The 128,998-nt window shown below is 43.8% G+C and overlaps 1 protein-coding gene across 1 annotated transcript; it reads left to right on the forward strand.

Annotated features, from left to right (window-relative positions):
- The first annotated feature begins 261 nt into the window (after positions 1-261).
- NID1 (nidogen 1) lies at positions 262-91,430 on the forward strand. The gene is made up of 20 exons (XM_049868676.1): positions 262-835; positions 25,794-26,093; positions 28,188-28,414; positions 30,550-30,929; positions 33,181-33,330; positions 37,136-37,387; positions 40,111-40,311; positions 42,613-42,858; positions 43,916-44,059; positions 50,215-50,340; positions 53,850-53,999; positions 55,548-55,670; positions 72,193-72,417; positions 73,570-73,742; positions 77,145-77,271; positions 82,255-82,426; positions 83,859-84,016; positions 85,695-85,818; positions 86,604-86,716; positions 87,675-91,430. Exons 1-20 carry the CDS (start codon positions 611-613, stop codon positions 87,794-87,796), a joined length of 3,738 nt encoding a protein of 1,245 aa, XP_049724633.1. The 5' UTR covers positions 262-610; the 3' UTR covers positions 87,797-91,430.
- The last annotated feature ends 37,568 nt before the right edge of the window (positions 91,431-128,998 follow it).

Raw genomic sequence — 128,998 nt, forward strand, 5'->3', positions numbered from 1 at the left:
TGTGAAAACGCAACTTTACATAGCTCAGGACCAGGCATTCAGTAAATGGTGAATGAATGGGTGCATAAGTAAAATGACCATGCCACTGGCCCAGGCCGCTCTTGCTAACTCCTAACACCCACCCTTTTTCCTACGAGAGGCACGCGAGTCGGGCCTCCGGATGCCGCCGAGCGACATTGGCTTGGGCTCTGTTTCTGAATCCAGGGCATTTCCACGTCGCCTGCATTCCACGGTTTAGCTCTGACCCGAGGACAACGTTGCTCCCACCTCCCGGAGGGGCCGCTGGGGGGAATCGGGCTGGTTTCGGGAATCGCGGTCGTCCGCGCTCATTTCCTTGCAGGGGGTCTGGGCACTGCCGCCAAGGCTGGGGGATTGGGCCCCTCGCCCTCCCCCTCGCGGCCATTGGGCCGCCTCCGCGGCGCGCCCTGTCGACGGGGCGGGGCCCTCCCTCTCCCATCTCCCCTCGGTCCCCTCCCCTATTTCCCGGGGTGGAAAAGTTCTGGGGCGGGAGGCGTGCAGGGGCTGCCGAGGGGCGTCTGGTTACATCTCCGCCCTTCTTCAGCTTCCAGGCCGCGGAGCCGCTGGGCTTGCGGGACAGCAGTTCGGAAACATGTTGGCCAGAAGCAGCCGGAGTTGGGCTGCGTGGACGCGGGCGCTGCTGCTGCAGCTGCTGCTGGCGGGGCCCGGGGGCTGCCTGAGCCGCCAGGAGCTCTTCCCCTTCGGCCCCGGACAGGGGGACCGGGAGCTGGAGGCCGGCGACGATCGCGTCTCCCCCGCCCTGTTGCTGAGCGGGGGGCTTCGCTTCTACGACAAATCCAACATCGACTCGGTCTACGTGAGTGCGCCCTGGGTTGGGAGATGGACGCCGCCCGGAGGAAGGGCGCGGGGGCTGGAGCCGGCGTCCGAAGGAAGGGTCCGGGCTGGCTGGGGACGCTGGCGGAGCCGGACGGACGTTGGCGTCGCGGGCGGGGGCAGGGACCTAGTGACCCGCTGGGCTCGGGGCGCGGCACTGGGTCCCCAAGCCGAGGGAGGTTTCCTGCCTGTGCCGCGCGCCGAGGTCCCCCGCCGCGTCACTGTCGCCCGAGGGACACTTGGGTGTGGGGAGCCGGCTCGCCCCGTCTGCGCGGCCCCGCGCGAGCCCTGGCCCTACTCCAGGACAAGGGGACCTGGAGAAGCGTTTCCTCCCCGGCGGCTGTGGGCGGAATCGCCGCCGGGAAGTCGGTTCGTTGCTCTCCACTGTCCGGTGCCTTTGGGGCAGGACCCGGCTGGCCTGGGTGTGACCAGGTGCGGGCGCGGAGCCTTCCCGGGGAATGGCCAGAGCTAGGGCGCAGCCGCGCGCGGGCATTGGAACTCCTGTGGGTACCAAGGCCAAACAGGCAGCAGCTCCCGCAGCCGAGAAGCGGACTGAGCCAAGCCGGGCTCTCAGCCCCGGGAACTTAGCCGACAGTCCCAAGTGAACTCGAGAAATGCCTTGGCAGTGATTCTGCTCTCCAGTTGAGCGCCTTTCAGAGTCCAGAGTTCAGGGCTCGGACGCAGGGCATCCTGGTGATCCAGTTTCCTGTTGCCGAGCATTGTCACCATGGGGCCCCAATAAGAAACAGGGCCAGGTGACCTTTAGTTCTCCCGCGCCTCCCCAGAACTGCCAGGGCCTGTGGGGCTCTGTCAACTTGGTAACGTCCCTTCCTGCCGCCGCCTTGCCCAGCCGCGCACCATGTGGATTTCATATAAAGCTGTGCGCATTCCAGAAGCAGGGGGAACAAACACGCGACTGGAGCCCGTGCTGCCGGTGAAATGGTTGTGCGCACGGTCTCGCCAGGGCAGACTACGCGCTGGACGACATCCACGCGGAGCTTATCGGCTTTGCGTAACAGGATGAGTCCTAACGTCACGGTCCACAGAGCACATGGCCCCTGTTGGCTGACTGCCCTAACCCCTTAAGACCCCTTCTCAGAATATTTTTAAATTCATAAAATAGAATCCATAGGGTTACCAAGGAAACCAACTGCATTGAAATGCACATCGAAATATTTTTAAAAACTCAAAATTTTGTGGAGTAATAGACGTGCTTGTTTTTAACCACATTAAATAACAAGATGTAGCAGCTGATTCTAATAATTACTGAATTTTCTAGGTAATGAAGATTGTAAACAACGAGGCATCTGCAGCAAACGTAGTGTGACATAGCTGTGACTTCTATTAGGGACAAAGTCACCAAGTGCTACTGCTGCTGTGCCTACATTCACAACGGAAGGAAATGCTAAGTATCAGTTACAAAAACCTAAAAAGACAAAGACTCGCTGGCAATTCAGTTTGATTCATGGTGACCCTATGTGTTGCAAGGGTAGAACTGCGCCCCAGGATTTTTGAGGCTGTGAGCTTTTAAAAGCAGATTGCCAGGTCTTTCTTCCCAGGTGCCTCTAAGTGGGTTGTCACTAGTTGAGTGCTCAACCGTTTCACCACCTAAGCCAGAAAACCAAACTGGTTGCCGTTGTGTTGATTTTTAGTCATAGTGACCCAACAGGACAGACTAAAACTGCCCCATACGGTTTCCAAGACTGTAAATCTTTGTGGAAGCTGACTGCCACATCTTTCTCCCACCAGGGGCTGGTGGGTTGGAACCACTGACCTTTTGGTTAGCAGCTGAGTGCTTAACCATTGCGCTACCAAGGCTCCTCCAAATATCAGCTAGGGTTTAGTGAAAATAAAAATGCAATGTCTTTTTTCCCATGTAAGTTTACAGATCTACTGAATTCTATCCAGGAACTCTTATGTGGGTCACTGGGCCCCAGGTTAAGAACCAAAACCAAACCCACTGCTGTTGAGTTGATTCCGACTCAAAGCGACCCTATAGGACAGAGTAGAATTGCCCCATAAAGTTTCCAAGGAGTGCCTGGCAGATCCGAACTGCTGACCTCTTGGTTAGCAGCCGTAGCACTTAGCCACTACGCCACCAGAGCTTCCAGGTTAAGAACCCCTGTGTTAAATTGTAGTATCAGACTAACCACATTACCTTCTAAAGACCTGGAACATCCATTCCTAATTAAACAAACAAACAAACAAACAAAGATTCTTGTCAAACCATTGCTTCCGCATCTGTTTGGGTTTAATCTGCATTTTAATGAGAAAGAATTCCAGAGCTCTCTTTGGATCTTACATGTGTGCTGCAGGTTCGGCTCCCCAGAAAGCAGACTCTGAGATGGGGATTAGAGAACCAATCATTTAATTAGGGTGAACCCTTCAGATACACACCTGTGGAAGGGAGGGGAATGAAGCAAGATTGAGCAGGAGGAGAAAGTGAGCTGCAATGCAGTCTCAAGGAAGGTCTCAGCCAACCCCATGGGCAGGTCTGAAACTGGAAAGACCTTTCAGAGTTGTCTCAAGTTGGAGTGAGAGGGCTGGCCTCTGTACCCTTGCATTGGTTAGTCATTGGGTAAGGGCTGCCCTGGAAGGAGGTGTGACCCTGGATGCGGCAGACTTTTTCAAGGAGGGGGGGGTGGTGACAACTGAAGGCTGCATTCCTAGGAACTGAAGAGGGATCTGGGTGACAAAGTCAGCATCCACTGTTATCTGTAACTGGGTAGGTGCTCTTTTGAGCTGATGGAAACCCTCACACGGCTCTGACTGAGAAGGTAAGTTGACAGGGAACGTGAGCATTAACTTGATGCTGTGCACTTTTCTGGGCACTAGCCCAGGAGAATAAAAGGAACACCCACCAAGAAAAAAAGTGATTATTGACTGGTTATACCTATGTGTGCCAGGGACTTACTAATTTTTTTTTTAATTTTTATTTTGGTGAAAATATACGCATTTGATGAGTGTAGCTGATTACTAAATTGTACGCCAGAATAAGGGCAAAATGGCAAATATTGTGTTTTAACACAATAATCTTATAACAAGAGCAGCAAAAAAAAAAAAAAGGGAAGAGGCTCACATTGCTGACACTGCTTAAGTACATCCAAACACTTAATGGGATTAGTTCTGATCCTTGAAAGGTACAGGGTCATGGCTTTGTGGGACAGTCCAGTCAGTTGGCCTAACAGTGTTTTTAGAGTTACTCTTCCGTGATGAATATACCCATTCATCAATTTCTACATATACAGCTCAGTAACATTGGTTATATTCCACAGGTTGTGTCACCGTTCTTGTTATCTCTACCCATATTGTTTCATCATTGATTTAGACTCACTACCCGCTAAACCTCTCATCTATGCTTTAAAGTCACTGTTGACAATTTGATCTCATATAAATAACCCTTTAATAGAGCAAAATGCTCATGGCAAACATTCTTTACTAATTTGTCTAAATAGTTGTTTAGTTTAAAGGTAACTTCAGGGGATAATTTTGGTTCGTGGTTTGAAGATTTTCTCAGAGGAGTAGATTCAGGGATTCCTGTCGTCTCAATAGGTCCAATAAGTCTGGATTCTGAAAGAATTTGAAATTCTGTTTCACATTCCGCCCCCCCTTTTTTGTTTATATTTTTATTGTGCTTTAAGTGAAAGTTTACAAATTAAGTCAGTCTCTGATACAAAACCTTATATACACCTTGCTATGATACTCCTAGTTGCTCTCCCCCTAATGAGACAGCACACTCCTTCTCTTCACTCTCTATTTCTGTGTCCATTCAGCCAGCTCCTGTTCCCCTCGCGCTTCACATCTCCCCCCCAGACAGGAGCTGCACACATAGTATCATGTGTCTACTTGATCCAAGAAGCTCAGTCTTCACCAGTATCATTTTCTGTCTTATAGCCCAGTCTAATCCCTGTCTGAAGAGTTGGCTTCAGGAATGTTTCCTGTCTTGGGCTAACAGAAGGTCTGGGGACCGTGACCTCGGGGTCCCTCCAGTCTCAGTCAGACCATTAAGTCTGATCTTTCTACAAGAATTTGAGGTCTGCATTCCATTGCTCTCCTGCTCCTTCAGGGATTCTCTGTTGTGCTCCCTGTCATGGTAGTCATCACCTGTAGCCGGGCACCATCTAGCTCTTCTGGTCTCAGGCTGATGTAGTCTCTGCATTTTCCCCCTTTTGATCAGGATCCATCTATTGATCCCTTGATCAAAATGTTCAGAAATAGTAGCCAGGCACCACCCAGTTCTTCTGGTCTTACGGATAAGGAGGCAGTAGTTTGTAGAGGCAGTTAGACCTGAAGTCCAGTTCCTTCTCCGATTCCTGGGTCTCCTTCTTCCTGTGCTGCACCAGGCAAAACATAGAGACCAATTGTTGTATCTTGGATGGCCACTCACAAGCATTTAAGACCTCGACACTACACAACAAACTAGGAAATGGAAGAGTAACTCTAAAAACACTGTTAGGCCAATTGACTGGACTGTCCCACAAAGCCATGACCCGGTACCTTTCAAAGAACAGAACTAATCCCATTAAGTGTTTGGATGTACTTAAACAGTGTCAGCAATGTGAGCCTCTTTTTTTTGTTGTTGTTATAAGATTATATATAACACAATATTTGCCATTTTGCCCTTATTCTGGTGTACAACTTAGTAATCAGCTACACTCATCAAATTGTGCAACCATCACCCTTAATTGATGTGAATTTTCCCATAAAAAAACCACTACTTCCCAGAGAATAATTCCCTCTCTTCCTCCCCACTCCTGCCCCAGGCAACCACTAAATAGCCATTTGGTCTCTGTATATTTACTTATTCTTGTCTTTTCATATAAGTGAGGTCATCTAGTATTTGTCCTTTTGTGACTGACTTATTTTACTCGGCATAATGTCTTCGAGGTTCATCCATGTTGTAACATGTATCAAGACTTTCTCTTTATGACTGAGTAATACTCCGTTGTTATGTATGTACCACATTTTCTTTGTCCCTCTGCTGATGGGCACTTAGGTTATTTCCACCTTTTGGCTATTGTGAATAGTGCTACGAGGAACATAGGTGTGCATGTGTTACTTTTAAGGGTATACACTGGGGTCCCTAAGGTATATACTGGGGCCCTGGTGATGCAGTGATTAAGAGCTCAGGCTGCTAACCAAAAAGTTGGCAGTTCAAACCACCAGGCAAGCCTGTGGGGTAGTTCTACTCTGTCCTATAGGGTTGCTATGAGACAGGATCGACTTGATGGCAATGAGTTTGGTTTTTTGGTTTTTAGGGTATATACGTAGGCTTTTTAGGGTATATACGTAGGCATGAAATTGCTGGGTCCTATGATAGTTTTTTTAGGTTTTTGAGGAATCACTATAATGTTTTCCACAATGGTTGTGCCCATTTTACATCCCCACCAGCAATGGATAGGGTTTTGATCTCCTCACATCCTTGTAAATATTTGTTATTTTCTGGGTTTTTTTGATCATTGCCATTCTAGTAGGGGGTGAGATGGTATCTCATTGTACTTTTGATTTGCATCTCTCTAGTGGAGCCCTGGTGGTGCAGTGGTTAAGAGCTATGGCTGCTAACCAAAAGATGGCAGTTTTAATTCACCAGCTGCTCCTTGGAAACCCTATGGGGCAGTTCTACTCTGTCCTACAGGGTCTCTATGAGTCAGAATTGACTCGATGGCAATGGGTGTGGTTTGGTTTGGGGTTTCAATGGCTAATGATGATGAACATCTTTTATATTTATTGGCCACTTGAATATTCTCTTTGGTGAAGTGTCTGTTCATGTCATTTGCCCCTTTTTTGATTGGGTTATTTGCCTTTTTAATGTGAAGCTATAGAAATTTTATGTATTTTTTTTAGATATTATACCCCTATCGGCTACATTGTTCCCGAAGCTTTTTTCCCAGTCTGTAGGTTCTTTTTATTCTTTTGATAAAGTCTTTTGATGAACATAAATACTTAATTTTTATGAGGTTCTAGTTATCTATTTTGTTTTCTGCTGCTTGTGCATTTGTTGTAGAGTTTGATAATCTAGCATTAAAAAAAAATTAGGCCCCATAGCTTTGCCCTTATATTTTCTTTCAAAAACTTTATGGTTTTAGGTTTAGTATTTAAGTCCTTGAGCCATTTTGAATTAGTTTTTGTGTATGGTGTGAGGTATGGACCTTGCTTCATTTTTCTGCACGTGGACATCCAATTTTACCAGCATCATTTGTTGAAGAGACTGTTCCTTCCCCGTTGAATGGACTTAACCATATTTTTATGCAAATAATGCATACCTTCTGTATTAGTTTGCCAGTCATGCCCTCCCTCTGCCAGGTATTTTTGTAAGCATGCTGTGCTATTTGTTTTTTCTTACAGCAACATGTAAAAAATTTGCGCATCAGCACTTATAAAAATAAGTCAAGGATTCTTACTCCTGGGGCATGAAAGAGTGATGGGGTGGCTGGGGACTGACTTGAGAGCAAAAGTGTTAGCTCAGGTTTGACTTTGTGGCATTGGCAGCAACAAGGGGACCAGAGAGTGGAATTGCTCTGTAGCCAGTAGACCCACAAGTAAGTGGTCAAGCTGAGGAGGAAAGTGGAAATCTTGAGACATTGGTTCACAAGGGGAAGTAGGATAGTAAGAAAAAAGTGGAGAGCCGTATTTGGAGCCCTTGAAAAGGATACCATTGGTGATATCTAAGCAGAAGTTCTCAAAGTGTGGTTCGGGGACCCCTGGGTGTCCTGGAGACTTCTTAAGAGAATTCACAAAGCCAAAACTATTTTCAAATAATACTAAGATGTTATTTGCTTTTCGTACTTCCATACTCTCATGAGTGTACAGTGGGGTTTACAAAAGGGTACATGACATGTGGTATTTGTCACAACTGATTGAATGTAGAAGCTGGTATGAGAATCTAGCTGTCTTCTGTTAAGCCAGACATTAAAGTGATTCTCAAAAATGTAAAACAATGACATTTCTCCCCTCATTATTTTTGGTTTGGAAAATAGAATTATTTTCCTAAAAAGTAATACTTACGTTAACATGTAATGGATTTATTATTATTTAAATATTTAATTTTTTTCAGTTTTAATTTCTAATATGACTATATTGATGGATATAACCTATATAAACACAAGCTTTTGGGGGAACATCAATAATTTTTAAGAGTGTAAAGAAGTCCTGGGACCAAAATGCTGTTGTAATGGTATATAGACATCACATGCCTTAGCCTTAATTTGAGAAATGCTTGATGGCAGATGGGTATTGTGGGAAAGTGTTCCATGAAGGGGGAGGGACCTTTCTGGTTGCTAGACTTCTCTTGTAGACCACAGCAGACTCCCTTCATGATAAGGTCTGATACTCTGCTTGAAATAACCTCTTATTCTTGAAGTTAAATGGTAAGTCAGCACAGTCTCACAGATGAAACCAGCTGTTCTTTGGACCCCGGCCTGGGTCATGGGGGATAGGTCCCATGTGCACTTCTAATGAGCCAAATCACTGAACCATTGAACATTTCACATGAGCCCTGCTGCCTGGAGCAGTGAACTGAGCTCCCTGTGCAAGAGTTCTTCACAATGCAATGAGGTTATACAGAACAATAAAAATGTTTTCTTCCATTGGCACTTTGGCAACTGAGTTTATTGATGCTGGTTATCTCATGCTGAACAGAATTGGCTGTGCAGACCAAAGAAGAACTTCTGGAACATGATTTTATTGCATATTAAATTATTTATGCCTTTGATTCATAAAAATGGAGAAATGGACTAGTTATTATTTAATAAGTTCAGTTTGTTTTGGAGATAAAATCCTTTGTGCCATGCAAAAATAAGGACATCCTTGGTAGCAAAAAGACTGTTTACTCTTTTTGCTAAAGACTTTGCTAACAATTGTTTAGTCTCCCTAGTGTCTGTCTGTTTTTCTGTCTCTCACACTCTCTCTCTTTCTGTCACACACACGCACACACACACACCCTCCACTTTCCATCCAGAAAATTTCTTGATTTCAATAACCTTAACCCATCTTCCAAGATCTCCTACCAACTCTCTTCCCTCTTCCTGTTTTTCCCTTTCCTCCTTCATTCTGCCATAGGATTCTTATGTGTGTAGGGCTGTGGTGGGTGCTGGGGCTATAAAGTGTGTGAAACACAGCACTGAATATGACCAGGCCCCTGTCCTTAAGGAACTCTTGATATCGGGAGGGTGCTACAGGTAAATAGGTGATGGCAATGCCCTGTGCAATGCACTCTGATAGAGGAGCCAATCCCAGAATAAGTGCAGTTCAGAATCTGAGTAACCAGATCTACCCAACCTGGCTCATTCCTTGACCCCTCCATAGAAGTGAGCTAAATCTATGTTGTGCAGTGTTTGTTGTAAATGTTTCCTTTGCTTCTTTCATTCTATACTCTGCTGTCCCCAAGTAGGCTATAAAACCCCTGGAATCATAGAGTATTTCCTTCATTTGATTTTTCCCTTTCTTTGGAGATCTCGGCAACCTTTATGGCTTTACCTGCCTGCTCCGTGGCAGTGTATCAACTGAATTCTCACTTACTCACTACTAGATGTCAAAGCCATATCAGATGTTCCCATCTGAATGCCCGTTGGTTACTTCAGGTTCCATGTGGCAAACTGAGAATTACGTCCCTTCCCCCTTCCGTTGCCTTTCACTACCACTTAGTTTTCCTTGTGAATGGTGCCTTATGAGGATTCTCACACTGGCTTGAAGCTGCTTTGCCCCTTTCCTTTCATTCATTTATTCTACAAAGACTTATCAAGAGCCTACTATGTGCAGGCACCATGTTAAGCACTTGGGATACAAGCATGCAAAACAGAGAATCCTGCCCTCAAGGAGCTTACATTCTAGTGGGCATGGGGTGGGAGCAAGAAAATAAACAGTGTACTTGGTAAATAAATTATATAGTATATTGTTGTTAGTTGCCGTTGAGTTGATTCTGAAATGTTGATTAAGGGCTTTGTAAAAAAACTAGAACAGGAAAGTGGGAGTTGAGCAAAGGCTTGAAGGAGGTAGAGAGTTTAGTGAAGCAGGTATCTAGGGAACGAGGATTCCAGATGGAAGGAACACATTCTCCAAGGTAGAGATGGTGCCTGATTGCTGCAGGCTGTGTGAGCAATGGAATAAAGGAGGTCAGGGAGGTAGCTGGGGGCCTAGGTCACCAGGGGCCTGTGGCCCCTGAGAGGGCTTTGCTTTTTACTCTGAGTGAAATGAGGAGTCTTTGCAGGGCTTTGGGCAGGGGAGTGACATGATCCGACTTAGGTTTTAAAAGGATCATTCTGGCTGTTACTTTGTGAATAGATGGTTAGGGGGCAAAGAAACAAGGGAGAACCATTAAGAGGATATTAATGCTTTCTGTGGACACAGTTCTACTTTGACATACATGGAGTTGCCATAAGTCAGAGTCAACTTGATGCCAACGGGGGGGCGGGGGGAGCAATCTAAGCAGTAGGTCATGGTATCTGAAGTCAGAGTGGTAGAAAAGATGGAGAGAAGTGATCAGAATCTGGATCTCCTTTAAAGCTACAGCCAGCAAGATTTCTTGTAGATTTGAATGTGGGGTGTAAGAGAGAGAGACATTTCTTTCAGTGTTTTTGACCTGAACATCTAGAATAGAGTTGCCATCAGTTGAGATGGAGAAGGTTGTGGGTGGAGCAGGTTTGTGTGGGGATGAAGGTCAGAGGTGTGAGATGGAGTAGGTACCTGGACATATGAGTCTGGAGTTTGGAAGAGATGTGCTTCACAGGTAAATTTGGGAACCATTGGCATATAGACAATATTTAAAGAACTAAAGGAGCTCCACTAAGGGAGTAAGTATACACATAGAAAATGACCGTGGGGACCCACCAACAGATCAGGGAAAAGCAGAGGAGCCAGCAAAGGAGATGGAGAGGGAGTGGCCAACAGGGTAAGAAAAAAGCTAAGGGAAGATGGAGTTCTGGAAGCCAAGTAAAGAAAGTGTATCAAGGAGGAGAGAGTGAACTGCCATGTTAAATCCTGCTCATGGGCCAAGAAAGATGAGGACTGAGAGCTGACCTTTGAACTGAGCAACATGGTAGAGGTTTTAGCAAATCACCAGTTCCTGTCCGCTGCACCTTCACGATGGACCTTGGATCTCTATCTTGCTATTTCCAGCATCTTTTGCTATGTTTAGAAATCTCTAGAGCCCTCGCCTGACCCTAACATCAGAGGAAGACAGACTCCTTGGCCTGGCATTCAGGGCCTCAACCTTATTTTTAGCTTTACTACAACACCTCCCAGAAAAGTAAAATAGATGTTACTTTTGGCTTTGGATGATTTTTTTACTCTACCAAGTTACTCTCTTACCTCTCAAAATCTATCCATTCTGCCAGGGCCAATGCAAGTCCTTCTTCTGCGTGAAGTCCTAACCAACCGGGGCCACCAGACTACACTGATCTCTCAGTCTTCAGAGCTCTCTCTAATGCCGATGTTGTTTTATTTGGAACGTAATGTATTAACAAAATTTCAAGTATCTTAAATTTATCATTAAGTAGTGTAGAAAGAGTGTGGTCTCTGGAGCTCAGCAGATGTGGGTTTGAATTCCTGTGTTGTCACTTACTGGTGTGCGATCTTGAATAAGTTATCCTAAGCCTTGGCATGTTCATCTTTAAGATAGAGATGTCATGGCCTTTCTCATGGAGTTGTGCGCATTCATTGAATTAATGTAGTTGAATAGTTAATCGTGTGGTATGTGCTCAATAATTGATGGCTTTCTTCTTCATTGAGAGCAGAAATTGTGTCTTATTCCTCGCTTAACGTCAGTCATAGAGCTATCACACCTACTTGTGCACAGATTTACAGAATTGTGGATCAAGTCCAGAGCTACCACTTGTGGTTGTGCAGGTTGTTCACAGCACAGGGACTTTGACCAAGGGGACAAGTAGGGGCTGAAATAAGCCCACATGCCACTCAGCAAGCCCTTGAGACTTGGCATGGGACTGGGGCCACTCAGGGGAAGGGACATCAGTTTCTAATTTGCACCCCATGGTCTAGAAGTGGCCCCAATCAAATCCCAAAATATTGAATGACAGATTATTAACTTCCAAATGAGGGCTAAAATTTCATTGACTAATCATGCTGACCAACTTATAAGTGAAGTCAAATCCTTTCATTTCTAGCCCCGTTACTCTGGATCTCCTTTATTTATAAAATGAAGAGGTTTGATGAGATTATGTCTAAAGTTCACTTCATTTTCTATTTTTAATATTCTCTGATTTAGTGACTAGATGCTAAGTACATTTATTTTTCAGAACACTGGGTATTATCTTTTGTTAAATGCAATACAATGTTTAAAAAAATCATTTACTTATTCAACAAATATTTTCTTTGCTTTCTAAAATGCTGGATGCTCTGCTAGGTTTTGGAGATGCAAACTGAAAACAAGACCGTTGTTGTTTCTGCCCTCATGGAATTTACAGTCCAGTAAGGGAGACAGGCATTAAACCAATAATTACACAGATAGTTGACCAGTTGTCATAGGGATGGGTGCTATGAAGGAGAAATTTAGGGTGGGGATTTATTGTGGTGGAGGAGCCAGGAGAGGCCTCTCTGAGGAAGTTAGCCAGAAGCTGGAACTGAAGGATGAGCAGAGGTTAGCCATGTGAAACGGGGAGGAAGGTGTGGAACCCTGTAGGGTGTAGCAAGAAGGAGCTTAGCATGTCATAGGAAGAGAAAGGATGCCAGTGTGTGCAAGGGGTAGTGGCCCACGATGAGCTTAGAGAGCTAAGCACGGTCAGGTCTGCAGTGCCTTGTGAATCAGACCTTGTCACTCTCCAGCTTAAAGCCCTCCAGGGGTTTTCCATTGTGCCTCACCACATGTCCTCAGAGCCTCAGCTTGTTTCTCAACTCTCTTCTCTTACCCTATCCCCTGCAGGCCCTGGGCTCCAGCCACACCAGCCTTCTTTCTGTTCCTTGGCTACAACCAGCTTGTCCCATCCCAGGTCTTTGTGCTTCTCTTCTCTCTGCCTGGAATGCAGATCATTCCATGGCTGCTACCTTCCCTGTTGACCCAGTCTCATTGTTCCATTTGTGACGCACATAAAACCACCTAAGACTAGCTTCTTCATTTTTTTATTTCTTTATTGTTTGTCTCCCCCCATTAGTGTCCGAGCTCCGGGAGGGCAGGGCATTTCTGCCACGTGCACCATCTCCCCCAGTTCTAAGAGTCCTGCCTGTGGCACATGGTGGGTGCTCTGTAATGAACTGTGGAATGAAGGAAAGACTGCTAGGAATTTTCACTTTATTCTGTGCATCAGGGAGAAGCCATGAGAGATTTCTAAGTAGGTGAGTGACAAGATTTGATTTTCAAAAATTACCATGTTCTCCAATGGAAGAAAAAGGAGGAAAGAGAACTGTTACAGATGAAAAGAGACTTAAGGACTATGTTAACCAAAGGCCAGGTGAGGACTTTTTGGGATCCTGATTAAAACAAACTCACCATACAAAGCCTTTTTTTTTTTTTTGGACAAAGTGCTTGTCTAGAAAAGAAGTGTAAGGAAATACTGACAGGTAAAATAATGTGATGTCTGGAGTTTTATTTTTTTAAATATTCTGTAAAAGAAAAAGAAAGATACACATGTGGGAGAAATAGATGAAGCAAGAACTGTAGCACGTTGGTAATTGTTGAAGCTGATTGATGGGTATTGGGGGATTCACTGTACTGTTCTTTTGTGTGCATTTGAAATTTTCTCTAATAAATAGTTTCATTATAAAAAATAATTTTTAAAAAAATTACATTGTCTTGGGGTGGCGTAGTGGTTAAGTGCTACGACTGCTAACCAAGAGGTTGGCAGTTCAAACCACCAGGAGCTCCTTGGAAACTCTATGGGGCAGTTATACTCTGTCCTATAGAGTCGCTATGAGTCAGAATTGAGTCGAAGGCAGTGGGTTTGGTTTTCTGGTTTTTGCCTCGGGGTGGGAGGGGTGGGGGAGAAGTCCTTGCTTAAGGGGCATTGAGTTTCTGCTGAGGGTGATGGAAAAACCTGGAAACAGATAGTGGTGACAGTCGCAAACAACATGATGCACATAATTAATAGCAATGAATTGTACATGTAGAAATGGTTGAAATGGCAATTTTGTTGTTGTGGTGGTATTTTACCACAAAAAAAAAAGAAAAAAATCAAAACCAGTTGCCATCCAGTCAATTCCAACTCACGACAACCCCATGTGTTACAGAGCAGAACTGCTCCGTGGAGTTTTCTTGGCTGTGATCTTTACAGAAGTGGGCCACCAGGCCTTTCTTCTGTGGCACCATTGGGTGGGTTCGAACCTTCAACATTTAGGTTAGTAGTCGGGCACAAACTGCGCTACCCAGGGACAGACATTTAAAAAAAGAAAAATTACACTGTCTTCTGGGTATAGGGCTTTGGGAGGATGAAGAGGAGAGGAAACAGCAAATTCCAGAGCTAAAGACCTGTTGCCTTGGTCCAGGTGAGGTGGTGATGGTGTGGTCAAGGGTTGTAGGTTCCAGAAGTATCTGGGAGGTGGAAACAGGGAGGCTTGCTTTTATACATTATTTCACTGGAGACACGCAACAGCCCTGTGTGGGGTGTCAGGTAGGTGACACCAATAGCCCAGTGCTGTAGGTCAGGCAGGAGACAATAAGCTGTATACTACAGAGAAGGACGCTGACCCACAGAGCTAAGGGATATGTGGAAGTTTACATGGCTTAAAGTATCAGAGTCGCAGCTTGAACTCAGGTCTTCTGAGTGCATGTTCCATGCTCTTAACAGTAGTTGATTATCACTTTCTTCCGTTCATTCATTTACTCACTCAGCAATTATCTCAGCCCCTGCTCTGTGCAGACTTCTGTGCTAGGTGTGTTGGGGCAAGTGACATCAAACATGGCTCCTCCGAAGACCCCAAAGAGCACGTTTCTTTACTGCTTTGCCATTACATAAAGTTTTTTCTTTTCCTTAGTTTTTTTTTTTTTATTTTTATCATAAGTGTTTTCAGACACACGCCAAAGGGGAATTTTCTCTATGTTATTTTCAAGTATAACGAGCACCCTTAGACCTACTACCTACATGTAACAGTTGCTAGCATTTTCCATATTGTTTTATCAATTTCTCTTTGTCGAATATCCAAAGTAAAGGACAGTTCTCATGACATTTTATAGCTAAATATTTTACTATGCAGGCCTAGAAAATAAGAGCATTTTCCTGTATAACCACTATGCTATTATTACACATAACAAGATTAATCATTCCCTATTATCAGCTTATGCTCAATTCATATCAAATTTCTCCAATATTCCCAAAGCTCTCTTTTGTAAGATTTATTCAGATTGGTATCCAAAAAACCCAAGCATTACAGTTGGCTATGTCTCTTAAGCCTCTTTTAATCTTGAACAGTGTTCTCCCCTTTTTCATTCATGGCATCAGTTACTTGGGCATCACTGCCAGTTGTGTTCTAGAATGCCCCACTTTCTGCATTTGATTGTCTCTTTGTTGTGCCATTTAACTTGTTATCCCATCCCTGTATTTACTGAACACTAGTAATTGAATCGAAAGCCTTGAAAAGATCCAGGTTAAACTTTATTTTTCTTCAGAAAACATTTACAATTTTATTTTTAAATCAGTTTTGGGTTTTGGAATACAATTGTTAAAAAGAAAAAAAAAAAAACTCTAAAACTTGCAAAAACAGTGAAAAGTAAAGTTTCTTTCCCGCCCTAACCTCCGGTGCTATAGTTTTCTCCTTAGAGACAATCACTTTTTTTTTTTTTAATTGTGGTAAAAATATATATAACAAAATATTTGCCAATTCAACAATTTTTGCATGTACAATTCAGTGACATTGAGTACATTCGTCATGTTGTGTAACCATCACGACTATCCTTTTCCAAATTATTCTACCGCTATTAACAGAAACTCAGTGCCTCTAAGCAATAGTTCCCTCTTTTCCTCTCCTTGCCAACCCTGGTAACTACTAATAAACTTTACCAAAAAACCAAATCCATTGCCGTTGAGTCTATTCCAACTCATAAAGACCCTATGGGTCAGAGTAGAACTGCCCCACAGGGTTTCCAAGGAATAGCTGGTGAATTCGAATTGCCGACCTTTTGGTTAGCAGCCGAACACTTAACCACTGTGCCACCAGGGCTCCAAACTTTAGTCTCTATATGTTTGCCTATTTCGTAGCCTTCAGTATGGATTACTCCTCAACATAAAGAAAACAAAAATCCTCACGACTGGACCAATAAGCAACATCATGATAAATGGAGAAAAGATTGAGGTTGTCAAGGATTTCACTGTACTTGGATCTACAATCAACAACCATGGAAACAGCAGTCGAGAAATCAAAAGACACATTGCATTTGGCAAATCTGCTGCAAAAGACCTCTTTAAAATGTTGAAAAGCAAAGATGTCACCTTGCGGACTAAGGTGTGCCTGACCCAAGTGATGGTGTTTTCAGTCACATCATATGCATGTGAATACTGGACAATGAATAAGGAGGACCAAGGAAGAATTGACACTGCCTTTGAATTGTGGTGTGGGTGAAGAAACATACCGTGGACCGCCAAAAGAATGAACAAATCTGTCTTGGAAGAAGTACAACCAGAATGCTCCTTAGAAGCAAGGATGGCGAGACTATGTCTCACATACTTTGGACATGTCATCAGGAGGAATCAGTCCCTGGAGAAGGACACCAAGCTTGGCAAACTACAGGGTTTTATGCAGCTATCCTTTTGTCCATCAACCTTTTTCACCTAATGGTTTTAGCATCCATTGATGATCTTCACCTGAATCAATTATTAAATTAAGGGTTGCAAAATGGTAGTTTTACTGTTTACTTGTTTCTGTCAATGTTTCTACGTTCATCAGTTGGCATGCTTCTCTAAAGAAGAGCTTTTCCTCATTAACTGGGGCTTTGGGTTACACTGGAAAGGCAGGTGAATGCTTAGTTTTCACCTTTAATTTAAAATATTCAAATTAAGGAGTTGCTGTAATACCTGGATGCATCCAAGTTGTTAAGAAGGGGCACGCTTCTCCCAGAGACTGAGGGCTAGCACAGGCCCTTCTCTTCTCTTCCCTGCTTTTCTTTTCCTGGTGTGGTGTGCTCAAGGACACCACTGCCTCTTCTTTGATAATCACACCAGTGGCGTCAATAGGGTTGGTGTCACCCAGTGTGGTAACTCATGGTGTAACCCCCACCACACCTGGGATGGGCAGGGTGGCCAGTGAGCAGCCTGGCCTTGCCCCCTCCCGGCCCCCATGGCTCCCACAGCTCCTCCCTTCTTCCATTGTCCCAGACAAGGCCACTCCACGCTCTGATGGCCCTGACCGGTGGTGATGGGGTTGACAAGTTACCCCACAGGGTGATAGGTGATACCAACTCTGGTGACGCCACTGCCTTGGTGGCTCTTCCCCTGGCAGCACCAGCCTGCCCACCACCACTGTGAACCCTGGGGTCATTTTGGTGTCACCCCCTTTGACAGTGTCGAGGGGTGTGGTCTGGACCTCCGCACCCCCACAGTGACGCCACTAGTTAAACACACTAGTAGTTAAAATTTAAAGACCCCAACCATTTTTAAATGTTGGAAAGCAGGTAGAAATTTCCTGCAGAAGATATGGGTAACTGATTCAAAGTCTCTCATTAGACATTAACTGGATTAAGTTGAAGGCTTTGACTCACATCTAATCATTACCCCCTGGGCCACCCCTCCTCTTTTATTTGCTAATTCTTTTGTTGCTATGTCTGTTTCAAGCCAGAGTCATTTCCCTGGCTCCTCTGGATTAATGGAAAAAAATTTCATCCTGTACTTGGAGTTTTGTTCTAGCACTTCTAGTGTATGATCTCTTAAGCAAGTTATATAAACTGAAACTCATTTTTCTCCAGGAAGAATGAAGATGCTACCAATGCCTACTTTATTAGGTTTAATGAGGTAACTGAGTAAAAATGCTTTGTAAAGATCCCATGTAAAAAAAAAAAAAAAATTTTTTAAGTGGGATCAAGCCCCAAGTCCACCTCTGGGCTCTAGGCTGAAATCAATCAACCTCTCCCTTGATTGCATTATGGACTTGACTATTTACCAGACTTCTTTATAAAGTTTTTCTTTTCTTAGATCCTTTTAGTCTTTAAAGAAAGCTTGTTTTCCAGCTTTTTCTAGCTGCCCCGTCTCTAATCAAGAAGTCATCTCACAAAGCTTTGCAACGTCCGTGACTTTTGCCCCCAATTTCTCTAAATTAGGCAGCTGGATATAAGAGAAAGAACATGGATTATGGTCTCTAGCAGACATGGGTTGCAATCTTGGTTCCATGAAGCGCTGGCTGTTTGACATTAAGTTAAATGAACTGTTTTATCATTTCCTCGTCAGTTTCGTAGATGTGAAAACAGATGGTTGTATTAAATGCCGGAATTACATTTGAAAAAATGTAGACAGTCTTAGTAAAGGATCTCAAATTTAGCAGTTACTCAGTAAATGTTTCTTTCTCTCCATTCTTTACTCTAAATTATTTTACCTTAAATTCCCACTGCCTCCCACCCATGGAGTTCACTTTTGCAAGTTTTAATGTCATCTCAGCCTATTTGTTTATCTGTGCCTATCTCAAGCATTCTCTAGCCACCTGTGCTTTGGAGAAGGCTGCTTTCTGCCCTGGAGGTTGCTACTAGGCTAATGTAAGTCTAAAAAGATGGCTATTGTTTCGTTGTCTTCAGTGTGTATTTGAATATAAGAAATCTAACATGGAATTTTAATTTATTGAGTATCTATATTTAGACTTTCCCAGTGATCCAAGCTGTCTGTAAATTTACTTTAATGATGAAAACGAGGCAGGAAGTACTTTTCAAACGGGAAACACTCTTCCATTATGAGTTAGCTGTCTGTCTATCCTCTCTTAATGTTGGTTGGGTTAAAACAATTGTATATAAATGGCTCCAGCTGTGGACCATGTGGTACTTGCCATTTTTACCCTGGGAGTTTTTGTGATATAATTGACGTGGTCTGCCTTACAGCAGCTGGATGAAAAGCCCTATTGTTTGGGGTGTTCCTTGGGGTGAGTGCACAGCATGTACTGAAAAATTGTGCTAGTAACACTGAGCCGAAGTTTGACTTTGCTAAAAAAAGGAACCTTTTTTTCTCAGCGTGAACTGTTGTTGTAAGCATGATTTCAGGCAACTATTTAAGTTGGTCAGTATGCTGGAAGTAGCTGTTTTTCAATTAAAAAAATGGCTTAACATTTACTCATTAATGCAATCTGCCAAGAACTTCACCTAAGCATTGTTGGGCTAGTTTGAGTTACCTTAAGACAGTAGTATAACGGTTTTTGTTTGTTCGTTGGTTTGTTTAGCTCTCTCAGTAATTCAAAGGGGCTTTTTCAGGAATGTGTTCCATCCATGCAAGGTTGGCAGTGTGATCCATAGCAAGGAATCTGCTGGTGCTTAGGAGACAGGGCGCCTGAGTCCTGACTCTTGGGTGCTAAGTGCAGAGATAGGAGCGCAGGTGTAAAGGACCAGGTGGTAAACCCTGCCTGAGGAGGCCAGGGAAGGCTTCCTGAGGAGAAGTGGGACTTTGCCAAGGCTCTGAACTCAGAAAGGGTCTTCAAGGCAGAGGGGACCGTAGGTGCAAAAGCATGACAGTGCTAAATAGGGGAAACACCATGGCAAGTTTAGAGAATTGTAAGCAATTTAGATTTTTTCTAATGTATGTATTTCTACTTCAGTCTTCTACTCACCAACATTCATATTAAAACTAAAATCCAGCCCCATATCCATATTAGTTTTTAACCAGCACAAACAACAGAAAGTGATACTGGTGACGGGTAGCGAATGCTTCTGTTTAATCATCGTTTCTTTCTAGACCCAGGGCACTGCACAGGTTGGCTCCAGGCTCTGTAATATTTGATTAGCTTAAACTACTAAATCTGCTTTTCCCAGCACCGTCTGCTCATCAATGCAGCCAAACCCACCCAGTGTAACAACACTTCCTGAATCCCTGGTGGTGGGGGGTGCTGGTGGCAGGGCCTGGGAGGGAAGGCTGGGAGAGTCTGAGGAAGGAATTCAGAGACAATAAGCCACAGGTGCTCCTCCTGTCCAAGAACTTTAGCGCCAATGTATATGTTAAATAGGAATCAACTTGATGGCAACTGGAAAAAATATGCTAAAGCTGTCTGCCCTTCCTTGCTAATTTTAGGTCAGTCTCATGCATTGTCTATTTTTTTTTAACTTTTTATTACAGAAAATTTCAAACATATATAAAAATACAGAAAATAATATAATGAACTCCCATGCCCCCATCATCTGGCTTCAACAAGTATCAATTTATGGTTAATCTTGTTTCATTTATATCCCCAGCTATTCCTAACTGCCCCCACCCACCTACCTAAATGGAATTATTTCTAGTAAACCCCAAACATTTCATTGTAAATACTTCAGAATGTATCTCTGAAAAATGACTTTTTTCCAACAAAACTACAAAATCATGATCACATCTAAAAAATTAGTAATAATTCCTTACTATCACCAAATATCCAAAGAGTTTCAGAAATTGTGTTACTTTCCTTTTCAGTTGATTTGTTCAAATCAGGAGTCACAGAAGGCCCACACGTTGCATTTGGTGGATTTGTCTCTACATCTTTTTTCTTGCAATTTATTTTTTGAAAAAACTGGGTTATTTGTCCTGTAGAATGTCCTGAATTCTGTATTTTGCTGATTGCATACCTATGGTGTCATTTAACATGCTCATCTGTCCCCTGTATTCCCTGTAACCTACTAGGTGATCTAGAGACTTGATCTGACTGACTGAAGTTATTTGGTTCATGTTTAGTGCAGGCCCTGTTTTAGTAATTGGTGTTGGAGTCTCTTGGGAGGAACTCCAGTAATGCATAATGCCATGGTCCTTCATGTTGCCAACCCACTGACCTCACCCTTGGACATTATTCCTAAACCACCCTAGGTTTGCAGGCTGTATCCTGTATTGAACCTCCCTGCTGTGTTTCTCGAATGAAGCCAGAGAGGGGTGGGATAACATGTGCCAGGCAGTGTATAAACTCTGGAGCTACCACTGTCAAGTTGTGATGGGGCAGTGAAGGAAGCAAACAGGAGCTGACATGTAAATCTCTGGGGTAGGAGTAGGGGAAAGGAGAAGGAACCAGCACTTGTATGGTAGGAGAAGGTCTCTCTGAGAAGATGAGAAAGGGCCAGTCACATGAACGAGGAGGCAGGGACAGGGCAATGATTGTAGTTGGACAGGATGACCGTCTGTAGGACTGAGATGCCACTTAGGAGCCCATTGTAGTAGGACCTGTTGGATGATGATGACTTGGACTAGGTGGTGGTAGTAGGGATGGAGAAAGTACCATTTACTCTGGAGGAAGGACATACAGGACATGGGAGGTGAGAAAGAGGAAGGTTTCCTGGTTTAAGCAAGTGGGTGAAAGCAGTTGTGGCATTAGCCCTGAGCACCTTGACAGGAAGGTGAGGGGGCTTGTGGGAACCTCCCTGGAGCACCCAGTCTAGTCCCCTTAGGGATTGCACGCTGGGTTTATACCTCATAAGTGCATTTTAGGCCTTTTCCTTTGTACTGCCTGCCCTTTGACCATTGAATTGCTCAATGGCACTTCCAAAAGATAGAAAAAAGGAACAAGGCTGGTAGAAACATCATGGTTTTTGACCAAAAAAATCCAAACCCACTGCCGTTGAGTCAATTCTGACTCATAGCGACCCTATAGAACAGAGTAGAACTGCCCCATAGAGTTTCCAAGGAGCGCCTGGCGGATTCGAACTGCTGACCTCTTGGTTAGCAGCCATAGCACTTAACCACTATGCCACCATGGTCTTTGAAGACTTTGCAAAACGAGACTTGCACCCAAGTGTAAGGCAATAATATCATTAATCAAGTTTACCATTAATTTTTATAACTAAAAAAAAAAGTTTACTAGGGAGAAGTTTAAAGCTAAGAATCAAATAAAACTTCCGAGTTTTCTGCTTATTTCACTTAGCTTTGGTGTCATCTTTCTTCATTATCACAGATGATTGAGTTGAAGTAAAATTGGCTGAATGATAATTTCCCAATAATAACATTATGAAGGTTATATGACTTTTGGGTAGAGCATTTGCAGTGCTTCACAATACATGTCTAAAACTTCAATTCCTAAAGCATTCCCTGCGAAAAGAGATACACATTCCTATGCCCAGATTCTAAATAATAAAAGACATCAGGAGTGTTTTGAAAATTGTTGGACCAATTTAAATTGCATTTGAAAACCTCTTTTGAGAACTCCTTTGTCTGTATGTGGTCTCTATGTGATGACTTTCCCACTAGCAGCTGGTCACTGCCAACTTCTGGTGGCTTGAGAAAGTAAGCCGTTTCCCACGCTCCCACATGTAAACCCAACTGGGATGTTTGTGCAATACTGTATTGCTGGAAGAGAAGAGGGTGAAAGACCAGCTGCATGGAATTCCTTCACTAACTCCCTCTTCTGCAGCCTGTCATTGTGTCCTGAAAATTAGTGCTGGATCCAGGTGATGATGGAAAATATAGCACCTAAAGATTTGACAGCCCTTGGAATTTGATTAATAAAAGAGGGTTTTGTTAAATCCACACTTAACTCCCAAAGTTCTCATTCTTTCCCAGTTATTAGCTGCTGGTGAGTTGACTGTGACTCATGGCAATCCCATGTACAACAGAATGGAATGTTACCCAGTCCTGCACCATCTTCCCAATTGTTGGTATGTTTGAGTCCATCGTTGGAGCCACTGTGTATAATGAGTACCTTCCAACTTAGGGGGTTTATCTTCCAGCATTGTATCAGACAATGTTTTGTTGTGATCCATAGAGTTTTCGTTTTTGGAAGTAGGTCTCCAGGTCTTTCATTCTAGTCTGTCTTAGTCTGGAAGCTCCACTGAAACCTGTCCACCATGGGTGGCCCTTCTGATGTTTGAAATACTGGTGCCATAGCTTCTGGCATCATAGCAACATGCTTGCCACCACAGTACAACAAATTGACCGATGTGGAGTAGAAAAGATATGGAACATTTTGGCTCCATCACATTGAACCTTTTTTTTTTTTTTTAACTAGGTTCTTGGCATATTGCAAGCACTTGATTTTACGTTTCTCTCTGCCCACCCCACCCCTTCCTCTAGTAATGAGTCTGAAATGACTGAAGGTTAAAGATGTGGGAAGAGGATGAGGGGAAATAAGTGGCTTGGGAAACTCACAGGCCTTCTAGCCAAGTCCTGGACAATTGAGAGTTGCTTTTTAGATTTCTATTTTTCCAACCTGTTTATGATACAGCCTCTTAAAGTGTAAAATTAGGGAATTAAAACCAGGTTCTCTAAGTAAAAACATGATTAGAGCCATATTCTATTTCCTCAGTGGGTTGTGCACTGACAAGAATATGAGAGGATGGTCAGCACCTTATCCGTTAGCATAACCCTGGAGGGTCCAAGTGTCCCCACCACCATAGGGCAGAGTTGCTACTGTATCTCGGTGGCTTCTTTCCCATCTTCCCAAGGACTGTGGGTTTTAGTTGAATAAGAGCAGTAATGCTTATTTTATAGACAGTAATAACACCCAGTAGCTGATTTCAAGAAGGCTTGAAGGCCAGCTTTGGAAAGATCAGGAAGACCAGTTTTAGAATCAGGTTCCCTGGGTTCAAATCTCAAGACTGCCACTTATTATTTGGTGACTTTGGAGAAATTAATTAACATACCTCAGTTTCCCCAGCAGAAAAATATGGATAATAGTAGTACCTAGTGTTATGGGGTTATTCTGAGGATTAGATACTAATAAGATGCATGGAACATGGTAAACATTCAATAAGTGTTAGCTATAAGCTATTCAAAATAATAATGTCCCAAAACATATTTACCTCTTGACACTTTACTAATTTTTTATTTATTGTATAATCATGATTTTTGTCAGTCCCTCACCTTATCCTGTGAACTGTGGGTCTCTTCAAAGGGAAGATTGCAAAGGGACGTATTAGTGGTAAAATATCTATAACAAAAAGTTTGCCATTTTAACCATATATTTCAGTGGCATTATATACACTCACCATGTTGTACAACCATCCTCACTGTCTATTCCCAAAAGTTTTGCATCAGTCCAAGCAGAAATTCAGAACCCCTTAAGGAGCCCTGGTGGTGCAGTGGTTAAAGAGTCTATCTGCTAACCAAAAGGTCAGCAGATTGAATCCACTAGCCGCTTCTTGGAAACCCTACGGGGCAGTTCTACTTTGTCCCATAGAGTCGCTATGAGTCGGAATTGACTCAATGGCAAAGGGTTTGGTTTTTTATATTATTTTAAGGAGCCTGGTGGTGCAGTGGCTAAGTGTTCAGCTGCTAACTGAAAGGTCAGAGGTTCGAACCCGCTAGCCATTCTATGGGAGAAAGATGTGGCAGTCTGCCTCTGTAAAGATTTACAGCCTTGGAAAATATCAGCCCAAGAGACTAAAGGGCCACATAAACCAGAGACACCAGTAGCCTGAGACCAGAAGAACTAGATGGTGCCTTGCTACCACCAGTGATCTCCCTGACAGGAAACATAACAGAGAGTCCTGACGGAGCGGGAGAAAAGTGTGGAGCAGAACTCAAATTCACAGAAAATGACCAGGCCTAATGGTCTGACAAAAAATAACACACACGAGGAATGTGCTTCTTAGTTCAGATATACAAGACCAAATGGGCAGCTTCTGTCCGGAGGCAGGATGAGAAGGCAGGAAGGGACAGGAACTGGTTGGATGGACACACGGAACCTAGGCTTGAAAGGGGAGTGTGCTGTCACATTGTGGGGATTGCAACTAATGTCACAAAACAATATGTATATAAATTTTTGCATGAGAAATTAACTTGAGCTGTAAATTTTCACCTAAAGCACAATTAAAAAATACAAAAGAGAGAGAGAGATTTTCAGCTTTGGAAACCCTATAGGGCAGTTCTACTCTGTCCTATAGGGTCACTCTGAGTTGGAATCACTCCAGGACAAGGAGCTCAGCAATAGCTCCCATTCCCTTTTCCCCCCAGCCCCTGGTAACCGCAAATAAACTTTTGTCTCTATGCTATTTGCCTATTCTATGTATTCAATATAAGTGTGCTCATACAGTATTTATCCTTTTCTGTCTGACTTATTTCACTCAGCATAATGTTTTCAGAGTTCATCCGTGTCAGAGAATATATCAGGACTTTGTTTCTTTTTGTGGCTGAATAATACTCCTTGTATATATATGCCACCTTTTGTTTATGTCTTCATCTGTTTATGGACATTTAGTTTGTTTCCACCTTTTGGCTTTGTGAATACTGCTGTAATGAACATTGGTGCAAACATACCTGTTCGTGTCCTTGCTTTCAAGTCTCTTGAGTGTATAACTAGGAGTGAAATTGCTGGGTCATATGGTAATTCTATGCTTAATTTTTTGAGGAACTGCTAAACTATTTTCCACAGCACTTGTACCGTTTTACAGTCCCACCAGCAGTGCATGAAGGTTCCAGTTTCCCAACAACCTGCCCAACACTTGTTATTTTCCATTTTTCTGATAGTAGCCATCCCAGAGGGGTGGTGGTGGTGGTATGCCCTACCCATGTCTGTACCCACAGTATTTAGCACCATCCTGGTACGTAAGGATAACTCAGTTTGTTGAATAAATTAATGAAGGTTGTAATAATGACTTATGTTTGAATAGTGCTTTGCTTTTCCCTTTCACGTCTATTCCCATCATCTTATTTGAAATAAAGAAGGCATGGATGAGGAAGCCTGAGACTTGAAGTTTGAGACACTTGCCCAAGGTCCTGTGACTGGTATATGGCAGAGTCAGGTCTTAGGATTCTTACCAGTATTCTTTCCCCAAGCTCTACTGCCTGGAAAAACAAAGCTGAGTTGTTAAATTTGGGATCATGTCCTTCTCAAACTCTGTTGTATTTAACCTACTCGGTACCTACTGACAACGATCTGAGTGAGTTCCAGTCTTCCTTGCATTCCCTTTAACCGTACTTGGTTTTGCACAGGTCACCACAAATGGCATCATCGCAATGAGTGAGCCCCCAGCTGAGGAATCCCATCCTGGACTCTTCCCACCGACCTTCGGGGCCATCGCACCTTTCCTGGCTGACTTGGACACCTCAGATGGCCTTGGGAAGATTTATTATCGAGAGGACTTCTCCCCTTCTGTCACTCGGCTGGCAGCAGCGTGTGTCCAGAGAGGATTCCCGGATGTCTCTTTCCAGCCCCGTAGTGTGGTGGTTGTCACTTGGGAATCCGTGGCCCCCTACGAAGGGCCCAGCAGGAACCCTGCCCAGGAAGGCAAGGTAAGTATTCATGGAGGTACATGTGTAAATAGTCTAACAGATGGGTTTTACACTCTTTGGTCTTCTGGTTCGTGCTATTCTGATATACATCCTGTCTGAGTTATTAGTAAAGACAGGAAATCCAAAGCATGTCCAAAAGTTCTAAAATTTATCTACAAGGCTATATAAATCTATGTTTCAATGATGATTAGATACAAAGAAAGGCAATTTCTGAGAAGACTACTATCCAGCCAGAATATGGCTGATAAATAGCATCCCCAACCTGTGTTTAAAAATATATAACCTTAGTTTTGGTGGCAAATATTGGGGAAGGGGTAGTTTCTAATTAAATAGAGACGTTATTAATATGAAGTGATAGGTTTAAAATAACATGGTCCTGAGGGATGTGAAGAAATAAAGACAAGGCCCTATACCCTAGTTGGGGAGATAAGAATCATTTGCACCGTGAGTGGTTGAGAAAACAAGTGCTATCAGAATTCTGAGGTAGGGTCCATGTGGGCTCAGTGGTCAGGAAAGACTGTAGAGGCTGAACTTACCCTTGAAGAATGGGGAATATTTGGGTGGGTCAAGAAGCCATGACAGGCCTTGAACTGACCTTAGGACATGCCTCAATTTTTCTTGGAAAAATAATTTCTCCTCACCATTATTTAATTTTTATAAGATTACAGGGTAGAGAGAAACTGGAAAAGTGCAAAATCTCTGCATTTAAATGGTGGTTGTTCCCAAAGTGCTTACCACAGAACACTTTTCCTGTATGAGAGTTCTTCAGAGAAAGGCCTCCTTGGAGACTCATACTGGGAAGTCTGGCAGTAAAGAAAACTGCTTAATGTTTAACCTCGTATTTCTCAAACCTTTTTGGCCATACTTTTTTTCCCCCTCAAAACACATTACCTCCCATATGTGTTTTGTGTGGGACTTTGGGAAAGTTCATTATGGGCCTCTATGACATTTTGCTCTGCCAACTGTTATCTTGTCTGAGTGCTGTACTTGAAAAACTGCTTAAGATCTCAAAATTCTTGAGTGCCTCCCTTTCACTTGCACGATAAATGCACAATTCCTTGGTACTAAGCCCTCACTGCCTCTCGGGCCTAATCTTTCTGTTACTCTTCCACACGCCCTCTACAGCAATGATACCAAATTATTTGTAGTTCCCTGATCATGCTCCTCCTTTCTTTTTTTAACTGTAGTCTCTTGCACATGCTGTCCTCTCTACTTGTGATGTCCTTTCCCTGACCCTCTTGAACTCTCGTTTGTTCATTCAGACTCTAGCCCTCTGTGAGGACTTGATCAACCACCGTCTCCTCCACTCCCACTCTCCTCAGTGCTGGGCGTTTCCTCCTAAGGCTCCTGTAGCTCTTTGCACACATCCTCATTATAGTATCCAGCCCCAGGTTTTGTGATGTTTGATTCACAGGTCAGCCTTCCCATGGAAACAGTAAACTTTCAAGTGCAGGGACCATGTATTTTTATTTACTGTCTCCACAGAAGTTGGGCCAATGCCTGGCTCATAGGGAAGGTACTAACATTTATGGAGTACTTCCTCTGTGCCTGGCCCTTCATAGGCTATCTCATGTAATCTTCATAACATTTCTGTGAGGCAGGTGGTTTTATTTCTGTTTTACTTGATGTGAAACTCAAGGCTTAGAGAACTTAAGTAACATGCCCAAGGTCACACAACCAATAGAGAGTAGAGCAAGCATTCGGATCCAGGTCTGTTTTCTCCCAAAGCTCACATTTTTTCTACTGTATGATGCTTTGGCCCAATAAATATTTGCTGGATGATGACTGAGGTTGAATATGTCTAATGGCCATGGAAACAAATTCTAAGGATAGGAATTTCCTACGTTGGATGAGATTTAGGCCACCATCTGAAGTTACCATGGTCTTAGAGTTACATGGCCTTAGAGTTATTTCATTGGTGCTATCCTGGAATTTAGTACTTGGTCCTTGCTACAAGAGTACTGCTTTTAGAATGAGATGAGTGTACTGCCATCTCTTTACAGTACTTTTTATAAATGAGCTTCTGGTGAATAACGCATTATAAGATCTCCAGATTCTTTTCCTAAGTAACTGATTTTTAACTCACCTTCACAGAGAAACACATTTCAGGCTGTTCTGGCCTCCTCCGATTCCAGCTCCTATGCCATTTTCCTGTATCCAGAAGATGGTCTGCAGTTCTATACGGCATACTCAAAGAAGGACGAGAACCAAGTTCCTGCTGTGGTTGCGTTCAGCCAGGGTTTAATGGGAATCATATGGAAGACTGATGGTGCTTATAATATATTTGCGAATGACAGAGAATCAATTGAAAACTTAGCCAAGTATGCTTTCTTTGTTCTTTAATAGATTCTCCTATAACAAGATTATCATTTCTTAAGGATAGTGTTATGGGCATTATAGAATGTTACATAAAAATCTTCCCACAGATTTAAATTTTGTGTCTAGTTTTTATATTATGCAGTACTTTTTTCTGATGAGATCAAGGGAATATACCCTTAGGACGAACAGGTGTCCTGTTTTTAGCTATCATCCTTAGTTTAAGTAGTTTCTACCATTTCCCCTGTAAGTATAAAGTTAGAAATGAGTTATTCAAACCTGTGTCCTTCTGTGAACCTGAGACAGAAAACCTTTTCCTCCTCTCCCATAGATTAGTGTTGTTCTTACAACAAAATGAGTCCTTTCTTGGGTTATTGTGAAGAATTTGGTAAAAGGAGGAGAAGCCAAGACTGGTTTTTCTAAAATTGAAATATTTCCTCTCCTATTATTCTGGAAAAATAAAAAGAACTTCCCTCTCTCCCCTAATTTCATATTGTCAAATCTACCCTGAAACTCGCCTGCCTTTTGCATAATGGTATGTTCATAAATGTTCAACAACCTATTTTCTGGGTGTGGCAGGGGAAGTCCTGATTTATAGTGTTTGCCTATTTCTGGGGTCTAAATACTCCTACCATGGCAAATTTCAAGCCACTAGTGTGATGTCACTCAACACAGACTTGAGAAACAGCATATTATTACATAATATGATGTAGTATTTTCACCATGCATATATACTTAACTCAGGGCTTCAAGCTAGTTCTTCCTGGTTCAGTCATAGCCAAGGAACAGACCTGAATTTTTATAATTTGGGTGAACTAGAACGGTAACTGGAACGGGAAAAATTAGAAGCCCTGTTAGAAACTTAATCTCCTTCTTGAAAAACAAGGGCAGAATACGTGTTGCATAGCAACCGAATCCCTGGTGGATTTTGTGCAAAGTGGGCAACAGTGGTGCCTCGCTCAAAGATGGCAGCTGACTGACTGAGTTGCTCTCCACAGTCCTGCCAGTAATCAATCTCATGCTTCAGGCTCCTGAAAGGGCTCACTATGCCTCTTCTGAATCTCCCATTCCAGGGCTTCCACCTGTAGTTTTTCCTACTAGAGTTACCGTTCTGGACCACCAAAATTATAAAAATTTAGATCTGTCCTGGTTTCGCCTCGTCGGCCATGACTGAACCAGTTCAAACCTATTCAGAGCCCTGATTTAAATAAGTTCAACAGCATAGGTAAAGAGAATAGTAAAATAATTAGGATTTGATGAGTTTTGAGCATCTTTGTCTTTAATGGAATGTATTTAGTTGTAATATTGCATAAGTAATTTTTTACAATGGCTGTAATTTTTAAAAAAACTGTCTTGCAAATGCTCTCATGAGTTTAGTACAAGCAAGCTCACATACCACTACCTTTACTTGAGATAGGCAGGTTGGTTAAATGTTCTGCTTCTGCAAGATTTTGATCCTTCATTCTCCATCCCACCCCAATTTTTTGCTCAGTTTTCTCCAAAGACCCATTCTGAGTAATGGTATGTCCTCTCTTTCCATCTTATTATGTAAGATGGTCATTTTGTCTCATTTCTAATAGGAACATTTTCTAGTCATAGATACCTAAGAGTAAAAATAGTGGCGCAAGAGGTAAAAATTCAGGTTAACATGCTGTATTTGATAATTATAAAATGCCTTTGTGTTCTAGATGTATTTGCTTTTCACTACACATGTTGAACACAGAAAGGTAAACAGACCTGCCCAATAGCCTTCACCTACTTAACGGAGTTGGGATTTCTAATAGACCATGCTGTGGAAAGAGAATAGTCAACAGGTTCCTTACGTGATAGGGCATTTAACCAAGGACTAATATGAATCAAACTTTAAGGCCTGAACCACAGCTCTCCAGTGTCTGAGGGTAAGCCAGTGCAAGGGCTGTACCCATTTGGATAAGTCCTCATAGAGTAGCCCAGGAAGGTCTCAGCTCCGTGATGACCAGACATGACTGCATCTGCTCAGCTCACTCTCCAGCCCTGGCTGTAGGGGAAGCAGGCAATGGGTTTCACGTGGACCCAGATCCCACATATGGCTTCTGCTTGGATGGTGGGGGCTTTTTGTGGGTTGTTGACTTGTTTCCAAGAGGCCTGTCCTTCCCTCTAGGAGCAGCAATTCAGGGCAGCAGGGTGTCTGGGTGTTTGAGATTGGAAGTCCAGCCACAGCCAGTGGTGTGATACCTGCTGACGTGGACCATGGACTCGATGATGGACCAGAATATGAAGAGGAAGATGAAGATTATGACCCGGTGATGAGGCTGGGCCCGGAGGACGTGGCCACTACGCCCTTCCCCTATGAGGCTCTGGGAAGGAGAGACACAGACACGTACCGTGTGCCCAGTGTACTCTCACCCCACCACATAGCAACTGAGAGCCCCCCTGAACTTCCCACGGTGAAGACCAGGTCTTTCCAGTTGCCGGTGAAGAGGTTTCCCCAGCAGCACCCACAGGTGATAGATGTGGACGAAGTAGAGGAAACAGGAGTTGGTAAGGCCTTTTAAGCTGTGTTTGGTACAAATGCAGACACTCGAGTTTCAGACAGGAGTACTGCTGGAGGGAATGTCAGTTGTGTGCGTTTTATGGTGATTTGTAAGGATGAGAGCCCTGGGGAGGTAAGGGCTGAATTTTCAGTCAGAGCATTGGTGGATAGGCCTGACAGCTTCAAAGAATCCAAATAGCCTTTTGGGATTCGGGCTGTGGCTATGGAGACTGTTGAGTAAGTTTTCTTTCCTAGTATCCCATTCTGTCTGTTTTCAGGAGGAAAGTGCTTTAGAATTATTTTGAAAGTCAGATTTTCTTATTTGTGATTTCTAAGACCAGAAATATATTCATCCACCTGAAAAAACATTTTAGAAGTTCCTTGGCTATTTAAGCAGCTTATCTTTGACAGTTATTTCCTCTTGGCTTTGGAATTAGAATGGTTGATTATTTTTTCCTCCCAGGTCATATCAGTTTCCGAGTTGGTTTGTGAAGATTAAGAATACAAAATATGTAGATCCCCCTTTTGAAGCTAGTTTTACAGTTCTCTGTTTTCTAATCGAGCATATCAGATTTTTGCTACATTTTTGAAGGAAGATAGTTTGAACCCCAAGCACACTTTCATTTGTCTTACAAGAGATATCCAAACTAAACTGTATTCATTATTTTTTTTCTCTTCAGTTTACTTTATAATCCATTAAAATTCATATAAATTGGATGGTCCAAGCATTTAAATGGTGTGGACTAAGACTCTTTACTGCCTCTACTATGAAGTTTTCATAAAGCCCTCGGAAAAGAGTATAGTCCATCTGCATTATTCACTCAGTTTTATTTCTGGTTACTTGTTCTGATTTATCTCTTAGCAATAATCATAAATTCTTGTTCTTACTGAATGTCCCAAAGCATGGACAAGATCTGGTAGCAATGGGTAGTGTGCTTGCTTACTTCGAAGAGGAAGAAACTGAGGCACGGAAATGGCGGCATTGCCATCAGGTGACAGAATGAGGAAATAAGTTTGTCTCAGAACCCTTCCAATAGAGACTGCACCCTGGATTTCCTTGCTAACGCATCTCTTAGTATGTGTCCATCTGCCTCTTACTTTCAACGTCATCTCCCCAGATGTGCTGGGTGTGTTTACTTGCAGAGATGGAGTTTTGAGTCTTACCCTATTTCCACTGTATCTAGGCGTCTCTGAAGTTCTCATTTTGGAAGCAATCACATTTAAACAAGGCCATCTCTATCCCCAACCACTTATGATTGTATAGTGTTGGATACCGGTAAAAGCCTAGATTTGAACCCAAAATGTGTCTAAAACAGTTGCTTTTCCATCTCTCTATTCCAGTTATTTCACTGTTTTTATTAAAAAAGCCAGTCTTCTGTAGGCCACAGTGTATTCCTGGTGTTCTGTGTGTAGTCACCCGTGGATACGCAGGCCGTAATGGACCTGCTGAAAAGCTGGGTACAGGGCTGGAGCTAAGCAATCAGAAGCACCACGTATATGTTTATTTCCAGGTCCACATGTTCTCAGCTCCAAACACCATCTTTATACACACTGAAAATTCCCATCTAAATATGTAGGATTAATAGACTCTACCTGGGGTTAAATTTTTATTTTTATCTTCACTCAACTGTCAATTATAAATTGGATTTTTAGCCCTCTTAAAAGTCCATCCCATTCTGTGCTTTTGAACTACATCCCATATTAATTTGCTCTGGATTATTAAATTTAATGAGCTAGTTTCATAATTCTAATAACATGAACCTGGGAGGTAAAACTTTTAGGGGGAAATTAGTTTTGTTCCTTGAATCAAAGGCTTTTAGACCAGGTATGACTGTGGGATTATTTCCGATTAGCTTTTGCATACAAGAACTTCTGAGTTATTCCTTGGGGAGAAACAGGAACAAAAAAAAATTTTTTTTTATAGTATTTTAAGATCCCCCTTGATCCTTTGGACCATATGGGATAAATAACATCCTGAGGTTGACATAGAATGGCACTAACCTAACATTGATCCAATGATACATTAAATTATAGCAGTTTTTAGTATTTCACCCTGTGATTTCTCAAACTCCTGTTAGACCCATTTGCCTGGGTTGTTTGAGCCACATTACTATTTAAGTAGCAGCGTGCAGTGGATGTGAGTCTCTTGTCTCTTGACTTGCCTAAAACATGTGTGAATTCCTGTGGGTCTGCCTCGCACTATGTGGTTCACCTGTCGTCAAGTGAGACCCTTACAGGTGTGCTGTTTTCTCTGCTCAGTTTTCAGCTACAACACTGATTCTCGGCAGACGTGTGCCAACAGCAGACACCAGTGCTCCGTACACGCAGAGTGCAGGGACTACACAACTGGGTTTTGTTGCAGCTGTGTTGCCGGTTATACGGGGAATGGCAGGCAGTGTGTTGCCGAAGGTAAGCTGCTTTTTAATGTTAAATTTGTGGGGGGAGGAGGATGGGGAAGGAGTTTTTGTTTAGTGCTTGTTTCTGAATGTTGCCTCGACCCAAATCTCTGGAGGTGTCTAAGGTTTTTAGTATGGCAGTGATGTTTCATCTCTCGGTCCCCATTCTTCCTCATACTTTGCCAGTGGGCATCCTTCATGGAATGCCCATTATCCTAAGATGACAAGGTCTCTTTCTGTGCTATTTGTCCATCTCTGAGGTGACAGCCACTTGGATCCTTTCTTCAAAACTGCCTGTAGCAGTGGGCAACGGCTGAAGTGTTGAAATTACGCAACCTGGACCAGGAATTGTTAATGCTTCTCATTTTCATTAGTTTCTTTCAAACCTCTTCTATGCCTTTGTTCTTTGAGTGTTCCAATTTTATTTAGTATTGTTCACAGATCTGTCTTAATGCCTGTTAAACCCTGGCAGCGCCACAGACAGCTAGTTTAGACCAGAGTTTATAGTAGGGAAAGTTTATTCCAGTCATCCTTTTAGGGCTAACTCTAAAATGGACTCAGTGGTGAGACTACATAAGTTCTGAACTCTGACCACAAAAGGATCAACTAGTCTTGCTGCTCTCATATTGCCAGAAGAAACCTCTCTGTACAAGTCTAGGGAATACCAGTTTACTCAGAGGTAGATCGATGAGGAAAAAAAGTTACCGTGAGTTTATTTCAACTCAAGACGACCACATGTGTTGCAGAGTAGAACTGTGCTCCACAGGGTTTTCAGTGTCTGAGTTTTCCGTGGATTGCCAGGTCTTTCTTCTAGCACACATTTGGGTGGGTTTGAACCACCAATCTTTTGGTTAATATGAGTGCTTAACTCTTTGCACCACCCAGGGTCTCTGACCTATGAGAACCTGGAGCTGTATACCAAAATTAAAGCCAAATCAGAGCAAAACAAAAAATAACCCTACCATACTGATCGTTTGTCTCCTTAGATGCCAGTAAGTTGCCTCGCTGTGTCACAGGTCATTTTTCTTGTGTGTTTAGTGGGAAACTTCAATTGCTTTGCAAATTTTGACAAAATAAAACCCAAATGGAGGAACATCTTCTATTTTTCAGATGACCTGCCCTATAAATCAGTTATAATTTTAACTTACAAAAAAAAAGAATAGGTTTTTTTCTGGGTCACATTTAGACAAGGTAAGTTTTTTTAATACTATCATTATTAAAGAAAAATTTCAATGTACTTTCCATATTAATTTTTTGGGATGTTTTTAACTTCTCTAAATGTGTTTTCTGTTTTCTTTCCAATCCCACGACCCCAGGGATGGTATGCCTTTGCTGCTTTGTTTCAGGTTTGGCTTTTATGCCTCTCCCACCCTGGGAGAAGCTTCCAAAATCCACAAGGAAAGCTGTTTCTTAAAGAGCAAACTCATTAGCTCCTTGCAGGCCAAATACCAGCACTCTCAATGCTGAGCAGTTTGTGTTTGTCAGCAAGCTTAGATATTACAAAATATGCTGCTCAGATTTTGACAGGACATACACACCCCATAATAGTTTTGCAGTTGAAATATCTGTTGGATTCTTACTACATTTTTAAAAATGTTTCTAGCTTAAAGTTGGGTGGGAAGAAATTGGTTTGGTTTCCTGAACTTGGCTTTCCTGCGTGTTTCTGTAATTATTCCTAGGGTGCATTTTTTTACTGTTAGTCTGCTAACTTCGCAGTATTCCCCAGTGTAATGACACAAACTGTGAGCAGGATTGCTCTCTGGCTTGTCCGTGGCCCTCTTTGGCAGCTTGGACATTTTAAACAGAGCAAAAAGCCATCAGAACGTCCATGATGACGCCCAGGTGTGAGGCTGTCTCTCTGGTTTACTCAACAAACATTGCTGAGAACTTACTATATGTAGAATACCGCCATGACCAGGGAGTGAGTTGGAAATGAAAGCCTTGCCCCTAGTAAATTATAATCTAGGAAGAGAAAGAAGATATGTACGATCAGTAACTGACAAAATTTAACTCTGCCTCAGACCTGAATAGTCCATGGTGATCTTTGTTTTATCTCTTATTCTGTCCTTCAGTTTCTTTTTAGATACTTTTCATATTCTTTCAGAATGTAAAATTCAGTGGTTTTTGGCATGTTCACAAAGTTGTGCAGCTTTGGCCGTTATCTAATTTTAGAACATTTTCATCACCCCAAAAAGGAACCCATTGAGAGTCACTCTGGATTCCCCCAAACCCCCCAGCCCTGGAAACCACTAATCCACTTTCCGTCTCTGTGGATTTGCCTATTCTGGACATTTCATGGAAACCCTGGTAGTATAGTGGTTAAGTGCTACAGCTGCTAACCAAAGGGTCAGCAGTTCGAATCCGCCAGGTGCTCCTTGGAAACTCTATGGGGGCAGTTCTACTCTGTCCTGTAGGGTCGCTATGAGTCGGAATCGACTCAATGGCACTGGGTTTGGTTTTTTGGGCATTTCATATAAAGGGAGTCATACAATATTTGTCTTTTTATGTCTGGCTTATTTTGCTCAGAATAATGTTTTCAAGGAAACCGTGGTGTTGGGTTGATGTTTTCAAGGTTCATCCGTGTTGTAGCACGTATCAGCACTTCATTCTTCTTTCTAGCCAAACAATATTCCGTTGTATGGATATGCCACATTTTGTTTATGCATTCCTCAGTTGATGGACATTTGGATTATTTCTCTTCCTGGCTGTTAGGAATAATGCTGCCGAGACTATTCATGTAAAAGTTCTTACATGGATGTATGTTTTCAATTCTCTTGGACATACGCTTTCAATTTTCAGTTATATACTAGGAGCTGGAATTGCTGTGTTGTATGGTAACCTTCAGTTTTCTTTTTTCAATACAACAACTTAATTTCTTTAGATATTACTTTTTTACCTGATTAAACAATATATACAACTTATAAATGTTCGAACATTATAAAAATATATAGTAAAGAAAATGAAAATTTACTGTGTTGCCCTGAGTTAACCACTGTTAACAGTTTTGTGTCCATCTCTTCGGATTTTCTCCAGGTATGTGCTAACATTTATTATTAATATGTATTTTGTTGCCACCCTACTTATATTATTTGGCAGCTTGTTAAGAAAACCATTAAATTGGCCATGGGAGGGCCCACTGACATTGCCCCAATTGTCTAAGTGGAACCATCAACAACAAACACAACCCCATTGCGCCGAGCTGGTTCAGGTTCAGAGGGCATGCTTGCATGGCCTGTGATGTCCACCCATATCCTTCCCTGTTCTGGGTTGGGCTGGACGAGGCTCCAGGACTCAGGCTGCCGATCCTAACCATGAATTGTTTTTGATTCAGAAATGATTAGTAAGGTGCGTTATAGATTGAGCCACCAAATGTCACGGATTCCCCAGGACCACCTCGGTTTAGCCCTGTTGTCCCAGTGAAATTGCTAATTCTGCACCTTTTACTCTCAAAAGTGATAAATGATACAGTCACCCTGGTTCAAGATCACCTACAATATTGGTCTTCTCCTGAAGTTACTTTATTTGCCCCCAAAGTTACATGTTCACACAGCGGCTCACAACTGGAGATACCTTTCATTTGTCAATTATCAGGCATCGCAGTAGAGAGGCAAGGATCTTGGGATCTTGAAGGCCCATGGTGCAGCTGTAGGTACTCTCTTCTTGGGAAGAAAAATGACTTTCACTTATTCCAGAACCATTTACCACAGTGCTGTCTTGCCTCTTTGCTTTCTTCATGAATAGGTCCAGTTATAACAGACATATTATTCTTTTTTGAAAGGCTTAGCAGTATCTTCCTCCTTGCTCTGTTTCTCTCTCAGGGTCTCCTCAGCGAGTTAACGGCAAAGTGAAGGGAAGGATCTTTGTGGGGAACAGCCAGACCCCGATTGTCTTTGAGAACACTGACCTCCATTCTTACGTGGTCATGAACCATGGACGCTCCTACACGGCCATCAGCACCATTCCTGAGACCCTCGGGTATTCCCTGCTTCCTCTGGCCCCCGTGGGAGGCATCATTGGATGGATGTTTGCTGTGGAGCAGGATGGATTCAAGAATGGATTCAGCATCACTGGTAATTTATGCCCTAAGATCAATAGGCCACACAGTGGTGCCTGGGGAGCCTGGGGGTGAATGGAAGAGGAAGCCCATGTAGGCAAACGACTTACTGATACGCATGTTCTGGTTCCTTGGTGTCTATAGAAAGAGAAACCTGTGGTTTTGCCCTTGGAATAAGAGGTTGAAATAAAATTATCACTTAATTTTTTCATTAATACGTATTAACTGAGATGGCCTGGTGTTGTATTTTTTTTTTTTTTCACAAATGGTAAAATATACATAACATAAAATTTGTCATTTTAACCATTTTTAAGTGTATAATTCAGTGGCATTAATTACATTCACAATGTTGTACAACCATCACCACCATCTATTTCTAAAAATTTTTTATTGCCCCATAAAGAAGCTTTGTACCCAGTAAGCATTAACTCCTCCACCTCCCATCCCCCCGGCATCGTATTTTTATCAAGGGGAGATTTCATAGAGGAGATATAGAAGTTTCTGGCAGAACAAATGTCATCAGGTCATGTATCTTCACAGCCAAACATGTGCGGCTGACTGGTTTCCTCAATGTAGTGAATTTAAACCTGCCTCTGAATTCAGAACTAATCTGAAGCTGGTATTTGACATTTTCGCAGTACCTTCTAGGAGAAAAGGAGTCTGTCATTTCTAGCTAGTAAATTAAACCCAACAAACACAATCCTTGTGAGTCTTAACCTGTTGCCTTAAGTTTCTGTTCTCTGTCCCTGCTGGTCCCCATACTCAGGTGCCCCTTGCCCTCCACATGTCTGCGCCCATCCTTTTCTCTGGTTGATTAAAGCAGACGAGTTGCAGCGTGTTCCCTTGAAGAGCATTTGAACCGTGTGCTTTTTATCAGTAGTTGAGCCAGGTCCCGTCAAGCCGATTCTGATACACAGCGACCCCCTGTGTGTCAGAGTAGAACTGTGTTCCATAGGGTTTCCAATTGCTGATTTTTGGAAGTAGAGTGCCAGGCCTTTCTTCCAAGGTGCCTCTGGGTAGACTTGAATCGCCAACCTTTCAGATAATAGCCTAGTAGATTAACTGTTTGTACCACTCAGCAACTCTTCTATAGTTGAAGAATTACAGACTGTGCCTAGACAAGGGAAGTTCAGTCTTTAGCAGGGATGTGGGCAGATCGTTTGGTGGACATCTCCTTAGCGTAGTCTTGCCCTCTTCCTCCAGATAGTCCCTTGCTCTGCTGAGGCCAGACCCCCTGTGAAGTAGGAGGCTCACTCCCGGAAACAGCTGGGGAGGGTGGGTAGGAGCCTGTGCCGGCATCACCAGTTACTTGCAGGACCTGAAGCCTGTTTTGCTGGGGCGCAGGTACATTTAGCCACTGCCTCCATCTACCTAGATGCCTTCACCACTGCTGGAGCCAAGCTCGAGCCTCAGCCACTCCTTTGCTAGTGGAGATGGCTGAAAGTGGATCACTCTGCTTTACACTGTTAACTCCTCCAAAAGTTAACGAGGAACCAGTTGCCATCAAGTAGACCCCAACTCGTGGTGACTTCCCCTGCATGTCACAGTAGAGTTGTACTCCATAAGGTTTTCATTGGCAGATATTTTTGAAATAGATCACCAGGCCTTTCTTCCAAGGTACCTGTAGGTAGACTTGAACCTCCAACCTTTCGGTCAGCAGCCGAGTGTATTAACTGTTTATACCACCCAGGGTCTCCACTTGGGACTCGGGTAACTATAAAATGGGGGTTGTTAAACTTTTGTGGAAAGGGCCAGATACTAAATATTTTAAGCTTTGCCTAAATATTTTAGGTCATACAGTCTCTTTTGCGCCTACTCAGCTCTGCCATTGTAGTGCAAAAGCAGCCATAGATGATACATAAATGAATGAGTGTGGCTCTGTCTCAATAAAACTTTGTTAATGGGCACTGAAATTTAAATTTCATTAATTTTCACATGTTATGAAATATTATTCTTTTTTTTGACTAAAAAAATCATTTAAAAATGGAAAAACCATTCTTAGCTCAAGGGCTGTACAAAAAATAGACAGTGGACTAGACTTACCCTTCGAGGTGTAGTTTGCCAACCCTTGCTATAATGGAAGTATCCAAACGTGGAAAAGACAGGCCTGCAAAGAAGGGACAAGTATTTTTCGCATGGCTGAGGTTGCTACCCTGTACAGACCAAGGGCCATTCCTGAGCCAACACCAGTAGTGAGTGGCCCTAAGGTGGGTTTCTGTATTGGTAATGGTTTGCACTGAGCAACTCATATATCCTCACCAGGACTTACTTATTAACAGTCATCCCCACAGTTCACATTCACGGAGAATGTGACAATTTGCAGAGCATTTTATCTCTTTAATTTTCACAAGATAGACTGTATTGTAACGAAATGGAGGTTCAGAGGGCTGAAACAATTGTCCAAGTTTACCAGCCAGTACCTAGCACAGTTGGAAGTCACACTGCTTTTTTCCAGCAGCGCCTGGAACCAACGTGCCTTAGCGGTTGACTTGTGTTTGGGAAAGAAGCAGCTTCTTGCCTCTTTGTGTGGCTCTGTTGGGCCACATGATATCCAGGCTTTACCAGCCTCATGGTCTACCAGCCAAACTAACTTATCCACTGAGAAAGTGCCCTTCTGCCGCAGCCCCTTTCATGATCATGGTGTCAGCCCTGGGTGGGCAGGGAGAGTTCTGTGCCTTCCATGGGTGTTGACCTGGGAATAAGCTAATGCATGCTCATAAAACCAATCTTGTTTTGTAGGTGGCGAGTTCACCCGGCAGGCTGAGGTAACCTTTGTGGGGCACCCAGGCAAGCTGGTTATCAAACAGCAGTTCAGTGGCATCGACGAGCATGGGCACCTGACCATCGACACAGAGCTCGAGGGCCGCGTGCCACAGATTGCATTCGGCTCCTCCGTGCACATCGAGCCCTACACGGAGCTCTATCACTACTCCCCCTCCGGTGAGGGCGCACGCTGCTCGATCCGGGGTGCAGGCCAGGCTTCATCCGCTGCGGGCGTGAAGTGAGAAATAGTACACACGCGTGGTAGATGATTTTGTTCAAAGACAAGAAAATAAGCGTAACATAATCATAAAACCTGGAGATAATCATTATTAAATTTAAGTGTATTTCCTTCCAGCATTTCCCCCAACACATATATATGTATATTTTTATTATAATTTATATGTAGCTTTTTAATTTTTTTATTTTGAAATAATTTCAAATTTACACAAAAGTTGAAAATAGTACAGAGGCTTTCCGCAAATAATATACAGAAATCTGCCTGTTAACATTCTGTCACATTCACTTTATCATTCTCTCTCTCTGTCTCTCTCTATATGTATATATACCCACACATGTATGTATATATGAACATATATACATATGTGCTAACCAACCAATTGCCATGGAGTTGACTCTGACTCGTGGCAACCTCCTGGGTGTCAGAGAAAAACTGTGCCCCATAGGGTTTTCAATGACTGATTTTTTTGAAAGTAGCTCACCAGGCCTTTCTTCCAAGTGCATTAACTGTGCCACTATACATATATAATGTTATATGTGTGTGTGTATATACATATATATATATAAATTTTTTTTTTTCCTGAACCATTTGAGAGTAAGTTGTAGCTATCATGATCCCTAAATACTTCATGTATTTCTCTTGAGGACAAGAACATTCTCTTACGTGGCCACGGTACACTTATCAAAATCAAAAATTTAACATTGTTACAATATTATTAAATAATCTAGAGGCAAGTATATAGTTTTTATTTAAATAAAATTGTAATCGTACTACATTTTTCTCTTTTTCAATTAACATCAAATCATGAATATTTTATAGTTTCATTAAGTAGGCTTTGAAAATGCTTTTTAGTGAATGTGTACTATTTTACCGTATGGCTATTAATTTAAACCATGCTCCTATTTTCTAAAGCTTAGACTACATTCCATTTTTCCCCCTCATAACAAGTTGAAATACCATCTTCATTATAAACCCTCGCAAAGTTTCTGATTTTTTCTAAGACTCAATTCCTAGAAATAGAAGTGGTGGGTCAAACAATATGAACTTTTCAAAGGATCTCATTAAATTGCTGTCCAGAAAGTTTGTACCAGTTACTCAAGGCTTTGAGACTTGGTTAGGCTTCTCCTTCGGAGGAATGAGCACGGGGGAGAGGAGTGGGAAGTGAACAGGACCCCGGGCTGCAGCCTGCCTGCAACCATGACATTTCGGGTGGCCCTGCACACAGAACTGGACAGAGGCAGCAGTCCACATTATTTTTTATTTATCCTCTGGCTTCTGTGCTTCTATTATGGAGAAAACTGCAGCACAGCACAGAAATATAAAGAGTCTTTTATACTTTTTTTTTTTTTTTTAAATAGGAAGTTGTGGGTTTCATTGCATGGGTGAATAGCAGACTTCTGATTGGGGAAGACTGTCTCTCTTCTCTGTGGAGGTTTGCTCATGGCACTTTAGTGATTTTTCAGAAACTGGCTGAAAAATGCTCATTTAGTTTCTCATTTTTATTATCACAGACTCCTTAATCTAGGATATGTAGAGCAACCACTGTTTATTGAATCCTAAAGGAGATAGCCTGTATAAAGCAGTTAGCCTGATGCTAGTCACATAGTAAATGGCCAGTAAAATAGTATATTAGTAATAGTATTGCTGTTATGGTTGTTGTTAGTTGATGTTGAGTTGGCACTGACCACTCATGGTGACCTAATGTACAACAGAATGAAACATTGCCTGGTCCTGTACCATCTTCACGATCCTTGCTATGTTTGTTACTAGCCTGCTCTTTTCTAAAAGTTTTACACACTGCCTCATCTAATCCCTGCCCAAACCTATTTATTTTTTAGAAGAAACTAAGGCTTGAGAAGTTAGTGACCCATGGTCACAACTGTGGCAGGGGGCTATGAACTCAGATGTGTCTCTTTCCAAGCCTGTGTTCTTCCTATCAGACCATGGTCCCTCGCCTGGTCCTGGGAGTCTTAGGAACTTTCTAAGAATCACTGGATGAGAAGAAGCAACAAATTTAATGATATAGAGAGTTCCAATAATCATGGGGGAAATCTAAGTAACAGAACCCATTGCCCTCCAGAACTAATTCTTATTTTGCCTAATCTACCTGCCCCCGCATCTGGCAGCATCATGGGCAAGGAGGACTCCTGATTGTTTTAAAACTCTAGATGGTGCCTCGCACATCCTTAAGGGTTTCTCATTTGTCTTTCCACCTTGTCCCCCTCTGCCGTCCCCCCTAGTGATCACATCCTCCTCCACCCGGGAGTACACCGTGACAGAGCCTGAGCGGGACGGGGCTACCCCCTCACACACCTACACCTACCAGTGGCGGCAGACCATCACCTTCCAACAGTGCACCCACGACGATGCCCGGCCTGCCCTGCCCAGCACCCAGCAGCTCTCAGTGGACAGCGTGTTTGTCCTGTACAACCAGGACGAGAGGATCTTGCGATATGCCCTGAGCAACTCCATTGGTCCCGTGAAGGGTAAGTGAGGCAACAGGTTAGATCAAACAATGTGCATGCGCTTCTGTGTGTCTGTGTGCCTACATGTTCAAAAATCCCTGCTCTATGTGTTGTTTTTAGTCCCTTACTCTCAGTCTATAGAAGGGGGAGGACCCACTCAGATATCGCCTGTCAGAAAATAGTCTTGTTGTTTGTGAGTCTTAGAAAACCTAACTGTCTCTGTCCTTGTAAGTGAAACCCTCTTCACTATCCTAAAGAATGCCAACCTATTGAGTTGCCTTTCAGAGCGGACCATTCAAGAGCTCCAGCTTTGGCAGGGCTTTGAAAACACACTAACACTCAGCCTTGAAAGGAACGTGTGCTCGGGGCCTGAGGACATCGAGACACGCCTGGTAGGCCCAGAGCCTGAAGCACACTCTGCAGTTAGTGCACATCACGGGTGTGTGGCCTGGGCCCAGGCACCTCCTGGCTGCATGGGGGGGAGCTGAGGTTGGGGAGCGTCCATGACATCTCAGTGTCAGACTTCACGTCGTCCAAATCTTTAAGGCCTGGAGGTCGTATATATTTGGGGCCTGGGTGTTAATGTCTTTTTGTTTCTTCAGTTTTTTAGATCTCTCTCCATGCTCAAGTTTTTCCTTAATCTAGCTCCATAAAGCAGGAGGAAGGCAGATGTCTTTCTCTCTCATTTTAAAGCTGTGGCTCTAGGCATCAGAAATTGGCATATTTTTTCTTAAAGGACCAGATAGTAAATACTTTAGGTTTGGCAGCTCTATGGTCTCTGCCTCAGCATCTTCTCATGGCCCCAAAGGAGCCATATACCACATGTAACCAAATGGGTGTGGCTGGTTTCCAGTAAAATTGTATTTATAAAAACAGGCAGTGGGCTGGAGGGGCGTAGCTCATGGACCCTTGCCCTCAAGTGGTTACATGGGGATTCAGCTGGTTTCTTGTTCCAGGACCCTGTGCTGCTCATGAGTGATTACCTTCTTGGTCACCGGTTCGCTGACTTTCTGTGGAAGGAGGAAGCCTGCAAGAGTTCCTGAATACTCACTCTATTTACATGTCTTTGCCTTCACAGAAGGCTCCCCCGATGCCCTTCAGAACCCCTGCTACACTGGCAGTCACGGCTGTGACACCAACGCAGCGTGCCGGCCCGGCCCCGCAACACAGTTCTTCTGTGAGTGCTCCATTGGCTTCCGAGGAGATGGGCGGACCTGCCAAGGTACAGCACCGAGTCTGACTTGTTGGGGTTGGAGGTTGGGCTCTGTAAGCCCGAGAGCTGGGTAAGGAGGGGGTGCCTGGGAGCTGCGAAGCCCGGTGGGACAAGTCCTGATGGACACGCTTGTGTGCTGGCGGTGGTGCTAGGGTACTGCCCTTGTCTGTCTCTGATCACACAGGCCCACCAGAAGCAGCAGAGTAGAATTCACAAGGCCATGCTCCACCCACCTTATGAGGGCAGACTCAAATGGAAGCTGAAGTCAGTGCTGCTTATAAGAACACTGATAACTATAGCTATAATTTACCCAGGCGCTGTTTGAGTTAGGTGCTTTGTAAACACCGATCTCATTTCATTCTCCAGCTCTAAAGATGAATTCTTTCATTCTTGTTTTCAGTGATGAAAAAATTGAGACTTATTAAAATGAGCAAGTGACAAAGCAGGATTTGAACTCAAGTCTCTGATGCAATGTCTCTATCATTCTACCTTCTCGTTACACTTATTTTATCATCAGTAATTTAATTTCATAAACTTTTGTGTAGACAGCTTGATATTTACATCCGTGCAAATGTAGTTTAATTTTAATCCACCCACATGGGGATAGAGCCCATACGCCAGGGACGACTACTGCAAGAACTCCAATTGCTTCATCTAGTGCTGCCTGAATCCACAACAGAGCTTGCTCATTAACACAGGGAATGTTAGAAATGTTTCCCTGGTGAATGAGTGCTGTGCAGATACTTGGTTGTCTAGAAGGATAAGGGAGCCCATGGCTGGTACAAATGGGTTAATGCCTCAGCTGCTAATTGAAAGGATGGAAGCTCGAGTCCACCCAGAGGCACCTCGGAAGAGAGTCCTGGTGATCTACTGGAAAAGCAGCCATTGAAAACCCTGTGGCACACAGTTCTACTCTGACACACACGGGGTCGCCATGAGTCAGAATCAACTCGACAGCACCTGGTTAGAAAAATAAGCAACCTTCTCCACCTTTGCACAAATGAAGTGTAAGAATCGAGTGAGCCCAGCAGCCTCATAGCTCTGGGACAGACTTGGGTCTGCAGTCCAACCCCCCAGTTACTGGAAGATCTGCATTGCTGATGTAACTTGAAGGTTAGTAGGTCCTGCTGTCAGGGTATTGCTCTATTTGTTTCAAAGCGAGCCTCTGAAAGTGCCAGAAATAACAGAGAGCAGGGACACAAGCTTACGGGAACAGGTTCTATGATGATCTGGCCTGCTTGCTAAGAACGTGTATGTGTGGCAGAATTCAGCCTGGGGCTTGCCTTCTTTGGGACATGCCAACTGGGAGGGGACATAGTTCCCACTTAGCTCTAATCGTCAGAGTTGCCTAGCCTTTCCCAGAAGACCCTGACAGCTGTGAATGGCTAAATTGGCTTAGGCCAGCTTGAGGCAACATGGCACTACGTGACTAGGGGACCCCCGCTCAGGACTGCCAAGGTGGTGACTGACATCGTTTCTCAAGCAGAAGTACGTACATCCTCAGGGTTTATGCCACCTTGTTTCAACTTCATGTTGTTATTAGCTGCCATTGAGTCGGCCCCTGACTCGTAGCAGCCCCATGCCATTGGACCGTTGTGATCCGTAGGGTTTTCATTAGCAGGTTTTCAGAAGTCAATTGCCAGGCCTTTGTTCCTAGTGCATTTTAGTCTGGAAGCTTCTCTGAAACCTGTTCAGCATTATAGCAACATGCAAGCCTCCCCGACAGATGGTTAGTGGCTGCATATGAGGTGCATTGGCGGGGAGTCAAACTCTGGAAGGTGAGAATTCTATGACAGAACCACTGCTGTCCCTTTCAACTTCAAAGTCAACTGAATATGACCGCAGTATGGAGATACCCCAGCCTGCTGCTGCTGAGCTGTGACCTGTCATTGTGAGAGGGCTTCTCTTCAGAAGACGTGGCCAGCCATGCTTTCTGAAGTCTGTTGCAATCACAGAAAATCCCCGGTCACCCTGCCCCAGGAAGACAGGTGGCCATATGTGGGTCTGCCTTTGTCCTGTGGTTAGTCCTTGCACTGGCATATTAGCACTGTGGAATGTGGGTGTTTTCCCAGTCGGGCTCCTTATTGTTCTGGGTCATTAGAACATGCCTCAAAGTGTTAATGCACTGAGACAATAGGCTTTTCATAGGAAATTGCATTAAGCAGATCACTTCATGTATTATTTTGATGTGGGAAGTGCCATAGAGGAGGAGAGCCCATCCTGTCTACAAGGATGAGCCTTCGTAATACAGTGTGTGTATAACATTGATGTAATGACATGTGACATCCCAGACACCGCTGGTCTGGGTGAGACATTAGAGAGTGAGTCTCCAGTCACGAAAATAGTTACAGTTGAATCCCAGAGCTCAGGATGGCCTCCCTGTATTTCTCAATTTGGAGTCATTAGAGAGAGTGTTGGTTAATCTCTTATGGAGTGTTTTTTGATTACACTCAAGGTGTTTAACAAACTAATAATGAGACTCTTTTCCTTAAAGAGTCTGCCCTTTGATAAAAGAGACAAACTGGAGAAACTTAAACAGTTGTTGAAAATGTGGGAAAAGTAGTCACTCCGAAAAAAGACAAAAAGGAAGTGGTAATTCTTTTAAATAATATTTTATTGTGTTTTCAGTGAAGGGGAAGTAGTAATTTTAAGAACAATCCAGGATTTTCTGAGTCAGAGAGTGATTTATGTGACAAGGAAATCTCTTTGCAGAGAAGAGGTTGACCAGATATTGAATAATAGTTATAATAATTTTCAAGCAGAGACTGTGCTATTTTATGAGAGATAACAAAAACCTGTTGTCGTTGAGTCGATTCTGATTCATAGCGACTCTATAGGACAGAGTAGAACTGCCCCATAGGGCTTTCAAGGCTGTAGTCTTTATGGAAGCAGACTGCCACTTCTTTTTCCTGTGGAGCGGTTGGTGGGTTTGAACTGCCAATCTTTTGGTTACCAGCCAAGTTCTTAACCACTGTGCAACCAGGGCTCCTTTATTTACAGAAGGAAGGATTTGAATTAGACATTAGGAAAAACTTCCAAACTGCAAGGACCATGAGATATTAGCAGAGACATTGGTAGGGTCTTGTCTCTAAACAAAAGGTGTCTTCCAGCCTGGTGTACATGTGTAGACCTGCACAGGGGTGCAGGTTGGGCTAGGGACCACCCTGCCTGCACCTCATGGACCCTGAGACCCTATTTGCCATTGGCTTTCCAGGTAGAGCATGAGGGAAGAGTGTGCTCCTAATCACTAAAAAAAAACTTTTTCAAAACACATAGCTTCCCTCTCCATAATAGAGAGACTAGAGCTTGAAAAACTTCCCCTGGTGATTTGGCTTTGTCCCCTTGATTGAAAACTGCTGCTGTGTGCTGTTATACTTTGGCAGTCATGTCTGAGTCAGGGAACCCTGCAGTCTGTACATGGTATCCAAAGCATCTGTGCAGGGAATGTCCTCTGAGATTTGTGGTGTGAGAGACAGCGGAAGCCAGAACGGGCTCTTTCTCCCATGTTGTCAGAGCAGCAGCTGGTAGATTGGAGCACCGCAGTCCACACTTGATGAACGTCTCCCTCCAGCTCCAACTGCTTTGGGAGAAACTCTGTTCTGGAATCTTTCAGCTGTGCCTCTTGTCTAGATCTTGGGTCTTAAACATTTCACAGAAACACACGTTTCAGTATACTTTCAAAAAGCTGAATACCATTTGGTTTGGGGTTTTGCCTCTGTAAAGGGCAAATTATGGGCCTGATGAGGCAAAAATGTTTGTTCTGTACGATGTTGTTCCAATAAGCATTTGTTTCTCCAGTAAAGGGACTGGCTAGGCTGATCATCTAAGGGGGTACATAGAGCTTTATCTCCCAAATGTGAAAGCTTCACAAAAAGCATGGTGTGGTATGGTGAGGAGGGGAGTTGTGTAGTCTCAGCTGTTGTGAAATCTTCCTCACATATCTCAGGGTTTTAGAAATTCCAGAAGTAACTGTGTACACTCTGAGCATGAGCTTGGCATGGGAGGGACCTCATGTAATGTGTTCATTTTAACCCATTAGTGAACAGGTAATCCCAGGGTAATGACAGGCTAGCTCAGTTTCTTGGCTCGGCCAACAAGCCTTGCTGTAGTCGGTAACCATAGACTGGCTCCCAAAGCCTAGCGGCCATCAGAGAGATGTGTTCCCAGAATCGGCCACATCCGTCACCACGGCTGGTAGTGTAGGGTGAATCCCAATAATTATAATAATAACTATGTTTCTTGAGCATACTAGGTACTCTTCTGTCCTACGTTCATTGTCTGTGATCCTATAATACTCAAGATAAGTATTATTATTCATATTTACCAATGGGGAAACTGAGGCTGAGTAGTGAAGTAACTTGCCCAAGATTACATAGGTACCAAACCAGTTACTGTTGGGTCAATTCCAACTCATGGCAACCCCATGTATGTCGGAGTAGAACTGTGCTCCATAGGATTTTCAAGTGCTGTCTTTTTGGAAGTAGATCACCAGGCCTCTCTTTTGATGCACTTCTGGGTAGGCTCAAACCTCCAACCTTAGCAGTTTAGCTGCTAATCATATGCACCACCCAGGGACTCCCGCATAGCTACAGAGACTCCCATAAGACAGTAGAAGTACACGTTGCTAGTGGAACTGGCCACAGTGACAGAGCGCTAAGCCAGCCATAGGCAGTGCTGGACATTTGCTTTATATAATATGATTATGTAAAGACAATAACCATTAGAGGGGGAGGAAAAGATCACACAGCTAGTGACTGACGGAGGCATGGTTTGAACCTAGGCATGTAGAACTCCAAATCTATCTTTTTTGCTCTGCATTATCCCGTGGTCGATGGCTATAGTATTGTCATATGAAAGGATATCACCCTACTAGATCGTTCACAATATTTTGAGTTAATGGATTTCCTTTTAGTCCAGTAAGCTCTAGACAGCATTAAAAATTACACAATTTGGTTTTAAATCGTTCAACTTTGTAACTGTAATTGGAGAAAGGTAATATTTCCCGCAATAAACCAAAACCAAACCCAACCAGTTGCCGTTGAGTCGATTCTGACTCATGGTGACCCCATGTATGCAGAGAACTGCTTCATAGGGTTTTCAAGGCTGTGGCCTTTCAGAAGTAGATTGCCAGGCCTTTCTTCTGAGACGCCTCTAGGTGGGTTTGAACTGCCGACAATTTGGTTAGTAGCTGAATGCTTCACCATTTGTGCCACCGAGGGACTCCTTTTCTAACAATGTTATTGTTAGTTGCCATGGTGATTCCAATTCATGGTGACCCTATAGGACAGGGTAGAACTGCCCCACGGTGTTTCCAAGGCTGTAATCTTTACAGAAGCAGACCGCCAAGTCCTTCTCCCATGGAGTGGCTTGTGGGTTTGAACCAGCGACCCTTCAGTTAGCAGCCGAGTGCTTAACCACTGCACAACCAGGGCTCCTAAATAAAAATAAACCTGTTACCGTCGGGTCAATTCTGACTCATAGCAACACTATAGAACAGACTAGAATTGCCCCATAGGATTTCCAAGGAGCAACTGGTGGATTTGAACTGCCGACTTTTTGGTTAGCAGCCGAGCTCTTAACCACTGTGCCACCAGAGCTCCAAGTAACAATACCAAAAACCAAAACCCGCTGCCGTCAAGTCAATTCTGACTTATAGCAACCCTCTAGAACAGAGTAGAACTGCCCCATTGGGTTTCCACGGAGCACCTGGTGGATTTGAATTGCCAACCTTTTAGTTAGCAGCCGAACTCTTAACTGCTATGCCACCAGCGTTTCCCCAAATAGTAGTAGTCATATTTAAATATGCTCTCCAGTTTAGGAACCTTCTTCAAAGTCCGGATACTTGTCTTTCCATCCTTCTCACATGTGTTTGCTGATCTGATGTTCATGGCTCTTGTTGTGGGCCGCAGGCTCCTCACCTAGCTTGGGAGACATGGAGGTGGGTAGCAGAGCACACACATATTTAGGAAGAAGGCCTTGGGAGCTCTCTTTCAACAAAGTTATGCACAGAAAAAAAAAAATCTTAGCATACTTTTGGAACATAGGAAATTTTGTTTTAAAATTGATCTCTTCTCAGAGATAATTTGCTTTCCACTTTATTATATTCAGTGAAGTCTGAATATGTTTAAAAAAGCCTGCTTTTTTTTTTTTTTAACTTGCTGCAGATATCGATGAGTGTTCTGAGCAGCCCTTGGTGTGTGGAAGACACGCAATCTGCAATAATCACCCCGGAACCTTCCGCTGCGAGTGTGAGGAGGGCTACCGGTTTTCTGACGAGGGAACGTGTGTGGGTAAGTTGCCTAGATAACTTTTCAAAATGTTTATTCATATGGTATGTATTAATTCCTGTCTAAATGGTACTCTCCCAGGTAATTCAGCAGATTGAGATAAACGTACCAGTTCTGCCCTTGGGGAGGGCTGTTTACAAAGAGGAATCAGACTTAACTTCTGTCCTCCAAGTAGATGGAAAGTTAAAGGAACAAGCAATGTTACTACCTACACGAAGACTACCGTCACCCCACCTGTTCCGTTTTAACAGGCTTGCAAACATTTGCCTTACATTCATTTCTTCTAAAACTCTTTTTAATTATTTTCATTATACCTTTAATAGCTATTAAAACAATAAGGCTTATTTCTCCTTATAATTAGCGGCCTTGGGATTCATACTGAGAGGACTGGAGGAAGCCTCCTTTTTCTTGTTCACATTAATTGCTTCATATGTTCGATTTTTTTTTTAAACCTTCAATGTTGCAGCTAGAATTCTTTCTAGCACAGCCTTCTATACAATTAAGTACTCAGTAGGTGGAATTTTGTTAATGTTAGTAACTTAAGGCAAAGCGTTGTATTTGACGCATCTCCAGGTGCTATATATCCAGGTGCTGGCACCCAGCGTTTATTGTGATAGACACTTGTGTCATTACCTGCCTTGGACTGAATTCTACCTCATTTACAACTAAAACTCCATTTGGAGGCGTTCTATGTATGGACTTTATTTTTCAAGCTGTGGGGAGTACCTTAACTTCTTAGCCTTATTGAGGTAAATTGATGCTGTTAATTAAGCTAACTATGCTTTTGGTTGATGATGATGGTGATGATGGCGGTTGGTGGTGGTGCCCCAACCACAAGAGCCAGATTGTTTCAAGTTTTTCTTCTTTTTCCTACTGCTGCACATGGATCTGTTGGCTCCAAGAATTTTAAGTTCAAAGATTCTTGGAGATTTCCAGGTCTGGAGGACAGTGCGTGGACGGGACATCTGAGCTCAGCATTTCTTCCCAATTTAAATCAGATTCCTCTTTTACAATATCCGTGAGCCATCCCTTTATCCCTTCCTCACTGTTTACTCAACCGTAGCATGCTTTCTCTTTGCTCTGTCTTGAAGCTCAAGTGAAGCCACCAAGGTCACGGGATGAGGTGGTTTCTGGAGGGCTGGAGGGAACAGGCAGTTCTCATATTTTGAGTGTGACCCAAACATCTGCGAGCTGAGGGAGGCCAGTCGCCTTTTCACAGAGTTGAGATTTCAGATTTCAGTAAAGAGCATCTACTTGTGTGTGTTCAGCCTGACTTCCTTCTCTGCCTTTTGAGAGTTGGAGATTCAGACGTGGATGTCCCATGGCAGTGCTCCACTAGCATTGCATTTCGGTTCAACCTTGGGTGGTGGGTGCTGTGCCCCTTGAGTGGTGAGGTGGAGTCACTGAGACTCGTCTTGGGTCAGGTGTGTGAGGCAGGCTGTCCTCAGAATGGGTTGCTGGCCTGGGAGGGTCAGAGTGGTGTGCAAGACAGGTAGTGTGGGAAAGTCCACTCCAGACATTTGACTGGGGGAAGACACTTAACCCCTCAGGGCCTCAGTTCTTCATCTGGAAAATGGGATGATTGGGCTGGGTCATTTATTTTTCAGTTATGATGTCCCATGGAACCCTTGAATGTGCCTCTGGGGGCTACAAAGGAAAATACAGGGCAGCCAATGGGCAGGCTCTTGTCCTTTAGCCCCTACTTCCAGCCTTGCATTTTCTTGTATATCAAATTCTGAATAAGATTTTGAAAAAAATAGGTTCCATTGCTCAAAAACAAGTGTGGAAACCACTGGATGATCATTAAGCTCCTCTCAGGTCTAGCATCATGCAGTTTCCTGATCCTTCTGCTGCCTGTTGACCCCATGCCATTTCATCCCACTCAGCTCTTCCCCATTTAATAGACTCCTTTCAGATGTACTGTACAGAGAGATGGTTAACTGTGAAACCAAGTCTGCCTAAATGCATTCAGACAAGTAACTCTGGCTCTGCCACTCGTCAGTCTTACCTCTCCTGGAATTCCTTGTTAAGATAGTATCCTACTTTGGAAGTCTAGACTAGGAAGGTTTTCCTCTGAGTCAGAGAAGGAAGGATGAGGAAAGAATCCCAACAGTTTATGAAGCTGGCTCTGTCCCCAGCCAACTGCAAGGAACTCTGCTTGAGCCCTGGTGGGCTCGGAGCTCATGCTGGGCATGTGGGCTTGTCAGGGGTAGTTATCTGTCTACCTGGATTGTTATTCCATTACCAAGGAGGCTTCTATACTTGGTATTTTCCATAAACCTGCGGCATTCTCTTTTCCACTGGAGGCAAACTTTTACAATTAATTGGAACATGCAAAATACGTTGGCATGAAGGAAAGATGGGCTTCAGCTTGCCTGAAAGTCACCTTTGTGTGAAGACATAGATGGCCCCTCTGAGTGGACACAGCCCTGAGATGGATTTCCCTTGGTTTGTCCTTCTTCCTTTTGCATCTCCATCCTTTCCCATGTCGCCTCATTCTGCTATTCCCAGCCCACTATTTGACCTGCCTCCACGTGTATCTCTCTGACCACTGTGATAGCTCTGGGTCTGATTGCCCTGGGATAGGGTACATTCTTTTTCTAGGATTCTCTTTAGGAATGAAGAAAGTAGAAAAGTTAAACCCAACTTACAGTCTTTTTATTTCCCATTTTGAAGCGAATTTTCTCTACTTTCTAAGCCTTTCCTCCTGCATTCCATCCATGCAGAAGAAAAAAAAATTTTTTTTTTTTTAATCCATCCATGCAGCTTCCATTAATTGAATAGGTGGGGCCAGAAGTTGTGCCTCACTGCTTAGTATGCTGGAAGTCATTCCTGTTTGACAGAGGAGGGACATGGGGCTCCCGGAAGTTTTATGGTTTTCCCAAGGCTATGTGGCTGACACAGTGTACCTGGTGTAAACCCGGGGCTGGTCCCCAAAGGCCCACAGTCTTTCCACCACACCCTGTCACTGCCATGGAGAAGTTATCTTTCTTCTTCTTAGTGGGAAGTGGGTGATTTTGGCTTAGACATTCATAGTGAGTATTCTACCTGTAAAAAGTGGAAAAGGCTGGGAGACACCTTTCCAAAGGCTCAATTACTTCAAACTCTGTACTAATACAGTTGCCATAGGGAGTGTGTACATCTGCAGATGTTCCAAATCCACGTCCAGAGTGAAGGGGAGTTGGATCCTGGGGACCTGTTATGGGACTGGGTATGGAGAATGGCCTGAGACAGAGCCCGGGGGTCTGAGATTGGAAGCCAGGCTGAAAAGCCAACCACAGTGTTAGTCTACAAAAATAGCAAGAGTCAGAATCCAGGTGGGAGGACACAAAATGAAAGCCATTGGGCCAGACCAGTGGTGAGCAGGGCTGAAGCCTGGGAATCTGGGGGCAGGGCACAGTCCTTGTTTAGAGAGCCTAGTGGACTAAACCATTGGTGTGGTGGGAGCTCGCTGGGCCTGCTCACAGGAATTTCTCTCACACTGCATCGTATGTGGACCTTTTTTTCTGAAGCTGTTGCAGACCAGCGCCCCATCAACTACTGTACAAGTGGCCTCCACGACTGTGATATACCCCAGCGGGCCCAGTGCATCTACACTGGAGGCTCCTCCTACAGCTGCTCTTGTTTGCCAGGCTTCTCCGGGGATGGCCGGGCCTGTCAAGGTGGGTGCTCACGCTAATCCTCCCTGTACCAAAAAACGGGCCTGGAAAGTCCCCCATGTGGTAACTCTCCTATATTCCTTACCTGCTCACTACCAGATAATCCTCACTCTATTGGGTGAATGGGCTGCGTTCTATCTCTCTCTCTTTTAGTCTGAACTATGCACTTTCTTTTGGAGCCTGTTCTCAATCGTGAAGACAGTTGGCCTCCCCTACTGCTTTGTTGTATGTGACTTGTTCAGGCAGCAGTTAGACACTTGTTCGCTGCTAGGAACTGAGGATGCTGTTTGTTTTTCTTTAAAATACAAACAGTCCTTACATGCATGGAGCTTGAAGTCCAGCCTTTTATTTCTTTTATTTACTAAGATATATATTAACTATATATCTTATATATATATTTATATATATATATATATATAGTCATTCAATTGGCCTGCTCTAATCTGCTCTTCTAAAAAAACAAAGTCCATTACTGAGTAAGTGACTGCAGAGAACCTTCCAGATCTGGGATCAACTCAACATTGGCCATCTGGCTACTCTTAAAGCAAATTTTAATTTTAGGTAGGATAACCTGTGAACACAATTCTCCAGGCCTCTTGATTTGCAGAATGACTTAATATTATACAATAGAGTGGGAACAATGGGATTTAGTGATAGAATTCTCGCCTTCCATGCTAGAGAACTGGGTTCAATTCCCATCCAGTGTACCTCATGCACAGCCTCCACCTGTCTGTCAGTGGAGGCTTGCGTGTTGCTGTGATGCTGAACAGGTTTCAGTGGGGCTTCCAGACTAAGATGGACCAGGAAGAAAGGCCTGGTGATCTACTTCTGAAAATCAGCCAACAAAAACCCTATAGATCACAATGGCCTGATCCCTAACTGATCATGGGAAGGGCATAGGACCATGAAACATTTCATTACACTGTTCGTGGGGTCACCGTGAGCCAGGGGCTACTCCATGGCGGTTACGAACAACAGTAATATAATAGAGTATTTCTGAAAAGTACAAACTTTTCTAAGATTATACTTTCTCAGGTAGTTTCTCTTCATTATTAAATATGTGAATTTTCTCTCATCTGAAGTTTTTCCATCATGCGCAGACACCACAGGGATCATTTTATAAGTCAGGGGAATCCTCTCTTTTTCCTTTTGCAAATTTGATTTTTCATGAAAAACTTAATCATTGAAGCGAAGCACATTTGTAAGCTCAATAGAGAGAAATTGGGGATTAGTGCCTTGATAATTGATGTTTCAAACCTCTTGCCATCGAATCAATTCTGACTCATAACGAATCTACAGGACAGGGTAGAACTGCCCCACTGGGTTTCCAAGGAGTGGCTGGTGGATTCGAACTGCCAACCTTTTAGTTAGCAGCTGAGCTCTTAACCGCTATGCCGCCAGGGCTCCATTTGATGTTTAGTGAGTTCTGAGTCACCATTCCCAGATCAGAAACAGGTTCCCATAGAGCTGGGCAAGTGACTTAAATTGTTCTGTTAACTGTGAATTTCAGAAGAAACCTCACTGTCCCTGGGCCTGGTTGCTGTTTTGCAGATGTGAATGAGTGCCAGCCGAGCAGATGTCACCCTGATGCCTTCTGCTACAACACTCCAGGCTCCTTCACGTGCCAGTGCAAGCCTGGTTACCAGGGAGATGGCTTCCGTTGCATGCCTGGGGGTAAGGTCAGGGGAGGCTTGCAGTTGGTAACCCATTGCCATGTCCATAAGTATTGAGTGCATGGCCCTGGGAGGGGAGGGGAGGTGGGAACATGGGAGCTCCGTGGAAGGTTCTAAGAGTTGTCAAGGCAGGCAACCAGAACACAGGCTGCAGCACAGTGCCCCACAGGCTGTGCACTGTACAACTCCAGAGGGAGCCCTTCACATGGGCATCACTGTGCTGGCAGCCTGGCATCTGGTCATCCTGGAGGGGCTGTGTCTTGAGCAAGCAGTTCTGGGTAAGCAGTGGTTCCTGAGAGTTATGGAGAATACACTTGGGTGGGGCATGAGTGTGAAAGGCCACTGGTGACTGAAGACCCCACAGAATTCTCTATATTATTTGCTATACCTGACCTGATTTATGCAACTTGTAAAGTTGTCTACTGATCAGAGACTTGAGTGATAGCTCTTAGACCAGAAGGATTATGATAGCCCTTAGGCAGTCTCTGGAATGAGTCCAGGTACATAGGAGGCACTCAGTAAATGCTGTTGAATGAATGGATATAAATAGCTGCCATTTATGCAGAAGCCGCAATGTGCTGGGGGACTTACATATGCTATTTCATGTAACGCTCATCATAGTCTTTTTAAGGTAAGTGCTATTACTATCTCCATTTACACAGGAGGATGCTGAAAACTTAAAGGGTAAAAGCCTGGTCAAGGTCCCACAGGTAGTAAATGCTAGAATGAAGATTCAGGCCTAGGTCTGTTAAATAGACCCCAAACGTGTATTCTTTCCTCTACACTGCACCGTATCCCGACACGACCCTAGGAATATATTGACACCTTGGGCTAGAGTTAGCCAATAGAGCCATGTAGTTTTAATCACTGCTCCCGTTGTTGGCCAGATATATTCATGCCATTATAAATGTTATCAGTAAGAGATAAATGTAAATTATCATTTTGTCACTTTTTCGAAATAGTTAATAACTGTTAAGTGTCTGTCCCCTTCAGTAACCTGAGTGCCCTGAGGACTGGGTGCATATGCATTTTATTTTTATGTCCCCAGTACCCAGAAGAGTATGTGACACATGGTGGGGTTGACAGCTATTTATAGCTGTTGAAGAAGTAAATGAACCAATTTTCATGCCTTCCTGAAGTGTATCAAAGTATTTATCTACATTTTCGCCAGGATTGGGTATTACCAGTTTTTTTTTTTCAAGGGTAGTTACTGGTCTAAAAGGAGAAAAATAATCAGATTGAAATTTGAATTTTGTGGTATAATTACATGCTGCTGGTGTAAACTGGAAAACCTGGCGGCGTAGTGGTTAAGAGCTATGGCTGTTAACCAAAAGCTTGGCAGTTTGAATCCACCAGGCGCTCCTTGGAAACCCTATGGGGCAGTTCTGCTCTGTCCTATAGGGTTGCAATGAGTTGGAATCGACTTGAAGGCAATGGGTTTGGTTTTTTTTTGTTTTGAGACCAAAAGTTATTTTCTTCAGTTTAGGTCAGGGGTCAGCAAACCACAGTCTGCAGGCCAAGTCTGGCCCAGCACCTGTTTTTGTGCAGTTTTATTGGAACACAGCCATGCTTATTCACAGGCCTACAAAGTCTAAAATATTTACTATCTGGCCCTTTTCAGAAAAAGTTTCCCAACCCCTGAGTTAGATGAGCCCCAGCAGGCCCACCTTTTGTTCATGAAATTATGGGTAAAAACTGGCTCCGCCCATAGGTATCTGGCAGGCAGGTTATGTAGAGAAAAACACATTGGCTGCAACGGTGGGTTCAAGCACAGCAAGGATTCTGAGGATGGCGCAGGACCTGGCAGTGCTTTGTTCTGTTGTACGTAGGGTCGCTATGAGCCAGAACCGACTCAACGTCACCTAACAACAAAACAATGATAATTCGAGTCAAGACATTCCAGCAGCTATTAAAAATGACTAAAGTTCATTATTTCCTTTGGCTTGTTTCACATCTCCAGTTCAAAAAGAAGCAGCTGTTTCATTTTTTTTTATTTTTTATGTTTTTAACCTGACTTCTCACCCCCTCTTTTTGGCTCTGTTTACTAAACAGAAAGAGGCCAGGCCTGTAGGCTAGGATGTAATGATGGGGCAGAAATAAAAGCAATCATAGCTACTTGCCAGGGTTGTTTATGTATTTAATCCTGTTCTCTTAAAAAATTCCAAACTTAGTTATATGCCCAGGGGAGAACGTGCACTAGAAGTGTGTAACAATGTTCATTAAGTACTGTTGGTAAGAAAAAAAAATCTGAATGGCCATCCACAGGAGGAATGGACAAATGGCTTTAGATCCATTCATACACTGAAATAATGTACAGCGGTTAAAATGAATGAGGTGGAGTTAATGGGAAATCTCAAAAACACAATGTTGAGCAACAAAAAGTTATGAAAGGCATATGCAGTATGAGGCCATTTCTAAAAAAGTTTAAATCTGTATGAGAATAAACCTACCTATGTGTGTACAGGCAGGCTTATTCTCATAGCTATGTATGTACAGGAGCCCTGGTGGTCGACAGTTGGAATCCACCAGCCACTCTTTGGAAACCCAGTGGGGCAGTTCTACTCTGGCCTATAGGGCTGCTATGAGTCAGAATCGACTCCATGGCAGTAAGTTTTGGGTTTTATGTAGAGAGAGAGAAGAAAACTATAAAATATGTGCATGGGGATAAGAAAAATTCAAGGATAGAGATCGCTTCCATAGTGGGAGAGAGGGAGCTGGGGTTGGGGAAGGTTACACAAGGGGCTTGTATTTCTCATGTTTTACTTTTTAGCTGCAATCTGAATATAGAAGTTTTTTCATATTTTTCTAATTTTGCACAACTAAAATATTAAACATTACAGAGAGAAAAATAATTTGTAATGTCATCAGCAATCCTATTTCCAACCGTAGTGAAGCACAGGGTCAAACAGCAAGCACTATTTGGAACCTACTGTATACAGACAGAAAGAGTTTAGAAAACAAAACTAGACTTGCTTTGAAGGTGAGTCAGTTAAGGTCATGGCAGCTGCAGCATCACCCCATGATGGGTAAAACAGAAAAAAATGATGCTCCGCCCCCACACACACACTCCTCCCCACAACCCACATATGGATTGTGAAATCAGTTTAATGGATCACCATTATCATTTTCTTTTAAATGGAATGAGATAGGAAACAATAGCCAAGAAAATATCAGAGTGCGTCATATGTGGTAAGAATAAGTATTGTTTCATGAAGCAATACTTGCATATGAGCTTGTATGTGTGCATGGGGAAGTGCATATTTGTGTATGTGCAAGTGTGTACACTTGTGTGTTCTGGGTTTCCAAATAAATGCACTTCTTTCTGTGGGTCATAGTCAGAAAGTTTGAAAGCCACTATATTAGTTATCTGCTGTTGCCTAACAGATTATCCAGAATTTAGCAACTCCTTTCACAGTTTCTGTGGGTCAGGAATTCAGGAGTGGCTTAGCTGTCAAGATGTCGGCCGTGGCTGTGATCTTCTCTACAGTTCACTGGGGCTGAAGGACTTACATGATTCTTAGCAGGCCCCAGTTCCACACAGATACTGAACTGAGTATCTCAGTTTCTGGATCTGCCTAAGTATCTTCATGATGGAAGCCACAGTCTTTTATAACCTAATTTTGGAAGTGACATACTGTCACTTCACCCGTATACTCTTAGTCACAGATCAACCCTTTCATAATGCTAGAAGGAAGTACAGCAGTTTGTGAATACCAGGATGTAGGGATCATTGGCGGCCATCTTGGAGACTGGTTACCACAGCCACTCATCTTGCCTGGGCAACTTCTGAGGCAGTGTAATTGGCTAGATTTTTGTAGTTTAGGATATTAGAGGATCAAAGAGGGATATTAAAAGTCCTGGGCTAGAGATGTAAAATCTCATCCTCAGCGGCAAATACCAAGCCAGTGAATGTTTGATCACTTCTTTTTACCCTTGGCACCAGTTACACTTACCAGCGCACAGTAACTAGTTGTGCACTGTATACCTTTAGAGAGAAGAAGGATAATTAAAGACTTCAGAAAGTAGAGCTGCAAGGAGAGAGGAAAACATTTAGGATGATATTACTCAAGGGAAAGAAAATTAAAGACCAATTTAGCGTGTTATACTTTTTGTTTGTTATGCTTCTGTTGTTCATGTTTTATTTCAAGCACACTCAATGTGAGAAAACTTGAATTTTCTACACAGAGCTGAAAGGGGTCTAGAAATTCTCTAAGTTATCTACTTTGTTTATAAGTAAGGAACACGAGGCCTGAATAATTTCCTAGTTTACAAAAAGGTTTCTTGAACTCTATATAAAAGAATTTTCCATAGCAGTCTTTCCTCAAAATTGAGTAACATACAAACCAAAAAACGAAACCCAGTGCCGTCGAGTCGATTCCGACTCATAGCGACCCTATGAGACAGGGTAGAACTGCCCCGTAGGGTTTCCAAGGAGTGCCCGGCGGATTTGAACTGCTGACCCTTTGGTCAGCAGCCGTAGCACTTAACCACCACGCCACCAGGGTTTCCGAGTAACATATAAACCCTTTTAAAAAGAAAAACAGTCTTAAGGCCTCCAGTGTTGGCTTGGATTATTTTCTTCACTATAGATAAAACTAGTTGTCAACTTCTTACATAGCTATGAAATCAAAACAAATTTATAAGTTAAATAAAAGTTACAAATCATAAGATTTCAGCCAACATTAATGTTTTTATCTGAGATGAAATTGCCCTTCCTGTATTGTCTCCTCTATCCTGCATATTTACCGTTTCTGTCTCTAATGGGTAATTCTTGATGTGGCAAGGTGTGCTAGGCTCACAGTGTGTATTTCCTGCCTCAGAACTGACACTAGCCATTTCTCCAAGAAGCCCTGGTTTCTTTTGTGGGAAATGGTATAGCAGGGCCACAGTCTAAGTACTAGGGATGCTCGCACAGAGCTAGGACTGCCTTATGAGTTTATATTGATATTTCCAATTCAAACACAGGGTTTTCCTTTAACTTCTTCTAGATTAAATCCCTGTCTCCTTTCTTCACTCCCCAAATCCTGGTTGTCAGAGGCACAGGAAATAAGAAATAGACTATACCTTGATTACTCATTTATCCCACACTACACAGACAACAGTCTCAGAATGACAATACTAACACTGCCACCACCAATGTAGTTTCTGAAAATAGTTAAAAAACATTTTGTATTTGCTCTCCACACCCTCCCCTCTGACACACAGGGGTCACCATAAGTGGGAGTTGACTCTGAAAACTGTGTTTGTTTGTTTATAGTTATACTCTTATCTGCACTGACTGACCATGTAACCATGTCATCTATATTCTCTCTCATTTAATCCTTATTTAGTCTTAGTTCAAGCTCCCTGGGTGGTGCAGACAGTTTTGCACCGGACCCCTAACCTAAAGATTGGCGGTTCAAACCCACCCCGTAGTGCCATAGAAGAAAAACCTGGTGATCTGCTTCTGTGAGGATTTCAGCCAAGAAAGCTCTACGGAGTTCAGTTTTACTAACACATGGAGCTGCTGTGAGTCAGAATCAACTTGACAGTAATGGGCTTGGGTTTCTAGTTTTTTGTTTTAGTTTATTTCAACAAGTAACTGTATATTTAATGCTTCTTAGCAGTCCTTGGAAACCTCGGTAGTGTAGTGGTTAAGAGCCACAGCTGCTAACCAAAAGGTCGGCAATTCGAATCCACTAGGCAGTCCTTGGAAACTGTATGGGGCAGTTCTACTCTGTCTGTAGGGTCACTATGAGTTGGAATCGACTCGACGTCAATGGGTTTGGTTTGGTTTGGTTTTTTTGGTAGCATTCCTTATGTCAATGTCTCTGTAGTTACTTGATTGTTAGAAACTTGTTCTCTAGTAGATTTCTCAGGAAGGGCTCATAGAAACAGTATTTCTTGGTGTACATTTTCTTTTCTTGAATATCTTGAGTATTCTTATGCTGTAAAACATAGTGGTCAAACATTCTAATGATAACCTGAAGGTAATTCCTCCCTTTTTACTTAGACGCCCAAAGAATTTTGTTTTTACTCTTAAAAGTCTAATAATTTTTCTAGACTATTTTTGTTTTAAAACACTTTCTTCATTTCTACCTTCTAATTCTCTTAAAGCGTAACCTGTTATGTTTATTCACTTTTGTGTTCCTTCTAGTTTACTCTTCATTTCTGAAGTGATTTTTTTTCTTTTATTTTTACTGTTCCTTGAATTCTGTCATTTCATTTCTGAGGGTTTTTGCTTTTTTTTTATTTTATTTTATTTTATTTTATTTTATTTTATTTTATGCTTTAGGTGAAAGTTTACAGAGCAAATTAGTTTCTCATTAAATAATTAATATATATATTGTTTCATGACATTGGTTATCAACGCTGCAGCGTCTCAACACTCTCCCCTTCTCAACCTTGGGTTCCCCATTTCCATTTGTCCAGCTTTCCTGTCCCCTCCTGCCTTCTTGTCCTTGCCCCTGGGCTGCTGTGCCCATTTAGTCTCATATACATGGTTGAACTACGTGTGTTATTGTTTGTTTTATAGGCCTGTCTAATCTTCGGCTGAAGGGTGAACCTCAGGAATGACTTCAGTACTGAGTTAAAAGGGTGTCGGGGGCCATAGTCTTGGGTTTTCTTCAGTCTCTCAGACCAGTACCTCTGGTCTTTTTTTTATGGTTTTGAATTTTGTCCTATATTTTTCTCCTGCTCTACCTGGGACCCTCTATTGTGATCCCTTTCAGAGCAGTGGGTGGTGGTAGCTGGGCACCATCTAGTTGTGCTGGGCTCAGTCTGGTAGAGGGTATGTTAGTTTTGGTCCATTAGTCCTTTGGACTAACCTTTCCCTTGTGTCTCTGGTTTTCTTCATTCTCCCTTGCTCCAGACGGGGTGGGACCAGTGGACATACCTTGGATGGCTGCTTCCAAGCTTTTAAGACCCCAGATACTACTCACCAAAGTAGGATGTAGAACCTTTTCTTTATAAATTATGCCAATTGAGCTAGATGGCGCCCGAGACCATGGTCCCTAACCGTCAGCCCACTAACTCAGTTCCTCAGGGAGTTTGGATATGTTTATGAAGCTTCTATGGCTTTGTTTTGGTCAAGTTGTGCTGACTTCCCCAGTATTGTGTGTACTGTCTTACCCTTCACCAAAGTTACCACTTATCTATTGTCTAGTTAGTGTTTTTCCCTCCCCACCCCTTCCCTCTCTCGTGACCGTCAAAGATTGTTTCTGTGTGTAAGCCTTTTCATGAATTTTTATAATACAGTATTTGTCCTTTTGTAATTGACTTACTTCACTCAGCATAATGCCCTCCAGATTCATCTATGTTGGAAGATGTTCCATAGATTCATCATTGTTCTTTATCCTTTTATAGTATTCTGTTGTGTGTATGCACCATAGTCTGTTTATCCATTCATCTGTCGATGGGCGCTTAGGTTGTTTCCATATTTTGGCTATTGTGAATAATGCTGCAGTGAACATGGGTGTCCATATGTTTATTCATGTGATGGCTCTTATTTCTCTAGGATACATTCCTAGGAGTAGGATTGTTGGATCATATGGTATTTCTATTTCTAGCTTTTTAAGGAAGCGCTATATTGTTTTCCAAAATGGTTATACCATTTTGGATCCCCACCAGCAGTGCATAGCAGTTCCAATCTCCCTGCAAACTCACCAGCCATTTGTTATTTTCTGTTTTTTTTTTTTTTTTTGATTCATGCCAGTAATGTTGGGGTGAGATGATATCTCGTTGTAGTTTTGATTTGTATTCCTCTTTTTTTTAATGACTAGTAATCACAAACATTTCCTCATGTGTCTTTTAGCCCGCCGAATGTCTTCTTTGGTGAAGTGTCTGTTGATATCCTTTGCCCATTTTTTAATTGGATTATTTGCCTTTTTGTTGTAGAGGTGCTGGATTTTCCTATAGATTTTAGAGATCATTTCCGAGTTTTTTGAATTCTGATTTATTTTGTTCTTTCATGTCTTAGATCATTTTCTTAATGTCTTTTTGTTTATTTTGAAATAGAAGGTTACAGTCTTATCTGTTCTATTAGCATGTCTTAAAGGCAAGCTTTCATTGCCTGTAGAGTTATTATTCTACTCCTTGTTCTCTTTCTTATATTAATTTTGTATGGCATTTGACCTCCATATTTTTCTGTTGCTCATTTTTATATGAATTTAGTTTTCCAGAAATTTTAGAAGGAGAATCAATTCAGAGAGGTTTTCTAACTTCAGAGAGTTCTTCTTTGTTCTTTTGTCAAAGTGTTTAAATATTTTTCAACTTGCTTTTGAGAGTTTTGGCTCTGTTCCCCTTCTTCTTTCCTTGTCTCTGTTATCCCCATCCTGCTTAATTTTTATTTCACTTCCAGCAGTTTTTCCTCAGTGCGGGGTCTTTCCACGGAGATCAGTTCTGAGAATTCACTGGGGCTAGACTCTTTCAAAGGAGCCCTGGTTGCACAGTGGTTAAAGTACTCAGCTGCTAACCAACAGGTCAGTGGTTTGAACCCACCAGCTGCCCCAGGGGAGAAAGATGTGGCAATATGCTTCCATAAAGATTTTCAGCTTTGTTTGGGAACCCTGTGGAGCAGTTCTACTCTGTCCCATAGGGTTCTATGAGTTAGAATCGACTCGATGGGATGAATCTGGTTTTTTGATTAGACTCTTTGAAAAGTCCCTGTGTGGTGCAGATGGTTAACATGCTTAGCTGCTAACCAAAAGGTTGGAGGTTCAAATTCACCCAGAGGTACTTCAGAAGAAAGGCTTGGTCATCTGCTTTTGAAAAGTCAGCCTTGAAAAGCCTATGGAGCACAGTTCTACTCTGACACATGTGGGGTCACCATGAGTCAGAGTTGACTCCATGACAACTTCTTTTTTTTTTTTTTAAGACTCTTCCAGCCCTTCATACGTTGCCTCTGACCCCTTGCACTCACCTACTATTGAAGTAAGGAGAAACCCTCCCAGTTTCAACTGCTGTTCTCAAACTGCCCTGCTGTGCTTTCTAGCAAGTACCCATCAGTGATTCAAGAACTGTTAGATGCCCTGTTGCTTCCCTCTGCATTCTCCCACAAAGACATGAATACAGGTGACTCTTGAGGCCATCAGTGGTATGTTCTCACCTGCTTCTGCTTTGGGGTTCATGGGATGACCTTGTCACTGCACATCATTGTAAATGTCACCCATGGTTTTTGGGTTTGCTCTCTAACTACTCTTCCTATAAGTAGATTCTAAAACTAGGCTGCCACTGCTGTTGCCATCTTCTCAGAGTCTCCATCCTCTCTTGAACTACTGTAGTTCAGCTTTTGCTCCTACCACCCCAGTGAAAGGCAGCAGTGATCCTCAGTTTATTAGATCTCAGGCCTCACCTTTCTTAGCAGCACTTGGCACAATTTATCTCACCTTCCTTCCTGAAACATGTTCATCATTTGGTGTCCGGCGTACTACCCTTCTTGGTTTTGTTTTTTGACATCACCGGCCACATCTTTTTTAGTCTCCTTTGGTGCATCCTCCTCTCTGGTCTTTTCCAGCAATGAAGCTCCATGGAGGAGACATCTGAGCAGCTGTACAGCATCATGTAGCGGGGTGACCACAGGTCGCAGAGCCAGAGACAGCTGAGTTCATGTTCTGGCTCCACCATTTTCTACCAGTGGTATGATTAGCTCCATTTAATGGGTGAGGATACTGGGGTTTAGAGAAACTAGCTCACTCTTCCAGGGCACCCAGGCTAACTAAAAACTAGTAACATAAAAAAAACAGTCTCCATCGAGTTGATGCTGATTTATTTTTTCTTTTATATCTGTGTCAGAGTAGAACTGCTTGACAGGGTTTTCAGTGCCTGACTTTTCAAAAGTAGAGTACCAGGCTCTTCTCCCAAGGTGCCTCTGGGTAGACTCAAACTTCTAACTTTTCAGTTAGAACTGCACGTTAACGGTTTGTACCACCCAGGACTCCAACTAATAGCACACAAAAAAAAAATTATTATTATTTTTTTTCCAGGATCAATTGTTAAATGTTTCTTGTGTGCCTGCCCCTGTGCTCTGCACTTGAAAAGTAATGCCTCTCCTCTGGAGGAGTTTGCATTATAAATGGGCAGGAAAAGGGAACACTTGAGACAACTAGTGAATCAATGAATGGTAACTAGGGCTAGGAGGAGAGATCCAGGTAGGTGACAGAAGTTAGGAAAAATGGAAGGAGGGGGAGGATTTGTGTTAGACCTTGAAGGGTGGTTAGGATTTGAATGGGAGGTGGTTGGGCGGTAGGGTGAGGTCAGGCTGTGGAGGATCTAAAAACCAGGCCCTCCAGAGGCTTCAGAACATCCATGGTAGTCCTCTTGACAACAGCCTCCCTCTCTTATAGCTCTCACATGGCCTCATTTCCAAATCAGTTGACAAGACAACTGCATCTGTTCTTTTTTTTTTGGAAGTCCTCTCCAACCTAAATCCCAGGCTGTGTCCTGTCAACAATTCTCACCAGTACCTTGAATTTCTTGGCCTCTTCTCCTTCCTCCACCCACAGTCAGAAAACCTCCAGCCTTAAGTCAGTTTGCTAAAACACACAGGCTGCTGGGCTAAGCCATGGGCTGCACATATTAGGGACACCACAGGTTTACCACCCACAGCATCAGCTGAGCCCTCACCTCACCCACTGCCAGATTAGGTGCTCTTTCTCTCTCTTTCCATAGGTCCGTCTACTGTCAACCCCTTCACATGCTGCGTGATAACGGTCAGAGTCTTCGTCTTTCCCATTAGACTGTGTACTCTAAGGATTCTCCAATTTAGCTCTATTTCCTAGTGCTTACAGGGTGCCTGGCTCATAGCTGATGGTCGTTGGCTGCCTCTGACTCATGGCTGTCCCATGCATGATGGAATGGAAATGCTGTCCGGTCCTGTACTATCCCCGTGATCACGGACTTGGTCCTGCACCCTCCCTGTTGTGATCCATGGGTTTTCATCAGTTGATTTTCAGAAGTAGATCACCGGGCCTTTCTTCCTAGTCTGTCTTAGTCTGAAAGCTCCACTGAAACCTGTTCAGCATCACAGCAACATGCAAGCCCCCACTGACAGATGGGTGTTGTCTGTGCATGAGGTCCGTTAGCCGGGTCTCCCACGTGGAAGGAACAACAATCCTGCCACTGAACCACTATTGCCCCCATAGCTTATGGCAGGTTTAGTAAATGCTTATAACACAAATAAATAATCCAAGGGTCCACGGGGTTCTTGAACTGAGAAAGATAATGAGCACAGTGATTTAAAAGTCAGTCCTATACTACAAGGGTTAGGGAAGAGGCTGGGAGCAGGGAACCGGGAGACAAGGATGAGTAAAAAACTCAAAGATGCCATTTCCCATGATGGCAAAAGAGGTGACATGTAGGCTAGAAGTCGACTTTCTATTCTTGGTGTTTTATGACCTGCTTTCTCCTCTCCATTTGCCTCTTCTAATTGGGAGTGCCTTTCTCTCCCCCAGGATCTTTCTTCCACCCAGGTGCTGTAAGGAATAGTGGGCACGTGTGTGGAAGGGACTCTGTGGAGAGTTAAACAGAGAGATTTTCATTATTATTACCATGATTTCTGGTCTTGTTATTAGTAGGCCGCTAGTAAACACAAGGGAAACCTTACGGCATAGTGGCTAAGAGCTACGGCTGCTAACTAAAAGGTCAACAGTTCAAATCCACCAGGCACTCCAGGAGGCAGTTCTACTCTGTCCTTTAGGGTCGCCATGAGTCGGAATCAACTCGACTGTAGTGGGTTTGGTTTTTGTTTTTTTAGTAACAGGAGAATAAATAGCACTTCTGGTTGACATTGTCTCCTTCACTTGTAAATTCCCATTCTTGGAAGTTTGGCAGTCTCGGACTAGCAAGTGTCCATTTGGGAGCTAATGAGATGAGGCAACGTGAGCCGAAAAAGTCTCGGCCTGAGCAGAGAGCAGGCATCGTTCACCAAACCCATGTCCCCATGTCGCGAGACATGTGTACTTGGGAGGGCATGCTCTGTCGGCATTGCCACCAGAAGCAGCCGACCCCTGCTGAGAACATGGGGTCCATGCAGGTTGGGGCAGCCCTGCCCCGACAAATTCCATTCTAAGTAGCCCTGGAGGTTCTTCCATTGCTTTATGTCGTCTCTTCCTAGAGAGACTTGACGTCTCTTGAGTACCTCCCCACCCTCGATTCTGCTGAGTATTATCAGAAGCTACAAGAATCATTTATTTAACACAGAGAAAGATATTTATTCAGGCAAGGGAATGGAGTACAAATTGAAATATTAACCATGTGCTTCTCGCTTCTTCCTTTGTTTCATTTTCCTCTCATTCCCTTTGTCCCCACCTCCAAAAAAGTCACCCCAAGTTCCCTGACACTCCTCAGATAAATATCGAGTCTTGCGTGCTTCCTTGCCTGAGCAGATCAGACAAGATGAGTAAGAAGAATCTTGTGTAAATTATCATTTTATCAAATGAAAACAAGCTCAGAAAGGCTTTATTACCCTCCCCCCACCCCATTCACCAGGCCCTTAGTGGAAAATTCTCTGTGGGGGGGCTGTGACCCTCTGCAGGGGGCTCCAGCTGTAGCCCCTGGGCTGCTCCCTCATGCCTGCTGGCCAAGCCACCCCAGGAAATTTGATGATATCACAGCTTACCATAAACACACTTGAAATTCCATTTCCTGAGTCAGAATTGAGGTCACCCCTCCTCCTTTTTATAAGTACAAGATACAGCACTTAAAATTTACACTATAAACTCTAGATTACTTGAGATTTTGTATATTGGCCAGATACCACATTAAGACAAAACCGTTGGCCACACGAAATGGAAAAACCACTATTTCTTTAAAAGTTTAGTTGACAGGACACAGAACACTGGTCCTTTTTTTTAGCTAGAAAAACGGCTCTGTATACAAATGTTTGTGGCAGAAAAAAGAGTCTGTGAGGCTTTGTCATTTGAGTGTGTTAAGCTAACATATGTATATCATTGTTGACATGACATGTTTAATGTGTGTGTGTGTGTCGTCTGGGCACTGGGGACATGGGTGGCAGAGATCCGAGGCACAGATGGACAGGTGCAGGAGGAAGAACCCAAAGACCCAGGCTCTGGTTTGAGCTGTACCACTTACTAGTTCTGTCACCTAAGGTGACATCCGTAACTCTGAGCTTCAGTTTTCTCATTTGGTCTAGAAAGCATACTTGCTTGCCTCCTAGGATTATAGTGAGAATTAAATAAAATATGTATGTGTGGGAGGTTCAAGTCCACCCAGAGGCACCTCGGAAGAAAGGTCCAGCAAACTGCTTCCAAAATATTAACCTTTGAAAACCTTGTGGAGCACAGTTCTATGTGGATACACATGCTATGAATCAACTCAGACAATGGCAACTGTTTGTTGTTGTTTTTTGTATTTTTGAAGTTTTTTTGTTCATTTGTCTTATATACGTGAATGGGGACAGCCTATGTGGAAAGTCTAAAACCCCCTACAAATGTAAAATAGTAAGGAAGTAAACAAGTTTTATGTCCAAGAGTAAACAAAACCCAACATTTTTGTTTTCAGCCAGATGGCTTTTTCATATCTTTGTTTGGCTCTTCCCACATCAAATATATATATTTTTTATGTTGGCCTTTGGGACAAAAGAAAAAACATACATAGTTTTCCCTTGCCAGGTTCAACAAATGCTTTTCTGGCATGCTCACTGCTTCTAATAAAGGGATCAGCCTCATTAGGGAGGCAAATATGAGAGCTGATAGCACAGACAAAAGGTACTTTAAACATTCATCAGCGACACACGCACTGAAAGTCACCGTGTCTGCCCTGCACAGATACAGTCAGAAATGAACACTGGCGTGCAGACCTTAAAGTCCCCTCTGTGTGCGCTGTCACATACCCCCTACTCCTCAAATAATACTGTGAGGTTAGTTACTGCAACCATCCCTGTTCTACAGCCAAGGGTGGTACAACTTAGTCAGCATTGTTGACATTACCAGGTAACCCCAGAAGTGGTGGAACTGAGAATGAAAGCATTTTCAGGCTCAAAATTCTCTGAAATATGTAACACACACACATACATATAGTTGTTGTCAGTTGCCATCAAGTTAGCCCCAACTCATTGTAACCCCACATATTACAGAATTAAACATTGCCTGGTCCTGCGCCATCTTCATGATCGTTGGTATGCTGAGTCCATTGTTTCGGCCACCATGTCAGATCATCTCATTGACGGATTCCCTCACCTTCGCTGGCCCTCCACTTTACCAGGCTCTTCTTCCTAGTCTGTCTTATTCTGGAAGCTCCACTGAAACCTGTTCACCATGGGTGACCCTGCTGGTATTTGAAGATTTTCAGTACTATAGCAACAATGCAAGCCACCACAGTGTGACAACTGACAGATGGGTCGTGGATGTGTGTGTGTGTATACATATATTTTCTCCCATCGTAACTAATAATGTCCTAGAGCAGGGGTTGGCAAACTACAACCAGCAGGCCAAATCTGGCCCCCTGCTTGTTTTTTGTAATAAAAGTTTTTATTGGAGTATAACCACACTCATTCATTTACGTATCATCTGCGGTTGTAGCTGCATGATCTACAACAGAGATCTTATGATCTTACGTCCCACAAAGCTGAAAATATTTATGCTCTTGACCTTCACAGGAAAAGCCTGCTGACCCCTGCCCTAGAGCTATATAGCACATTTCTAGTCATCAATAGAGAACACTTAGGCGTCCTGTTTTGTGGAGAAGATCTCTTCAGTGTACCAGTGGGATTCTCCCCTACCCCACCCCCCAAATTGTAATTGTGTGTTTACTTGTCCTCTTCCCTCCACAATGTGAGCTCCTTGAGAACAGGCCTTGTGTTTTATTCCTGTCTGCAGCGCCAACCCTAACCCCAGTAGGCAATTCTTGAGTTAACAGTTAAGGAGATTCCATTACTTCCCTCACAGAGCCTAGAGTTGGCTCAAGGAGACAGACAAGAGAACAGCCCGTTAAGTAGAAGAGCTAGAGTGCTGGCAAGCCCAGAGTGCTCTGGGAGCTCGTAGGAGGGGTATCAGGCCCAGCCTTGGGGAGCCTGGGAAGGCTGCCTGAAGGAAGTCAGTGCCAAAGTTGATTATCGATTCATGTTGGGGAAGGAAGGTACAGGGGAGGTGGTAACAAAGGGAACAGTACATGGGAAGGCCTGGAAGGGAAAGACTTACAGGGTGGTGCAGGTTGGCTGAAATACAGCTCTCAGCTGTCAGCGAGTGGAGGGTGGGGACTCCCCCCCTGCCTGGGCATTGCTCTGTATTGTAGACGCTGAAGAGCTGCCTTCAGCCGCTACCTGCACGTTATGGTGGCGGACTCCCTAGCTAGTGCAAGCCAGCTATCCATCAGTTGCTGTCACATTGACGCCGACTCTTGGCGACCCTACATATATCAGAGTAGAACTGTGCTCCATAAAGTTTTCAATGGCTGGTTTGCCAGGCCTTTCTGCCGTGATGCCTCTGGGTGGACTTGAACCACCAACTTTTCTGTTAGCGGCCAAGAGAATTAACCATTTGCATCACCTAGGGATTCCAGCTATAACTCTATTGGGTAGTTGTTTATCCCAGACAGTAGTCTTCTATCAGCAATCCCTCACAGATACAAAAGTATCTCCCTGCTTTGGGATCTGAGTTGCACAGTGAAGAGGGCAAATTTCAAGCCAAACACTAGGATGTGATTAAAGAGAAACATACAAATGTTGGTAGACCGACCCTGTGGTCTTTGGTCCCCAAAATCTCTGACCTTAACTCAGTGTAAGTAATCAAGAAACTTGAAGTGATAAAGAGGACCAATTTAAGAACAATTTTAAAAGTTCTTTAAATAAAGCTCAATGCTTCAACCATAAAGAGCAGCAAAATTCTGATACATGCTCTGACTGGGATGGACATTGAACACACTATGCTGAGTGAAACCAGACACAAAAGGACAAATATCATATGACCCCCACGTGTATGAAATATCTAGAATAGGCAAATGCGTAGAGACCAAAGTTTATTAGTAGTTACCATGAGAGGGGGGAAGGGAGGGGTTATTGCTTAAAGGATCCAAAGTTTTTGTTGTCATTGTTGATTTCCTTCAAGTCAGTTCTGACTCCTGGTGACCCCACGTGTACAGAGTACAACTGCCCCATAGGGTTTTCAAGGCTTTCACTTTCCAGAGGCAGATCGTCAGGCCTTCCTCCAAGGCCCCTCTGGGCAGGTTTCAACAGCCAACCTTTCTGCTACTAGTCAGCATGCTTAAGCCTTTGCGACACCCAGGAACCCCCAGAGTTTTCATTAAGGATGATGAAAAAATTTGGGAATGGGCAGTAGTGATGGTTGCACATTGAGCTTGGTGGATGTAACTAATGTCACTGAGTTGTACACATAAAAATGGTTGAAATGACAAATGTTTTGTTATACGTATTTCACCCCAATAAGAATTTAAACAAAAACACCCTCAGTACTGACCGAGCAGCTGTGGTGGTTCACAGTGAGTGCAGTGGGACAGCCCTTCCTCCCTCCATGGCCTGGGAATGGGGATGGATGCAGAGCTAGCTGCCCCTTTTGCTGCCTCTTGAACAGAAGCGGAGAAAACCAGGTGCCAGCAGGAGCGCGAGCACATCCTCGGGGCGGCAGGCGTGGACCTGCAGCGACCCAGGCCCCCTGGCCTCTTTGTCCCCGAGTGTGACGAGCATGGACACTACGCACCCACCCAGTGCCACGGCAGCACCGGCCACTGCTGGTGTGTGGATCGGGATGGCCGCGAGATCGAGGGTACCAGGACCAGGCCCGGAACGCAGCCCCCTTGTAAGTACACAGGTGGCCCAGCCAGGCAGTGCCAGACAGGGGCCTGCCAATTGCGTGCGTTTCTTCATTGGAAACCCAGGGTAGGGGCCGGGGGGTCTTTCTGCCTGACCTTGAATCTTAAACCGCTTCATTTGCTTGAACCCATTCCATCTGCTTTCCAACCTCTCTCCCCTCTTCTCGCCTCTTTCCTCTCTCCTTCTTTACTCACCCCTTCTCGGGGCTCTCTCTCTCTCCTCTCCTCACCTTCCCTCTCATCTTTCTTATCTGTGTAAAAATGTGCTTTGTGGGATCTGGTTCACTGAACTGACAATTGACTGCAGGGTGGGTGTCTGTGCCTGGGGTTCCAGGGGCGAGTGCTGTAGGGGGAGGTAAGGCTTCTGGATATTTCCGTGTTGGCCCTCCTTCATCAGAGGCATCACTAGGGTATAGCAGGCATTGGACCGGCCCTGGGCACCTGGCACCACTGAGCAGTTTCTATTAACCGGGTACAACCTGTGGTGTGTCTGTGGAAAATGGCTTCTATGGCAAGCACTAAAATTGCGCCCCTGTCCAAATATCTGACACTTCTTTTTTAGATAACTTTATCATAGTATCAGCTCAAAAATACAAGTCAATAAATGGGCACAGCAGCTTAAGGGCAAGGACAAGAAGGCAGAAGGGGCAAGAAACCTGGTAATAGGGAACCCAAAGTTGAGATAGGGAGAGTGTCAACATGTCATGTGGTTGGCAACCAGTGTCACAAAACAATTTGCGTATTGTCTAATGAGAAACTAATTTGCTCTGTAAACCTTCATCTAAAGAACAATTAAAAAAAAAAGTCAAGCTTGTTAAACTTTTATTTACATTACCGCGCTTGAGGAAGGACGTTGGGCCATATCGGGTTAACAGAAACTGCTCGGTGCTAGGCGCCCAGGGCTGGCGCAATTCCCTAGGTAGGCAACTGGTGGTGGGCACTGTTCTCATCCTTGCATCATTTGTCGCCTTTCCAATTGTGTCCATGCTGGGTCAGTTTTAGAATCCAAAGAGCAAACAGCCACAGAAGTTTCTACAAGCTGGTTCTACGACACCCTGTGGTGGTGCGCACACCCACACACATGCGTTTGGGTGTTTCTGCTGCCCTCTGGCCTTGTACACTGGCATCTCCTCCCGCAGGTCTCAGTACAGTGGCGCCCCCAACTCACCACGGACCAGTAGTGCCTACCACTGTGATCCCCCTGCCACCCGGGACGCACTTACTCTTTGCCCAGACTGGGAAGATAGAGCATCTCCCCTTGGAGGGAAATACTATGAAGAAGACTGAAGCTAAGACGTTACTTCATGCCCCGGTGAGTGTTGGCTCCTTGTACGCTGTGACAACCTCCATTTCCAGTGAGGTGGAGAGACCAGCGGCTCGTAGTCAGACCAGGAGCCTGGGGTGGAGCCCTGGAGCCAGGGGGCTCATCATTCCCTGTGACCTAGGGTCCTTCTCTAGGTGAGGGCACTGTACTTCCTGAGCTGCCACAGGGCTCCGGGTGAGGTGGGATCAGAAACAGAAAGTCCTTACAGGGATCTGTCCCCCTGGGCAGGGCTTCATGTGAGCTTTGTATTTTGCCTGTGTGCATCTGCTAGGTTTGATCTTTCCATTCCCACCAAAATAAAGGGACTTATCTTTCAGCCACAGATCCTCATATCTGCCCAGAGACGGCAACAAGCTTTGGGTTAGAGACTTTTAAAAGCTTCAAAAATGCATTTAGTGAATTGGGAATTTTTATCCATATGATAGAGGTTGGAACCCTGGCGGCACAGTAATTAAGAGTTCAGCTGCTAACCAAAAGGTTGGCAGTTCGAATCTACCAGCCAGTGAAAACCCCATGGATCACAACGGTCTGACCCACAACCAATCATGCAGATGAGGCAGGATTGGGCAGTGGTTTGTTTCCTTGTGTATGAGGTTGCTATGAGTCAAGGCCGACTCCATGGCGTTTAACAACAAAAGGTGGAGGGGAGAATGCTGAAATAACAGTATAAATATTCACTATGTCCCTATCAACCGACCTTCTGTGAAGGACATGTCTCCTGATAGCCCTGAGCTTCTCAATGGAAGATCATCCTGGTCCTCCACTTCCATCATCCCCAAAGCCTACCTCCTGAGCCTTTCCTTGGGCTCATAATGTCCAGCCCTCTGTCCATGACCTGAGACCATTGTTCCCAGGCTGTCAAAGAACCGCAGCTTGCCAGAGAAGCACTCACGTGCTGAGAGAGTACATGCTACCAGCTTTTCTCTTAAGTCTGACGGGACAGCCTCTAAAAAGATGAACCCCTGCCCTCTGAACAAGAGAAAATCATGTGTCCATGTTTTTTAATTTTGAAATAATGATAAATTCACAGACTGTTGCAAAGATAATACAGACAGGGCCTGTACACCCTTCAACCAGTTTCGCCCAGTGATTAAATACCTGTCATTTTCACATAATTTAATATACAAGGGATCTGAGCTAGGCTTTACCATACCAACCTATGGGGCAGATGGGTTATTGTGAGGCAGTTTGTACTGTTTTGGGTAATTTGAGTTACTTGGTGTTCTTACTAGGATGAAGATCACTATATTTCTAAATGTCACCATAATTTGTCATACATTAAAAACCAAAACCCATTACCGTCGAGTTGATTCCAACTCATAGCAACCCTAATAAACACTTGTTAAATGAATTAGTGGCAAATAAGCCATTGCCTCTTCTGAGGAGAGTTTGGTTTACTTAGCATAGCTAACCCTCAATGGCTCTTCAAACATAAGTCTTTAATTTCTCTTCAAGCACAGTAATGTATTAATAAAAGATTAACAAACTTGACTTTTTTTTTATTGTACTTTAGATAAGGGTTTACAGAGCAAATTAGTTTCTCAGTAGACAATACACGTATTGTTTTGTGACACTGGCTGCCGACCACATGACACATTGACACCCTTGTCGAGGGTCTTCTTCATTTTCCCTGACTCTCTACCTTGCCAAGCATGATGTCCTTCTCCAGAGACTGGTCCCTCCAGATAACATGTCCAAAGTACGTGAGACAAAGTCTCGCCATCCTTGCTTCCAAGGAGCACTCTGGCTATACTTCTTCTAAGACAGACTTGTTCATTCTTCTGATAGTCCATGATATATTCAGTATTCCTTGCCAACACCATAATTCAAAGGCATCAATTGTTCTTCAGTTTTCCTTATTCATTGTCCAGCTTTCGCATTTTCTGAGGCTGCCTAAATGGCAAAATAAAATAAATATAAATGTACCAGTTTTAGGATCTGGAGTTTTTTGCAGAGTTACCATTACTTTTTATGTACACTTGGTCTGGTGGGTGAATTTATCCAGAAGGGGGTGAAGCTATTTTCTTATGATTTCTTCTAGAAGCTTTATAATTGTAGCTTTTAATATTTGCATATGGCATGAGGTCAATTTGAGGTTCTTTTTTTTTCCATATGTCTATCCAGCTGTTCTGGCACCATTTGTTGAAAAGACTGTATTTCCTCATTGGCACCTTGGTGCCTTGATCAAAAAGCAATCTTTTGTACATGTGAAGGTCTATTTATGGACTCTGTTTGTTCCACTGATCTATTCATGTAACTTAATGTCTTAATTAGAGTAAGTCTTGAAACCAAGAAATGTGAGTCTTCCACCTTTGTTCTTTTTCAAGATTGTTTTGACTATTTTACAGTCTTTGCATTTCCCTATATATTTTAGAATAAGTTTTCTGTTTCTACCAAAAAAAAAAAAAAAAAGCCTGCAAGATTTTGGTTTTGATAGACATGTCATTGGTTCCATAGCCCTTTAAATAAACAGAATTGATATCTTAACAATGGTAAACCTAACAATCAGTTGATATCATTTATTTCTTATTTTCGTCTTTAATTTCTCTCTACAGTGTTTTGTAATCTTCAATGTAGAGATCTTGCATGTTTAAAATATTTATTCCTAAGTATTTTGTTTCTTAATGCTATTGTAAGCATCATTGTTTTTTAAATTTCTTTTCTTTTTTACTAGAATATAGAAGTACAATTTTATATTGACCTTATTTGTATTTGACAACTTTGCTAAATTCAGTTTATTAGTTATAACAGTTTTATAGATTCCCTAGGACTTTCTAGTAATAATCATACTGTCTTAGAGTGGAGTGGTTTTACTTTTTCCTTTTCCGTCTTTGTGTTTTCTTTCTTTGTTTTATGTCCTTTGTGTAGGCAAAGATTTTATGAACAGTATACAAAATGCATTAGCCATAAAGAAAAAAATAATAATTTGGACTTTATAAAAATTGAAAACTTTTGCTCTTTAAAAATACCACAGACGCACATATACAAATGTACCCATTGCCATCGAGTCAATTCCGACTCATAGACCTTATAAGACAGAGTACAGCTGCCCCATAGGGTTTCCAAGGATTGGCTGGTGGATTCCAATTGCCGACCTTTTGGTTAGCAGCCATGCCCTTAATCACTGTGCCACCAGGGATCCTTGTATATATACATACACACATATACATACATGACATGCTATATATTCACAATATAAATATGAAAAAAATTTTTAGCTGAAATATATAAAGAACAGCAACTCAGTAACTCTAAAATGGGCAAAAGACTTGAAGACACTTCATTAAAAAAATATTCAAATTTGTGTAAGTATGTGAAAAGATTCTCAACATCATTAGTTGCTCAGATGCATGTGGGTGAACCATTCTCACCACTGGTCTTTACTTACAGGATAAAGTTATCATTGGACTTGCCTTCGACTGTGTGGACAAGATGGTTTACTGGACTGACATCAGTGGACCTTCCATTGGGAAAGCCAGTCTGCATGGTGGAGAGCCAACCACCATCATTCGACAAGGTGAGGATGCTAAGATCACTCTTCCTTTTTGGTTTTGCTTCTAGCAGCCAATATGGCCCTTTGAAGAAGGTGGAGATTGGAGTGTATGGTTGCTTACAGGGTATGGTGGTTTGAGAGGGGCCTGGTCTTCTGCCTCAAAACACCACCTTTTTCAGACCCCTCTGAAGAGTCATCCAAGGACTCTGGGGTTTGTTGCCAACCTAAGGAGAATAAAATTAAAACAGGGTAAGTGCCCACACGTTTCTCAGAAAGCTTATATAGTCAGTTTTAATGGACAATAAAGGCCAAACTCGCTGTCCAGTTTTGTTTTGTTTTTAATTGTGGTGAATATATATATATGTATATATATATATATGCAAAACATTTGCCACTTCAACATTTTTTACATGTACAGTTCAGTGACATTAATTATGTTCATCATGTTGTACAGCCATCAACACTATCCAAATATTTCCATTACCCTTCATAGAGCCTCAGCGCCCCCGAGCAATCCAGTTTTGAGTTGTGTTTTTCCCTCTCGCTACTGACCCTAGAATTCATTCTCAGAGCATCTGTTCCATAGTGTGCTTCACTAGGATTTTCCCAAAGGTAAAAGGCACGAGAATCAAAGCTAGGAGGGTCACAAGCATATTGGCAAATATTGACCCTGATAGTTGAGTCTATTCAGAAGACAGCTTTCAATTTAGGGGTTGTCATTTCAACCCGTAACATTCTGGGAGATAGCTCTCTCTCCCCTCCTCTACCTCATCCCCCTGGCACTTGCTCAGGTTGCCTGTGCCAGAAAAGTTCAACAAATCAGGCTGAACTTTTGCAAACATTTCCCAGCTGTCTGCTGCATTACTGATGATAAAGTGCGTGACACTTTGGCACAGCTTCCCCCTCAACATTTAACTGCAGTTCTGTAACTTAAGGATGCCAATTTAAGTGAAGGACTCTATGTATTATTTTGATGTCTGCATTCAACAAATCAAAACTGTTTTATGTGGTTATATTTTAACTAAAGACCATTACAATAAAAATCCAAGGACTCATAAAAATTCCCCTGTGTTGAAAAGGTCAAATGTTACATGTTGCTTAAGTAAGTGACTCATCAGCTGACTTGGGAATATTTTCACTCAAAAGACATTTTCATACTGATGATAAAAAAAAAAAAAAACTTGCTGTATAAAACCATCTCGCTTCCTTTGCAAATATTCAAATCAAAGATATATCTTTAAAACATAGGCGCTTCATTTTGTATTTCCTTTTGCTTTGGGCTGAATGTAGCTTGTCTGGTTCCCAATTTAATGTTTCCCTAATAATTAATATTCCCGAAGGGTCTCTCTACCTTTGGACAACCCTGGGGCATTTGTTTTCCTTCCATGACTACACTAGAGGTGATCAGTGGAGAATAAGCTGAGGTTGAATTAAATATGTCTGGCTTTGGACCTTTACCCCAAATTCCCTTCTGAAAACCGGTGGTCTATTTAAATAACTTCTGCTAGTTGTTATGCTTTGCTTCAGTGAACAGAAGTTTGAAAATGCCTTTTTGCATTTTCTCTCTCTCTGTTAAAAATGTTCTTGCTATTATCTGCATTTTAATGTCAAAACCCAGTGGAAGAGGTCAGTGTGGGCTATTTCCTGTTGCTTTGGGAGCTAATAGTCATCCAAGAAACCTCTGAGCACAGAAAGAACCATTCCAAGCAAAAGCCTACTTACCGCAAGAACATAGAATTGACTCTAAATGCAATCTTTATAGAAGAAAGATCATCAGGAATTTTTTGTGTGTTTTAAAGAGAGAAAGCAGCTTCCGTGTAAATCCTCCCTGTGATGCAGGTTGCTGCTTCAGGAGTGAGTGTACGTGGCAATGGGCATCTTTTCATTTTCTTCTTCCTTATTTCAGACAGTCTGAATCCCGGGCTTCCCATTCTTTCCTTGAGTTAAAGCCTCAACCAAATATTTTTATTAAATATCATAATCTGTTTCCTTTCAACATAAGCAATGGAGAATATATTGCCTTGCTGTTTTTAGCCTTCTCCCTTTGGCTACACAGTAAAGGGGAGAGTTTCCAGGCTTTTTCTTTGGTACTCTGGAGTCCTGGTGGTGCAGTGCTTAAGAGCTACAGCTGCTAACCAAAAGATCGGCAGTTTGAATCTACCAAGCACCCCTTGGAAACCCTTCTGGGGCAGTTTTACCCAGTCCTATAGGGTCACTATGATTTGATTCAAAATCAACTCGACGGCAACGGGTTTGGTTTCTTTGGTACTCTAGCCCATAAAGAAATATTTTCCTGGTTAGTGGGAGGACCCAGTTGCTGTTGGGTTCAGAATCAGGACGGGACTGTTTTTAATGAGACAATATGACATGACAGTATAACCACATGACCAGGGTTTCTGACGTGTCTGGTAAAGATGCTCTTGTCTGAATAGCCATCCCCCTGTTTTCTGCCTGAGTGTGTGTTCTGAGCAGCCCACCTCAGTCATGCAGGTCGTGCTCATTCCAGACATACCCCAGAATGATTTATCCTGGTTTAGCTGCAGAGATTCTGAAAGCTAGAAGGAGGCTCAGGTGGTCATTCTCCCTGTCCATTCGCCTCTAGGGACGTGGGAAATATTTTAATACTTGTAAGGCTCCACTTTGGGTTTGAATAATAAAGATCTTGTTCAACTGCTGTTCCTACCTCTTAATAAGCTGCTGCAGGCAAGGGTCCTGTATGGGGGTGTTGACATTTCTCACACGACGCCCATGATCACATTAGGGGTCTGGCGAGGGCTGCGCGAAGGGCACTGAAGGTCTGAATCACTTATATGTTGATGAAAACACACAGTATTGGGGTGGTTTCCTCATCCCCCAGGCCCCTCTGTGGGGCAGCTTCATTCACTGCTTCGCCCTCGCTACTTACTCTCCAGCCATACTAAATCACCTGCAATTCTCTGATCAGAAGAGGTGACAGAATCCTAAGTGACACCGCTACCATCCAAATTGTCATTTTGTTAATGGTCTGATACCATTTTTCATACATTGTTTTAGATTTTATTGTAAAATATATATAAAAAAAACAGTTGCCGTTTTAAGGGTACAATTCAGTGACATCAGTTACATTAATTCACCATGCTGGGCAACCATCACCACTATCCATTTCCAAAAGTTTTTCATCATCTCTAACAGAAACTCTGTATCCCTTAACCAATAACCCCCACTCCTCCCTCCCCCTACCTCTGGTAACCACTAATCTACTTTTGTCTCTACACCAAAATTTGTTTTTATTTATAGTTAGGAAACCACTGCAGTCTTGAACCTCCGATCATGTTAGATGGGAGCTAAAGGTTTACATTGTAGTCAGCTTACTCTCTGACAATCCCTGGCCGGAAAATAAGTTGCTCATAACTTAGTAAAGGTCTCTGGGACTGATCACTGACACCTTTTCTCTGTACTCCTTATACTTTATAGAAACAATAACAAGTAAACTATGACTTTTTGAATTTATATTTGCCTGGAATGCTCTTATTTTTCTATCCAATAATTGATGAATAAGATAAATCTATTTGTACCATTCGCCATATTAAGGTCAGTCAATGCCTCCCCTTTGCCTGTGAGATAAGCTCGAAACTCATCCCTATGCATCCTAACTTTATCTCTGGCCATTTCCCCACCTTGGTGTCCTCCATATAAAGCCACCTACAGTTCACTTTGTTGCTGTTAGGTGCCATCCAGTCAGTTCTGACTCATAGCGACCCTCTGCACAACAGGAGGAAACACTGCCCAGTCCTGCGCCATCTTTGCAATCGTTGTGATGCTTGAGCCTGTTGTTGCTGCCACTGTGTCAATCTATCTCTTTGAGGGTCTTCCGCTGACCTTCTACTTTACTTTTGCTGTCCTTCTCTAGGGACTGGTCCCTCCTAATAACATGTCCAAAGTACATGAGACAAAGTCTCGCCATCCTTGCTTCTAAGGAGTGTTCTGGCTATACTTCTTTCAAGACAGATTTGTTCGTTCTTTTGGAAGTCCATGATATATTCAGTACTCTTTGCCAACACCACAATTCAAAGGCGTCAGTTCTTCTTTGGTCTTCCTCATTCATTGTCCAGGATTTGCATGCATATGAGGCAATTGAAAACACCATGGCTTGGGTCAGGCATACCTTAGTCTTCAAGGTGACATCTTTGCTTTTTAACACTTTAAAGAGATGTCTTGCAGCACATTGCTCAATGCAACGTATCTTTTGATTCCTTGACTGCTGCTTCCATGGGTGTTGATTACGGATCCAAGTAAAATGAAGTCCTTGACAACTTCAGTCTTTTCTCTGTTTATCATGATGTTACTTGTTAGTCCAGTTGTGAGCATATTTGTTTTCTTTATGTTGAGGTGTAATCCATACCACAGGCTGTGGTTTCTGATCTTCGTCAATAAGTGCTTCAAGTCCTTGAAGCATTTGAAGCAGTTCACTTTAAGCTATGTCACATCTTCCTTTATACCTCCATTTTGGTCCCTCTACCTGGGAACTGTTATCCAGATCTTTGCCTGAGGGATTCCTATTGGTCCTTCAGGAGCCAACTTTGTCACCTCCCCAGGAGTCCTTCCCTCGTCTCCCCCAGCTGGGTCCAGTGTCCCCCTGACAGCCCTGAGCTCTGCACTATGATTAGCTGGGAGCCCCTTGAAGGCAGGGACCATGGCATAGTCATCACCATAGTCCCCACGCCCAGCAAGGATATCATGCCCAGTGAATGGAGTGGCATTTTTGAACTTGCCATTTTGAATGTTGCTTATCACATAAGCAACATATATTTCACATTCCTATTTGGTTGCTCAAAGTGGAAGGGCTGGAAGCCATGTGAAGTAAAAGATTGTGAAGATGGTGCAGGACCAGGTAGCGTTTCATTCTGTTGTACATGGGGTCACCATGAGTCGTGGGCCAATTCGACTGCAGCTAACAACAACAACAAATCAGGAAAATTTAATCACACCTGCTTAAAAAAATCAGAGGAGTTCTGTGTTTGGTTATAGATCTTGGAAGCCCAGAAGGCATTGCCCTTGACCATCTTGGCCGCAACATCTTCTGGACGGATTCTCACCTAGATCGAATCGAAGTTGCAAAGCTGGATGGCAGCCAGCGCCGGGTGCTGTTTGAGACCGATTTGGTGAACCCCAGAGGCATCGTAACGGATTCCGTGAGAGGGTATCTTTGCGTAAAATATGTGTGTGCATCTGTTCTGTTTCCATCTGCCCTTTTGGGTATTGTCAAATGTCAGGCTCTAATTCCAGCATTGCTCTTCGAAATGAATGAGTACAGGGTATAGTTGGTGACTTGTAGATAGCCACTGTGAGATGCCAGACCATCTATGACAAGCCCCTGTTATCACGGCTCTAATGTATTGTTGATTTGATACCACATTCTACTTCAAATTTTTTTACCAAAGACTGGAAGTTGACAGCTCAAAATCGGGTATTTCTCATATGAGTTGAATGTGCATGAACACCCAAGCAGTATCAACACTACGAGAGAATCAGGGTAGAATATATGCACTCATGGGCTCCTTCCTGGGGGCAGACCCAGCTGGGAGCACTTCAGAGAGCCCTTCCTATGGGTTTTGGCAGTGCGTCAATGTTCTCCCCACAACCCTTTTCTGCATATTGCAGGCTCGGTATCTTACACACCAACCCCTCAGCTCCTTGACACTTGAAGTCCCTTTTGAGACTATATCCCTTATTCTGTGGCACTCAACTACCCTCTCTCCCTCCCCCGCTCCAGCGGCAGGGGCCTTGAGCACCACCTCTGCCAGCATCTGTGCCTGTGCCTTAGTCCAGTCCCCTGGGTCTGCTGTGCCTTCTGCGTGGTGGCAGGATATGAATTCTCATGTGTTTATGGCAGCATGTTTAAGGGAACTGAATTTGTTAGTAACATAATGACCAAATTAGTGTCTTTGCAAAGGAAAATGTGTCATATCACTTCCTGTCTTAGTTATCCGGTGCTGCCATAACAGAAATACTAGAAGTAGATGGCTTTAACAAAGAGAAATTTATTTTCTCATAGTCTAGTAGGTTACAGGTCCAAATTCAGGGTGTCAGCTCCAGTGGAAGGCTTTCTCTCTCTGTCAGCTCTGGAGGAAGGTCCTTGTCATCAATCTTCCTCTGGTCAAAGAGCTTCTCAGGCACAGGAACCCCGTGTCCAAAGGACTGCTCTACTCCGGGTACTGCTTTCTTGGTGGTATGAGGTCCCCAACTCTCTGCTTACTTCCCTTTCCTTTGATCTCTTGAAAGATAAAAGGTGGTGCAGGCCACACCCTGGGGAAACTCCCTTTACCTTGGATCAGGGAGGTGACGTGAGTAAAGATGGTGTTACAATCCCACCATAATCCTCTCAACATAAAATTACAGTCCCAAAATGGAGGACAACCATACAATACTGGGAATGATGGCCTAATCAAGTTGGTACACACATTTTGGGGGGGACATAATTCAATCCATGACACCTCCATAGCCTTTTTAGTTATTCTCTGTTTTCTGTAGCTTCTGTCTGTTCATCATAGGGTCTTTTTAAATGCTTTTGCAGACTTTTTCTCATGCATCTTCATTATTTCTCTTCCTCTTTCCCCTCCTTTCTCCTCCAGAAACCTTTATTGGACAGATTGGAACAGAGATAACCCCAAAATCGAAACAGCCTACATGGACGGCACAAACCGAAGGGTCCTCGTGAAGGATGACCTGGGCTTGCCCAACGGGCTGACCTTTGATGCGTTCTCATCTCAACTCTGCTGGGTGGATGCAGGTGATGACGCCTGGGGCTGGAGAAGTGCCTTTTTTTACCCTCTGTGAGCAAGCCTGTGTGTATAGCAACAGCATTTGTACCTGGGAAGAGGGTACAGAGAAATCTCTTTCCTTCCTTTCACAAGAGCACATGCCCAAGCTGTACATCTGTGGTCCAAAACATATTGTTTCTCTTAGGCCCCAAGCTTGACACTATGAGGTGAGTTTTCACTCTTCTGAATTAGGGCCCAAATTCGGCCCAGCTTCTGTTTTTTCTGCAACCCAGGAGCTATGAATGGTTTTATAGTTTTAAATGCTACATTTTAAATGGTTATAGACGTACCTACTGATTTTCCAGCCCTTTAAGAGAAAGCTTGCTGACCCCTTTCCTACATGGCACCACATATGGCCTGTGGTTGCCTGGAAGCCTATTAAGCAATTCACAACTTATACATTCCTACAGCTCCCTCTTGTCGCCAAGGGCTTAGGCAGGACTGTGAGCCCAGGAGGATACAGGCATACAGTCCATCCTTTGTGTCTCTGCCTCGGCACATTCTGGGCCTCCCTCAAGCCAGGGATGTGGGCAAGAGGCTCAGTCGGGGAGGAACATCAGTCAGCCATCAAGTCTCTGTTCTGGATACTATGTTAGGTGCCGTGGGGGTACAGAAACTGTCAGACATGGTCCCGGCCCAGTGAAGGAGTAAGTCATGACCAGGTAAATGAGAACACAAGCATTAATTTCAGTCATAATGCAGGCATTGACACGAGGCCATGCACAGTTGCTCAGCAAGTGGTGCAGTTTAGCACTTCTTTTAAAAAAAAAAAAATTGCCGCGAACTTGACTCTGACTCAGGGCGACCAGGTGCGTCAGAGTAGACTGCGCTGCATAGGATTTTCAGTGGCTGAGTGTGCACAAGTAGATCACCAGGCATTTCTTCTATGGTGCCTCTCGGTGTATTCAAATCCACGAATTTTTGGTTAGCAGCCGAGCAAATTCACCATTTATAGTCATTTACTTAGCAAATGATTCTTAATGGCTCCAAATTCCGGGAGGGAAGGTCTGGAGGGGCTGCTCTAAGGAGGGACATGAGCAAGAGCAGGAAGGGGCATACTTCCTACTCAGAGACGGCTACCTGGGGAGAGAGAGGGACCAGACACCAGCAGCTCTGGGAATGGGTAAAACGTGGTGCCATTCCTTGGCTCTGGCTCACTTCCACCCATCAGAACCAGGTGTGGGTGGCAGGAAGGAGACGGTGTTGACCCCTGAAAGGGGCAAGAGAGGAAAAGAAGAGGCAACTTTCTAATTTTCAATAGCAGGCCCCATGGATTCCCGAGGATTTGTCACAGTAACACGGAATTTCTCTCACCCTTGCCCTCGTTGCTCTTGCTTTTGACACAAAGGGACCCTTTCTTTTTCTTTTTTTTTTTTATAATTTTTATTGTGCTATAAGTGAAAGTTTACAAGTCAGTCTTTCACACAAAAACCCGTATACACGTTACTACACATTCCCAATTACTCTCCCCGTAATGAGACAGCCCGCTCTCTCCCTTCACTCTCTCTTTTCATGTCCATTTCACCAGCTTCTAACCCCCTCCACCCTCTCATCTCCCCTCCAGGCAGGAGATGCCAACATAGTCTCAAGTGACAAAGGGACCATTGCTTGCATGAACAATGGACAACTTGTCTTCCCTCCACACAGGCACCAAGCGGGTGGAATGTATAAGCCCCGATCAGCCCAGCAGACGCAGGATTCTTGAAGGGCTGCAGTATCCTTTTGCCGTGACCAGCTATGGGAAGAATCTGTACTACACAGACTGGAAGACGTATGTGGGCTGCTGCGTGTGGGGTGGCCGGCTTGCCCTCACCCTCTCACCCTCTGTCTCTGAGATGCCGGAGCCCTTCCATCTGGCCTCTTGGCTTGACCTTTGAGCCTCCAGAGATAAGTCCCCCTCTCCCTCACCCTTCTGGTTGTCAGTAGACAGGCAAGGGTGGTGAAGAAGAAGAAGGGAGGGCAAGGTACCTGGAGGAGAAGGAGGAGCAGGGGGTGTCATTTATTTCTCATCTGGATGCTCTTGGCTGGGTAGCTTCCAGTTTGTAAACTTGGGCTTCCTAGTGTGCTCTTCTCTCCCCCAGAGCTGCCTCAGGGTCACTAGGCTCATGGGCTTCATGCCTCGGTGCCCCCTACCCCATTATAGTTCTTAACCAGCAACATGTTCACAGCCCTGAGCCACCCCTTCCTTCAACCAAAAAAAAAGCCCATTGCTGCTGAGCCGATTCCAACACAGAGGAGTTAAAACAAGGGCCAGGGTTGTCCCTACAGAAAGCTGATTTCCTAGCCTGGAATTTTAAGTGGGAAGGGAGAGCTCTCTGGGCTTTGTCCTTTTTTTTTTTTTAAGAAGCTAGAGAAATGGGCGAAACATGGTGCAGTTCCCATGTGCATCAGAGTAGAACTGTAGGCTTGACCTACTTCGGGAGGAGGCAGGGCAATCTGGGAAGCCAGGCCATGGTGTCTGTTTATTACCTCCAATTTGTCCTCAAAACTACCAAAGGGATACCCTGTAGAGAAAAGGTCAAACCGGTAGATAAGTTTTTATTCTGGTGCTTATAGGAATTCCGTGATTGCTGTTGATCTTGCTATTTCCAAAGAGACGGATGACTTCCACCCTCACAAACAGACGCGGCCATACGGCATTATCACTGCCCTTTCTCAGTGTCCACAAGGTAACTCGCTTGTACCCTGTCTGGTGTCTGGGGCTACCCTGGGGCTCAGAGACCACACTAGCTACAACCTGCACGGCCTCTGATCACACAGTAGGGGAGATGCAGTCCCTTCCATCAAGAACCTTAACTATCAAGGCAGTGAGCCAGATTTTAAAAAAAAAAAAAGAAGAAGAAGATAACATAGGAAATGAGGTCAACAAGGGTGAGGAAAAGTATTGAATCTCTGACTGGGTCTAGAGGTGTGGTGCCAAAAAGGAGCGTTAATGTTAGGATCTTTAAAATGCCATCCATTTTGGCATCATCATCATTAAGGCAAGCTTGTATACAGTACTTACTATGAGCTAGCACTCTACATGTATTAACCCATGGTTCTAAGTGTGTTTTAATCATTAACTCATTTAATTCTCATAGCAACCCTATGAGGTAGGCACTATTGTTATGCTCATTTCAGAAATAAGGGAACTGGCACAGAAGTTGGTTAAAAACTTGCCCAAGGTCACACAGCTCATAGTGGCAGAGCAGGTGACTCTAGGCAACCTGGCTGCAAAGTCTGTGCCTTCTGCCTCTAGAAGACCTCTCACGAACCTACTTTCCTGACTGGCTTCCCTCTTCTCCCCTAGATGAGTGTGAAGCCAGGATAGAGAGCACTTTGTGCTTTGTACTTTAAAATTCCAACTCCGTGTTACAATCAGAGGTGGAGACCCTTCCTTGAGATCAGTTATTAATAACTTCAGTGGTAAATCTACATAGTACCCAAGTCAAGTCGGGAATTAGTGCTTTTGCCTGTCTGATTAAATGATAGTTAAGTACCTATTACGGCATTTCCTGTTCCCCTGGAGCTTCCACGGGCTTGGACTCATGGAAACCAAAAAAAGAGTTAATGAGGAGGCTGGTCTCTTAGATGACCGTTCAGTCACATCTGAGGGCAGGCTATTAACCCAATTCCTACCTTTTCCAGGCCACAACTATTGCTCGGTGAACAACGGTGGCTGCACCCATCTCTGCTTGGCCACCCCAGGGAGCAGGACCTGCCGCTGCCCTGACAACACCCTAGGAGTTGACTGTATTGAGCAGAAATGAAGACAGGAGCACTTATTCCCTCTCCAAGCATTTCACAGCAACACCCTACTTGAAAAGATCCAGACTGAAAACTGTTCTCTGTCTGAGTGGCCACCAGGCCCAGGTCTAGCCACCTGAGCCCTGACAACTTTTCCCTCACCGTTCCCTAAAACATACACCCTGGGCTTCTGTTCTGGGAAAGCCTCTACCCCTACATGAGGACAGAAAACCTTCCTGGCCCCAACCTTCAGACAAGCTTATACAGCACCAAGTGAGGACTGTATGCTCATCCCAATCCCCTGGAACCTTTTCCCAACCTTAGCCGCACTGTCGTGCGCAACTCTGCAGGCCTGAGGTGTCTTTCCCCTGTGGTCTTATGAGCTCAGCCTTACTCTGAGCCACTTACTGTCCTGTCAGCCCCCAACACACCAGCCAGGGCCCTCCTACACAAGGTTGTGAGTGAAAGAGGGAGTTAGCCTCTCTGCAATTTCTCTCTTGGTGCTCTGATATCCCTTCTGATACTCCCAGCATTTTACATCTCAGCCCTTTGCGACCTTCATCCTGCCCAAGGTCCCCATTATAGTGAGTATGCCCTGCCTTTAGATAAAAACCCACCCTGTCCTGGGGGATCTATGGGTATTTCATGAATGATAGTCAAAACCTTAAATTGGAGAAGTGTTCAGTGGTAGGAATTTCAAAGTATAGAGTCAGATTTTTGAAGATAGGGGATTCTTTTTATGTGCCTTAAATGTCACTGAAGACTACCAACTTACTCCCCTTTTCTCAGAGCACCAGCCTTCAGCATGAGGTCTCTCAGGCAGCACAGCCCCACTGCAAGTGCCAGTGTTCAGTCACTTCACAGAAAACGTCTGAGGCGGAGGCTGGGACTAGTACCAGGTGATGACCAACCACAGTCTTGCCTCTGGCCTCCACTCTTGGGAGCCAATTTACAAGCCATGAACTTACTGCTGCTTTGTTCCTCCAACTACCATGGCTTTTGCTATCTATCATGGAGCCTGCCATGACCTCATTCCAGGAGGACCGAATAAGATATTTAGACTAATGGTCCACATCTTTTATTGATCATTGGTATAATTAAAGGGACCATTGTCTCATTTCATGTTTATGTTTTTACAGTTTGGTTAGTGAATATCTCCTGACCATACGTTATTTTTTTTATCAGCTGCTTCCCAGAGTGTTAAAATAATGGAAATTTTGTATGCAAAGATGAGTATAAGGAATTTAAGCCAGTGAAGCATATGGTAAGGGAGTAGAGAGGACTCAGTAAGAAATATCACAGAGATAATTGATCAAGAGCAGGAATGGAAAACCCAGGAGGGAGGAGATTTAACAACACCAAGAAGAAAAACTTTTCAATAACTCCAAAATGGTGTATTTTTCCAGAGAACACTTATACTTGAGAATTTGTCTGATTTTCTCCCTGGGGAAGGGATCTTCCCACTTCTCGTCAAATTCCAGGACAATCAGCCCCACTCACCCTCACCCCACCCCACCCCGCATTTGTCCTCACCTGCTTCTTGCTGAGGCAGAACATTGGAACCAAAATTGGTAGAGAGTCTTTCCTTGAATAATTAGAGTTTGTTTTGAGAGACAAATATATCCCCAAGGATCCCAAGATTTGGGGAACACGTGGGTCTTTTATATTGCCCAACCCAAAGTCAGTTTTACTTTATGTATTTATCATTCCATATCAACCCCTCTGTATCAAGTGTGTGTCTGATTTTGTATAATTTTTATAACTATTTTATTCATTTTCATAGGTTCATTCTAAACTTTTAAAAATGATAAATTTTTAAACTGTGGAAAACATTGAAGGTGCTTATTAAATGTTCCCCCAGATTTATGCAAGTATTGGATGATTCCTTGAGTTTACAGGTGCACAAGTTATTAATACAGGAAAATAAAAAAAAAAAATTGTTAAAAAGAAAATCTTCCTCTTTTATGAAAGAAGACATTTAATGCTGGGAGGCTGATTGACAATGGAAAAACAGACATTTAATAATCTGAAAAAGCTATGTAACCCAGAGACTATTATCCCAGTGTTGTAGGGGCTAGTTAATTTCTTAGTACAGTTTACAAAAGACTCATGAACTTACAATTGATTGAAAAATGAATTTATATGATAGACCCCAAACTACCCTTTTCAACATTGCTTTCATTTTTCAAAAATGTATTTTAGCTGCAGGCAATAGAAACCGTTTCTTCAATCAGTTCTGAAAATAAGCTATGACTTTTCCCCCTATTCACCTCCAGAGGAACAAAGACGCTTTCCTGATGTTGGCTGTGGAGTAACACCCCTGGTCTGTCCTGCTGCCACCAATGGACACTGCCACCCATGCTGGCCCCTGGGGCCTCTGCTAGGACAGAGTCAGGGAGGGGCATCAGAAATTATAGGACTGGGTGCTCAGAGCTGCCGTGGTAGAGAAGGGAATTGCGATAAATGTACAGCCTGCTGATATGAATTCCTTGAAAGGGACAACCTTTGTTAGGTCATAAAACTTCTGGTGCTTTATATTCTGGTCATAAAACCTACTTACTTAAGATTGGCAAAATGTTGATCATTGCTGTGATAGGCAGAACGCTAAAGATGTCCCCAAGAGTCCTGTCTCCTGGTTCTTAAACGCTAATTCCAGGTACTGTTGTGAAGGGACTTTGCAGGTGTAATTAAGGTTACAAATCGACTGACCTTAAAATAGGGCAGTGATCTTGGATTATCCAGGTGGTCCCTTAAAAACAGTCAAGGAAGGCAGAAGAGTTGGAGAGGTGAGGTAAAAGAGGAAAGCAGGAGAGATGAGGCAGAACGGGAAGTCAGTAGGTTTGAAGCGTGAAAAGGATTCCACCTGCTATTGCCAGCTTTGAAGCTAGAGGAAGGGGACCATGAGCCAAGGAATGTGGACAGCCTCTAGAAGTTAAGAACTGGCCAACAACCAGCAAGGAAATGGGGACCTGAGTCCTATACCTACAAGTAACTGGATTCTGCCAATACCCTGAACAATCCTGGAAGCAGATTCATCCCCAGAGCCCCTAGAAATGGAATGCAGCCCTGGAACACCTTGATTTCAGCCTGTGGGACTCTAAACAGAGAGCCGGCTGAGCCGCGGTGTATTGGACTTCTGGCCTGCAGAACTGTGAGCTAACAAATGGGTATTGTTTTAAACCTCTGAGTTTGTGGTAATTTGCTAGGACAGTAGTATAAAACCAATACAATTGTTAAGGTTCAGTGATAGGTATACAGGGGTTATGCTGGATTTCCTCCACTTGCCCTTCCCCATCCTCATCTGACCCACATGGACTTCATCTGTGGGCTCAAGTAGGAACTCAGCTAGTGAGAACTCCTGGCAGGAGATGGAAGGAGAGAGGAGAGTGAGACCAGGTGCTTATTCCCTCCACCCGCTCCTGGCCAGGTCACAGGGACACAGCTTCCCCCAGGATGTCTTCTCTATCCACACTCCCTGCCAGGATCCCTGGAGACACTCCCTCCCCTAGTCCCTTTGGGCCTCAGGAAGGTAATAGCACCCTGTTACTATCCCCTGGGACTGCCCGAATTCTGAGTACCCCTGTTACGTGCTGAGACCCTGACTGATACAGGAGTTCAGCTTTTGTGATCTCTACTTTTGTGTGTGTTTGAAATGTTCTGTAATTTAGTTAAAAAAAATTAAAGAGCTAGCTTATAATCACACCTCACATATAATTGTGTCCAATTATGGTACATGTTACTTACAGTAGGACTGTTGTTGCTGTTGACTGCTTTCTGCTTTCAAGTCCACTCCCGACTCACGGCGACCCCAGGCACTACAGAGTAGGCCCCTGCTCCATAGGGTTTTCTTGGCTATAATCTTTATAGAAGCAGTTTGTCAGGACTTTCTCCTGCTAAGCAGCTGAGTAGTGTTCAAATCACCAACCTTTGGGTTAGCAGCCAGTCACAAACTGCTTGCACCACCCAGGTCCCTACAGTATAACTGAGAGGTCTGAATTACCTAGTTGTAAAAAAAAAAAAAAAAAAAAAAAATTCTTTATTTCTGTAGTTCCTTTTTATTTTCAGACTCAGAGACTCCAATGACAGATAACTTAATCTGGTCTCTTTGGGAGGTTTTTCAGCTCAAACAGTAATTTATCAGTTATCTCTGGTTCCAAATTCAGTTGTATTCAGGGGCGTCCTTTCTCAGTGTTCTTCCCCAGAGCCAAATCCCTAGAGCTTGCTGACCTGCTATTATTAGGATAGCCCTCTTCAGCCCAGCCCAACCCACCTTAGGCTGGCCTTTTACCATCTCTCCAGCAATGGTGCCTGGGCTTCCAGTGACATTCTTTCCACCAGGATCTTCATGGACCTTGTGTGCACTGCTTTCTTGACCCTCACTGGTCACTCTGCGGCCCCAGGGGAAACAATCCTGTCACTTTAACTCCCTGGCAGCCCTTTCTCTGAGCCTGCCTCCCCATCAACGGCTCATGCAGGTCCTCCCCCTGCCGGCTCCTCAATTTCAGTGAAGGCTCTGCCATGAGTCTCTGGGTGGCATGGAGAAGAAGAGCATGACCACCCTGTGATCTCATCTCCCCTCTTCCCTCCTTCTCTGCTCTGAGCTCTGATGGGGCCACAATGGGTGGGAGTCCTCCCTGGCCTGCAGCTAAGGTCTTGAAGTTCTTTTCTGCCTTATACCTTGTCCACTCTCATTCCAACAAGACCCCTAGTGTAAATGGAGGCCTTGACTGTGTAGTCTCCAAGGCAGAGAGTCAAGGGTTGGAGTGTGAAAGGACACCCCATAGGCTGATGCCGCAAATGATTGATTTATGCTATACACACACATATACAAGACCAATTAAGAAATGAGGGCAGGATTGATCAAGAAGCTTCTTGGAGGGAATGAGATGTTGGGCCTTAAAAGACAGCAGACACACTGTGCAAACACAATACTTCAATCCGTACTCCTAAAGCCAAATGAATTTCCTTCTCTATTAAGCCATTTTACATTAATACTTACAGCAACTAAATTTTCTCTCCTGAGGAATGAAAGTTGTGGGGTTTGATTACTATGCCCAGGAGGGTTTCCACTCTTTCATTCACCCACTTTCATCTACTCATGGATTCTGTGGAGGGAAACAAAAACCCACATGCACTGAGTGTCTGCTATGTGTACATATGGTGCTAGGTCTCGAAAGATGGAAATGTTATATTTAGAATTTCTCACAGCATGAGAGTCATGAAATGAACATTCTAATATTTTCTCTTTCTGAGAATGTGGGAGAATGTGTAAAGCCTGGGTAGGTTTGGTGCTGTAAAGGAAAATCAGTGTGTAAGCAGGAGGCGGTAGATGCCACCAGAAGAGCAGAAGAAGGGCAGGTCATGTTCCAGACCATGCAGTCAGTCTTCATTGTAGAGCTCAGAAAGGTAAGTTGGCGAGGTTCACTCACGTTCACTCAGGAAGCAGCTGCTGACCCAGGCCCAGCACTGAGAACCCGTGAGTCAACAAGGCGTTCCCTAACTGCCCCTGCTCTTGGTATTTACATTTGGGAGGAATACGGCCTGAGGTTGGTTTTCCTCCTCCTTAAGAATATGTTGGCTCTTCCATATGGAGAGGAAGATATGGCGATACAAAGAAATAAAAGTTAGGTTTAAATTTAGAAAAATAGGGGTAAATAATAAGGTAACCACAAAGGAGACAAACTATCCTACTCATCGAAATAAAATACAAGAAAAAAATAGAGACTCAGCAGAAACAAAATCAACAACAACGAATATGAGGAAAGGACAATACATAAAGATAATCTACTCAGCCCATTAAATTAAGTGGGAAAAAGAAACTCAACAACACACAAAAAAAGACATCAAAATGATAGCACTAAATTCATACCTATCCATAATTACCCTGAATGTAAATGGACTAAATGCACCAATAAAGAGACAGAGAGTGGCAGAATGGATTAAAAAACAAGATCCGTGTATATGCTGCCCACAAGAGACATACCTTAGACTTAGAGACACAAATTAAAACTAATAAATCTTACCAGAGATGTAAAAGACTTGTACAAAGAAAACTTTATAATACACTTCTGCAAGAAACCCAAAGAGACCTACATAAATGGGAAAACATACCTTGCTCATGGATAGGAAGACTTAACACTATGAAAATGTCTCTTCTACCAAAAGCAATCTATACATTTAATGCAATTCTGATCCAAATTCCAATGACATTCTTCAATGAGATGGAGAAACAAATCACCAACTTCATTGAAGGGAAAGAGGCCCCGGATAAGTAAAGCATTACTGAAAAAGAAGAACAAAGTGGGAGGGAGGCCTTACTCTACCTGATTTTAGAACCTATTATACCACCACAGTAGTCAAAACAGCCTGGTACTAGTACAACAACAGATTCATAGACCAATGGCACAGAATTGAGCACGATCATTAGCCATTACAAAAATGCAAATCAAAACTACAATGAGATTTCATCTCACTCCAACAAGGCTGGCATTAATCCAAAAAACACAAAATAATAATTGTTGGAGAGGCTGTGGGGAGATTGGAACACTTATACACTGCTGGTGGGAATGTCAAATGAGACAACCACTTTGGAAATCGATTTTGCCCTTCCTTAAAAAGCTAGGAGTAGAACTTCCATAGGATCCAGTAATCCCACTCCTCGGAATATATCCTAGAGAAATAAGAGTCTTTACATGAACAGTACATGCACACCCATGTTTTTCGCAACACTGTTTATGAATCTGTGAAACATTTCATAACATGGAGGAACCTGGAAGGCATTATGCTGAGTGAAATTAGTCAGTTGCAAAAGGACAAATATTGTATAAGACCGCTATTACAAGAACTTGAGAAATAGTTCAAACTGAGAAGAAAACATTCTTTTGTGGTTATGAGAGCAGGGAGGGAAGGAGGGTGGGAGAGGAACATTCACTAATTAGATAGTGGATAAGAACTACTTTAGATGAAGGGAAAGACAGCACACAATACAGGGAAGGTCAGCACAACTGGACTAAACCAAATGCAAAGAAGTTTCCTGAATAAACTGAATGCTTCGAAGGCCAGTGTAGCAGGAACAGGGGTGTGGGGACCATGGTTTCAGGGGACATCTAAGTCAATTGGCATAATAAAATCTATTAAGAAAACATTCTGCATCCCACTTTGAAGAGTGGTGTCTGGGGTCTTAAACTCTAGCAAGCGGCCATCTAAGATGAATCAATGAGTCTCAACCCACCTGGATCAAAGTGGAATGAAGAACACCAAGGATACAAGCCCAAGAGACAGAAAGGGCCACATGAACCAGAGACTACATCATCCTGACACCAGAAGAACTAGATGGTGCCTGGCTACAACCGATGACTGCCCTGACAGGGAACACAACAGAGAACCCCCGAGGGAGCAGGAGAGCAGTGGGATGCAGACCCCAAATTCTCATAAAAAGACCAGACTTAATGGTCTGAGACTAGAAGGACCTCGGTGGTCATGGCCCCCAGACCTTCTGTTGGCCCATTCCCGAAGCCAACTCTGCAGACATGGATTGGACTGGACAATGGGTTGGAGAGGGATGCTGGTGAGGAGTGAGCTTCTTGGATCAGGTAGACACTTGAGACTATGTTGGCATCTCCTGCCTGAAGGGGAGATGAGAGGGTAGAGGGGGTTAGAAGCTAGCGAACTGGACAAGAAAAGAGAGAGTGGAGGGAGGGAGTGGGCTGTCTCATTACGGGGAGAGTAATTGCGAGTATGTAGCAAGGTGTATATAAGTTTTCGTGTGAGAGGCTGACTTGATTTGTAAACTTTCACTTAAAGCACAATAAAAATCATTAAAAAAAAAAAAAAAAAAAGAAGAAGAATATGTTGGGAAGGGAGGGTGTTGTCTTATACCTCTGCAAAGGTGTCCAGTGGGTTCTGTGGTCCTCCCTGCTCCACGGACTGCCTCCTGCGTCCTGGACGCGGATGCGAGGCGCAGACTGCAGCCCTCGCGGCCCACTGCTGCCATGTCCTTTTCTGGGGCCACAGAGGAGACTTCTGCGCACAGGGCAGGTCTCCCTCCTCAGCCCCTTCACAGCGCCACCCCAGGTATATGAGGGAAACGGGCGCTTCTGAAGGGTTTTACCGACAAGCAAAGGCATGGAAAAGAGTAAACGGTCCGCCTGAATTCAGCCCTGTATATCCATCCCACCTGGCTCCTCCACCCGCAGCTTGCCCGGTTCTGCCCCGTGAGAGCAGCCTCTCGGTACTGGGCTGTGCTGTCCACACCCGCTGACAGGCGCCCTCACCCACAGGCGCCTCACCACAGGGCCCATTGCCTTCCCTTAGCTCTGGGCCATTCATTCCAGGGTGATCAGTAAAAGACTTCAAGGACAGAAACATAACAAGCTACAAAACATCATCTATTTCAAATCCCTACTGAATCTGGAATTTTTTTTTTTTTTTTACTGCGGTGAAAATATACAAAACACATTCCATCTAAACAATTCCTGCTTGTACAATTCAGGGACATTGGTTACATTAAGTTGCGCCACCATTCCCGTGATCCTTTTCCAAATCATTCTACCACTATTAACATAACCTCTGATACTTTTTTTTAAGATGAAGCAGTTTTATTTTTAAAATGCCGATATTTACAATACACGTGAAGTTACATGCCTTTGTAACTAAGCAAACCTATAGTGAAAAATGTTTAGATGACAATAAAGATGAGAGAATACGTAGTTTTGCAAAATTAACTTAGAGGGAACATGAGCAAGCACGTCAGAAGATCGCGGGCCTGCAGAGGAAGGAGGCAGGACCGAGGTCTTCCCGGTGGCGGCGGCGCGGCGTCTGGCCCTGGGCTGGAGTCCAGCCCTGGCTGCGGGCCTCACGAACCAGGATGCTCAGGCTGCCTACAGCTGCTGCTCTAAGGATTAGAAAGACACAAGGGAGAAAAAACCCTACCGTGGCCCTTGTTAAAACAACGCGGGAATTTAGAGATGGAATGGCCGCAAAAGCTTGAAAAACAAGTTCTACGATTGGCTTCCCGGTTGCTTGGGGCGTGAGTATAGGTGACCAAGATGACCGCCTGAGACCTTCCCAGCCAGTAATCCAAGGTTTAACTCAGGGGCGGATCCTCTCAAAGGCAGTGCCAAAAGAGGCCACTTGAGGGCAGTAAAGGCTTCTCAATGCCTGCAAGTGAGGCGCTGCGGGGTGTGGCTCCCAGTCCTGGTTATCCAGATAACATCCCCAGAAGCGGCTGTGTTCAGGCTTGCCCATGGTCCTGCTCAAGAACTTTCGTAACATTGATCACTTGCCTAACCTGTTACCAAAATCTAAATGTTTCCCAAATGTGTTCAGCCTTTTCATTATAATGCAGATTTTCCCCCCTAAAAGTCCAGCGCTTTTCTTCCAAAAGTCATGTGGTCACTCAATATTTACAGAAATCTATTATCACACTAGGTCCACCCCGATGTGTCAGACATTGTGAGGAATATACGCAAGGATTCCTAAATGCACTTACGTGTACACATGAGCGTATGCATTTCTTCAGGGACCAGACTCTGAGTAGATCTAAGCGGAGAATAACACAGAATATTAAGCTAATTCCAGAAAGCATAGGACCTTTGAGAGTAAGACATCGTCCTCACAAAGGAAGTGTGTATCTAGTTGCTAAGGAGCTATTAAGACGGGGTGGTACGAAAAGATTGGTTTTAAGAGATCAGAGGAGGGAGTGGGCTCAGTAGGGGGACCAGGGTTACAGAGTGAGAAACCTTCATGTGGTGACCTTAAGTGAGAAATGGAATACCTTCCTCACAATAACCTTGTTCCCATTGTGCAAATCAGAAAACTGAGGCGCAAAGAAATGAAGTATCTCAGCAAAGATGACACAGTTAGCAAGTATCAGTTAGCCAACTCCAGACCTGGTTTACTCTAAAGCCCACACTTGAAACATCCCCCACCTACCTTTTTAAAAAATATTGGTTTAAAGTTTTTATTTTATCTTACTTTATTCTTTGTGTTTGACACGTGTCCATTGTCGACAACTGGAAAATAAAGATAAATTACAAGAAAAAAAGCAATATTAATTTTGCAATAATCTCATGAATACATTGGTGTCTTATCCCAGAAGTGTGAGTACACACACACACAATCTTGTCACATATATTACACAAAATATATATAACAAAAAATGGGATCCTACTAAATATACTTTTTGGTATTTTTGTTTTCCATGTAAATAAATGTGTATAGGAGTGTCACTTTTAATGACTACACAGTATTACATAGTATTATGAATGGACCATAAACTCACCAACTCTCTTATTGACGAACATCTAGAGTGTTTCCTTTCTTTTTGTTATGGTAAATAACACTCAAACACCCTTGTACTTGTATGAAGGTGTCTTTCTTTATTCCTTTAGAATAAATTCCAACTCAATATTATTCCAAATTTTAAGCCTTTTGGTAAATACCGCCCAACTGACCTCCATAAAGTTTGTCAGTTTATACTCTCACCAGGAGGGTTGTTTGACGGTATCAAATTCCCCCTCATTTTGCATCTGAATAGTTAATTTTTTTTGTCTTTGTCAATCAGATAGGAAAATATTTTGGCGTTGCTTGTGTATTAAAATTTCCATTCTTTTAGTTGAGTTGAACTCTTAAAATGTATATTGGTCATTTTAATTTATTTTGTCAATTGCCTTTCACGTCCTTAGTTCTTTTTTTTTCTTTTTAAACTGGGACAATCGTGTTGATTTGTAAGGGCCCTTTAGATTTTAAAGCTAGTTAGCCTTTTGTCATATATATTGCAAATAATATTTCCCAGGGTTTGTTTAGTCATTTATTTATTTATTTAGTGCTTTTTTTTACTTTGTTTTTGGTTATTTATTTATTTATTGGCCATACAGAAGGTTTTAACCTGGTGGTGCAATGGTTCAATCACTTGACTGCTAACTAAAAGGTCAGCAGCTTGAATTCACCAGCCACTCCGTGGGAGAAAGAAACGGCAGTCTGGTTCCGTAAAGATTTACAGCTTTGGAAACCCTATGGGGCAGCTCTACTCTGTCCTTTAGAGTTGCTATGAGTTGGAATCAATTCCACAGCAATGGGTTTTTCTGCTTTTTCTACTATACTACCTGCCTCTCAAAGCAGCATGAGCTCGAATAAAAGCAGGGGCCTAAAAATCAGGAGGCCCAGAATGTCCAGGCTCTATCACTATGGCAGATGGTAGCTTCCAAGATAGCTTCAACACATCTCCCATCTCACATATTCTTTTTATTACATGATGTTGCTATTCCTCCCATCAAGAAGTAGGAACTACGTTCCCTCTCCTTGAGAAACAACTTTGGTTCCATCCACTCAACAGGAAAAAGAAGAAGAAGAAGACAAGCTGTTGCTCACACTCTACTCAGTCAAGGAATACATTTCAGCAAGTGATCAGATTAGACACTGCCTCTTGCCCTGGTTCTCTCAGTCCTGTTGGGAAATAACCTGATTCAGGCAGAAAGCAAGACTGTGGCAATGAGGTGCAGTGGGATCCTTTAGGAGAGGAGGAAAACAAAAAAAAAATCATTTGGTGTGTTTAAAGGTACAGTGGGTTAAAGGTTGAATAATGTATAAGTGAGGGTTTGCTTGGCAGTCCTTTAGCTCCAGCCAGCCGGAGTGGGGCTACTGGGACCATTGTCTCAGCACGCGCCCTTTCCTGTAGTGCCCACGCGGACGTGAAGTTTACCTTTGCGCAACTAGTGCTATACTTGGCGGGGGCGGGACCTGTGTTTAAAGCCCGGCTCAGCCACTTGTTGGGGCAAGTCACTCCACCTCTCTGAATCTCCATTTCCTTCTTTGTAAAATCAGGGCATTAATATCCATCTCATAGTAATTGTGGGGTTAAAGTGTGATCATAACAAGTGAAAGTGCCCGGCACCTACCGAGACCACAGTAACTGTTTATTTCTTACGTTAACATAACGTTTTAAAATTCGCGAGATGCTTTCAGTTTCATGAAGTCCATGCGGAATGTAGGGTGAGTATTGCTATCCTATTCAGGGATGATTACACTGAGGCCCTGGCAGGTTGACGTCTCCCAGTCAGTAAGTTTTAGATCTGATTTCAAACCGACCTTTCTCTAGTGCCAAAGCCCATGCCGTTTCTATATACCCCACCATCTTCCCTAAAAATACATGCATGTCCTCTACATTAATTGAGCACCTACTATGTGCCAGATGTTGAGCTAGAAGCAAGATGCAGAGGTAATCAGGGTAGAGCTGGAAAGCCATGCCTCAGCTGAGTCTTGAAAGGAAAGCAGGAGTTTGTCTGGCAGATAGAAGAAGAGAGGGCATTCCCAACACAGGGCATAGCATGTGCAAAGGTCCAGATGCTACCTGAGGAATCTCAGATAGGGCTGTGAGCAGTGGGCCACTCTTTAAGGGAGGGGCTCCTAGAATGCCAACCTTGAGGCCTTGAATGGGCATCAGTGGTTAAGAGCCATGGCTGCTAACCAAAAGGTTGACAGTTCGAATCCTCCAGCACTGTGAGTTGGAATCAATATGAGTCGGCAACAGGTTTGGTTTTTTGTTTTTTAAGCTCATTGCTAGGGTGATCCCCAAAACCATCTAAAAACATGGCAAAAAAATGGACTCCAAATGAGATGACCGGCTTCTGGCCTCTGAAGGGGAAATTCAGTGATCTGATCTTCCTCCAGAGCTGGGGGCCCCTCAAGGAGAGATGCCAAAGGTGGCCCTCACTTCTCCCACCCCTTCAGACACCCCAAATCCTCTCTGATGCAGCTTGCTTTGCTTAAAGCTCTTTCATTTTTCCACTTTGCCCTTCAGGCCAAGGCCAAGAAACATAACGGGAAAACAATTACAAAGCCCCTGGGCGAAGTGCTGCGGAACACAGAACCCCTTACCATGCAAAACGTCAACTTCTCTTAAGATATCAGCAGATGTCTCAATTTCTTTTTGAAAAGAGGTGAAGCATGAAGTATTTATATTCATTAAATGAAACTATTAGTCTTCAAATAGCATAAACTGACTTACCTGTGGTCAGAGACTCTCCTTTGCAGGCGAGCACAGCCATCTGTTTAGACTTAGGGCCAAGGTGCCTGCCAAGCAAATACCCCCAGTGAATAGACAGGAGCCAGACTCTTCCTCCTCTAGGCTTTCCCCAGCCACCAAAACAGAATCCTCAAATCCCAAAGGCCACCCAGAGCTTTCTTTTAGGTCTTCTGTATCATGTTTTTAGCTCCCTTGGGGATAATGTAGATGTGATTCAGGGGCCTGCCTGGTGCCACTGTGGGCTCACACTGTGTTGGGTGTGTACAGCCTGGGACTTTGGCCGTATTTGTTTCCCGTTTAGTGACTCCCTGTGAGGTAACCGGTTTGATTTTTTTTTTTTTTTGGTATACTGCAGGCTGAGTCCCTGGGTGGTGCAAATGACTAAGTGCAGGACTAATAACCAAAAGGTTGGTGGTTTGAACCCATCCAGAGGCATTTCAGAAAAAAGACCTTCCATCTACTTCCAAAAGGTCACAGCCTTGAAAACCCTATGGAGCAGTTCTACTCTACACGCATGGGTCACCGTGAGTCAGAATCGACTCGATGGCAAGTAACAGCAACAGAACATGCTGCAGGAAAACAGGAGGGCAAAGGATGGGCCCATCACTCCCTCCCAGAATGACTGGTGTCCAGTCCTGGCTCTAATCCCATCCTTCCCAGCCCTCTGAGGGCACAGCTAAAAGACATTCTCCGCACAGAGCCAGTCATTTCTGCTGGCATCCTGGAGTTCCTTCCGTCCTTTTCTGGTGCCAAGGCTCAGGTGTGTGGCTTGGCAGGTATCTCGCAGGTCCAAGGAACACACCCACAGAAGTAACAAGCAGGCACTGAAATGTACCATTACTATCAACAAACCCAGAGCCTTTTTGAAGACCAAAAATAGAGACCCAAAGTTCTAAGCCCTGGTTCTCATACATGCAAACTGAAATCCACATGCTAGAGAATCAAGGATTCATGGATGATCAAATACAATACATTGTTTTTCTTAAGGCATTGAAAATCTTGGAATATGAAATCATATTATTAGCCAGTTTGAGGATCATCAGATAATCTCCTGAAGTAAAAGATTCTCTCAATGTTCAAATGTACCCTTCTGTGACAAACTGTAGACAATAATGGGCATTTCTATCTGGTATAAATAGTTACAATTTTTTTGATAAAAAGTATTTCATGGTATTACAGAAAAAAAGCATTTGGAAAATAGACATAAGACAAAAACTCACTGCTCACCCTACCACTCTAAAATGACTGTCTTTTGGTCTTTAGTGGTAATCCCAGTATTATATTTGTCTTGTATAGTTATTTTCTTAAGTAAAATTTTTCTCAAAGGAAAACATACTTACTCAAAAATGCACAGATCACCAGGGTACAGCTCAGTGAATTTTCCCAAAGTAAGCACCACTGTAGAGAGTCACTTTTGACAGAGAATAAGAACACTGAAAGGAAATAGTCTATTAGCAATGCAGTTGAAAAGCGGGGGCTTTTCCCATTGTGATTAAAAACAGGACGGTTGACCCCACCAGCCCTGGCATACTGACACTCTGTTTCCTCTATAACTCATCTGCTGAGCTGCACAAAGGACATGATTGCAGAAGAAACTTTGGGGACAAGACACTGGGATGCATTTGGTGGCACCCAATAACTGTGACTGCTTACATTTTCTGAATATGGCAACTGGGCCAAGCGTCAGAAAGATGGGTTATAAGTCTTTGATGTCACTTACATTAATACAGTCTTGGTTAGGTGTGTGATGGTTAGTTTTATGTGTCAACTTGGTGGGGCTACAGTATCCAGTTATTTAATCAAACACCATCTAGGTATTACTGTGATGAAAGGTATTTTGTTGATGTGATTAACATCTATAATGAGTTGACTCTAAGAAAAAATTACCCTCAATAATATGGGTGGGTCTCATCCAATCAGTTGAATGGCCTTAACAATAAAAACTGAGGTTTCTTGGAAAAGAAGAAATTCTTAGATATCCTCCCTGAGTTTCCTTTGCTGCTGGCCTGGCCTACAGATGTCTGACTTGCTAGACCCTACAATTGCATGAGCCAATTCCAATCAATCAATCAGTAACCTATTGATTCTACACAATACAGAGTGTGTAGGACGTTGGTGGCAGGGGGAATTTAATAAATATTCTAAGTATGAACAGCTCTTAGAAGCCTAGAGCTGCATTCTATTCATTGCTCTACTCAAGCAAAATAAAAGAATAAATATCTTTTGAGGGTGTGACTCTAAAGAATATACTTTATCTCTGCACTAAGGAAAAACAATGAACTAATTAATGAATTATAATTTTGCTTATGTTACTTTTTTAATTTAAACCTTAGTGTATCAATTTTAGGGGCACTGGTGGTGCAGTAGTTAAGTGCTCAGCTGCTAACTGAAAGGTCAGCGGTTCAAATCTACCAGCTGCTCGGCAGGGGAAGGATGTGGCAGTCTGCTTCTGTAAAGATTACAGCCTTGGAAGTCCTATGGGGCAGTTCTACTCTGTCCTATAGGATCGCTATGAGTCAGAATCAACTCGACAGCAATGGGATTGGGTTTTGGTTTTGCATCGATTTTAAAGAAGGCATGTGGGATAAGTGGAATACTTGGAAATTCTAACACTTTTGACCACCAGAGGCCCATGAGAAGCAAAATAATTAGCACTTGTTTAAATGGCAAACAAAAGATAATTAATGAATTTAAATTATTTTTTCTTTTCTTGGTCTTGTGTCTTTGGCCTTTACTGTACATACATAAATGCTGAGGTAGGAAAGTTCAGAAGCACCAGGGTAGAGTAATGATTCCCAACAATTTCAAACAAAAAATTTCCTTTTTAATGTCAAAAAAATGTTTGAGGCTCCTCTCAAAACCTCCATATTTTGAGGACCCTCTGACTGAGAAAAGAGATAATAAGAAATGGTTACCAACTTCTAAATGAAGTTCTGTTATCAATCACAAGAATGCCTAGATACATTGAAAAGTATAACCGCTTGATACATTACACATTCACTTTAGGCAATCCTTGACACACATTAAGGTTCCAGGCCCACTTGCAATAGCTTCAGTGAGCCCCTCCCCACCAGAGGTCTGTGGCCCAAGGTTGGGGACCCTGGGCCAAGGGAATTGGACATGTCAGAACAGGCATGTACTACATATCTGATGATGGCAGCTGTGGGTAAAATGAGAAAAGCCCTGGACTGGGCCTGAGGAATTGCTTTCTAGCCATGAGACCTCAGGCAGCTTATCTAATCTCCCTCAGCCTCAATGTCCTCTTCTGAAAAATACCTCATGGGGCAGCAACCTAAGTGAGAGAAGATCCTCTACACTCAGCTTTATAAATACAAGGAGAATTGCTATTTAGTGCACCACTGTAACATCTTTAGGTACTTCCACTCAATTCTTACCAATATGAGATTTCCCAGGAATAAAAGAGCATGTGAGTTTCAAAAGGAAATCAACATTAGCTACAGATATGCAAAGCCTTAGGCAAGGAACCAGGGACAGCTTCTGTCACTTTATTTTGGTATTTTGCATGGATTATCTTTTCTGTTTCTTCATCTGCCTTGTGATTTTTTGTTGAAACTGGGACATTTCACTATTATACTGTGGTAACTCTGGTGATTAACTTTTTCCCCTTCCCTAGGGTTTGCTCCTCTTCTTTATTGTTGTTATTATTATTACTTTAAATTGTTGAGGGTTGTAGTTCTCCATTTCAACACCAGACATCCCATTTTTGTGACCTGCCGTGGCTGTTCCACCACCAGTCACCCTGCTTGGGGGCATTGTCTGTCACTGTGTCACCACTAGGCTCCCTGAGTGGTGGTGCTGGCTGTGCTGCTCCAGCACCAGACTCTGCTTTGGAGTATCTGCTGTGGCTGCTTTGGGGATGCCAATATTATCCCCATTTTACAGACAAGGAAACTGAGGTGCAAACAGTTGAAATTGCCCAAGGTCACAAGAGAATGCATGGCTGAGTCAGAATTTGAATCCACACCTATATGACTCCTAAAGTCAAGCTCTTAACTTCTGCAGCTCATGTTGTGGGGTACAGAGACATGTGGTGTCTTTTAAAGTGGAAGTTTAAAATTTTGATGAAGTCCAAATTATTAATTTTTTTTTTGTGGATCATGCTTTTGGAAACATATTTAAAACTTCGCCTGACTCGAGATGTCTTACTTATAATAGAAATACCACAAGTGGATTGCTTTAACAAAGAGGATTTTGTTCTCTCACGGTTTAGGAGATTGGAAGTCCAAATTCAGGCCTCCAGCTCCAGGGGAAGGCTGTCTCTCTCTGTCAGTTATGGTGGAAGGTCCTTGTCACCAATTGTTCCCTGGTCTAGGAGCCTCTCAGTGCAGGAACTTTGGGTCCAAAGGAGACAATCTGCTCCCAGCATTGCTTTCTTGGTGGTAGGATGTCCCCATGTCTCTCTGCTCACTTCTTTCTTTTATATCTTGAAAGAGATTAATGTAAAACACAACCTAATCTTGTAGATTGAGTCCCGCCTCATTAACCCGCTAATCTCACTTCATTAACATCATAGAGGTAAGGTTTACAACACATAGGAAAATCACATCAGATGACAAAATGGTGGACAATCACACAATACTGGGAATTATGGACTAGCCAAGTTGAAGCACATTTTTGGGAGGAGGACACAATTCAATCCACAACACAAGGTTACAATGATCTTTCTCCTACGTTTTCTTCTAAAAATTTTATAGTTATAGGTCTTACATTTATTATTATTATTTTTGGTGAAAAAAAATTTTAATTGTGCTTTAGATGAAGGCTTACAGAGCAAATTAGTTTATCATTAAACAATTAATACATATATTGCTTTGTGACATTGGTTGCTAACCCCACGATGTGTTAATTCTCTCCCCTTCTAGACTTTGAGCTCCCCATTACCAGTTTTCCTGTCCCCCCCCCCCCGCCTTCTCATCCTTGCCCCTGGGGCTGGTGTGCCCATTTAGTCTCATTTTGTTTTATGGGCCTGTCTATTCTTCGGCTGAAGGGTAAAGCTCGAGTGACTTCAGTACTGAGTTAAAAGGGTGTTTGGGGACCACACTCTCAGGGTTTCTTTGGTCTCTGTCAGACCAGTAAGTCTGGCCTATTTTTCTAAGTTAGAATTTTGTTCTACATTTTTCTCCAGCTCTCTCTGGGACCCTCTATTGTGATCCCTGTCAGAGCTGTCAGTGGTGGTAGATGGGCACCATCTAGTTGTGCTGGGCTCAGTCTGGTGGAGGCTGTGGTAGTTGTGATTCATTAGTCCTTTGGGCTAACCTTTCCCTTGTGTTTTTGGTTTTCTTCATTCTCCCTTGCCCCAGGCTTAGGCCTTACATTTAGATCGATAGCCCATTTTGAGCTAATTTTTCTGTATGTCATGAGATAAAGGTCTAAATTTATTTTTTTGCATGCGGATATTCAACTGATCTCATCATCATTTGCCAGACTGCTCTTTCTCCATTGAATCGTTTTGACCCCTTTGTTGAAAGTGAAGTGACCATAAACAAACCCTTGATTCTGCTTCATTGATCTATAAGTCTATCCTTATGCCAGTCTTAGTTACTGTAGATTTGTAGTAAGTTTTGAAATTGTGATGTGTATGTCCTCCAACCTTTTCCTTTTTCAAGTTTGCTTTGCCTTTTTATATAACTTTCAGGATCAGCTTGTCAATTCCTGTAGTTTAAAAAAAAAAGAAAATCTTGCTGGGATTTTGATAGGAATTACATTGCATCTGTAGATCAATTCGGGGAGAATTGCCACCTTAATGACATTGACTCTTCCAATCCATGAACATGGAATGTCTCTCCATTTATTTAAGAAGAGCTATAATTCATGAACAACTTTTACACCCGGGCACTTAACCTAAATCATGTATAACCTGCATTTTGCTGATGTGTCATCTGGGACTAGAGATGTTAGAAAAATTATCAAGACAACATTGCTGGTATGCTGGGATTCCAGGCATGATCTGTCCAACACTGGTTCCACTTCATACCATTGCCTCTTCTCACTATTAATGTGGCTGACAGCACCCCAGCTGGTTCTAGTTTGGGGCATTTCATGGAGGGAATCAGTTGTCTTAAAAAAGAGATAAGGCATTAATAAAAACAAAAGGGAGATTGAGTTATTTATGTTGCTGTTATTAGATGCCATCGAGTTGGTTCCGATTTATAGCGACCCTATGTACAACAGAATGAAACACCACTCGGTCTCACGCCATCCTCACAATCTTTATTATGCTTGAGCCCCTTGTTGTAGCCACTGTGTCAACCCGAGGGTCTATCTCTTTTTCGCTGACCCTCTACTTTACCAAGCATGATGTCCTTCTCCAGGGACTGATCCCTTCTGATAACATGTCCAAAGAGTGTATAGCAACATGGAAATATATACAATATACAGAGACAAGTGAATAAGGAAGTCACAGAACTGTATGTATTCAATGATCTATTTTTGTACAACCAGAAGCATAGTGAAGGTCTGGAAGGAGACACCAGAAATTCTTAACAGTTGTTCTCTCTGGGGCGGATGACGGTGGTAGTGGGGTTAGTAAGGACTTTAACTTTTTGTCTTACGTTGCCTTCAACTGTCATGAGAATGTTTTACCATAAGCATAGAGTACCAACACTGGTAGCCACATGGGTAAGTCTATGTGGAATGCCAAAGAGGCAGGAATTCTGTCTCATTCAGCTTTACTTTTCTAATGCCCAGTGTCACACGTGGCACATAGGAGGTGCTCCATAAACATTGGATGCATTACCATTACAATGCAAACAACTTCTAGTTGAGAGAGAGATGGGGAAAGGTTTTCCCCATATTGCTGATTGCAGAACACTGAATATGGGAAGTTCCCCAGTTCCCCTTCACAACTGTAGTGATTATGAAGTAACTGCGTCCTTCCAAGTAGGTCTGTGCTGTCCCTGGGAGGGGTGAGGGGGAGCGGAGAAGACGCACACACACCCTTACACCCACACACCTTAGGGAACAAATCTGTGCCCGCCACACCCAAGTTCCCTCTGATAAGCTGGCCACTAGCTGGAGCCATAGCTACTATCCCTAAGATTAGGCTGAAAGTTGTCCTGCTGGGGTTTGCGTGCAATTTACCCCTTCCCCAGAGCCGGCACTAGTTTTTTTTTTCCAGAGCCACCTCACCCATGGCTGCTGTGGACTTTGCGGTAGTTCCTGTTTGCGGATGAAGCTACCTGTGAAAGTGACAGAGAAAGCTGTGGCTGTGAGGGTGAGAGTGGGGTATGGGGCAGGCCATGCTGCCCTTTGTCCTCTGGTGATGGAGTGCTCCTGGGCCCCGTGCAAATGCCTTAGCAGGACAGTAGACCAAAAAAAAAAAAAGCCAGTTGCCATCAAGTGAACCCCGGTTCATGGTGACAGCATGTGTGTCAGGGTATAACTGTGCTCCATAGGATTTTCAATGGATGGTTTTTTAATCAATAGCCAGGCCTTTCTTCCAAGGTGCTTCAGGGTGGACCCAAGCCACCAAACTTTCGGTTAGCAATCAAGAGTGTTAACTGTTTTCATCACTCAGGAACTCCAGCAGGGCAGTAATACTCCCTAATGATGCTGAGGGTGGGTCCCTGGAGACCGTGGAGTAAGGGAGACCTTCACTCTGATGTCTCTTTCTCCGGCCTCGTGGCAGTCCCACACCTCACTGCACTCTGCCCTTCCATTCATCTAGGCATTTCTCACAGTGCCCTGAAACCTATTTCTTTGTCAACTTCCCAATCTGGCCTGTGAGTGTTTTGAAGGCAGGAACTCTATCTCATTCATCTTTACATTCCTAATGCTTAGTATCATGCATGGCACATAGTAAGTGCTCCATAAATATAGAATGGTTGGATGGGTGGATGGGTGGGTGGGTGGATGGGTGGACGGACGGACGGACGGACGGATGGATGGTTGGATGGTTGGGTGGTTGGGTGGTTGGGTGGTTGGATAGATGGAGTGAATGTAATGGAGGCTGACATATCTCCACCCAAAATAAATGTTCCTCCAACCCAAACTCTCTTCCACTGCCTGTATGTGGTTCCACATGTCAGTCTGTTGCCCAGAGACTGTGGCCAAGAAGAGACAAGTCTCAGCTGCACCTCTGGGTATAGCAGGACACACGCATACACGCACAGGCAGACCCAGGGAGACGCCAGGCACCTACCCTCATGGGCCATCCTGAATCAAGGCCCAGCTAACTATTTGCCATGTGGAAAAGGGAGAGTAGCCACAATTGCTTTTCACTGCTACCAAATCACCATCAAATATTAACCAAGCAAGTGACTTATCCATGTGCCAGGTATCTATTTACAGCAGGAGTTCCTGGGTAATGCAAATGGTTAACGTGCTCAGCTGCTAACCAAAAGACCGCTGGTTCAAGTCCACCTAGATGTGCCTTAGAAGAAAGGCCTGTTGATCTACTTCCAAAAATAAGCCAATGAAAACCCTTTGGATCACCACAGAATATCGTCTGATACAGTGTTGGAAGATAAACCACCTAGGTTGGAAGGCACTCAAAATATGTAGTGGCTGCAACAATGGACTCAAGCATACCAGTGGTCCTAAAGATGGCATAGGACCCAGCAACATTTTGTTGCACATGGGGTCGCCATGAGTTTGAGTTCACTTCGCAGTAGCTAGCAACATGACTTCATCTTACTCTCGGGTCGGCATCTCATACCTCAGCTCTAATCAGCAGTGGCTAAGGTTGGCCACTAAAGTAGGAAAAGGGTCCTATACACAAAATATGGCTGCCCGAGGCAGCAGGGGCTGTGGGTGGTAGCATGAGGCAACTGCACAATCCACCTGAGTGGTCAGCATCCCTAACAGGACACTGTAAAGTTTCTCTCAGTGGTGGCCTCAGGGAGGCTGGTAACCCATTTGAGCATTCACTACAAATAAGTTGTTTATAAATGGTTAATTGAATTGTACATTGGTGGAAATTGTTGGAATATTTGAATGCAATGATTTAAGGGGCTGTACAAAAAAAAAATTTTTTTTTTTTTTTTTACTAATGGAATCGGAAATCCTGGGGGCATGGTGGTTAAGAGCTGCAGCTGCTAACCAAAAGTTTGGCAGTTCGAATCCACCGGGAACTCCTTGGAAACCATATGGGTCAGTTCTATTCAGTTCTATAGGGTCACGATGAGTCGGAATTGACTCGAAGGCAATGGGTTTTTTTTTTTTTTTTATACTAATGGAATAGGTGAAAGTGCCACCTTCTGGCTAAACATCTGCCACCCAAGGACCATCATAGAAGAGGCAACTTTGCCCTTGTGAGGACTGGCAATGCGTGTGGGCCTCTGAGAAGACCCCCTTACCCCGGCATCAGGGGCGATGCAGGAGAGTGCAGCCCTTTGCAGCCCAGGCCCTCCCCAGGCACGTTACTGTGCAGAGGAGACAAGCCTTCCCAGTCCCACCAAGAACTAGTTTGGGGACTCAGGGGTGATGGTAGAGCACTGTTGACTACTGTGCTGTCCTTACAGGGAGTCACTAAATGGAAAACCAGTAGGGCCAAAGTCCCAGGCTGTACACACCCAACACAGTGTGAGCCCACAGTGGCACCGGGCAGGCCCCTGAATCACATCTACATTATCCCCAAGGGAGCTAAAAACACAGATGATACAGAAGACCTAAAAGAAAGCTCTGGGTGGCCTTTGGGATTTGAGGATTCTGTTTTGGTGGCTGGGAAAAGCCTAGAGGAGGAAGAGTCTGGCTCCTGTCTATTCACTGGGGGTATTTGCTTGGCAGACACCTTGGCCCTAAGTCTAAACAGATGGCTGTGCTCGCCTGCAAAGGAGGGTCTCTGACCAGAGGTAAGTCAGTTTATGCTATTCGAAGACTAATAGTTTCATTTAATGAATATAAATATTTCATGCTTCTCCTCTTTCCAAAAAGAAATTGAGACATCTGCTGATATCTTAAGAGAAGTTGACGTTTTGCATGGTAAGGGGTTCTGTGTTCCCCAGCTCTTTGTTAAGGGGCTTTGTAAATATTTTCTCATTGTGTTCCTTGGCCCTGGCCTGGGGGGCAAAGTGGAAAAATGAAAGAGCTTTAAGCAAAGCAAGCTGCATCAGAGAGGATTTGGGGTGTCTGAAGGGGTGGGAGAAGTGAGGGCCACCTTTGGCATCTCTCCTCAACGTCCCCTCCCCCACCCCCCAGTTCTGGGGGAAGCTAAGGTCACTGAATTTCTTCCTTCAAAGGCCAGAGGCTGATCATCTCATTTGGAGTCCATTTTTTGCCATGTTTTTAGATGGTTTTTGTGATCATCCCAGCAATAAACTTAAAAAACAAAAAACCAAATCTGTTGCCGTTGAGTTGATTCCAACTCATAGAGCTGGTGGATTCGAACTGCCAACCTTTTGCTTAGCAGCTGACCGCTTAACCAGTGCACCACCAGGGCTCCTATGCTGTGAACTTAGTCCTTGACTACTCTGATTTCCTAAGCTCTTCCTGCCGTTGGATACACCCCAGCAATATAACTATGGAAGAATTCTTATATTTTGAAAAGCAGAAATCACTGGTCAGGAGGCTCATTTTTGTAGAATTTACTTTCCAACCTGGAGCTGAAGCAAAGAAGAACTTGACCTCTTCCCCTGGGACAGTGTATCATCAGCTCATTATTAACAAGTCCTGCGAAAATGTAAAAGACCCCTGTATTAGGGAATGAGACATTTTAGAAGGGGCTTAATTAGTGATCAAGCTCTCTTCACCATATTGTTTTATTCATTTACTACTCAAAGGTTCACCCAATGCTTACATATTTCTGACAAGGCTTTACAGCTATTAAATATCCAATAAAATGTACTATTCACTTTACAAGAATACATGAAGGCGCACATACGCTCTGGCTATGCTGAGGAAGAGGTAACTGACACCCCAAATTTTGCTTTCTATATGCAGTACTGGTTAGGGGGATGCCTCTGCTGGCTCCAAGCGCCCCTAAGCACAACATGAGCAGGAGGACTGATCACACAGGTGGAGCACTGACCGAATGGCTTCTGCCAACACTGTGCAAACTATCGCTGGGGAAAGCTCCCTTCTCGATAATTGAATCCCCTGAGGCAGTTTGTCCAGCAACTATACGCTTTCATTTGTCACTCGGGCTTTATGGAGTGGTAAAAAGAACAGAGGTGCAGTGGTGGTTCTGTGGTAGAATTCTTGCCTTCCATGTAGGGGACCTGGTTCAGTTCGCAGCCAGTGCCCCTCATGTGCAGCCACCACCCATCTGTCAGCGGAGGCTTGTGTGTTGCTGTGATGCTGAACAGACTTCTGCGGAGCTTCTAGACTGAGATGCACTAGGAAGAAAGGCCTGACAACCCACTTTGGAAAACCAGCCCCTGAAAACCCTAATCACGATAGTCCAATTCAAAACTGATCATGGGGATGGCCCAGGACCCGGCAGCATGCATCATGCATGGTATCACCATGAGTCAAGGGCCAACTTGACAGCAACTAACAATAACAACAAAAAGAACACAGGATTTGGGGTCAGGAGACACAAGGCTGAGTCCTGGCTTTACCTCTCTGATGCTGTGTCACTCGGCCTTTTGGAGTCTTGGCTTCCTCCTCCACAAATGGACTTTCCCATGGGAAAGCAGCTAGCCGAGTGCCTGGCCTATGCTAAGCCCTCAATTAATGTCCCTTTATGAACCTCATATACAAGGTTATCTTGGAAAGGAGCTGGCAGGTCACTATTTTCTACCACCTGCTTTAACTGAGGTTTTGTCTATACTGCTTTTCTGTCTGGGAGCTGCTCTCAGAGTAACCATTACCTGGTTCTAGAGGGCAGTGCTGACACACCTATTCAAAATTGCAGATAATCCAAAATTACCAGACATGGGGTCCAGCACTTTCAAAAGAATGAAGAAGGCAGCATAGAAACAGAAGGCAAGTCAAGCCCACCCTGGTGATCGTTGTATCCTGGATCACGGAATTACCAGGAAGTCTCTTGAAACATGGGAGGGGCTTGGGTGAGGAGGGTTCATTCTTAACTGGTCATAGGAGACATGGAGCCCCAAGCCTAATCGTGTTGCAATGAAATCTTGTGCAAGGCACACCATATAACGTTATGCAAAACACTTCCCCAAAACGAAAAGCTACGAAAGACTTCTCTCCAGGCAGAAAATGGGACCCTCCACCTAGTATCACTTAGGGTGAAATGGCCCCCCACAAACCCCCCTGGTACACTTCCTGACATGACCGAATTGGCCTGCCCACAAGGGAACTACAGTTGCGCCTGGGTCCAGACTCACAGGGAAGTTCAAATGCTTGCCATCATCTTTGGCCACTTCAGTGCCCTTTCTACACTCAATACACACGATAATATTTGTAAGCAAACCAAATTCATAGTTTCCAAAGCATCTATTATCACATCTCAGCTAGATTTCCAATTTATGATACACGTTTCCTTTTGCCTCATTTTGATTTCCTTTTTATAGGCCTCAACTGTGAGATGATCCATTCTCGTGCGCCACCCTATTCCTTTTTGCTTTGCCCTTGACCTCCCTCTGCCAAGTATGCCCTGCCCTTACCCCCGTTTGCCCTCTCTCTGCAGCCTCAGATCATGAGCGTGAGGCTGTGATGGCCTAGGTGGGGTTGCAGAGAGACAGGCCCCCGATCAGATCCTTCCTTGTTCTGCTCGTTTCCAGCTATGAGTCCTTTGGCAAGTTACCTAACCTCCCTGGGCCTCATTTTCCTCATAGAAAATACTTTTAATGATACCTACTTTACAGGTTTGTTGCAGGGATAATGTGTGGAAGAGGCTGGAACAAAGAAGACTTTTCACGAGTAAGAGGTACCATCATTATTGCACTTAGTTCTTACAGCAAATAAACTGGAGGTTTATTCCCTGGCAGGAATTTTAGAGACCTTCTAGTTCAATGGTTTTCAAACTTTAGGCTACATCCAAATCACCCAAAGGGCTGATTAAAACAAAGATTGTTAGGCTCCACCTCCTGGGTGTTCTGATGCAGTAGGTCTGGATGGGGCCCGAGAATTTGCATTTCTAACATGTTCCCAGGTGATGCTGATGCTGCTGGTCAGGGGACCACATTTCGAGAGCCACTGTGTTAGCTTAAGCTACTCATTTTATAGCCAGGAATTCTCAGGTTCAGAATGTTAAGCTACTTGCCCAAGATCAGTAGAGTCTAGGCCTCCCAACTCCTGGTTCTGGCCAAGATTAGGAGACCCAAGCTGGGAGACGGGAGAACAAAGAGCCAGGCATTCCAAGAGGGGGTCAGGATGCGAGAAGTCAGACTCTAGGCAGACAGGCTGAGGAACAGACCCAAGGTTCCAGCGGGAAGAACGAGCTGGACAGAAAGTAAATGGCCTCTGTGCCCAGGAAGAGAACTGGCCCCAGTGTGGGCCCGAGGCACAACGGCCCACTTGCCTGGGCTCAGGGAGTATATTTGAGTGTGTGTGTGTGACTGTGTATATGTGAGTGTGTTGTGAGTGTATGAGTGTGTGTGTGCATGTGTGTGAGTGTGTGGTGAGCCAAGGAGCAGGAAGGGGCGTTGCTTATAGACAGCCTGGTAATTCTGGAGACCACCTTGATTGGCTGACTACCCTACAAGAGTTCCGGCAGGTAAGAAATTTGACTTTCCTTCCCACCTCCATCCTGGGTTTTCGAAAGTTTATGAAGAGGCTGGAGAGCTCTGTCATCTCACAGGTTAAGGTGATTCTTCAGGTCACAGAATCTGGGGTGAATTCCGCCAGTGTATCTGCGCAGTCCTTTGCTCTGAGTGCTGTCCCATGACTTACAAGCCCACCCTCACTGATGGTTCCCTGTGGTCAAAGAAAAGCACTTTAGATGCTTGGCCTCCATCCAGGGACAATGCCCGTTTTGTTCACATTGGGCCCCTCTGGGTTAATAAGTTCATTTTTAGCTCTCCTTCTGCATTATAATACTGTACTTTGTGTGTTCCTTAGGCCTGATTCTCCTTTTTTTTTTTTTTTAAGCCAGAAAAGACATTTTGAGACTCTTCCTAGTTAGTTAAGCTTGTTCTTTTATAGTGAAAGAACTGTTTGTGGGCTCGAACACGGGATGTGGCAATAGGTTATTTTGGGCCTTTCAAAAGGCCTGTTTTCCATTTGGGATGGATTTATTACCTAATAGGCCACCCTTTATAGGAACTGAACAAAGACCCGCTGACACAATCTCAACCGTTGGTTGTTCCCAGGACAGCTGGATGATTATTTTGCCTCTGGTAAAGCTAGCACAATGGAAGGGGCCTGGGCACAAGCAGATTTTCAGTTTAAGCTGCACAAACCCCGAACAACCAGCCACTAGTAAGGCCAAGGGGCCTAGAGAAGGCTCTGGACTGCAAGGTTCTCCTAAAAGCAGCTCCAACAGGCCCCAAACTGTCTACTCCACAAGGCAGTAAGTGCAGGGTCTAGCCCAGGGCCTGTTCCTCTGTAGTTTACACTCAGTAAACGTTTGTTGAAGGAATGGCTGATTGAATACAATATAAAGGAAGGCAAGCGTGTACCAGGCAGGGGAGAGAGGTCTGGAGGTGATGGAGAGATATGATTACGGCTTCCTTCTGCAAGGGTCACAGTGATAGACAGACACCAATCCTTTTAGAAAAGCTTTTTTTAGTCAGAATACCCATCAGTCTGTCTTAAAATTACTTATTAAGCACCCATTGTATGCATAACATAGGGAGAAGAGTAAAAGAAGTCTTATCAGGAATTTTTATTTTCTGCTTAGATGTTATACGAAAAAAAAAACATAATTGCAACTATAAGAAAAAGCAGAAAGGCTGGGAGATAATTTGAAAAATAATAGTAACTATATTGGGGTTGTGGGATAATGGCTTTTTTTTTTTTTTTAATCTTCCTGGCTTTCTAAAATGTTGGTTTCTTGCTCTTAACATCAAAATCATTTTTAAAGAGCCTTCACCGTCTGCCGCTGTTGCCCGCTGCAGTCAGCCAGGTCAGAGGTGTACTTCCTGGAGCCTAATCTCAGCCTGAGAGGGTTGGGAAAGGGACCTCAGGAATGGAGGAATGAAGCTCCCAGTAACTGGAAACCCGAGTCTCTCATTCTCCGGCCGAGTTGGCCTCTCAGTGGGACAGTGTGTGCCCTTGGAGCCCTCTATTCACTTTGCCCCGATAGTCTGAAAGCCTGGCTTCATTTTTTACTCCTCTTTTTTCTCTTTAACTCACTCATTAATTCATCAAGCTCGTATGAATAGGAGCCTGGGTGGCATAGTGGTTAAGAGCTTGGCTGCTAACGAAAAGGTTGGCGGTTTGAATTCACCAGCCGCTCCTTGGAAACCCTATGGGGGATGTTCTACTCTGTCCTACAGGGTCACTATGAGTTGGAATTGACTCAACAGCCATGGGTTTGGTTTGGTTTTTTTTCCCTCTGTGAACACTGAGCCATATCAGGCCCTGGGAAGGTACAGAATGAGCATCAATTAGGCCCTAGGCTCCAGACTCAAATTGCAGGAGGCAGGTACTCAGCCAGATGGAGATGGGACAGAACAACAGGAATCCCGGACTCCAAGGAAGGATGCCTTCGTGGAGGAGGTGATGTATTCAAGGTCAGTATGAAAGAAAAGTTAGGAGGACAAACAACAAACACTTCCGGGGAAGAAGGAACAATGTTTGCAAAGATGCAGAGCCAGAAACGCATGTGGGGTTTAGGAAAGGCAGGGAGGGTTATGCACATTGCTTATGGGAAGGAGCTATGAGAAGGTCAGCCCGGGGCAAAGGTTGCAAGCTGGGGAATGAAGTAGGTGTGTCAGGCTTTGAAGGCCTGGTCCAGTGTGCAAAAGAATGTGGACTTAGCCTTCATAAGAGCCTGAAACCAGAGCAATGGCATGAGTGTACCGACTTTTCAGCAGAGAATTCTGGTGGTCATGAAAAGGGAGGGTAGCAGGACCCAGGGCAGTGAGGAAGCCAGGTCGGGGGTGATGGAGGTCTGATCTAAGGACTCAGCAGGGGGTGTGGAGATGAGAGCTGGATGTATATGGGGTTGCAAAAGACACTTCTGATAAGGAATTACTAGGACTTGCAGATGAGTTGGATGGGAGGGCTATGGGGGAGGGAAGAGCCACTCAGCTGGGGTCCAGCCCATCACAAACAACTGTCCCCCTCATCTTTCCTAGAAGCTGAGAATTCCCTGCGCTGTTCTCTCTGGCATTGGCTTTTTCCTGTCTATCTTGTCCGGCTGCTTGCAGCCACACTGACCTTCTAGACACTGTGACTCCATCCATCACTGTTCTTTCTTCTGTAACACCCAGCCTCTAGTAGAGCATTATCAAATAAATGTTAAAATCCTCTTGTGCCACCAGTGGCTATCCAGGCCCACCCTCTCTTTCTACCTTCTCTCTCAGTAGTTCCTAATGTGAACATCGCCCCACCCCAGGTGACCCCCTATTTCCTCACTGATCCCTCCATTTCCGTGATTCACGCTTTGTTCTCACAGCATCCACCAGGACTTGTCCTCATCCTCCAAGTCTTAGCGCCAGGTCCACCTCCTCCAGGAAGCCCTCCTTCACCAGTGTTCCCATAGAGTGTCCATCCTCTTCTAATTCATGTGACAATTATTTTGACACTCCACCACTCGTTTTTATCTCTTCTTTATGTGTTTTGAACATGCGTCACATCTCAAAGTATAGAGGAAACTCTTTGTAGAAGACATGATTTAATTTTTTTCCTGTCTCTCAAGCAGGCCACCACAATGCTGCCTGCATAAAACCAAAGACAAACCTATTGCCGTCAAGTCGATTCCAACTAGTAGCAACCCTATAGGACAGAGTAGAATTACCCTACAGGGTTTCCAAGGAGTGGCTGGTGGACTCGAACTGCCGACCTTTTGGTTAGCAACCAAGCACTTAACCACTTGCACCACCAGGGCTCCATTGCCTGCATAGTTAAGAGTCAATAAATGTTGATTGATTGCCCATCTACCTGTGCGGAGGCTTCATCAACAGTACCTGTTGCCCAGCCATCATCGGTGTTATTAGTGGGGAGTAGTAGTGAGAGCAAGGAGTCCTGGTGGCACAGTGGTTAAAATGCTCAGCTGCTAACTGAAAGGTCGGTGGTTCAAACCCACCAGCCGCTCCATGAGAGTAAGATGTGGCAGTCTGCTTCCATAAAGATTACAGCCTTGCAAACCCTATGGGGCAGTTCAACTCTGTCCTATATGGTCACCATGAGTCAGAATCGACTCGTTGGCAACAGATTTAGCAGTGAGAGTGAGCTGATGGTTGTTCGATGGTAGAATTCTCACCTTCTGCTCTGGAGACCTGGATTTGGTTCCTGGCCAATGTCCCTCATGCATAGCCACCATCCGTCTGCCAGTGGAGGCTTGCGTGTTGCTATTATGCTGAGCAGTCTTCAGTGGAGCTTCCAGACTAAGATGGACAATGAAGAAAGGCTAGGATATCTACTTCCGAAAATCAGCCAATGAAAACCCTATGGATCACAACGGTCTGGTCTGCAGCCGATCATGGGGATGGCAAAGGACTGGGTAGTGTCTCACCCTGTTGTACAAGGGGTAGCCATGAGTGGGGGACCGACTTCATGACAGCTAGCAACATAAAGTAATGAGAACAGGCACTGGACTTGGAGTCAGAGCCTTGACCCCAAGTGTTGACTGCCACTTACTGTAAATTCATGACCTTAGGCAAGCCCATTAGCCTCTCTATATTTCCACTTCCTCCTCAGCAAAATGGCAAACACGTGGTTCTTAACTCCTCTGCACCTTTTATCCACAATAGAACCCCTTTTCAAATGTGGACCTGGTCGTATGCAATACAGTAGATACAAGTGAAACTGCCAGAAACCCACCTCTCACCTGCCTCCCTCTTCCCTTTGTTCCACTGTAAAAAAAACTGTTGCATTGATTCCAACTCATAGCAAACCCCATAGGACAGAGTAGAACTGGCCCATAAAGTTTCCAAGGAGCACCTGGTGGATTTGAACTGCTGACGTTTTGGTTAGCAGCTGTAGCACTTAACAACTATGCCACCTGAGAGCCCCAGGCTGGGTGTTTCCTTCAAAGGTAAACTTCCAAGACTCAAACACCCACACGGTGACAGCTTGGCAAAGATGGTCAGTTTGGAGACTCTATGTTTGTCCACTGTTTTTGTCTAAACAAGGCTGTGTCTATGGCCGGCTGAGGACTTTGTCAAGCCCAGGTTCACTAATTATAGAGAAGCAGTTACTGCAAAATTTCCCGAGGAAACCAAAGCTAGGGTTTGGTTTCCACTTAGATTGAGCAACTTCCTTCCAGGGTACCCAGCCTTCTCAACAAAACATTCTCTTTCAACACAGGCAGTCTAATGGCACACAGGGTGTGTGATTATGTGTACATAAATATACAAGCGCACCTTTGGGAGGAAGCTGGCTCTGTGGTTATTCATTCTGGGACTGTTTACGCCAGTTTGATTGTCCACCTTAAGAATCTTAAGAGTCTCAAATAGGTGAGGTCGCAGCTTATGGGCAGTGTGTGGGGTCCCAAGTCTCGGACCCATTTCATTTTCACCGGTCCCATTGCCATTGAGTTGATTCTAACTCATAGCAACCCTATAGGACAGAGTAGAACTGCCCCATAAGGTCTGCAAGGCTGTAATCTTTACGGAAGCAGACTGCCACATTTTTCTCCCATGGAGCTGCTGGTGTGTTTGAACTGCTGACCTTTGAGTTAGCAGCCAAGCACTTAACCACTGTGCCACCAGGGCTTCTTATTTTCACTGGGTAGTCACTTAATAATAATTTAAACCCATACTAAAGCAATTCAAGACTTTTATGACCTAAAGCCTCCCTCGCAAAGTTGAGTCCTTTCTGAGGGATAGCCGAGCCCTCTCCTCCCCCAGCCAAGCCCATCCAGTTTGCCACTCCGCACCCAGCCCAGAGCAAAGTCCTTAAGCCTTGCAGTCTCTGAAGGGAACCAAGAGACAGTCTAGCTAACTAAGCCGATTGCCTCAAAAAGGCCCAAATTCCTTGTGTTCATTTTCTCTGACCTGTTTCTAGTCATGTCTGAACTATTTTTTGTTAATGGGTTGTTTTCTGATTTCCCCAACTTCTCCCCTCTTTGAATGCCTTTACATAAATTTCTCCACCACTGCCTGTTTTGCTTTTGCAAAACTTACTCTTTCTGAGTGCTAATTCTCTCTCTGTATATATCCATAAATAGCATTCAACTTCAGCTTTTTCTATCCCTAAAGGAACAACTGTGGTCAAAGATAGTCCGTGGGACCTATCTGTCTTTAAACAGCCAGAGTTCTATTCTTCCTGCCCTCTCTTCTGGGGTGGGTTTTGTAGAGGCTCTTGGGTACTCTATCTTCCCCAGCAGGACAGCTTCTCAGATGTGGGGGTGATTAGCATGGCCAGCCAGAGAGTTATAGTACTGTATACAGTGATGCCTGTGGGGGATTCTGACCAAAAGAACCCTGGACAATATATATATACATATTAGAAAGAGAGAGAGACAAAGCCAATCACTCTTACCAAGGGTTTTGTCAGGGTAGACAGGCCCCAAAGTGAATGGGCTATCTATATTGTTTATTGGATAATTGCCTCCTTTTAGAATTCTTCATAAGAAGCTGCCTGGCTATGGATATTTACTATACAATCCAGAAAAGGCCTAGAAATTGAAGGAGGTTAAGAAGAATTCTTGAATGGACTGTAGTGGTTTTGAGGGTTTGTATGGCATATCCACCCACTATGTGTAAGACTTCCATGTAATGATTTACTTGTCTCAAACCTGCCTTCATGTCTGTAGTCGGACATTTCTGCTTCATTGCCCTCAGTCGCACACTCAGCTAGTGTGATTTAAGGGCAACCACCTCTCCTGGTAGAAGGGGGAAAAATATGGAACAGAACTCAAATAATTAAAAAGTCCAGACATACTGGACCAGTTGAGACCAAACTCCCTGAGATACCTGAAATACTACATAAACCTTGAATTGAAACAACCCCCTGAGGGTACCTTTTAGCTCTATAACGGATTGGCTCATAAAACAAACAATATTACCCGTGAGTACTGCAAACCTTTCAAAAATCATCTATATGAGACCAAATGGTCAACAATTACTCTAAAGCAAAGATGAAAGGGTAAGGGGACAGGGAAACCAGATTGCCAGAAACAAAACATCCGGAAGGGAAATAATGAGAATGTTAACACATTGTGAAAAATGTAACCAATGTTTCTGAATGACATATGTAGTCAATTGTTAAATGGGAACCTAACTTGCTGTGTTAACTTTCCCAGAAAACACCATAAAATATTATTTAAGAAAAAATAAGAGCAACCACCTCTATTGGCCCCAGGTTCCAGAAGGCTCTGCATGATAATGGGTGCATTATATAACAAGCACTGTTTTGACCCCTTAACATGCTCTATCTCTTTTAACTCCACAGCAACCCTATAAAGTATGTCCTATTACAATTCTCATTTTTTAAACAATTTAGGCAACTGAGGCCAGTATCTTGCCCAAGGCCACATAGCCAGTAAAATGGTGAAGGTGGGATTTGGACCAAGGTAGTGCAACTCCAGAGCCCTGGTGGCAAAGTGGTTAAGAGCTCAGACTGCTAACTAAAAGGTCGGCAGTTTGAATCCACCAGCTGATCCTGGGAAACCCCATGAGGCAGTTCTACTATATATCCTATGGGGTCTCTAGGAGTTGGAATCAACTTGATGGCACACAAAAACAATATTCTGACTCCAGCATCCAAATTTTAGTCTGCACACAGCAGCACACAGTGTAGATTTCAGAGCCAACCTGCCTATGTTTAGATTCCAGCTCTTCCACTTACTAGCTGTGAGATCTTAACCATCCTCTCAATTGTTGCTGTGCTCGAGTCCATTGTTGCAGCCACTGTTTATTTTGAGTGCCTTCCAACCTAGAGAGCTCATCTTCCAGCACTACATCGAACAATGTTCTGTTGTGACCCATAGGGTTTTTATTGGCTGATTTTTAGAAAGAGATCGCCAGACCTTTCTTCCTAGTCTGTCTTACTTAGTTTGGAAGCTCTGCTGAAACTGTCCATCATGGATGACCCTGCTGGTATTTGAAATATTGGTGGCATACCTCCAGCATCATGTTGTTGTCATTGTTAGGTGCCATTGAGTTGGTTCCGACTCCGAGCTACCCTCTGTACAACAGCATGAAACACTGCCCGGTCCTGCAGCCTCCTCACAATTGTTGCCATGCTTGAGCCCGTTGTTGCAGCCACTGCGTCAATCCATCTCGTTGAGGGTCTTCCTCTTTTTTGCTGACCCTCTACTTTACCAAGCATGATGTCCTTCTCCAGGGACTCGTCCTTCCTGATAACATGTCCAAAGTATGTGAGACGAAATCTTTCCATCCTTGCTTATTTCTAACTGTACTTCTTCCAGAAAGAGTTGTTTGTTCTTTCAGCATCATAGCAACACTCAAGTCACCAGAGTAGGACAAACTGACAGATGGGTGGTAGGAATGGATGATAGGGGGCCAGACACTGAGGTGTAGAATTATCTCAACTGAATGCACCTGAAGCAAAAAGAACAGGGGAAGGGAAGAGATTTTGCTGCAGAGTGCAAGAAAGTGAATGCGCTTTTTACCCCCTCCCCCATGTTCTGTGACCAGGGCTGCCCGGGAGTTCTGCAGACTTCCTCTGTCCAATGGAGCTGTCTCAGGCAGCAGAGCCAGCAGGCCCACCACTGTATGGGGAGCAGCAAACTGCCTGGCCACATTCACTTGATCACACAGATCTGGTTCACATCCCAGCTCCAATACCTACTAGATAGATGACCTTAGGGCAAGTTGCTTCATCTCTCTGAAGCTCAGTTTCCTCATCTGTGAAATGGGAGTGATAATAGTAACTGCTTCCCAGGGAGATTCTGAGGATTCCATGAGCATGTGAACTCCTCATCCCCATGCATGAACACAGTACATTCTCGGTATTTTTTAGTTATTATTATTGTTCTCTTCTGATGGCCTAAAAAGATTGCCCATTAACTCACTTCCAGAACACGCCTCTGCATGTCTGGAATGTGGTGAAAGTATACTACCTGCAGGTACTCAGAACCTCTGTGGAATGACACCCATGGCTTTCCCTTTTTAAACACAGCAAACCTGATCCATGCAGTCAGCTTCCAGGATCAGGGACAGAGCACTTTTGTACCAACTCCACTTCCTCGTGTTCCCAGGCAAGAGCAAGAGGAAACCCAACCCTGCCCTATTGCTCTCCTCTCTGGTGGGCTATTGAATTGCAATGTTTATTTTCAATGCCCTGTGCTCAGGACAACTTCCTTTTTCTAGAAATTGGAAACAGAATCATATAAATAATTGAGTCAAAGCACCAGGAAGAGGGCGTATGTGTGTGCACATGTGTGCATCTGAGTGTGTGTGTGCACACAAGTAAGTGTGTGAGATCTTATTCTAGAGGATTCCTGAGTTCATATCTCCAGGGTGTGTATATGTGTATGTGCGTGATATTATTTTAGGGGGTTGCTGAGTTCATATCTCCAGGGTGTGTGTATGTGTATGTGTGTGATATTATTTTAGGGGGTTGCAGAGTTCATATCTCCAGGGTGTGCACTTGTATCTGTGTGTGTGAATGTGTGCATGTATGTGAGTGTGTGTGCATGATCTTATTCTTTGTGCTGGCTGAGTTCACATCTCCAGTTTTCATTTTCAGGGACCGGCCTGCAACCTTCAGGCCGGGCTAGTAGGTAAACCGATGTTTGTGCTTGATGCTGGCAGGATCGCTTTGGCAGGAATTATGGGCACCCTTTTGAAATCTGTACTTATCAGATGGCCCCAGGTTGCAGCATGGCAGTAATTACAGGATGGCCCAGAGTTTCACCAGGACAAAGGGTGGAGCCGCTCTTTGTGGTTGAAATTACAGAGGCCAGCAAAGCTGCTCCACACCCTGCGTGGTGAGGAAGGAAGAGAATGAGCCCTGGGAGGAGTGGGACAGGTGGCTGGGAGTCCCCCTCAAAGACAAAACAAACAAGTACATACCCCGGAATTTTCATGCTCTACTCCCAGCACTACTTTCTTGGTGTATGAGGTCCCCAACTCTTTGCTTGCTTCCCTTTTCCTTTTATTTCTTATAAGATAAAAGGTGGTGCAGGCCACTCCCCAGCAAAACTCCCTTTTACACTGGATCAGGAATGTGACCTTAGTGAGGGTGTTACAATCCCACACTCATCCTCTTTAACAAAAAATTAAAGTCACAAAATAGAGGACAACCACACAATACTGGGAACCATGGCCCAGCCAAACTGATACACACATTTTTGGGGGAACATAATTTAATCCATGACAATATCAGAAGTCCTTTTATAGGTCTTTCACCAATAGAGGCTTTCAACTGCCAATTTAAACTTGTCAGGGAGAAGGTGCTAAGTCACCGTACCAACACACCCAGTTAGCAGTCTTCTAACCTCCCAGTCCCTCCATTTCTTAACATGAGGGGGAAACCTGCTTTATGAGCCATGTGACTTGGCAACTCTAGAGGACAGCTGGAGAGCTCATAAACCATGCATAAACCCAAAACCAAACCCATTGCCGTCGAGTCGATTCCGACTCATAGCGACCCTATTGGACAGAGTAGAACTGCCCCATAGAGTTTCCAAGGAGCGCCTGGTGGATTTGAACTGCCGACCTCTTGGTTAGCAGCCTTAGCACTTAACCACTACACCACCAGCTTGTTTAAATCCCCTGTCACAGGGAGAGACATGCAGGGAATAATTTTTCCTCATATAGGTTACAGTCTTTTCAGAACTGGGTTTATAGCATGCCTTTAATAAATTATTTTTTTCCCCAAAATAAATATTTCCTGGCTAAAGTCGATTTCATAGCCATGATAACTCTGGTCTTGCTGATTGAGCTGGTATGACCCATAAGATTTTCCCTGGCTGATTTTGGGAAGTGGATCACCAGGCCTTTCTTCTCCTTTGTCTTAGTCTGAAGCTCCACTGACACCTGTTTAGCATCATAATAACATACAATCCTCTAGTGACAGGTGGGTAGTGTCTATGCATGAGGTGCATTGGACAGGAATCGAACCTGGTCCTCCCACATGGAATGCAGGAATCTACCACTGAGCCACAGTTGGCTATATGTATAAAAAAAAATAGGTAGCTGAAAAGACTGATGTGTGATCTGCAGGCTGCTAACCTCAACATTCCAGAACATTGTTTTTCCTCCAGAAAGAGAAGGGATAAAAATCCATTTGCTTAGATTCTTGAATTTAATTCAATAATATATTTCTTCGACTGTGATCTATTCTCAGGCAAAAGTGTGACAAAGAGAGTGTGAATCCAATTACCAGGTTGCTACACTTCTTGTTCTCACCTGTCAGCATTGCTACACGTGACAGAAAGGAAATGGACCCTTCAGAGTAGATGAGGCAGCTGTGATCTCTGGCACCAAGATTGCATTGAAAACTTCAGAAAACGGATGAGTGCCATAAGCTGCACCTCACCTGACTAGTACTATGTGTGCTCTTGTACTTCCTCCCCTATTTAAATTACAGCAGAATGATAGCCTTTGACTGTGCTGGCTACAGAATTTGATATGGGTGAAGTTCCTGTAATTGGGTTGTTAGACATGGGCCTACAGGAACCTTTGCTGTCTTTTTGGCTGGCTTGGTCTGGAGCATGTTATATCAAAACCAAAAACCAAACCCAGTGCCGTCGAGTCGATTACAACTCATAGCGACCCTACAGGACAGAGTAGAACTGCCCCATAGAGCTTCCAAGGAGCACCTGGTGGGTTTGAACTGCCGGCCCTTTGGTTAGCAGCCATAGCACTTAACCACTACGCCACCAGAGCATGTTATGGCATCTACAAAATCCTGGGGGGTGAGAGGGAGGGATTAGCTAGTAAAATGAAAAGCATCTTCACAGGGGAATGGCCTGCAGAGGGCATTCCCTGGGCCACTCCACCCAGTGCAAGCTCAGCCACCACAGTGCCCCGCAGCCTGTGCTCAGCACACACAACACAGTGTTGGCTGCCTGCCCTCTGCCCATCCGGCGCCCAAGACTGGCTCTGTGGGCTCTGTGGGTGTACGTCTGTGCACACCCACATTTGTTTTAATGTTTTGCTGTTGCCATCTTGAAGTTCTTAATAATTTTGACCCAAGGGCCCTGCATTTTTATTTGCACTGACCAAGCAGATTATGTAGTGGGAGCTGCCAGTACATTGAAGTTATTCTTACAGGCCAACTACACACGGCATGCTCATATATGTTCTGTCTCCCTCGGATCGCACCCTTGATCCCGCCCTTGCTCTGGCTCCCTGTTCTGCGCCAGCATCCGGCCAGCTTCCATCCCTGGGCTTCCCTACCTGGACCCAGCCCTGCTTTGACTTGACCGCCTTGACACCTTGGGCTTGAAGTCTGGCTGCCCTAGTCTGACCTTTAAAAGTCAAAGGCTCCAAAGGTCACAGGCTGTATTCACCTTTTGGTTTTTCCCACTTGTGACAACTTTGGGTAAAATCACGGCCCAACTCGGCTCTGATCCCCAGACCTCCCAACCTAGACAGAGTCCAGCACTGTCTGCTCCAGCATAAGGGATTAGTCAGCTGATTCTATTTAAAGAGTGTTATTTTGGACTTTTGTTAAAGTTCTTTACATTGAGCCAAAAATCTGCTTCCCTGTAACTCCTACACATTAGCTGGTAAGTGTGGTACATTGCCAGTTATTGAGTCAGCAAGTAGAAGCCCACTCGAAAATAAATTTACTGCAATTAAGCATGTCTGTTAGAGTTGACAATATAAATACTCACCACAGCCCCCCATTTAAAACTTGAGAATGATTCTTCCAGTCATTTTTTATTTTAATTATTGCATTTTATTATTTAGTGCTGCATACTGCATACATCATATTACATTATGTGTTACAATCCCCTCCCCCCAGCAAAAAAACCAAACCCGTTGCCACTGAGTCCATTCCAACTCATAGTGACCTATAAGACAGAGTAGAACTGTCCCATAGGGTTTCCAAGGCTCCAGTCTTTACAGAAGCAGACTGCCACATCTTTCTCCTGCGGAGCAGCTGGTGAGTTCGAACCTCTGATCTTTCAGTTAGGAGCTGAGTACTTAACCACTGTGCCCCCAGGGCTCCTTCATATCTTATGCTACTAATATGTTATTAAGTTGGTGTTTCACATGCTTATTTTCAGCAGACAAAACTAGGAAATGGATTTTTTAAGAGTTCATACTGATAGCTCTACTTTAAATATTGGATTACAGAGTTTTTACTTAATTTCTTAAATATTGTTAATATCTCTTGTCTTTTACACTGAAAATCTTGGTTCTTCCAGTCATTCTTCACACATCCCTACCACAACCAGCCCAGCCCGACTCTCAGGCCAACACCCTGTCTATGGTCATCCCCAAACACCCAGCCTGCCTGCTGGCCCCGCCTCTTGGCTCTCCCTTGGCTTCCATCCAGGTGGGCTCGTGGCTCGCTTATCTGATCTCTTTCTCTGATCCCATGACTCCTCTCGTGTGACCACTGAGTTTGGCATGTCACTTCACAGTGACAAAAAGTCTTCCTAAAATCCTCTTTCTTTGGTTCTTCCTTTGTGCCTCTCACACTGCCAGTGTCCCTGTGCCCCTGAATTTTTCTCTGCACAGTGGTGTTTATTTATTTTTTTTAATTTATTCATCGTGCTTTAGATGAAAGTTTACAGATCAAGTCAGTCTCTAATACAAAAAGCCATACACACCTCACTGTGCACTCCCAGCTGCTCTCCCCTTAATGAGACAGCACATTCCTCCTCTCCACCCTGTATTCCCCGTGTCCATTCAACCAGCTACTGTCCCCCTCTTCCTTCTCCTCTTGCCACCAGACAGGAGTCACTCACATAGTTTTATGTGCCTACTTGAGCCACAAAGTTCACTCCTCACGAACATCATTGTCTGTCTTATAGTCCAGGCCAATTCTTCTCTGTAGAGTTAGTTTCAGGAATGGTTCCAATCTTGGGCTATCAAAGGGTCTGGGGACCATGACCATCAGGGTCCCTCTGGTTTCAGTCAGACCATTAAGCCTGGTCTTTTTATGAGAATGTAAGATCTGCATCCCACTGTTCTCCTGCTCCATGAGGGATTCTCTGTTGTGTTCCCTATCAGGGCAGTCATCGGTGGTAGCCGGGCACCATCTAGTTCTTTGAGTCTCAGGCTGATGGAGTCTCTGGTTTATGTGGCCCTTTCTGTCTCTCGGGCTCATATTTACCTTGTGTCTTGGGTGTTCTTCATACTCCTTTGTTCCAGGTGGGTTGAGATCAAGGGATGCATCTTAGATGGCTGCCTGCTAGCGTTTGAGACTCTAGATGCCTCTCAGTAATGTTTATTTTGACCAGTGCTCTGACTGAAAAAGATGCAGTTACAGCCCCCCAAACAGAACTCTGATCACCTCCAGCAACTCCCTCATTTCCTAGATCTTCTCTTAGTCACCTACTAGTGCTGTCCATCTGCTGTAGCAAAACCCTTTGACTGGGCACGTGAGTGTCTGTGTACGCAATCTTCATCTCACTCATGCCGAGTGTTCACTTCACTGTGAGGAATTCATCTTCTACGTCGCCACACCCTGACATTTGTATTCTGATGTCAACTTTAGCTCAGAACTCTAAGGGTTAAGTCACAGCATCGCCAAACTGTATTATCTCAGATTTGAACCCAAGCCTTTGGTTGGCGCTGCTTTAGACAGCAGAGGGCTTTAGCCAAGTGGCTCCCAAACCTGCCAGCATATCAGAGTCACTTCGGAAGTGTTTGCTTGTTTGTTCGTTTGTTTAAAATGTATGTTCCGTGGTACCACCTCAGACGTCCTGGATCAGAATCTCTGGCAGAGGGACCCTGGAATCTGAATTTTCCAAAAGCTCCCCAGGCTGAACCAAGTTTGGAAACCACTGCTGTAAAAGCAAACCACTCCCTTGCAGACATAAGCCTAACACCTGGCCCTTACAAGGGTACCTGGTCCAGCATCCTGCATTACGGTTCCATCAACCTGTTGCTGTTAAAATGATTCTGACTCACGGCAACCCCATGTGTGTCAGAGTAGAACTGTGCTCCAAAGCGTTTTCAATGGCTGATTTTTCAGAAATAGGTCACCAGGCCTTTCTTCCGAGGCACTTTTTCATGGACTCAAACCTCCAACCTTTCCATTAGCAGCTGAGCATGTTAACTGTTTGCACCACCCAGAGACATCTGCATTAAGGTGGGTATTATCCCAATCTTAAAGCTGAAACGACCAAGAC

Source organism: Elephas maximus, chromosome 24 (genome assembly GCF_024166365.1).
Source record: "Elephas maximus indicus isolate mEleMax1 chromosome 24, mEleMax1 primary haplotype, whole genome shotgun sequence".
Lineage (NCBI taxonomy): Eukaryota > Metazoa > Chordata > Mammalia > Proboscidea > Elephantidae > Elephas > Elephas maximus.

Coding starts and splice junctions, on each gene's coding strand:
- NID1 (XM_049868676.1), top strand. CDS start 611: ATGTTGGCCAGAAGCAGCCGGAGTTGGGCTGCGTGGACGCGGGCGCTG. Junction 73,743..77,144: donor AGACGTTACTTCATGCCCCG/GTGAGTGTTGGC, acceptor CTTTACTTACAG/GATAAAGTTATCATTGGACT. Junction 77,272..82,254: donor AACCACCATCATTCGACAAG/GTGAGGATGCTA, acceptor GTTTGGTTATAG/ATCTTGGAAGCCCAGAAGGC.